At 39.6% G+C, this 144,179-nt stretch overlaps 1 protein-coding gene across 6 annotated transcripts; it reads right to left on the minus strand.

The window, feature by feature from the left end:
- Positions 1–1,419: 1,419 nt before the first annotated feature.
- On the minus strand, positions 1,420–105,554 carry RYK (receptor like tyrosine kinase). Of its 6 annotated transcripts, none has more exons than XM_084989741.1 (15): positions 105,100–105,554; positions 77,880–78,001; positions 67,045–67,144; positions 64,908–65,042; positions 61,702–61,755; positions 57,693–57,837; positions 51,807–51,907; positions 48,027–48,152; positions 46,679–46,765; positions 30,054–30,123; positions 24,593–24,725; positions 23,240–23,349; positions 22,925–23,084; positions 3,702–3,838; positions 1,420–2,537 (listed from the first exon to the last, which is right to left on the minus strand). In XM_084989741.1, exons 1-15 carry the CDS (start codon positions 105,326–105,328, stop codon positions 2,426–2,428), a joined length of 1,821 nt encoding a protein of 606 aa, XP_084845867.1. In that variant the 5' UTR covers positions 105,329–105,554; the 3' UTR covers positions 1,420–2,425. The 6 variants fall into 6 exon arrangements, with proteins under 6 accessions (XP_084845867.1, XP_084845866.1, XP_084845869.1 ...); XM_084989740.1 differs by having other exon boundaries at positions 48,027–48,160; positions 51,806–51,907; XM_084989743.1 differs by lacking the exon at positions 64,908–65,042.
- Positions 105,555–144,179: the final 38,625 nt, after the last annotated feature.

Below are 144,179 nucleotides of genomic sequence, written 5' to 3' on the forward strand. Positions count from 1 at the left end.
CAAAAAACAAATAGAGATTGAGTGAATAACCCAATCCTCCTCACTTACAATGGAGGTGTTACATGAGCGGACTGAACATAATAGAGCTCTTGGTCACCAGTCAGCTTACATCACATCAGTGCTTTGTTAATTTGCTTCCTTCCGATAAAAATTACATTTTCCACAAAATCTGTTCAGTAATATTTACAAACCACTGGAACCAGACCAGCCATGGTAATCTTTTTTTTTGATCCACAGTGTTTTCCTTTTATTATGTTTCTCAACTGAGTCAAAGGCTTTGCCAGCCTACCCTTGCTCCAGAAACTATAGGACTACCTTCCATTCTTCTCTAAAGCACTTCTTTCCTCTCTCTTTGCCATTCCCATCCCACTCCAGCATCAGCATCTACTCCATTCCCAAATCTCACATTTTACTCCAACAAACTCCATACATATCCTCAGCCATGGTAATCTTGTAACTGCTCTTTTCATCGAAGTCAATGACTCCCAAGTAGTTCCGCAAGAAAAATCTATTTAGAGTCTTAAACCACTTTCCAAACAAATATACATACATAAAATAAAACAGCTTACAAACAAAGAGATATGGTTAAAAGCACCACATATCCAAGCAAACTGAGAGCACCTTTCACTACGTGCTAATTTGGGATAGAAGCCGACAGTATTTTTTTCTTTGAACTGATCTTGTACACAGAACTCTGGTATCTAAATGCACTAACCTGAACACATTAAAAAAATGCACTGAATGTTGGAAGGGATGCTAGAGTTGAACCACTCACCCCGTGTGCATTCAATACATAATAAACACTAAGTAAATATTTACTGACTGAATGCCTTCTGAGACTGTAGGTTGTGGACAAAAACATCTGTAACTCACACAGTTCAAAGAGCTTTAAAAAGAGCCAGCCCCTCAGGGGGCTGAGTATTTAACAAAGAACCAGTGTTAATAAATGGCACACAGAAAGATCATGTTCTTGGCCTGCTTGTGGCAGAGCATGAACTGTGTGAGCTATTTTTCCACATGTGCTACTGATCCATAAAGCTCCTGTAAGAACAGCAAAAGCCTCCAGCTGCTACACATTCTCTCCTCTGAACCTGTAAGGATGGGAGCTATAGGCTTAGCTATTTAAAAGGCCCATTCAACACTGCCTTAGGCCGACTATAGCCAAGGAGAAATATATACACATCCTGAATCTAATGGCTCTGGATAAAAGTTTCATTGCTGTAATACTTCTGTGTAATAATAATTTCAACTTTTTATTAAAACCTGGAGGCTGAGCAGAGTCAGCTGTATCTGGGTTAGGGCTTGGGAGCCTGAGTGAGACACCTATGAAGTGAAACAGGGATGTCCAGCTGTTGGGTGTTCAAAGACTTATCAGCCACAATCATTCATTCATTATGAGCAATATTTTCAATACTGTCATAATATAAAACAAATTCTTTAATTTTTCAAGTGTTAAAAAAAAAACAATTTTATACTTAAGCCAGCCTTGAAGATAGCACAAAATTTACCAGTTTACATTTTTTACTCACAACAACTCAAGCACCCATTCTGTGCATAGCACTATTCTAGGTGCAATAAAAGCGATTCTTAGTCTTAGAAACAGGATTTCACTTTCTGGAATTCTGTTATCTCCTTTTCCAGAGAGTAAAAATAAATAAAACTACCATTGTTTACTACTGACCTGCCCCAAATCACTTGCGGCTCACAGAAATGTCAGTTTCTGCCAAATTTAGGATACTTCAAAGAACTCAGTCCCTACTTCCCCCCAAATAGGAAAGTAGAACACCTTTTCATTAAAAACAAAAACAAAAACAAAAAACAAAAAACCACACAATTTTCCACAAAAGCATAGTTTCGGTTTCTAGTAAGTATTTTTCTCTTTCTCCCTCTAGCTTTTCTTTAAGTTTTCTTCCTCCAATACTGCCTTTTCCTGTTCAAGGCAAACTGACATCTTTTTCTATTTTTCTTTTCCTAAGAAAAAGTACTATATCTTGAAGACAAACCATTCCCAAGACTAGTGATAAATATTTTTAAAACTTTAAAGGTGAGTCACCTACATTACCTTGATGAAGTCAAAAAATAAAAAGCAGATGGCACTAAGATAAGCTATTCCAAATATCTGTGTTTAAACAATTTTAAAAACTGTTTATTTATTCTGTAAGAATGTACCCCTAGTCCAAAGTTAACTATGTTTAAAAAATTTTTGGCCAAAAAATTTACAAAAACCTTTTCAGTTTAACTAATAAAAGTGATATCTATAAAATATTCCACATCATTAGGTCTGTCTTAAAAAGTTCAGATTCTAAAAGCGTTCCTAAGGCACGGTGTTCTGGAAGACAAATGTGCTTCCGCTGGTGCTGCATGGTGTATGAAGCATCCGTGACAGGCACCTTCCTCCTGATGCTGCAGGGCTGTGAGTGTAGAGTCAGACATAGGCCCCCAGGGCGGCATGGAACTCTGTGAGACACTGTACCAGCTGCTGGAACTTGGGCCGCTCCTCTGGATCTAAGGCCCAACAACAAGCCATCACCGCAAATCTGGAGAGTGACAAAAGACAAAATCTAGCTAGTGTTGATACAGTACTTTTTGGTACCTTTTAGTCAATTTGATACCATTTATGTTTTCTGCCTAAACGTCGGTATGGAAAGGATGACATAGTAAAATTCAATCAATATTACTATCTGTTGGCAGTTCTAAAATGAGAAGCTAAAATGAGTTATCTGGATGTTATGTGTGGATTTCAATTATTTGTGAGAACATGTCAAAATACATCAGCAAATAGAGATTTTTTTATGTAACTCTAAAACACAAAGTAATAATCTGTTATCCATACAGTTACCTCTTGAACAATGCAAGGGTTAGAGGCACTGACCTCTTCATAGTTGAAAATCTGCATATAACTTATAGTCAGCCTTCTGTATCCCCAGTTCTCCCACATCTGCAGATTTAACCAGCCATGGACCTTGTAGTACTGTAGCATTTACCACTGAAAAAAACCCACACAGTCCAAAGCCGCATTGTTCAGGGGTTAACTGAATGTAAGTTCTGAGAGAAAGAACCTGGAGAAAGAGGAAGCTTTATCTAAGATGTAAGAACCCTGGATCCATAATAAAATCTGTGTGAAAGCTCACCACAGAATAAAACTTAAGGGATTCTGGAACTGAGACCACACACATCTATGCATTCGATCACCCCTGAACAGCCTCCTGTCCACTCCAGTCTCATTATGTGGGAAGACAAGCTATGTGATGAAAGCAGGAAAAGAACTAGCTCACACACTAGACGAGAACATCTTCCTTACACATACAGCAATTGACAGCAGCCGGCTAGGCAAGACGGCAGTGAGAAAGGCTCTTTAACTAAAGATGTCCTTATGGCTGTATAAATAAGTCCGATCTCACTCACAGAGTAACCAAAAGAGTATTCAGTGTTTTCTCACTCTGTATATTTGTATATTAGTCTCTTGGATTAAATTAACCACTACAAACATGAAATGCAAAAGTTCTACTGTCAAATGCACTAAAGAGTGAATGAGTCTGCCTGACTTTTGTGGTTTCTCTACAAGAGTATAATTCAAGCCCAAAGAGGCATTACTCTCAAAAGGGAAACTTCTGGATGAGTGTGGACACCCCTTGCTTTTTCTTTTACCCAAACATTGTAGATGAAATGAAACCCATGTCTTCGAACCCAGAAAAACTTACAGTTCATCAGGACAGTTGATTGGCTGGGCTATTCGGTAACCATCTTTCAGGTACGCTGCCATCTCAAACGGGTCGATGTCCACGTAGGGTGTTTGGCCTAGAGTCATGAGCTCCCACAGTGTCACTCCGAAGGCCCACTGAGAAGAAGCATAGCAACACCATGAGGGGATATTTAAAACAGTTTTCAGAGAGCTGCCGCCTGTGATAAGCTATGGACCGAAAAATAACAGATCAACCAACTCTTAAAAGCAAAAAGATATTTACAAAAATACCCAGTTAGAGTCTTTTGCTTGGACAGAAAAGAACATTTTAATGAATGCATCCTTGAATGTGAATATTATTATATTATTATTTTACATTCTAAGATAATTATAGCTGTTGGAAAGAATTATTTTTATTGTTGATTACAAACTCCACCACCCAAAATTGTTAATTATGTCTAAAATTTTCCTAATATGAAAATGTGTTACTTTAAATACTATAGCTAGTCTGCACAGTTGAGAAATGGAAAATGTAAATTATATAAAACATAATATCATAGACTTTTACTATATTCAAATAATTTAACAGATGAAAGTATCCTTGAATTCATAATAAAAATCTTTCTACACAAAAACCGGACAGCCACATGTAAACTTATGAAACTGGAACACACTCTCACACCATGCACAAAAATAAACTCAAAATGGCTTAAAGACTTAAATGTAAGACAAGACACCATCAAACTCCTAGAAGAGAACATAGGCAAAACATTCTCTGATATCAACCTTACAAATGTTTTCTCAGATCAGTCTCCCAAAGCAACAGAAATAAAAGCAAAAATAAACCAATGGGACCTAATCAAACTGACAAGCTTTTGCTCAGCAAAGGAAACCATAAAAAACCAAAAAGACAACTTAGAGATTGGGAAAATATAGTTTCAAATGATGCAACTGACAAGGGCTTAATCTCTAAAATATACAAACAAGATATACAACTCAACAGCAAAAAAGCCAACCCAATGGAAAAATGGGCAAAAGACCAGAATAGACATTTCTCCACAGAAGATACACAGATGGTCAACAAGCACTTGAAAAAATGCTCAACATCACTGATTACTAGAGAAACGCAAATCAAAACCACTATGAGGTACCATCTCATAGCAGTCAGAAAGGTCATTATTAGTAAGTACACAAATAACAAAGCTGGAGAAAAGGGAACCCTCTGCACTGTTGGTGGGAATGTAAACTGGTACAACCACTATAGAAAACAGTATGGAGGTACCTTAGAAAACTATACACAGAACTACCATATGACCCAGTAAACACACTCTTGGCCATATATATCCAGGCAAAACTTTCCTTAAAAAAGACACATGCACCTGCATGTTCACTGCAGCACTATTCACAATAGCCACGACATGGAAACAACCTCAATGTCCATTGACAGATGAATGGATTAAGAAGATGTGGTATATATACACAATGGAATACTACTCAGCCATAAAAAGAACAAAAATGCCATTTGTAGCAACACGGATGGAACTAGAGACATTCATACTAAGTGAAGTAAATCAGAAAGACAAATACCATATGATATCACTTATATCTGGAATCTAATATATGGCACAAATGAACCTTTCCACAGAAAAGAAAATTGTGGACATGGAGAAGAGACCTGTGGTTGCCAAGAGGGAGGGAGAGGAGTGGGATATATTGAGAATTTGGGGTTAATGGATGCAAACTATTGCCTTTGGAATGGATAAGCAATGAGATATGCTGTATAGCACTGGGAACTAAATCTAGCCACTTATGATGGAGCATGATAATGTGAGAAAAAACAATGTATACATGTATGTGTAACTGGGTCATCTGGCTGTACAGTAGAAAATTGACAATACACTGTAAACCAGCTATAAAGGAAAAAATAAAAATCATTATAAAAATTTTTTTCCACATAGAAAACTCTGCATCCAAATAATTTCACTGGGTGAATTCTAGTAAACTTAAAAGAAAAAATTAATACAAATCCATATTAGCTTCCTAATAACAAACTGCCATAATAAACTACCACAAACTAGGTGACTTAATGGTATTTGTCTCATGGATCTGGAGACTCGACGTCTGAAATGAAGGTGTCGCAGGGCCACACTCCCTCCTTCTTTGCATCTGCTGAGCTGCTGGTGTTTTGCCAACAATCCCTGGTGTTCCTTGGTTTGCAGCTGTACCACGTCAATCTTGGCCTCTGTTTCCACACAACACTCTCCCCTTGCATGCCAGTGTCTCTTCTTAGAGTAAAATTAGTCACATTAGATTAAGGTCTACCTTAAATGATTATGACTTCATCTTAACATTTTATCTGTAATGACCCTGTTTCCAAATAAGGTCACATTTGAGCTATGAGGGTCAGGACTTCAACCTATCTTTTAGGGGAAAACATTTCAAACCTCAGTACAATCCTACACAAACTCACTAAAAAAACAAGGAGGGTACATTTCTCAACTTGTTTTTAGGCCAGCATTATTCCCATACTAAAACCAAAAAAATACTAAGCTTTTTAGAACTTAGTATCTTTTGCATTAATAGTTACCGTTAAGGTAGAACATGGCCCATTCTTTAGGTCTGTGCTTTGGGAGGAGAGAAGAGACAGGGATCAGATGGAGATGGATTTTTTTTTTTTTTAATTTCCATAGAGACAAGAGTCTATTGGAATTTCCCTTAAACCAAAAGATTCTATTATGCCTAAAAATGGAACAAAAATTTCAAATTAATTAAAGTTAAAGGAAGGTGCCTGCTTACATATGAGTACTGCTCACCTTTAAACTTTATATGAACTTTCTAAAAAATCTTTTTTGGTTGTGACCTAAGCTGCAGCTGCAGCAACATTAACCTACTGAGCCAGGTCTGGGATCGAACCTATGTCCCAGCACTCCCAAGATGCCACTGATCCCCTTGTGCCATAGCGGGAACTCCATACTTTATGTGAACTTTTAATAATAATGGCTATTAGTCAATGTAATGCTTAATTTTTTAAATACTATCCAATTTCCACAGGGAAGAAAAAAGAAAAAAAAACTGAAACTAGTTGGACAGGTGTTCCCACCCCATCTTTATAAGATGAGATGGGTCTGTTCTTACTCACTGATGGTGACAGCAGCTGTGGGGAAAGAATATTCACTTCAAACTAGATTTTGGAGGAGCAAACAATGAACATTGGTAACAAGTGGATATTGGCATTTGACGAGTAACCCCATCCACCAACAAGTGATATTCTAACAACTTCTGACCATAAAAGACTTTTACAGTAATGCTGGTGGAATCTGAGATCCAGGGTGTTCACGGGTACCATAACAGTATGACGTACATGAGCTGACTTTTAAAAACCGCTTCTTTCACATGGTTTTGTCCCCTAAGGAGCCACCTAAGGTTCTCATATTACATACTGCGGCACTAATACACACCAAAAAAGAACAATAAAGCCAAAGGGAACATTGTGGTTTCATTTCCTTAGAAGCCAACAACAAAAAAGTGATTAATTATATGTTGGCTCACCCACTCTTTAAAAAAAATCAAGACCAAATAGCACTAAGATGATTTGTGGAAAACTTGTTCTCTAAAGTCTTCTGATAACGGAACCATTTAAAATTTAGACAGACTTATTCTATAATTTCCTCTCATTTGACGTCGTTGGAAAGGGGGCAATAAGAAGGTCAGGGTGTTTTTTCCAGAGTTTTATGAAAGACTCTTGTTACATCCATTAAAGAACATGCAGAGAATAACAATGTTCTCCTATTCATCTTATTCCTCTTTTCCCAACTTGCGTTATTTTATAGCTTCTTAATAGCTGGGATATAAATTGTTTTTCCACTAACAACATATACAGATATCAAAAAGGATATAAATAAAATTCTTCTTTATTCTTTAATGCAATGTTCACTAATGTTGGGACTATTTAGAGATTTCCATTCTGTCACTTCAGGAATTTATAATGTAAGGCTGACCTCAATATATTATATACAATAAGGAAAAAAACCCTGCCCTATTCTAAATGATCTCATCTGGCCACAGTAAAAGCATAATCAAGCACTCTACAGCTAGGCCTTTCTGTTAGTATTAGAAACCTAACATCCCTTTCTTATATACAGAAATGGGTTCAGGTGGCCAAAGTGCAATTAATCTAATCTGGGACAAGCTTTTCAAGCTTGAGTAATAAGAAAAAATCATCTGGGGTGTTTGTTAAAAGTACAGATTCCTCAGCCCCATCCTAGTAATTCTGAATTCTTGAAACTCAGTATTTTTAATAAGTGTCCTAGTTGGGTCTTAAGATTCAGTAAATACAGGAACTAGTCTTAGATGTGTTAGCAGAAGTGGTCAGAGAGCAAAGACAGTTTTTATTTTTATTTAGTATAGCTGGCATACAATAAACTATGCGATCTGTTCTCATATATGTATATACCTCTGAAACAAAGGCCACAAGATAATGAACATATCCATCGCTTCCAAAATAGCCTTACAGCTCTAACACTTTCCTCCCAGTCCTCCTACCACCACTCCTACTCTATCCCCAAATAACCATTAATCTGCTTTTTGTCACTGACATTAGTTCGCATTTTCTAGAATTTTATATAAATGGAATTATTCAAGCTTCTCTCATTCAGAATAAGATTCTGAGATTCCTCCATGACATAGCATTTGTTGACAGTTCACCCCTTTTCCCTTCTGAGAAGTAGTCCTTTGTATGAATATAGTAGTTTATCCATTTCCCTGTGGACGGCCATTTAGACTACTTTTTAAGAAACTGCCAAACTGTTTTCCAAAGTGAATGTACCATATTACATTCCCATCAGCAGTATAAGAGCTAACATTCCTTCTTATCTTTGCAAACACTTCAGTTTTCAATTTTAGTCATAGAAATGGGTGTATAATGGTCTCACTGTGGTTTTAGTCTGCATTTTCCAACAACTAATGATGTTAATCATATTTTCATGTACTTATTTGCTATCTATATATCTTTACTGGTGAAACGTATGTTCAATTATTTGGCCCATTTTTATACTGGGTTGCTTTTTTTATTACAGGTTTCCCTTGCTATCTGAAAGTAGAACATTCCCAGGAAACCTTTTGTAAACTGAAATGTTGTAAAGCAAAGCAACAATTACTTTAGGATACAACTTAGTAACATATGCACAAAATAAACTAAAATAAATCACAGATGCTAACAAACACAGTTCAAAAGCTATGGCAGCTTGATTCAAGATGCTGAGTGTGGCATCCAGGAAAGGAGCATGGCAGGACCACTGCTGCTGCTCAGGGTGAGAGACGCCTCTATAATGGCTGCTGTAAAGCAAACGCTTGAACACTATTTTTACCTTTTTTTTGTAAAACCAAAAATCCTCTTTGGATTTCTCTTGGTTAGTGAAAACAGGTACTAACATAAGTCTTTTATAAAAGCAAAGTGATATAAAGAGAACTTTTGAAAAGTGGAGAATACCTATACTGAATTTTGAGAGTGCTTTATATATTCCACAAATATATCCTTTATCAGATATATGACTTGCAAATATATTTTCTGAGTATGCTTTGTCTTCTCATTCTCTTAACACTATTTCAAAGAGCACAAGTTCTGGTTTGTTCTTTCACAGATCTTGATTTGGTGTCTTATCTAAGAAATATTTGCTTAACATGAAGCCCTAATTGTTCTATTGTTCTCTTCTAGAAATTTTATAGTCTTAGGTTGTGCATTTAGGTCTGTGATTTACATTGAGTTAATTTTTGTATATGGAGCAAGGTATGAATTAAAGTTCATTTTTTCGTAGTTGGAAATCCAGTTGCTCCAGGACTGTTTATTTAAAAGATAATCCTTTCTTCCACTGACTTGCCTTTGCATTTTTGTTGCAAATTAGCTGTCCATCCACATGTGGGTCAAGTTTTAGATACTCTATTCTGCTCCAATGATCTACCTCAGTGCCAACACTACTGTCTGGATTACTGTAATTTGAAATCAGACCTCCAACTTTCTTTTTTCAAAGGTATTTTGGCTCTTCTAGGTTCTCTGCATTTCCATATCAACTATCAACCCTTCAACTTCTACAAAAATAAAATTATATTAAAATAAAATAAAATAAAATAAAATAAAATAAAATGCCTGCAAAGATGTTCTTTGGGAATGTGGTGAATGTATAAATCAACTTAGAAAGAACTAAGTTCTTAATATTGAGTTTTCTGACCAACCAACAAGGTATACCACTCCAACAAGGTCTTTAGTTTTTCTCAACAATATTTCATAGTCTTCATCATGTAGGTCTTTCACATTCTGGTCATATTTATTTCTAAGAATTTCCTATTTTATCATGCTTTTATGTTTTTAAAGAACTTTAATTTGACTTTTATTAGTATAGAAATACTATAGTATTTAGCATAGAAATACAACTGATTATTATACACTGATCTTGTATCCTGCAATCTTTCTAAATTCGTTTATTAGTTCTAGTAACCATTTTGTATATAACACTGGATTTTCTTCATAGACGGTCTTGTCATTCACAAACAGTTAACTTTTTTTCTTCTCTTTTAGGGGCACACTGGCGGCATACGGAAGTCCCTAGGCTAGGGGTTGAATTAGAACTATAGCTGCCGGCCTACACCACAGCCACAGCAACATGGAATCTGAGCCGTGTCTGTGACCCACACCACAGCTCACAGCAATGTTGAATCCTTAACTCACTGAGTGAGGCCAGAGATCGAACCTGCATCCTCATGGATACTAGTCAGGTTCGTTACCACTGAGCCATAACAGGAACACCAACAGTTAACTTTTTCTTACCCAAATTTTCTTGCCTTTTATTTACTTTTCTTGCCTTTAGTGTACTGGCTAGAACCTTGAGAACAACACTGATGAGAGGGGGTGTCCTAGTCTTATTACTGTTATTGAGTAAAAAGAATTCAGCCTTTCAGCATTAAGTATGATATTAGCTATAGGGTATTTTTTTCTTTTTCTGGGTTTTGTTTTTGTTTTTGGTAGATGCCTTTATCAGATTGAGATGGTTCTTGTCTATTCCTAGACTGTTGGGAATTTTTATTAGAAATGAATTTTGGGAGTTCTCATTGTGGCTCAGAGGGTTAAGAACCTGACAGTGTCCATGAGGATGCAGGTTCAATCCCTGGTCTTTCTCAGTGGGTTGAGGATCCAGCACTGCCACAAGCTGCAGTGTAGGTCACAGACGCAGCTTGGATCTGGCATTGCTGTGGCTGTGGCTTAGGCCAGCAACTGCAGCTCTGATTCAATCCCTAGCCTTGGAACTGTCATATGCAGCAGGTGTGGCCCTAAAAAGAAAAAAAGAAATGAAAAGAAATGAATTTTGGACTTTTTTCCACTCCACCTACTGAGATGATCATACAGTTTTTCTTTTTTAGTATGTTAGTAAATTGTGGTGCTTGACTTTCAAATGATAAAAGAAGCTTGAATTCTTATATTCTAAAGACTATGTGGTCATAATATTATTTTTAAGTAGATATACTTATAATCCCCAGATATGGGGATTATAAACTTGTTTAGAATTTCTGCATCTGCAGTTTTGTCAGGTGGTGGTTTAAGGTAATGTTGTCCTCATCGAATGTGTTAGAAAATATTCTCTCCCAAGTTTCTGAGAGACTGTAATATAATTTGTATTATTTCTTCCTTAAATGTTTGAAGGTATTCAAACCAGTTCTCTAGGGTTCGCTGTAGATACAGTTTTCTTTTGGGGCTGATTTTTAAATACATATAGAACTATTCAGATTATGTACTTCTTGGATGAGCTTTGAAAATTCTTATCCTCCACAGAGTGTCCACTTCACCTAAGGGTCTGAATTTACTGGGGAAAAGTTGTTAATAATATTCTCTTGGTGTTTAATACCTGTGAGAATCTTTAATATCATTTTGGTCATTCATTATACTGTTAATTTCCGAGTTCCTTTCTCCTGATTAGTCTGGCAAAGATTTACCATTAATGATACTCTCAGAGTTTAGCACTGGTTTCACTGACTTTTGATCTCTATTTTTTTTGTGTATCTTATTTCGTTGACTTCCATCTAATCTTTATTATTTCCTTTCATGTACTTGCTTGGGATTTAATTTGCTCTTGTTCTAGTCCCTGAAGGTGAAAACTAAGACACTAACTTGAGACTTTCCTTCTTTTTTAATATTAATGTTTAATATTAATGCTGTTCCCATGAACAGCATTCCCCAAATTTTGAAATGTTTTTATTTCCATTCAATTCTAAGCATTTTATAATTTCTCTTTTGATTACTTCCTGGACACATGCGTTATTTGAAAGTGTATTATTTAGTTTATAAATATTTGAGGATTTTCTACATTCCTATTTTTGATTTCTAATTTAATTCCACTGTGTTCACAAACCCTATTTTGTATGAATTAAATACTTTTTATTTAGCAATTTGATCATGCCCCAAAATATGGTCTATTTTAGTAAATATTCCATGTGAACCTGAAAATATACATTTCTGCTGTTGTTAGATGCAGTGTTCCACAACTGTTAATTAAATCAAGTTGGTTGGTACTGTCATTCAAATCTATATAGCCTTACTCATTTTCTATATCAATTACTGTGAAAGGGACACTGAAATATATTCAATTATCTTTTTAAAGGATTTGAGTGATAAGAAAAAAACTGTATATATTTACCCATGCAGTTACCATTTTTTCTGGTACACTTTGTTCCTTTGTATAGATCCATGGCATTAATGGTTTCCAAAGGACTTCCTGTAACATTTCTTATAGTGTGTGTCTGCTGGTGATGAATTCTTTCAGCTTTTGTATTTCTCAAAAAGCCTTTATTTCCTCTTTATTTTCCGAAAGATATTTTAGCTGGGTATAAAATTCTACATAAGTTTTTCCTTACAGTAAATACGTTGCTTTATTGTCTTTTCCCTTTCATTGCTTTCAATGAGAAAATTTCTTGGTTCTTCTTATGTTAACATTTTTTTCTGGTTGTTTCTATCACTAGTTTTGAGCAATTTGACTATATTATAATGTGTTATGCATTAGTTTCTTCATGCTTCTTGTGTTTGGGGTTTGTTGAGTTCTTAGATCCATGGGTTTCCAGTTTTAACCAAATCTGGAAACATTTCGGTTGTTATTTCTTCATTAGTCTTCTATCCCACTCTAACCACCCTGCCCCCAGCCTCAACACCTTTGGGGGCCCCAATTATACATTGTATTCAGCAACCTGAGGTTGCCCCACAGGTCATTAAGAGATCTTTCTTTAAGAGTTTTCTGTACCTTCTCTGTCCTATCTCATGCCTTACTCCCATCTCAGACAAGACTATACCCTTCTTGGGCTTCTGAGCCCATTCACCCATCATCTCTTTGACCTCCCCTCCAACAATCACATGTCAAATCTCTTTCTCCCTATTGCTTCCCTGGTCTAAAAGCCCAAACAAACAAATCCAATAAAATAAAACACAAAAACAGCACAAACTTTTCTTGATCCTGCCATCTAATCAAACTACAATCTTTTCACTCCTTCTCATAGCTTAACTTCTCCAAAGTGTAACTTACTTATTGTCTCCACTTTCTCACCTCCCATAGAGCCCTCAAGTGCATCCATCTTTAATGATTTACTAAACCTCCTTGTTGTGAAAAGGCCCCAATGATTTCCTCCTCCTTTCTGACCACTACAGTTATGTTTATAGACTAGAATCTCCTTAAAACTATTTCCTTTCTTGGTTTCTAAGAGATAGCTTCTCTGAATTCTCCTCTTACCTTTTTCTTTTCATTGTTCATCTTTCCTTTTTCACTGCTGAAAAATTAATATTCCCTATATTCTTCTCTTGGCTTTTTTCTCTCTTTATATTGACTACCTCTGGGATCAACAAACTCTCTTGTTTATTCAATCACCACTTTTATGAAGGTGATGTCCAATTTCTAATATCCCGTTTCTAGTCTGTTTTTCTAGAATCCCCAATCTACATTCTACCCATCAGTACCTTGAAGACAACATGCTCCAAGTCGAATCAATCACGGTTTCTCCCCAAACCAGATATTCCACCTGTTGTCCTCAATCGTGCTACATTTTCACAGTGCAAAGACTGCACTTAATTTTTCAGAAACATGGGCCCTGGGTAGAAAAGCATTGATATCTATGCAATATATCTAATAGTTAAGAGGGAGACCTCAGGCCACAAAGGTCAAATAAATCATTTACTCATAAATAACTTACAGTCAAGAGAACAGATGAGATCTCTGAATTAAGTCTATGGGATTGAGACAAGGAAAAATGTGAAGATTCAGCATGGAAATAGAAGAGCACAGTATAAGACTATTCAGGATTCTTTCACACAGTCAAGTACACAGCTTTCGAAGGAAAAGATTTAACACTGCTGACTGTGAATAATCTTAAAATACCTAGAAGGTATGTGTGCACACACACACACACACACAAACCAACTTCAATTCTATTAACTATAGAACACCTGCTAAAGGAAAATAATTAAGGCAGAGGTCCCCACTGCACATTCTAGGGATAATGACTTGTGCATGAAGATATAAGGCAGCATGTGATAGGTGCCATTAAGTAGATACAAAATTCTCTGAGGATGCAAAGAAGATCAAATCAAATGGCATTAAGTACCTGGTGAGCATGGACTGAGCAGGAATTCCAGATTAGGTGAAATGCAAAACATAAGGAAATGTACAGTAGAAAATATGATAAATGATGATAAAAAGGGAAGATAAGGTAAAGAACAGAAAGCTATGAAAATCAAGGGGAAGGAGTTTGGATCTCTCCTTACCAACTCCTTTAATTAATAGTTCACTCTGAAGATCAAAATATCATGGAAGAACATTCCTAGCACTGAAAGCATGCATTCACTTAATTTTCACTAACATTAAACAATTTTCACAACTTTCCAAAACTGTTGCCAAGCTGTACACAGGTACAGGTTTTATTACTATATACTCCTTCCTAAATACCTGATTTCTGAAGCTTCAGTATTCTATGATTTTAATTTTCCAGACATAGATTTTCCAGGACTTTCCAATAACCACAGCTGAAATATATATCTATCTATAGAATTATGCTACTTTAAAAAAGTATTGTTGGATATGTGGTGGTGGGCCAGGCCCCCACACATAGAGTGGAGGTGGGGGCCAGGATCTAATTAATAAACTTAGGAGTTCCCCTCGTGGCTCAGTGGAAGTGAATTTGACTAGTATCCGTGAGGACGCAGGTTCGATCCTTGGCCTTGCTCAGTGGGTTCAGGACCGCCGTTGCTGTGAGCTGTGGTATAGGCTGGCCGTTATAGCTCTGATTTGACCCCTGGCCTGGGAACCTCCATATGCCCGAAAAAGCAATAATTAACTAATTAAATAAATTTATACAAGTGACCTTTTTAAAGGGGTCTTTTTAGCAATTCTTCAATGTAAACTATTACCTCAAAATCTTAATAATCCTCTCTATTTATCACTGGGGCAAATATTTCTCTACTCCAGCTAAACTAACACACCCATAAGCTCCCGTTGTGACTTAGCAGTAATGATCCCGACTACTAACCATGAGGATGAGGGTTCCATCCCTGGCCTCACTCAATGGGTTAAGGGTCCGGCATTGACATGAGCTGTGGTGTAGGTCACGGACATGGCCCTGATCCTACAATGCTTTGGCTGTGGCCTAGACTGGCAGCTGGCAGCTCTGATTCGATCCCTAGCCTGGGAATGTTGGTATGCCACACAGGTGGCCCTAAAAAAATAAAGAAATAAACTAATGCACCTAGGTATACTATATATAAAATGCAATGAGTGCATCGGGTATAAATTTAGCACATGCAGCTAACTCATCTTCAAAAACAAGCCATCTTTAGGCACTGAGTGTTATAAATGACTACAATGAGACCAATTCTGCTATGAATCTGTCCTAGGATCTAACATTGGATGCTTACCAAGGCATCACACATATCTGCTATATGTGGTACTTTCCTCCCACTGTACCAGATGCTTAAGGACACTGCTCCATCAGAACACTGGGGCTATTTGAAGGTGAAATTAAACAGAATGATAACGATAAGGCAGGAAAGGAAAAGAAAGAGATGTTTCCATATCTCTTGAGGAAAATATCTATTCTTAAGAAGGAAAGCCAAATACAGAAAATACATCGAGGATAGTAACTATTTCATCACAAGACAGCAACTAGTCACTCTGAAAACATATTAACTGTTATAAATCTATTTATTCCTCATTCCCAGGAAATATTAAAACTATTTCATAAGACTAAATAATATTTTCTTAATGTTAATGATATTAAACTTTAAATCTTTATTTCCTAAACTAATGTCTGAATTAACTTTCCACTTCTCCAGCTTTTTCCTAACATCTTGTAATCGATTCTTCTTAATATGAATTTAATATTTAAGTAATAAATCTAAGATTGCTGATGTATAAAATCTGCAACCATAATGGAAACAAAATATATATTGGGAATCTTAAGCACTGTTCTAAAATTAATAATAAAGAAATATTAAAATAGAAAGTTTTCTGTCCTTTTAAAAATAGTAAGAATTCTCTGAAAACTGTAGTTCTCCCTTTGATACCACAGTAGTTCAGAAGACTACTCTTCATTGGCATATTATGAATGTGAGTTTCTCCTACTCAAGTCTGTTTAGGGTTGTGGTGGTGACCTTCATGGCACTGTGCAAACAGAAGTAGTAAGAAGCACTCTGCTACAGAGTATCTGGGCAACTTTACACATTTTCCTCCTTCTAGAGATAATCTCTAATGTTCACAGAAGAAATTAAGTCAAGGAAGATATCTTCATATGCTCTGCACCCTAAAAACTATTCAAATACTTTAGGGATTCCTGTTGTGGCTCAGAGGAAACAAATTCAACTAGTATCTGTGAGGATGCAGGTTCGACCGACCCCTGGCCTTACTCAGTGGGTTAAGCATCCGTCCAGCATTGCTGTGAGCTGTGGTGTAGGTCACAGACGTGGCTTGGATCTGGTGTTGCTGTGGCTGTGGTAGTAGGCTGGCAGCCATAGCTCCAATTTGACCCCTAGCCTGTTCAGCTCAAAAAGCAAAAAATAAAAACTAAAATAAAATAAAATACTTTAACGGACCTCTTTATTGCCATAAACTATACTGATAAGATTAGCATGCAAATCATTTCCTTGACTTGTTTTTCCCAAGAAAATGCTTTCTAAACACAATGTAATACCGTAAATACAAGAAAACCAAGAAAGAAACTCTTAATTGTGTATTCCTAATTGCATTTAGTCACTGAATAGAAGGTAACCTCTTAACAGCAGAATTATGTCAGCTACGGTAATTAGCGAAATAATTCAGAGAAGACATAAATCAAGAAATCTATTTTCAAATAAAGGAAAAGTCACCAAAAAAAAAAAAAAAAATCCATGGCAGAACCATATCTGATGAAAACAGAATAAAAACAATATCCAGAAATTCTTAAGAATGCCTATGATGATGTCATATAATAATACTAGGGATTTAAAACTAGTCATATCTAGCTGTGCCTATTCCCCAAGCTCAATAGTTATAAGCTGACACTAACATTATAAGCATCTTGACATCGTAAAATATTGAATCTTTCAATAAAAACTGTGAAAACACAACCTACATATACAATGTATTATTTTTAAGATGGAAAACAATGTATTTCCAAATAAATCAAATAGAATTTGTAACTATTAAGACATGCAAAAATGTTAAGGTCTTTTTTTTTTGTCTTTTTAGGGCCACACCTGCAGCATATGGAAGGTCCCAGACTAGGGGCTGAATCAGAGCTGTAGTCGCTGGTCTACACCACAGCCACAGCAACATCAGATCCAAGCTGTGTCTGCGACCTACACCACACAGCTCATGGGAACGCCAGATCCTTAACCCACTGAGCGAAGCCAGGGATCAAACCCGAGTCCTCATGCATACCAGTCAGGTTTTGGCCAAGCCAAAATGGGCAGAGAAAATGTCCCCTCCAGGGCAGTAATATCATTTGTCAGATGCTACATAAATAGCTAAAATATGTTATTTTATATGAGCAGATATTCCAATGGCACTGGGGTTACAGTATATATTTTGCATTTGACTCTGAATTAAGTTTTATAGCCCAAAAGTAGAAATTTTTTTTTGGTCTTTTTAGGGCCATGCACGCGGCATATGCAAGTTCCGAGGCTAGGGGTCAAATCGGAGCTACAGCTGTGGCCTACACCACAGCCACAACAACACAGGATCTGAGCCATGTCTGCGACCTACACCACAGCTTACATCAACGTCAGATCTTTAACCTACTGAGCGAGGCCAGGGACCAAACCCGCATCCTCATGGATACTAGCTGGGTTTGCTACCACTGAGCCACAATGGGAGCTTCTCCCAAAAGCAAAATATTAAATGTAGCCTTTAAACCTTTAACTCCATCCATGAAGGAAAAGTGGGAATAGAGCATAATGATTATCTGTACACATTTTCAATATAAATGTTAAAAAGCAACTTTAACGTGTGTGCTTTAATGTAAGAATTCAAAAAAATATTCAATTCCACAAAAATGAAAGGCAGGGTTTTTATACTAAAGAGTCACACGGTAGTCAAAGGAAACAGAACAGTGTTCCCATTCCTTTCAATCTTACTTATCCAAGGCAAAAGATATTGAGGGGGAAATATATATATATATATATGTATATATGTAATTTACAATAATCTAAAGAAGAAAAATCTGAACATTTTTGGATCTGAACATATTAACTATAAATCAACAGGTATTCTCACCATCACATTCTAATAAGTACAGCACGGAACAACCTGGGTCACACAGACATTTCAAGTAAGTTTATGCCCAGACATGCTAAAGGTAATGATGATGTAAAAGTAATTCTCCTGTTAATTCCTACCATTCAGTTTGTGGTGATTTTTAAAAATAAAGCTATAAAGTGATCAAGTAGCAACAAGGTATCTGGTATGACTATGACAGAAAGCAAGTTCTTATATAAATTATGTATGAACTCTTGCAAAATTTATAAAATATCAAAACCATAAAAATAAATAATTCTAAGTATGATATTGCTATGTCTGCTTAACTAAGCCATGTGTCCTCTACACGGACTTTACCAGCTATCGCAGGACTGCAGAGATGAAGATCACATTGCTTAGAGATGTGTTATCGACTATAGTCTCATTCGTTGAAATGTATCATCTAATTTCCCTGCAGAGTTCCTGTGAAATATGTAATCATAAATGCTATAAAAAATCCTAAAAAATTCCTATTACTGCTTAAATATACAATGGAATACTTGCACAGAAATAAAAAAATACATTAAGCAGTGCGTATTTGGGGGGCGTCCACTATGCAAGCAAACAGTACTACTAGCCATCCTGCACACCTCTCTGAAATATTAACCACCAATGCTCCTTTTGCTAAGAGAATAATCAATTCCCAATCTCTTGAAGTTACACAGCATCCTCACAGATTGTCATCTAAGTAAGGAATATCTTCTATTTCCTGCCCATTAGATCAGTTTTGGGTTCACCACGACTGCCACCTCATTTCTGCTAAGGCAACTATGCTATGTTTCAATGAGTAATAAAATCATAAAATTTTAAAATCAACAGTTGGAAGTTCCTGTTGTGGTGCAGCAGAAATAAATCCAACTAGTATCCATGAGGACATGGGTCCAATTCCTGACCTTGCTCAGTGGATTAAGGATCCAGCATTTCTGTGAGCTGTGGTGTAGGTCGCAGATGTGGTTGGGATCCAGCGTTGCCTGTGGTGTAGGCTGGCGGTTGTAGCTCTAATTTGACCCCTAGCCTGGGAACTTCCACATGCTGCAGGTTCAGCCCTAAAAAGCAAAAAAAAAAAAAAAAAAAAAAAAAAAAAAAAAAAAACCAAAAAAACAAAAAAAAACAATAGTTCCAAAGAATATTAATAACCCAAAGAGATGAGTGAACTAATCTTTTATTTATTTATTTATTTTTGTCTTTTTGCCTTTTCTAGGACCGCTCCTGTGGCACATGGAGGTTCCCAGGCTAGGGGTCGAATTGGAGCTGTAGCCACTGGCCTATGCCAGAGTCAGAGCAATGCAGGATCCGAGCCGTGTCTGCAAACTAGACCACAGCTCATGGCAATGCCAGATCCTCAACCCACTGAGCAAGGCCAGGGATCGAACCCGCAGCCTTATGGTTCCCAGTCGGATTCGTTAACCACTGCGCCACCAAGGGAACTCCTAGAGATGAGTGAATTAATCTTTTAAATTAACTATGGAATGAGATTTTCATAGAAAATGTGAAGACAGTTTCTTTTACTTTTCTGCATTCAAAAATGCTCAGGTACAGGCTTTTCTACTAAAGAGGTAAATTTAAAAGCTATACAGCTCTAATTTGACTGATACTGTGTTTTAGAACCACGTTCTAAAACCAAAGTTAAAGTCAATTTTTAGCCATGAAAGCAGCTTTGCCTAACGTAGAAACTGGAAGAGAATTCCAGCCATAATTTAGAACTTCTGAATAGAGTTGGCAACCCTAAAAATAAGCACATTATCAAAGAGGATACAACTGGTCCTTACTGTCATTCAATAGAGCAGCTGTGTGCTAGCCTCAATCAAACTCTGCTTTCCTTTTTTTATATCATTTATGAAAAATAACATCAAAAATAAAACAAACACACAAAAAAACCCACTTCTTTCCCCTGAAATAAGTCCAGGTTCTCTTATTTATAACTGTGAGAGCTGTGTGGGCTGCTTTGCCTATCTGTACTGCTTTACTTGGAATTTTAACTTCTTGACATTAATGTTAGAGAGAGAAGCTTTATTTTATTATCACAGTTCTGAAAGAATAGACTAGGTCTAGTTTCTCACTGCTATACAAACTGAACCCTCAGGGCTCAGTACCTATGTAAGAGTCAGAATTTATTCCTCCCACCTCCATTCACTCACCCTACAGACCCTCATCTCTGGCTGGGAAAGGCTGGCAACATGAAGCACGTTTACATCCACTATTAACCTCTACAGCTGCTCCATGAAGCAAAACATCCTTCTTTTTTTTTTTTGTCTTTTTAGGGCCGCACCCGAGGCATATGGAGGTTCCCAGGCTAGGGGTCGAATTGGAGCTATAGCTGCTGGCCTATGCCACAGCCATGCAGGATCCAAACCATGTCTGTGACCTACACCACACTCACGGCAACACCGCATCTTTAACTCACTGAGGAAGGCCTGGGATCAAACCCACATCCTCATGGATACCAGTCAGCTTCATTAGCCACTGAGCCATGACAGGAACTCTGCAAAAAATGTCCTTCTTATTGTCATTCATATTTACTTTGCTCATCTGACAAATGTCAGATACACTGTTTGTATTTCAGAGACAAAGTATTTTAAAGACATGCATAATGGAAGACCTTCTTTTACAGAAAAAAAAATTTTTAACTACATATGTAAACTGTTCATTCACATCAAGTGAGCACATTTTATCAAGACATCTGGTATGCAGAAAAGCACAATATACCAAATAGCTAACCTAGCTTTTGAAAAAGAAAAAAAAATTTTTTTTGTCTTTTTTTTTAGGGCCGCACATGCGGTTCCCAGGCTATGGGTCTAATCAGAGCTACGGATGCCAGCCTACACCACACTAACAGCAACGCCAGATCCGAGCCATGTCTACAACCTACACCACAGCTCATGGCAATGCCAGATCCTTAACCCAATGAGCAAGGCCAGGGATCGAACCCACAACCTCATGGTTCACCGTTGGATTCGTTTCCATTGCGCCATGACGGGAACTCCAGAAAAAGAAAAAATTTTAAGTCAAAAGATTATAATAACAAGAGTGGGTTCTCAACAAATCATTCTCATTTCAAGAATTTCAAATTGGAATAACAGTTTTTCAATAAAGAAGTCTCAGATAATTTCAATTACTGAGCATAATGGTTTGAATAGTGGCCCCAAAGATATGTCCATATTCTAATCTCCAAACCCATAAATATCACCTCATATGAAAAAAGATGTGATTCAGTTAAGGACCCCTTACAGTAGAAACTTATCCTGGATTATGAAGTAAGTCCTAAATACAATCATATGTATCAGAATAAAACAGAGACAGAGGAAGTTCTGAAAGACAGACACATGGAGGAAAAGATGGTACAGGAACACAGAGGAAAGAGCTGCAACCTCAAGTCAAGGAATGCTAACAGCCACCAGAAGCTGGAAGGCAAGTAAGAGTTCTCCCTTAGGGTCTCCGGAGGGAGCATGGTCCTGTCTATACCCTGATTTCAAACATCAGGACTCCAGAATTCAATTGTGAGAGAATAAATCTCTGTTGTTTTACCACCAAGGTTGTAGCAAGTTGCTGTAGCAGCCACAGGAAACTAATATACTGAGGAAAAGCATGTATTAAAAGAGTAGTCCTTAAACCATACAAACTTAGTAAAAGGTTAACCCTATATTATAAATAAATGATATCAATAAGACACAAGATAAAATATATCTTGCGTAATATAGCTATAGTAAGCCAAATTTTTACAGTTGAAACTGAAGCAAATTACTCTAGGATTTCACATGTGACACCCCACAGATATCACTGAGTGATAGAGGTGAACTTCACAGGCAGAAGTTTTTAACTAATATCTACATATTCAGCAACGATAATGAAGTACAGAAAGCAAGACAGAGAAAAATAACCTTCCCAAGTCAGACTTAAAAGTGACAAGTTAAAAACAATTAAAATACTTGCAAAATACACACAAGTAAACATGGCTTCTGAAACTATACATCATTAAGTATAAAGGATCCCAATATATGATATGCTTGAATGGGCAGAACCACCCAGAAACTGACAACGGACCACAAATTATACCGTCCATAATACACAGAAGAGGTCATTTGAAAAAAGAAAAGAATGAATCTTTATTATCTGACAACAATTTAGTCATCTGGAAAGTTAAATAACAGAAATTATCAACTGCTTTAACTTAGCATCACCTTTAAAACTGGTATAGTGTCTACCTATCTCACAGTGCTAAAAGCCTCTTCAAAGCTTACTGCGAGGAAGAAATGTGATTGCACAGTGATGGTCCATGGTTTGGCACAGTTTGGGTCATAGCTTATCTCCACAAACCAGCTGACTAAAAGCTAACTATACTTGCTTTCTGAATAAAAAATTTTGGGGAACAGTTATTAGATTAAAACATTGAAAAGCATTTTAAAAACATTTGGAGCCTCTTCTCCATTCTATTGATATAGAGCCCAGCACTTACCACATCACTAGCACTGGAGAACTCATTATTAACCAGACTTTCAAGAGCCATCCACCGAACCGGCCTGTTTTCATTGTCCCCCAGACAATGATAGTCCATGGGGAACAAGTCTCTGGAGAGGGCATTGTCTGTGATCTTAACTTGAAGTGTGTCATCAATGCTGAAAAGTAAAGACATGAATATCGAATATGATCAGAGTATTTAAAAATATGGACCCATGGTCACTCTTAAATATAACAGCGGGACTCCTGGAAAAAACCCCAAATCCAGGGAGTACTAAACACCAAACAACAACAACAAGCTCAGAGCACCTACACACAGTTCCTAGCAGCCAGGTCTTTGTGGATGACTTCCCTTCTGGCCAGATAGCTCATTCCACAGGCAATCTGAATAGCCATGTGGACCAGGTCTTGTTGAGAAATTGCCTGTGGTAACAGAAAATGACAATGTTGGCAGTTAAGACAAAAATTATGATAGTTGCTTATTTTATTCCATCGTTTTGCTCCATCCCAAAATACATCTTTACACCTACACACAGTTTTAAAAAGCTACTTCTTGACCAAGAATATAGTCCCACTTTTATCTACTATAGTCCTTATCATTCTGCAATGTAATTTATCATTTATTTCATACTCTCTCTCATCTGTTAGGCTGATCTTCCTAACATCCAGCAGATACAGTAGCTTCTCAATAAGTATCTGTCCAATAAATGCTGAATAATCAAGGTACTATTGCAAATACTCATTATTCAACTTGTTCCTTTCTTTCACAGTAAGTTTTTATTAGGAGATTATCCCCTGGGGACCATTTTCAAACTAATACAAGTCTATTACAGCTCTTGACTGATGTGCTCCTCCAGGGCCAGTGTGTCAATACCACAGGGTGAGGAATAAAATTCTTCCCCAGGTGATGCTATGGGCCACGGCTTCCAACTACCTGCTGGAAACCCTGGCTTTAATCTGTCAATTTACCAAGCGTATCATACATATTAAGCCAAATATGCAATGAAGCCTTTGAATCTACTTTCTCCTGGCAACTGTAACAAGTACATTATTAGAAATCCTAAAACCACCTAAATGAGGCTACAAGATACGTAGACAGCAAGACACTCATTAGACTTTACTACTACCTACCACTACAGAATGGGTCTGGAATCTGACCACATGCTTCACAGCTATGAGCACAAGTAGTGAAGAAAAACTCTAAGATGACTGACATCTTACAGCCAAGCATATTAAAAATATCTTGAATTATCCTCCACAGCCTGCATTTCTAGCCATCACTAGCATTTTTTTTTTTTTTTTTGTATAATGTGGACCAAATGGTTCTTTAAAGTCTATTTCCATTCCTAGAAGGGGGATCTAGTATAAGTACCTTCAAAAAGTTATCAGGAAACTGACTGAGATGGTGTTACAGAGGGTTTGAGATGATTACAAATAATATACAATGGTTCTACAGGGGAAAGTTCAGCATCAAAAAAGTGTAAGCATCAAGACATGAATCACAAACTATTATCCTCTAAATCAACAGTGATAAATATCTTCTGGTTCATTTTGAATTTCTTCTTGCAGGCCTCTGAACATTTTATATTCAAGAATATCAACATCTACTTTCAAAGATATTATTAGAAGCTACTGGTGTAACTGGTATTTGGGCAAATTTTCTCACCTGCGGATTATTGGCTTCTACTAATTTGCACTGGCGTAAAAACAATTTAAGATTCCCCCAATTCATGTAAGGCAATATCACCATGGGCTTTTCTCCTTCTTCTATACACACATGGGTAATAGGGAGAAGATTTCTATAAAATAATAAGTCAGGAGGAAGACAAGTGAAACATAAAACTCAGGGGGTTATTTTTAATAAAAAGCAATAAAATAAAGATAACCTAAAACATAACAAGAAAATTTCAAACATACTTAAAAACATATTACCATAAAAGTGCAACATTATAAATGCTCTTTTAGACTAGACTTTGTTTCCCACATATGTACTTTCTTGAGAGAGAGAAAAATTATAAACTCAAAATTGTTTCCTTTGGACTAGATTCTCTTAAGACAATACTCCAGTCACACTAAATCTTTACTTGGTAATCAGAGAGACCTAAAAAATGACTTAACTATGAGCATATGATAACATCACACTTGGTTCATCATCACACTTAAGAGAAAAAAAAAAAAAAAGGTTCCAATGCAGTCTGCAGAAAAGAATATAACAATGAAGAGCTTGAAATTGTCACACGAAGCCAAGAAGTTCTTAGCAGGTCACATGGGATTTAGAATGAAATTTCTCAATCCTAAATTTACCATTTATTATCTACGTGACCATCTCTCTTGGCCTTACTTTCCAAACCTCTAACATGGGGATCTCACCAACTATACAATGTTGGTGTGATGTGCACATAAAGGCAAAGATGCAGTTAAAAAAACAAAAACAACAACAACAAAAAAACTTGTCCTTTTAAAATTTCCATGGCTCACACAAATACTTTCATCCTATTGCCTAATGACATCTCTTCCAACTGTACCCGAAAATAACAATTTTTTCCCAAGATTATGTAACTTTTTACACAATTATCTCATTTCCCCCACTAAGCTAAAAACTCTTAGATGGTAAAAAATAAAGTGAGCCCCCCTTTTTTTTTACACCCAATGCTTTGTATTCTGTGCCACAGAAATAAGCATTTAATAAACATTTGACAAGTAACATGAAAAAAGTCTTAAAAATTTTCTTCCTCCTTAACTTAGAAAACTCTACTTCTAAGGATATTAATGAGGAAATTATCAAACATAAGAAAGCTACATGAACAAGGATAGTTAATGCAATAACTACTAGTAAAGAGTTGGAAACAATATGAATGTCCAAAAGTAAGGAAATACGGCCAAATAATAGGACAGTGTATAACAATCACAAAGACATGTTAAGAGAATATGAGTAAGAGCTTATTTTATAGGAAGGGAATATATAAAACTCATATTTGTTTGCAGGATAATTATAAATACAGAGTAAAAATAATAAAACTCTGCACAGAAATATACAGGGGTAATTGTCTTTGAGTTGTGGGACTTAAGATCATTTCCACCTTGCTCTTCTCTCTTTCTTGAATGGTCTTAATTGAGTATGTATCTCTTTTAAAAACACAGTCACACAATTCTGACCTAACATTGCACATGTGGAAGTTGTGGGCCCCCTTGTGCTGTGCAGGAGTTACTACCAGGGAAAGCACTGAGCCTGAAGAGCTGGGAAAATGAGGACTCAAGAGATCAGTGAACCTGTATGAGGTAACCTCTCTGAGGTAAGGCTTCTGCTTGCACTGCAGCCTGAGTGGCAGTGAGGATTGGTCCTACTTTGTAAGTGAGGGAACCCACGGAGGGGGAAAAGGGTGTACTAATCTGCCGAGGACAGAGAGCAAGCACACAAAAGAACAAGTTCACGTCTTCATCTGATTCTAAAACGCTTGTGCTTTCCCTTGGGTTACTGGACATTCCCTCCCAGTGTAGCGAGGTGAGTACAGGGGAGAGGACAGAGCCTCTTTTCACACCAAGTCCCACACATACTAAAATGACTTCACAATAGGAAGGTGGAAGGAGGGAGAACTGGAGGAAGGTCAAAAGGTACAAATTTCCAGTTATAAGATAAATACGTACTAGGAATGTAATGTACAAGCTAACGACTATAGCTAACACTGCTGTATGATATATAGGAAAGATGTGAAGAGAATAAATTCTAGGATCTCTCATCACAAGGAGAAATTTTTTTTTTCTTTTCCTTTTATATTAGCTGAAGCTATGGTTACTTCATAATATATGTAATCAAACCATCATGCTGAATGCTTTATATTTATAAAGCATGTCAATTCTTCCTTAATTAAAGTGGGAAAAAATGACTACAGTAGGCATGCACTCAGATTTAACTGAATATACCATGATTTCAGGGGTAACATAAATAGCTGCCCAGTCTTTTAACTCCCCAAAAATTATTTCTCTGCTCCTCTCCTCATGACTGAAATTCACTGAGCAGAGTGAAAGGAATTTGACCCAAGCACAGTAAGTCTGCTGCATAAGAAGAAATCACTTATTCTATCACCAGAGGATTAAAAGTACTCCAGGAAAAGTTGTAACAAGCTGCATGAAAATGTTTCAAAGTACAAATGACTTCTTCATTCTGCCTTTTTTATAAAGATAAGGAAGGTAAAGAGGAAGGTCTGGGATCTATGAGAAGAGTGGATAAGGGCAGAAGCAGGTACTACAGAGGAAAGGCAGGGGAGCTGAGGCAAGAACTATGTGCGATTCTCAGTCTTGCTGAGCTGCCTGCAGTGTAACAGAAGTGAACATTCAGCAAAGAGCTTGCCATCAGGTACTGCTGGACCAGTGGAGAGTCAAAAAATTATCCTCACAAATTCTAATGGAAAAAGGAGTGAGAAGAATTTCAAAATGCTTTAAAATATTGCAACACTTTTTATCTCTTAATCACGGAATGTTGAAACATGAAGTAAAACATAATGAACTAGTTTTAAAAAAAACTAGTTTTTAAAAAAAGATAAAATCTGAAACCAGGTGTCACTTTTTGTTGAGTATATTTAGTTTGCTTGATAAATTCTATAATATAATCAATGAAAATCATTATTTCATTCTTACCCTCCTGCCTAGCAGAGTTACAAGTACAAAATGGACACTTACTGAATGAAAACAAAGGAATGAATAAACAAATACATACACACAGCCAGGAATAGCCTAGACATCAAAAAGAGGTCAAATAGAAATGTGTGGTAGGCCCTAGTCCCCTTAAAAATTAAATAAACTGCTACAGTGAATAGAAAGAACCACATACTTTCTATATATCGACACTGTTTTGCTCATTAAAGACTAGAAGTCCTGGTATCACTTTATGGCCAGGCAGAACAATTAACCAGGAACAAACCATAACTTGTCTTTAGAAGACTTTCCCTAATCACTGAAAGTGCAGTAACAAATAACCCTAATTCAGTAAGCCATCCCATTCCACCATCTCAGGGTACCCTGGGGCTACTAATTCATCCTGGGTGGATGCTGGAAAACCCTACAAGCTTAAAGCTGCCTGATAAAATGCTGCAAATGCTTGCTCTGAACATTACTGAGCCAAAGCACCTTTGGGCTACAGCGGATATAAAATTGCTTCTTGAGAAAATCTTGGCTTTGTCTATATTTATCCCTGCCACCCACTTCTGTGCTGAAGTAGTACAGAATTTCCATCAGGGTAAAAATACCAGTTAAGCACCTAAGTACTAGGTTAACATTATATAATAGTATTAAATACTTTGGTTCTTCCCCCTAGGGTCAGCATGATAAGTCAAGTGCTCCCAACATTGTTAATATTGTTGACAAAAGGATGAAAAGGACAACTGACCATTACTCAGGTCTTGTTTTGTAACTCAGAGGAAACAAAATGTGTGTTTTAGAAAACACAGGCTAAGGGACAAGGTATCTATCCATTCCTCTGCAAATGAGTTTATTCTTGGACTGAACCAGCGAATCAGGCCAATGGAAAGTAACAATTCTTAAACCATGTGACTTCAACTCTTCAAAAGGACATCTTTAGTCCCTCATTACTGTATGGTCAATTTTTTTCAAAGGTCTCTGGCTATCCAATTTTCAATGAAACTAAAAAGCATATCTATTCACTATCTTAATCAACATTTCAAGTATATGACAACCCTAATGAGACATCTGCCTCAGAATCTGAAATCAGAAAAAGGTTTCTCCCCCAAGACACATGTATGTTTCTTCTTCTTTTTTTTTTCTTCTCCTTCTAATACTAAAATTTATCTGACTTCAGCATTGCTTGCCCAGAAGCTTAGTGTTGTTTTATGTTCAATCACAGTGAAATAATTGTTTCCTTACTGTTGGCTTTTCTTTTCCACCACCACAATGCCAAAAAAACTTTCATTTTTACTACTATTTTATTGATCTTACTATAACTGGCTTCTTTTTAGGTTCTCAAATTCTGTTGAGTATGAACCAAAGAATAAATAAAATTCAAAAATAAAACTCTGTGTAGTCATATTTTGGCAGAACTCAACTGCTCAAAGCACATAGAAATTACCATGCATAATGCCTTTTGCACACATCACTTTTTTTTTCCTTCCAGAAGTCCAGCCACTATTACAGTTTTAAACATAATAAATTATGTCTATTTACTTACCAAAATTGTAGCCAAATTTTCAGTAGGCACACAAATTAAGCTGACTCTACACAGTGCTTTAAAAACAACAACAAAACCTCGCCAAAACATTGATACTACTGCACATTGTGATACTACAGTTAAGCCTTTTTTGGCTTAGAAGACAGAATCTTTTATTATAGCTCTGTAAAGAGGATTGATATTAAGCTTTTTTAAAAAAGTTCTTCACATAGAAATATAACTATTTTTAAAAATTCATACTGCAAACCAAAGAAAGAGGCTGGTTAAATAGAATATAGTGTATCCATTTAGGGAATAATTATGCAGTCTTTTAAATGTGGATATAAATTTATAGTTACATGAAAAGTGAGATACAATATTTTGCTAAATCAAAAAATATGTTAACTTTGCTAAAGATAATGGTATTGTGACTATATAGGAAAACATCCTCAGTTTTTTGGAAAATTCATGCTGGAAATGCATGAAATTGTTGAAATATTCAACTTTAAAATATATTCACATTCAAAATTTCTATATATCTATATTTACCTAAATAGGTGACAGATACATACACATGCACAGCAAAAATGGCAAATTGTTAACATATCAATGAATTTAGGAAGTGGGCTTACTGATGTTTATTGTTCTTGTCTTTGGTACGTCCTAAATTTCATAATAAATATTTCTAGCATATGTATATCATTATCCTACTTTTTAAATATAAATATAAACTCTTTCCTGAAAGCTCAGCTGCAATTATCCAGATGTGGGTTTACATACTTCTCTTTGCATTTTATAATGTTTTTAAATTTTGTGCAGTGAACATGCATTTCACTTTTATATTCAAGAAAAAAAAATTAAGCTATTCCAAAAATGCCTTCAAATCAGAACACATCACAACATTCTTTAAAATATAGTATACAATGATACCACGCTTAATACTTAAATACTGGGTGGTTTCTCCTCTTACCTGTGATGAAGACCTCGTAGCTTACAACTTTCAGTGAGCATCATTGTCACCTGAATTTCAGAAGCTTGATCTATATAAAGAAAAAGACATTGTCATAAATAGTATGATAATATATATATGACATCAATATTTTCTGGTATTAGTATGTAACTAAATCAGATTATATGGTAAATTTTTACTAAAAGTTATTTTTACTAAAAGTTATAGATAGGTCTATTTGTAGAAGGTAGAGTCTCGCTGGCGAAGTCAACATTTACAAAAGCCATTAAGGATAAATTTGACTACATAAAAATCAGAAATCAAGTAAGGTTCCAGAAACAAAGCAGAGAAAGTAATTAATAAGTTGGAAAAATATCTGCAACACATAAAGCATATAAAGGGCGAATTTCATTTTTTCCCCTTCTTTAAAGAACTCATAATGCTGTGCAGTAGAACATGACAGAACACTGTAAATCAACTCTAATAAATTTCTTAACAAAAGAACTCGGGAGTTCCCGTCGTGGCGCAGTGGTTAATGAATCCGACTAGGAACCATGAGGTTGCGGGTTCGATCCCTGCCCTTGCTCAGTGGGTTAACGATCCGGCGTTGCCATGAGCTGTGGTGTAGGTTGCAGATGCGGCTCGGATCCCGCGTTGCTGTGGCTGTGGCGTAGGCCGGTGGCTACAGCTCCGATTCAACCCCTAGCCTGGGAACATCCATATGCTGCGGGAGCGGCCCAAGAAATAGCAACAACAACAACAACAACAACAAAAGACAAAAAGAAAAAAAAAAAAAAAAAGAACTCATACAATAAGAAAAAAATTGAAAAAGAGGCAAAGTATATAACATATAGTTTACTAAAAAAAAAAAAAAAAGAAACACAAATAACCAGCAAATTAAACAATAAATTTCCACATCACTTCTAAGTAAAGAAATCCAAATTAAACTAGGAGATAGCATTTTCCTCACCAAACTGAAAGAGGAAAAAAAAAAAAAAAATCAGCTACCTGCCAGATTGGACAAGTGAGGAAACAGGCTCATCAATACCATCTTGGGGGAAGCAACATCTAATAAAATTTAAAAATGCATATACCCTTTACCATAATCAATCCTATTACTAAAAGTCTACTCACAAAAGTTCACATATATTTACCTATATATAAAATAAACCAAGAATACTGCTCAATTTTAACAGCAAAAAAACAAAGAACAACCAAAATGCCCATCAACAGAGAGCTAGTTAAATTAGCAAGAAAGAGAAAGACAAATACCATATCATATAACTTATATCTGGAATCCAACATATGGCACAAGTAAACCTTTTCACAGAAAAGAAATTCATGGACTTGGAGAACAGACTTGTGGTTGCCAAGAGGGAAAGGGGTGGGATGGTCTGGGAATCTGGGGTTAATAGATACAAACTATTGCCTTTGGAATGGATAAGCAGTAAGATCCTGCTGTATAGCACTGGGAACTATATCTAGTCACTTACGATTGAGCATGATGGAGAATAATGCGAGAAAAAGAATGTATATATGTATGTGTGACTGGGTCACTTTGCTGTACAGCAGAAAATTGACAGAACACTGTAAACCAACAAGAAAAAATAAAAGGCATAAAAATAATGGAAAAATAAAAGGCATTCATTTAAAAAAAAGAATACAATGCAGTTACCTTAAAAAAAAAAGTCAGAACTGTATGTTAGTGACAGAGGAAGATGATCTGCAAGGTATATTAAAATTTAAAAGGTGAAAAACTGGAGTTCCCATTGTGGCGCAGTGGTTAACGAATCCGACTAGGAACCATGAGGTTGAGGGTTCGATCCCTGCCCTTGCTCAGTGGGTTAAGGATCCGGCATTACTGTGAGCTGTGGTGTAGGCTGGCAGCTACAGCTCTGATTAGACCCCTAGCCCGGGAACCTCCATATGCCATGGGAGCGGCCCAAGAAATGGCAAAAAGACAACTACAACAACAAAAAAAGGTGAAAAACTATGTGTGATCAGTTATATTTCAAAAATGAACTTATGTGAAAAATCAGATATATCTCAATGCATTTTCTTCCTTACTCATGGAGTCATAAGAAATTGTTTATGGTTATTACTTTTAAAGATGGGAGAATTTACTTCTTACGCCTTTCTGTCCTGTTTATACTTTCTAACCTTACAAACACACAACTAGAAAAAAATGAACACAGGCGTTCTGACTGGAGATGATGGTATATTTTACTGTTTTCTTTTTCTTACCTCTATGTAGTTAAAAACAAACAAAAAGAATTTATATTCATAGAAAAACATTTAGTTTAAATTAATAGCCAAAATTAGTGAGGATGGAGTTCCCGTCGTGGCGCAGTGGTTAACGAATCCGACTAGGAACCAAGAGGTTGCGGGTTCGGTCCCTGCCCTTGCTCAGTGGGTTAACGATCCGGTGTTGCCGTGAGCTGTGGTGTAGGTTGCAGACGCGGCTCAGATCCTGCGTTGCTGTGGCTCTGGCGTAGGCCGGTGGCTACAGCTCCGATTCGATCCCTAGCCTGGGAACCAAAATAACAAAAAGACCAAAAAAAAAAAAAAAACAAAAAAAAACACCAAAAAAAAAAATTAGTGAGGATATTCCATTTTGTTTTCAGCTTCAGAACTCACGGTTTTGGCCTAGGTAACAAAACAAAACTAAAATTGACTTTTAGTTCAATGTTTTTGAAATAAAACATGATAAAGCAATTTACCAATATCTTTAGTCTGCATCTTCAAAAGAATCTAAAGCCATCAAATATGTGCACAAATATATAAGGATTCCCCATTTTATAGGGACCACTATCCTAATAGTATAAAAGATTTTCTCCCATTTGAAAAGAATGTTTCATTAAGTGAGTAGAGAATTTACATTAAAATTTGAAAATGAGTTTTAATTTTTTAAAAAAAATGGTTTTTAGGAATTCCCACTGTGGCACAGGGGGTTAAGAATCCAAATGTACCAGCTCGAGTCATTGCAGAAGTGTGGGTTCAATCCCTGGCCCAGTGAAAGGATCTGGTGTTGCTGCAGCTGCAGTGGAGTTCGCAGCTATGGCTTGGATTCAATTCCTGGCCCAGGAACTTCCTGGACATTTAAAAAAAAAAAAAGGTTTTTAGATATCAAAAACAAAATTAAGAGCAGATCCTTTAAAGTACTTTCAAAGAAACCAATAATAAATTTGTATGTCAAGAGTTAAAAAAAAAAAAGTAATAATTTATTAAGTCATCTGATAGAAAGATGTGCAAAAAGCCAAGACCCACATCCCAGCCCTACCTAGTAAAATGCTGAACCAACAATAAAATCCTGACCACTAAACTCAGGCACCATGGTTACATATTCACTGTTTAAAAGTAGAGCAGCCCCAATCAGGCCAGCAGACAGAAAATCCAAATGAAAAAACATGACAATGGAGTTCCCGTCATGGCTCAATGGTTAATGAATCCAACTAGGAACCGTGAGGTTGCAGGTTCGATCCCTGGCCTCACTCTGTGGCTTAAGGCTCCGGTGTTGCCGTGAGCTGTGGTGTAGGTTGCAGACACTGCGCGGATCCTGCGTTGCTATGGCTCTGGTGTAGGCTGGTGGCTACAGCTCCGATTAGACCCCTAGCATGGGAATTTCCATATGCCACAGGAGCGGCCCTAGAAAAGGCAAAAAGACAAAAACAAAACAAAACAAAACAAAAACAAAACATGAAAGCAATACAAGAGATCTATGGGATAATATAATATATATGCATAATAGGGATTCCAGAAGGAGAAGAAAAAGAAAAGGGGATAAAAAATATATTTGAAGAAATTACAGCTGAAAACTTTCCAAATCTAAGAGAAACAGATATTAAGATACAGGAAGGTCATAGAGGGCCCCAAACAAGTTGAACCCAAACAGGTCCACACCAAGACATATTATAATAAAAATGGCAAATTTAGAGAGAGGATTCTAAAGGCAGCAAGATAAGTGAAACCCCATAAGGCTATAAGGCAATTTCTCTAGAGAAACACTATAGGCCAGAAGAGAGTGGCAAAATTTATTCAAAGTTCTAAAAGGGAAAAAAATTGCAGCCTAGAATATTCTACCTAGCAAGTATATCATTTAAAATACAAGGAGGAATAAAGAATTTTTCCAACAAATAAAAACTAAGAGTGCAGCAAAACTAAACCCACCCATGGCACATGGAGGTTCCCAGGCTAGGGGTCTAATTGGAGCTGTAGCTGCTGGCCTACACCAGAGCCACAGCAATGCGGGATCCAAGCCGCATCTGCGACCCATACCACTGCTCACGGCAACGCCAGATCCTTAACACAATGAGTGAGGCCCAGGATCGAACCCACAACCCCATGGTTCCTAGTCGGATTCATTAACCACTGAGCCATGATGGGAACTCCAAACCCATTCTAAAAGAAATACTGAAAGGGCTCCTCTAAATAAAAAAGAAGTAAGAAGAAATAGGATGGAGGAAATCACAATTGGAAAGCAATCACTTAAGTAAGCCAGAATACAGATGTAAAAGGAAATATATCTAATTAGATCTGTAAAAGGAATCCAGATCTAAAAGGAAAAAAAAAAAACTATTGTAAAAGTGACAATAAACAAAAGGAACAGCAAAAGGACAAACATGAAAATGTTAAAAAAAAAGGACTTCAAAATCATAAAATGTGGGGAAGGAAAGTAAGAAAATCTACTTTTTTATTTTTATTTTTTTAGAAGATGTCTGAGCCTACATGATCAGGCTAAAGCAAGCAGATATAGGAAAGGGTTAACATACTTGAAAAACAGGGCTACCACAAATCAAAACCAAGCATTCACAAAAACTAAAAAGAAGAGGACACGAGCATAAAATAAAAGGAGATCATCCAATAAAACAAAGAAAGGAACAAAGGAGAAACAGAATCAACTGGAAAAAAAAGGTTTAAAATGGCAATAAGTACACATTTATCAATAATTATCTTAAATATCAATGGAATGAATGCTCCAATCAAAGGACAAAGAGTGGCAGATTGGATTAAAAAAAAAAAGAGCCTACAATATGCTGTTTACAAGAGACTCACCTTAGGGCAAAGGACACATATAAACTGAAAGTGAGGGGATGGAAAAAGATACTTCAAGCAAACGTAAAGACAGGAAAGCAGCAGTTGCAATACTCACATCAGACCAAACAGACTTTAAAACAAAGGCCATAAAGAAAGACAAAGGACAGTATTTAATGATAAAAGGATCCATTCAAGAAGAGGACATTACAGTCGTCAAAACATATGCCCCTAATATAGAAGCACCCAAATACACACAACAAATATTAACAGACATAAAAGGAGAAACTGATGGGAATACAGTAACAGCAGGAGACTCTAACAAGCCACTCACACCAATGGAGAGATTCTCTAGACAGAAAATTAATAAGGCAACAGAGATCCTAAATGACACAATAGAAAAGATAGACTTAATTGACATTTTCAGGACACTGCATCCAAAAAAACGAGAATATACATTCTTTTCAAGTGCACATGAAACATTCTCAAGGATTGACATACTTGGGGCACATAACATACTGAGACACAAAATAACCTCAACAAACTCAAGAGTATTGAAATTATTTCAACTATCTTCTCTGACCACAATGGCATGAAACTAGAAATCAATCACAGGAAAATAAATGAGAAAAATTGTCTACACAGAGACTATACAACATGCTACTAAAAAAACAATGGGTCAACAAGGAAATCAAAAGGGAAATTAAAAAATACCTCAAACAAATGATAATGAAAACACAACCATTCAAAAATCTATGGGATGCTGCAAAGCAGTTCTTGGAGAGGAGTTCATAGCAATACAGGCCTTCCTCAGAAAAGGAAAAAAAAAATCTCAAATCAACAACTTAAGCTACCACCTAAAAGAATTAGTAAAAGAAGAACAAACAAAACCTAAAGTCAGCAGAAGGAAGGAAATCATAAAGATCAGAGAGGAAATCAATAAAATAGAGATTCAAAAAACAATAGAAAAAAAAATCAATAAAACCAAGAGCTGGTTTGTTGAAAGGTTAAACAAAACTGACAAACCTCTGGCCAGACTCATCAAGAAGAGAGAAAGAACTCAAATAAACAAAATAAGAAATGAAAATGGAGAAATCTCAACAGATACTGCAGAAATACAAAAAACAAACAAACAAACCCATAAGAGAATACTATGAACAAATATATGCCAACAAATTTGACAACCTAATAGAAATGGACAGCTTTCTAGAGACATACAGCCTGCCAAAATGGAATCAAGAAGAAACAGATCAATTGAACAGACCAATCACTAGAAATGAAATTGAATATGTAATAAAAACACTCCCTACAGACAAAAGTCCAGGACCAGATGGCTTCACAAATTCTACCAAACATACAAAGAGGAACTTATCCCCATTCTTCTTAAACTTTTCCAAAAAATTGAAGAAGGAACACTCCCAAAGACATTCTATGAAACCACCATGACCCTAATACCAAAACCAAAGATACTACCAAAAAAGAAAATTATAGGTCAATATTTTTTATGAATATAGGCACAAAAAGTCTCAGCAAAATTTTAGCCAACCAAATCCCACAATATATAAAGAAGATCATACACCATGACCAAGTGGGATTCATCCCAAGTTCACAAGGATGGTTCAATGTATGCAAATCAATCAATTTCATACACCACATTAACAAAAGAAAAGGCAAAAACCACATGATCATCTCAATAGATACAGAAAAAGCATTTGACAAAATCCAACATCCATTCATAATGGATGGAGGGATCATACCTTAACATAATAAAAGCCATTTACAACAAACTCACAGCCAATTTAATACTCAACAGAAAAAAGCTGAAAGCCTTCCCACTAAAATCTGGGACAAGATAAGGATGCCCACTCTCACCACTTTTATTCAACAAGTATTGGAAGTCCTAGCCACAGCAATCTGACAAATAAAAGAAATAAAAGGTATCCAAATTGGAAGAGAAGAGGTAAAATTATCACTCTATGTAGATGACATTATACCATATATAGAAAACCTTAAGGACTCCACATAAAAACTACTGCAACCGATTGACGAATTCAGCAAAGTAGAAGGATGCAAGATTAAGAAATCGGTTGCATTTCTGTATATTAACAACGAAATATTAGAAAATGAAGACAAAAATACTTTTTAAAATTGCACCCCCCAAAATTAAATACCTAGGAATCAACCTGACTAAGGATGTGAAAGATTTTATATGCTGAGAACTATAAAACATTAATCAAGGAAATTAAAGAAGATTCAAAGAAATGGAAAGATATTCCATGCTCCTGGGTTGGAAGAATTAATGTCATAAAAATGGCCATACTACCAAAAGCAATCTACAGGTTCAATGCAATCCCTATCAAATTACCCATGACATTTTTCATAGAACTACAACAAACAATCCAAAAACGTATATGAAACTATAAAATACCCAGAACTGCCAAAGCAATCCTGAGGGGGAAAAAAAACAAACAAACAAGCAGGAGGCATAACTCTCCCAGACTTCAGACAATATTATAAAGCTACAGTAATTAAGACAGTGTGGTACTGGAACAAAAACAGACATATAGACCAATGGAACAGAATCGAGAACCTAGAAATAAACCTAGACACCTACGGTCAATTAATCTTTGACAAAGGAGGCAAGAATATAAAATGGGGAAGACAGTTTCTTCAGCAAGTGGTACTGGGAAAACTAGACAGCTGTATGTAAATAAATGAAACTAAACACAAAAACATTCTCTGACATCAACCATACAAATGTTTTCTTAGGTCAGTCACACAAGCCAACAGAAATAAAAAGAAATGGAATCTAGTCAAACTCACAAGCTTTTACACAGCAAAGGAAACCATAAAAAGAAAATAAAGACAATCTACAGAATGGGAGAAAATAGTTGCACGTGATACAACCAACAAGGGCTTAATCTCTAAAATATACAACTTATACAACTCAACAGCAAAAAAGCCAATAACCCAACTGAAAAATGGGCATAAGACCTGAATAGATATTTCTCCAAGGAAGATATATAGATGGCCAACAGGTATATGAAAAAATGCTCAATATCACTAATTATTAGAGAAATGCAAATCAAAACTACAATGAGGTACTACCTCACACCAGTCAGAATGGCCATCATTATACAAGTCAACAAAGAGAAAAGGGTACCTTCCTACACTGTTGGTGGGAATGTAAGTTGGTATAACCGCTATGGAAAACAGTGGAGGTACCTCAGAAAATTAAATCTATAACTACCATACGACCCAGCAATCTCACTTCCAGGCTTATATCTGGACAACACTTTCATTCAAAAAGATACATGCACCCCTATGTTCACAATAGCACTATTCACAATAGCCAAGACATGGAAACAACCATGTTTTTTTTTTGTTTTGTTTTGTTTTTTTTGTCTTTTGTCTTTTTGTTGTTGTTGTTGTTGTTGCTATTTCTTGGGCCGCTCCGGCGGCATGTGGAGGTTCCCAGGCTAGGGGTCCAATTGGAGCTGTAGCCACCAGCCTACGCCAGAGCCACAGCAACGCAGGATCCGAGCCGCGTCTGCAACCTACACCACAGCTCACGGCAACGCCGGATCGTTAACCCACTGAGCAAGGGCAGGGACCGAACCCGCAACCTCATGGTTCCTAGTGGGATTCGTTAACCACTGCGCCACGACGGGAACTCCCAAGGAAACAACCATGTTTGACAGATGAATGGATTAAGAACATGTGGTAGATGCACACAATGGAATACTATTCAGCCATAAAAAAGAACAAAATAATGCCATTTGCAGCAACACGGATGGAACTAGAAAGTCTCATACTAAGTGAAGGAAGTCAGAAAGAGAAAGACAAATACCATATAATATCACTTACATCTGGAATCTAATATATGGTACAAATGAACCTATCTACAGAAAAAAACAAACTCTTGGACTTGGAGAACAGATTTTTGGTTGCCAAGGGGAGGGGGAAAGAATGGGATGAACTGGAAATTTGGGGTTAGTAGATGGAGAGTATTGCATTTGGAGTCGATAAGCTATGAGATCCTGCTATATATATATATAGCGCAGTGAACTATATGTTCCACTTGTGATGGAACATGATGGAGGATAATGTGAGAAAATGAGTGTGTGTGTATACATATATATATGTGTGTGTGTATGAGTGTGCGTGTGTGTGTGTATACTGCAAGTTTGATCCCTGGGCTGGAACTTCCATGTGCTGTAGGCATGGCCAAAAATAAATAAATAAATAAATAAATAAATAAATAAATAAATAAAAACAACATTCCAAAAGAATATATCTCAGAATTACTCAATCAGATGGAGTTATCTAACAATTCTGAAGCAAATACTGTGGTGAGCGCACTTCCTCTGTGTTTCTCATGCAAAAACTATGACTATATCTTTGCTAAGGACTCACTGTGCTTTCTCTTGTTTCCGTCTAGCTCAGAGAGAACATTATAATTACAGTGGTAAGACACAGAAACAAGCGAGTACAATTCAAATGTGTACAGAAAGAGAAATCTTATCTTGTGCAACAGCCCCAGTATCTGCATTGTGTTCTCTTATCACTATTATTTCCTTTTTTTCCCCTTCCAATCCTAAATCGACCCAATTCTGTACAGACAGAAACCTTTTCTGTTCATTCAAGATTCATTCAGAACAAACTGAAAACAGCCCAGTTCTAAATTATCCACAGAATATTTACAAATCCCAGAAGAAGTATTAGAAACCCAGGTTAAAGGAAATATTGAAAGGGCTTCTCTAAACCAAAAAGAAAGGAAGGAAAGGGAAGAAAAAAGAAAAGAAAAAAAAAAAAAAGAAGAAGAAGAAGAGGAAGAACTAGGACTGAGGAAACTGCAATCAGAGAGAAGTCACTCAAATAAGCCAGCATACAGATTTAATCATGAACATGCTTCAAACAAAATAAAATTAAAAAGAAAAAAATAAAAAAGAGTCATCAAAACCATAAAATGTGGGCAAGGGATGTCAGGAGGTAAATAACCTTTTTTGTTTATATGTATGTCTCTCTTCTTAATTTTAATATAGTAATGAAGTGTTTGAACTTACAGGACCATCAGGCTAAAACACACATTTATGGGAAGGGGTTAGCATACTTAAAAAACAGGGCAATCACAAGCCAAAACCAAATATTGCATTTGCAAAAAATGAAAAAAAAAAACCACTCAAGCAGATAATAACAGGAGACCATCCAACCAAAAAAAAAAAAAAAAAAAAAAATGGAGAACCATAGAATCAACTGGAACACGAGGTTCAAATGGCAATAAATAATCATCTATCAATTATCACCTTAAATGTCAATGGACTGAATGCCCCAATCAAAAGACACAGAGTGGCTGAGTGGATAAAAAGGCAAAACCTTCAATATGCTGCCTACAAGAAACTCACCTTAGGACAAAAGATACATATAGATTGAAAGTGAAAGGGTGGGGAAAAATATTTCACGCCAATAGACATGACAGAAAAGCAGGAGTCGCAACGCTCATATCAGACAAAATAGACTTTAAAACAAAAGGCATAAAGAAAGACAAAGAAGGACACTATTTAATGATTAAGGGATCCATCCAAGGAGAGGATGTTACTATTGTCAACATATATGCCCCAAATACAGGAGCACCCAGATACACACAACAAATATTAACAGACATAAAGGGAGATATTGATGAGAATACAATCATAGTAGGAGACCTAAATACCCCCCTCACATCAATGGACAGATCCTCTAGACAGAAAACCAATAAAGCAACAGAGATCCTAAAGGAAACAATAGAAAAGTTAGACTTAATTGATATCTTCAGGACATTACATCCAAAAAAAGCAGAATACACATTCTTCTCAAATGCTCATGGAACATTCTCAAGAATCGACCACATATTGGGACACAAAGCGAATCTCAATAAATTTAGGAGCGTAGAAATTATCTCAAGTATCTTCTCTGACCACAATGCCATGAAATTAGAAATCAACCATGGGAAAAGCAAAGAGAAAAAACCTACTCCATGGAGACTAAACAACATGCTACTAAAAAACCAATGGGTCAATGAGGAAATCAAGAAGGAAATTAAAAACTACCTTGAAACAAATGATAATGAAGACACAACCTCTCAAAATCTATGGGATGCTGCGAAAGCAGTGCTCAGAGGGAAATTTATAGCAATCCAGGCCTTTCTCAAAAAAGAAGAAAGATCCCAAATTGACAACTTAACCCTCCACCTAAACGAATTAGAAAAAGAAGAACAAAAAAGTCCTAAAGTCAGCAGAAGGAAGGAAATTATAAAGATCAAAGAAGAAATCAATAAAATAGAGACTCAAAAAACAATAGAGAAAATTAATAAAACCAAGAGCTGGTTCTTTGAAAAGGTGAACAAAATTGACAAACCCCTGGCCAGACTCACTAAAAAGAGGAGAGAAAGAACCCAAATAACCAAAATTATAAATGAAAAAGGAGAAATCACAACGGATACAGCAGAAATACAAAAAACCATAAGAGAATACTATGAACAACTGTATGGCAACAAGTTTGACAATCTGGAAGAAATGGACAATTTTCTAGAATCTTACAGCTTGCCAAAACTGAATCAAGCAGAAACAGACCAACTGAACAGACCGATCACTAGAAATGAAATTGAAGAGGTCATAAAATCACTCCCTACAAATAAAAGTCCAGGACCAGATGGCTTCACAGGTGAATTTTATCAAACATATAAAGAGGAATTGGTGCCCATCCTCCTTAAACTCTTTCAAAAGGTTGAAGAAGAAGGAATACTCCCAAAGACATTCTATGAGGCCACCATCACCCTCATTCCAAAACCAGACAGAGATACCACCAAAAAAGAAAACTATCGCCCAATATCATTGATGAATATAGATGCAAAAATTCTCAACAAAATCTTAGCCAACCGAATCCAACAACATATCAAAAAAATTATACACCATGACCAGGTTGGGTTCATCCCAGGTTCACAAGGATGGTTCAACATACGCAAATCAATCAGCATCATACACCACATTAACAAAAAAAAGGTCAAAAATCATATGATCATCTCAATAGACGCAGAAAAAGCATTTGACAAAGTCCAACATCCATTCATGATCAAGACCCTCGCCAAAGTGGGTATAGAGGGAACATTCCTGAATATAATCAAAGCCATTTATGATAAACCCACAGCAAATATAATCCTCAATGGGGAAAAACTGAAAGCCTTCTCACTCAAATCTGGAACAAGACAGGGATGCCCACTCTCACCACTGCTCTTCAACATCGTTTTGGAAGTCTTAGCCACAGCAATTAGACAAACAAAAGAAATCAAAGGCATCCATATAGGAAGAGAAGAGATCAAACTGTCACTGTATGCAGATGATATGATACTATACCTAGAAAACCCTAAGGACTCAACCCCAAAACTCCTTGAACTGATTAATAAATTCAGCAAAGTGGCAGGATATAAGATTAACATTCAGAAGTCAGTTGCATTTCTGTATACCAGCAATGAAACATTAGAAAAGGAATACAAAAAAATGATACCTTTTAAAATTGTACCTCACAAAATCAAATACCTTGGAATACACCTGACCAAAGAGGTAAAGGACCTATATGCCGAGAACTATAAAACTTTAATCAAAGAAATCAAAGAAGATGTAAAGAAATGGAAAGATATTCCATGTTCCTGGATTGGAAAAATCAATATTGTGAAAATGGCCATCCTACCCAAAGCAATCTACAGATTCAATGCAATCCCTATCAAATTACCCATGACATTGTTCACAGAACTAGAACAAACAATCCAAACATTTATATGGAACCACAAAAGACCCAGAATCGCCAAAGCAATCCTGAGAAACAAAAACCAAGCAGGAGGCATCACTCTCCCAGACTTCAAGAAATACTACAAAGCCACAGTCATCAAAACAGTGTGGTACTGGTATCAAAACAGACAGACAGACCAATGGAACAGAATAGAGAACCCAGAAATAAACCCTGACACCTATGGTCAATTAATCTTTGACAAGGGAGGCAGGAACATCAAATGGGAAAAGGAAAGTCTATTCAGCAAGCATTGCTGGGAAACCTGGACAGCTGTATGCAAAGCAATGAAACTAGAACACACCCTCACACCATGCACAAAAATAAACTCAAAATGGCTGAAAGACTTAAATATACGACAGGACACCATCAAACTCCTAGAAGAAAACATAGGCAAAACACTCTCTGACATCAACATCATGAATATTTTCTCAGGTCAGTCTCCCAAAGCAATAGAAATTAGAGCAAAAATAAACCCATGGGACCTCATCAAACTGAAAAGCTTTTGCACAGCAAAGGAAACCAAAAAGAAAACAAAAAGACAACTTACAGAATGGGAGAAAATAGTTTCAAATGATGCAACTGACAAGGGCTTAATCTCTAGAATATATAAGCAACTTATACAACTCAACAGCAAAAAAGCCAATCAATCAATGGAAAAATGGGCAAAAGACCTGAATAGACATTTCTCCAAGGAAGATATACAGATGGCCAACAAACACATGAAAAAATGCTCAACATCGCTGATTATAAGAGAAATGCAAATCAAAACTACCATGAGATACCACCTCACACCAGTCAGAATGGCCATCATTAATAAATCCACAAATAACAAGTGCTGGAGGGGCTGTGGAGAAAAGGGAACCCTCCTGCACTGCTGGTGGGAATGTAAACTGGTACAGCCACTATGGAGAACAGTTTGGAGATACCTTAGAAATCTATACATAGAACTTCCATATGACCCTGCAATCCCACTCTTGGGCATCTATCCGGACAAAGCTCTACTTAAAAGAGACACATGCACCCGCATGTTCATTGCAGCCCTATTCACAATAGCCAGGACATGGAAACAATCCAAATGTCCATCGACAGATGATTGGATTCGGAAGATGTGGTATATATACACAATGGAATACTACTCAGCCATAAAAAAGGATGACATAATGCCATTTGCAGCAACATGGATGGAACTAGAGAATCTCATACTGAGTGAAATGAGCCAGAAAGACAAAGACAAATACCATATGATATCACTTATAACTGGAATCTAATATCCAGCACAAATGAACATCTCCTCAGAAAAGAAAATCATGGACTTGGAGAAGAGACTTGTGGTTGCCTGATGGGAGGGGGAGGGAGTGGGAGGGATCGGGAGCTTGGGCTTATCAGACACAACCTAGAATAGATTTATAAGGAGATCCTGCTGAATAGCATTGAGAACTATGTCTAGATACTCATGTCGCAACAGAAGAAAGGGTGGGGGAAAAAACTGTAACTGCAATGTATACATCTAAGGATGACCTGACCCCCTTGCTGTACAGTGGGAAAATAATAAAAGAAAATCTAGTGAGACTGAACCTAAATGTCAATCTTTAAAAGTGTTGTGGGGTTAGAAGTGAATGAATAAAATAAATACTGAACAATATAGCAGGTTAAACCATTAGTTTAGAAAAGATAAAAGGTGTAAGCATGTGTTTGCATTTGTAGATCCTTAAACAAGCAATTCTGTGATATTAAAAAAAATCAAATTCCAAAGATTTTTTTGTTAGATTAGTACAACCCAACTTTTAAAAATAAGAACAAACCCTTGGGACTTTCCAAGAACTCCTTTAAGTACATTTAGAAACATAAGTTCTTATAAATTAACTTTGTAAACTTCATAAAATTGTCACCTCCTACTCATAAAACTGAATATAATTTTGCCCTCAATAACTTCATATGAAATGCTGAATTTGTTTTTCCAAAATTAATAATCTGGTTATCTCAATTTACATCAGACACTGCCAGACATTAAGCATTCTTTAAATTACCACATTTTTATTTCTCTTAAAATAAGCAAATAGGGGAGTTCCCGTCATGGCGCAGTGGTTAACAAATCCGACTAGGAACCATGAGGTTGCGGGTTCGGTCCCTGCCCTTGCTCAGTGGGTTAACGATCCGGCGTTGCCGTGAGCTGTGGTGTAGGTTGCAGACGCGGCTCGGATCCCACGTTGCTGTGGCTCTGGCGTAGGCCGGTGGCTACAGCTCTGATTCAACCCCTAGCCTGGGAACCTCCATATGCTGCGGGAGCGGCCCAAGAAATAGCAACAACAACAAAGACAAAAGACAAAAAAAAAAAAAAAAAAAAAAAAAGCAAATAGGCTTAACTAAGAATTATTCAAGTTTTTACAAATATCAATTATAAATCATTACAATTCTAGTATTTTAAAAAGTCTTGCTAGTTTACCAGTATTAGGCAACAAGCCATATAAAAAATATTCCAGTATATTTTGATAAGGAATCTCTAACTGAAAAATTTATATAAATTAATAAGTGAAAAATTAAGCATCATATTTTTCCAAAAGGAGAATATGTGAAAATAGGCATTCTGGTCATGAAAATACAAACTAGTGCTATCTTTTAGAAAACAATCTGGCAACATCTATCAAAATTTTAAATGTAAACACCTCAAATAGCAATTCCAACTATGGCTATAGGTGCAAAACTGTGCAAGATATAAATACACACACACACACATGCACTCATGCACACACATACATGCACAGATTTTCTGCAGATTATACATAACAGCAAAAAAGTGGGGGAGAGGGAATGAGAGGAAGGCAAATAGCAGCTATTCACATAAGGTATGGGAGTCACTTTTTTCTTTACAGTACTCAGTATGGGGAGGTGGGAGTGGTACTGAGACAGAGGGAAAGCTGCTAAAAATGTTCTTTGAGAGGAAAAATCAAAGAAGTTTAACCTAGGAAAAACATAATAGAGCAAAAACGCAAAAAGTAAATAAATAAATAAATAAATAAAATAATAAAATGGAGTTTCCATCGTGGCTCAGTGGTTAATGAATCCAACTAGGAACCATGAGGTTGCGGGTTTGATCCCTGGCCTGGCTCAGTGGGTTAAGGATCCAGCGTTGCCTCAGATCCCACATTGCTGTGGCTGTGGTGCAGGCCGGTGACTATAGCTCCGATTAGACCCCTAGCCTGGGAAACTCTATATCCCACAGGTGTGGCTCTAGAAAAGACAAAAATAATAATAATAATAAAAAAATAAAATAAAATAATAGAGCAAAAATGAAGTCAGTTTAACTGACTAACATCTAACAAATGTATAATGTCTTAATTTATTAGCTTCTATTTTCTATACCTTAATGAGAATAATAACACATCTAAAAAGTACATGCGCTATGGAGTTCCCGTTGTGGCTCAGTGGTTAATGAATCCGACTAGGAACCATGAGGTTGAGAGTTCGTTCCCCGGCCTTGCTCAGTGGGTTATGGATCTGGCGTTGCCGTGAGCTGTGGTGTAAGTCACAGATGCAGCTCAGATCCTGCATTGCTGTGGCTGTGGCGTAGGCCTGTGGCTACAGCTCCGATTAGACCCCTAGCCTGGGAACCTCCATATGCCGTGGGAGTGGCTCAAGAAAAGGCAAAAAGACAAAAAAAAAAAGTACATGAGCTAAATTAACATGGATTGATTTAAAGATCGAGCACACACTGAGAGTTTGAAACAGAATTTTGCTGGCATAAACCACCTTAGGAAAGTATTATGGAAAGAGCATAGGAAATAAAATCCTACCTTTAACTGTTTTTACAAATGCTTGTTTTTCTTTACTTGGATCTTTTTCATCTACTAAAACCCCATGGAAAATACGCCCAAAAGTACCTAAAAGGAAAAATAATAATTATTGAGATCATATGATAATGTCCATAAAAACTTTCTGGTGTAACATAGCTTAAACATCACAAAGGCATATGTGATCAATATTACTCCAGCCCTAGTGTAAAAAGACTCAAATCTTTGGTTTTTTTTAAGGACTACTACAAGTTCTTTGTAACTACACATATACTATATTTAAATTATTTAAGTATATGAGAATTTTTTCCTAAACTATCCTAAATAAAGTAATAATATAGCCAGGAACACTGGCACTCAGTAACATGGTATTCAAGAAGCATTTTTGAGTTTTTAGGCTCAGCTTCACAGCAATGACAAAGGAGAAAAATGGACTCTTCACATATAATTCAAAAACAGACCCTCAAAAAAATCTGCTTCCGTTAATAACTGTTTGCAACTTGGGAGAGTTCAAGTCCACCTCTTACTGTGACTGATGTACAAGCATCCCAATCACACGCATGATACATACTCATATGTATCCAAAACATTCCAAACTGAGTTATGGAAGGGGGAAAACTAATTTTCCACCAACCTGAAGAGCACAATAAAGTATTTTATTATTAATTCCTGTCCTCTTCTTTTAGCCTCCTCCCTAATCAATAACCCTGAAACTCAAATAAGAAAGCAAGGACCAGCAAGTGGGGAAGGGAAGGGTACTATCTATCAAACAGCAGTCACGTGTTAGTTCATTTAACGAACATCACTTCATCTACTCTTCTTAATTGGTCTAAGAGTAGACAACATTGTCCAAACTTATAAAAAAGGAAGAAACTGGACATGGAAGATAGTAAATGATTTCTCCAAAGTCACATAGGTAATAAATTGTGGGACTGATTTTGGAACTTGAGCACAACTCCAAAACCCATGCATAGCCCTGCTGCTAGAACCCTCACACTTTCCATTACAGAGAAAATTACTTAGAACACTCCAAAGAGGCCTACCAGGTAGTGATCATCTTTAGATAAGAACTAAACAGAAAATATACTTTGAGGTGACAAATAGTGTTTACTATTAAATAACCATGCTTTCATATACTTGAAAACCAAGAACTGCACCAAAGTAATATTAGGGCAAATTAAAGATCTTTAAAAAAGGGAAAATAAAAATCAGCTTTATAGAGGAAATAAACTGTGCACGCTTTCTATCCTTAGACACAAAATGAGATGAAATTCTTAAAATTTGAAACACCAAAATTTATACTACTAACATTAAATCTTCCTTGAAAACCTGATTTTGAGATAATAAATACCTTCTTGGAGTACATCTTTTAGAGTTATCCTCTCCCTGGATATTGCAATATCCTTCACCTTAGCTTTGGCCTCCAAAAGAGTGACACTTTTCAGGTCATTCTTCTCTATCCGCAAGGTAGGATAACCTGAGGAGCCAACAAAGCCAAACCAAGAAATATAAATACCCTTATTATGGCATCAGAGCCAACTAGTTCAGTAAGAACCTCAGGACTCAAGTAACAGGAATGAATGAATATAAGAATCATAAAAGGAAAAAGGCACACACACAAGAAGAGGGAGAAGTACTTACGAAGACCATACTAAATTAGAAAAAAAGTACTTTCCCACTTACCCCAAAATCTTAAAATGCAGAATCAAAACAAGAAACACAAACTAATATTATATTACCACCATTTGCCTTTCGGCCAAATGAAACAAGCTTTGACTCATGGAATTTAATTTAATCGCTCACATGGACTGCTTTTCTTCCCAAAGATTTTCTAATATAAACTTCTAACAGAAAAACTTTTCAAATGAAGAGATGTTTGTAAAAATATCTTTTCTAACAAAAACATACAATTGATTTAATCATCTGGCATTCATACAGCTTAGTCACACCACTGTGAGATTAACATTTGTTTTTCAGTCCCCTTAATTTTCATTCATTCTTAATATGATGATAGTAAAACAAAATTTCTGGCCACAAATTACAATTTTCATCCCAAGAAAATAGGTTAGAAGAAAAGGAAGACCCAGTGTTAATAAGCAGAAATTGGAATGGTATTTGGGGAAGAATGGCATTTGGAGGAAGAAAAATCCCTAAAAAATGTGTGGACCTAGACAATGATCATCAATGGCTGCTGGAAGATCTACATTAAAGGCTTTAGAAAATTTTATAATGGGTGGATTAGGCTGACAAACTTGAATTTGACCATGGTTATGTCTAGGTGTGTGCGCATATGTTTTTATGTGTGTTTAATTCTGCCTGGAATTCTCTTTCTTGCATCTGTGGTCTACTGTGTTTTGTTATTCTGGAAAATTCTTGGCCATTTTGTCTTTGAATGTTTTTCTGTGCCTTCCTTTTTTTATTTATAAGCTAATATATTTCCATTGGGTTTTTTTTAAAGCATTTTTGTTTTTATCATCTATAAGAAATGAATTTTCTATCTTCCTTAAATTAAGATACTGTCTACAAAAACAAACATCTTATCAGTGGCAACCAAAAGAATTTGTCAACTAATAAAAAACTGGCTTTTTACAAAGAGTATTTTGCTTTTACCATATATTATAATAATTTACTTATCTACCTCCTTAACGTTATTCCACAATCAAGAATTGACTCTACAAAACAGAGATAGACATCTAAACATTAAAAGCAATGATGTGTTGGAGTTTCTGTTGTGGCTCAGCAGGTTAAGAACCCAACTAGCATCCATGAGGATGCAGGTTTGATCCCTGACCTCGCTCAGTGGCTTATGGATCTGGCATTGCCATGAGCTGTGACTGTAGATGTGGCTCGGACTTGGAGTTGCTGTGACTGTGGTGTAGGCTGGCAGCTGCAGCTCTGATTTGACCCCTAGCTCCAGGAACTTCCATTTGCTGCAGGTACAGCCATAAAAAGAAAAAAGAAAGGAAAAAAAAAAAAAAAAAGCAATGATGTTTCTTAGGAATAAATAGTCTGAGCTACTCTCACATCATATTTCCTGAAGAGCATGTGTCTTTCTTTCCTTGGAAGAGATGTTAATTGATGTTATGATTTTGCTTAGATTTCTTTTTTGTTGTTGTTGTTACTCAATGAGTTTATTACATTTATAGTTGTACAATGATCATCACAATCCAATTTTATAAGATTTCCACCCCACAATGCCAGCACATACCCTGATCCCCCGAACTGTCTCCTTTGATTTCGTTTAGATTTCTTTTAAACTAGAATGCCCCCTGCTCCCCTTTCTTTTTTTTGTGTCACATCTTATTAAAGAAACTGGGTCAATCATTCTGAAGAATGTCCAGCATCTGCCTCTTCTAGTGTCATCTAACTTGTTCCTCTATCCCTGTATTCCTTGTAAACTGCAAAGAGGAGATCCTGGGTTCAAATCCCAGCAGTGCCTTCAGTGTTGGTCACTTATGCGATGTTTCCTTTATGCAAGGAAGAGCACCCTGATCCTCTGGGTATACCCCTTGTAAACCGCAATTCTGCAGTCTTAGTTAGATCCAAGTTAACTCTTGGAGGGAGATAAGAATACTCCAACTAGGGGTAAAAAATACCTAGTTGTCCTACTTTTAATGATGCCAAGTTTCAGCAGTAGATTCAGGCAGTGATAGTCAGATCCCTCAAATGGTAAAGTTCCCTACTTCCCTTTGTTTATAGGGTTTAAAACATTGATCTTTTCCTGAATCAAATATTTTATTAGGGGATGCAAGTATGACTTTCTAATTCTGTCACATTTATTAGCTGGGATTCTTTTGTTAAAAAAAAAAAAATTCCTTCAAACCATCACCCATCTGGTTACAGTGAAATACAGCTCATGTAGCTATTGTCAGAGTAAGGTATTATTGGTGGCTTAGTTAACTCTCACAATAATCATTTTCTAAAAAAGTATCATTACAAACGTGGATTTTTATACATTTTTACATTTCACAGTTACACAGTTTCAATCCACTGCAGTCATTTTTTTCTTTTTAATGCTCAATGGTCCCATTTTAGAGAACTCTTGTCTTTAGCAGCCGCCCTGATTTTCGGCTCAGCAATGTTCAGGCTTAGCTTACCCATTCCTAACTGAGTCCTGGAATCATCTGTTTCTCCAAAGAAATCTGGTTCTTCTTAATGGGAATTAGTTTTGAAAAACCACAAGAGGACACTGAGTGAAGAACAGATATTCTTTATTTTTGGCCACACATGGGGCATATGGAAATTCCCAGGCCAAGGACTGAAACTGAGCTGCAGCTGCAACCCACGCTAGAGCTGCAGCAATACCAAATCCTTAACCCACTTGGCTGGGCTGGGGATCCAACCTTCACCTCCACAGTGACCTGAGCTGCTGCAATCAGATTCTTAAGCCACTACAACACAACGGGAACTCCAAGAACATTATTCTTAATTTTAGTTTACTAAAGAGTAAATGTTAGCCCAAGGAAGGAAACAGTTAACTGTCTACAAGAACCTAATTAATCAATAGCACCACTGAGTTGAGCCCTGACTTGTGGTCCACTGTCTATGCTGATGATTGTGCTGTTTCTTATTGTATGGTGACTGAGTCCTCATTATGTCTAAATTATACTCTAAGAATTATTATCTTCCTGCAAACACCTACATGTCATAAAAGCTTTCATCAAAATCCTGCTCAAAAAAAGAGATCAGATCCATGCTCTCAACTCTAGTGGCAGCTAGTTTCCCATCATGAACATAAAACAATGTAAAGTCCTTACCACAGCCCATGAGGTCATCAAATAATTCATTAGAATCCAAGTCTCTGTGTCCATGCAGCTCAGTGGCTTCTTCTATAACTTTCTGAAAACCTTCCTTCTAAATTTATATAGACGATTCAGTAGCCCTTTTAATACCATCTACAGAGACCTCTGCGAAATTAACCTAGCAATTAAGCTTAAAATTTTAATACTCCAATTTTAGATGTTTCATTCAATCCTCTAGAAAGCAAAAGTTAAAGCCTAATTGTGTGCATGTTAGATATTATATACATAGCATGGTACACGTCCCACAAGTAACTAGGCACACAGGACCAAGGACAGACAGACCATAGACAACTTTAGTAAATCATCTTTAGAATTAAATTAACTCTTACTGGTGATAGGAGTTGCATTGTTGGGTGTGTCGGCTCTCAGATATTGAGTCGTCTGGGTAGATGGCTGAGACAGCCCTTGGGAACTACTGCTGGCACTGATGCTGCAAACAATTTTTAAGAGAGAAATACTTGGCAAGTCAGCTTCAATGAGAAATCTCCTTTTTCCATACATACAAAATGCATGTAGCCCTTATAAGCAGCTTAAAATTCTAATGGGGATCACAACGATGCCTGGATCTCCATCACAAATGCTCCATAGTGAAACTGTATCTACTTCATAATTCAGAGTTCTATTTTTTTCTTTCCTTTCTATCTCCACAATCATCAGGCAGGTTCATCATATCAAAGTCATTCACAAATGTGGTTCTCAGACACCACAGACAGCAGTCCTGAACCTCACACAATAATATGTTAGGGAACTATGGATGATTTCTTAGGAAAACAGTTCATGCCACTGAGTTAGACTGTTCTTAAGAGTAGAAAAACAGGCCTCTTAGCTTGGGAAGGGATATCCTACCTGGTGGAATCTATTTAATCACACACATTTTGCTTCTTCTACTTTCCCAGTCCCACCTTTTTAGAATTTATGGAACTTACTAGAAATCTCTAGCACTTGAAGCACTCCATTAATACCATATTCTTTAAGTAAATAATCAGGACCCCAGAAAATGGTAGGCTCAAATAACTGTGAATACCATACTCAAGATTACTACAAATTAATGTCCTCTTGTCTTGTCAGTGGTCAACAACAGCCTTATCCCAGGACACCCTTAAGCACATTCCAATTTCACTGCCTCAGCCCTTACAATTTTGCAGTAGTGGAGAAGTAAAGCAGAGAAATTCAGCATGAAGAGTGAGATCAAAGGCAGGATAGACCTTCCATGCCTTGCTTAGCTATAGGATCAGAGGCACCTAACTTTCCTAAATATGCAAAACCTTTTAACTGACGTCTCACACAATATTCTATATTTTTAAAACCTGATGATTAAAACAAATATATAATGACAAAAAGCTGCTATTCAAGAACTGAGTTGCACAGGTCTACAGATATAGTCTGTAGAGGACAGTACAGTGAAGAGACGAAGACCATAACCTTGAAATCAAAACTGCCAGCACTACATCCATTTTATTTTATTTTATTTTTTGCCTTTTAGGGCTACAACTATGGCTTATGGAAGTTCTGAGGCTAGGAGTTAAATCAGAGCTGCAGCTATAGGTCTGCGTCACAGCCACAGTGACGCCAGATCAAGCCGTGTCTGCGAACTACACCATGGCTCATGGCAACGCCAGATCCTTAACCCACCGAATGAGGCCAGGGATCAAACACACATCCTCATGGATACTAATCAAGTTCATAATCCGCTAAGCAACAATGGGAACTCCAGCACTGGAGTTTGTTTACTGGCTATATGACTTTGAGTAAACTTATGCTTCTGGAGCCTCAAATTCTTCATGGAGAGAATGAACATAATACTACCTCCTGAAAAAAGTTTGTTAGAACAATTACAAGAAAGTAAAGCATTTAGTGCCTTGTCCTCGAACATACATTAAAAAATTATTACTAGTTATGCTTATTATTACCAATAATATGCATTCCCAATCCTCAGAACCACAGGGCATCTGTTCCTGGAGTTCTGAGTAGTACTCAAAGATCATACAGGAAATCAAAGTCCAGGATTCAATTAATGGGGAGGGAAAAAAAGCATCACATCCCCAAAGAGAGGGGAAATAATGGAATGCAATTTACTTACCCATAAAATGGGATTAAAAAAACCTATCTCCCAGAATTTTTGCAAGGCTCAATTCTGAAAGTACTATTTAATATTACCTGCAACCAACACACAGGTTGGTTTGACTGAATAAATATGCACTGGCTCCAAGCTACTAGTTTTACTGGTGTTTCCCTTCAGTAACTCAACAGTAGGTGGCACTGTCATACCACCTCAGAATTCCTGGAAAGCCTGGGCATGCTGAGATAATAGGAGCACATCCAAATCAGTGGTCCCTACAATGAGCACAGCACTATGTTAAGTGGTCAGAACAAACCTTTGAAATACCAGAGCTACTGTTATGAGAGATGCAGGAAACAGTTGGGGATTGACCCCTGATACCTATTAAAGTCAATTATCTACATAGCTAGGTAACATGAAGTAAAAATGAGATAAAAATGTACATCTGCTAGCACTTAATAGTTTAAAACCAGTCTAAATAAATTATCTCATTTGACTTTCACAAGCAAGTAAGATCAGTTATGAAGACATTAACCCTGCTTTAGAGCTGAAGTTATAACTTTGGGCAAAGATCATTTTCCTTCAGAGTACTTATTGTAATTTATATTTTTCTATTTTTTCTGTGTATTTGATTTATTTATTCATTGAGCAACTATTACTAAGTGTCTACTAGCTGCCAGATACCATGCTGGGGATATAGCAGTGAACATAATAGACAAAGATCCCTGCTCTCATGAACCCTGCATCCTAGCAGGGATTCCTGGTTTAATGTCTGCCTTGCCCAAGCAAACTATGAACTCCATGAGGGCAGGAAGAGTATCTGTTTGTTCGCTCCTCCTGCTACCCCATCGCCCCCAGCACCTAAACCAGTGCCTGGCATGAGAACCCTCAAATAGGTCCAAATGAAACCTCAGTGAGAGCTCAATTAATACTTCCTAAATCCAAAACAAAACAGAAAAACACACTTTCTTGGCATAGAAAGCTGTAATAAACCAGAGAGAATGGCTGCTTCTGATATGAGTTATTGACATATTCTTAAAGAGGTAGAGTTATTGCTATAACTGAATGGTTTCCTGACTCTTTCTACTCACTGAGAATTCTTCCTGCAACATTCATTCAAGGGATACCTAGCAGACACTGGATATAGAAACAAATAAGGGGAAATAAAAGGGACCTTGTCACCAGTAATAGCAAGGGTGGTGAGGTAGAGATAATGAAAATGAAGATATTGCCAAATAACAAGTTCAAGTATCTCACAAAAGAGTGAATTCTCATATAGTCACAAGCGAACAGGGAAAGACTGCAGTGCAAACAGGGTGCAGACCAATCCTTCTATGGAAGGACTTTACTGAAGCTCTACAACTCAGATGCACACATGGGCTCCACCTGCCCCTGGCGTGAGCACACCTCAGGCAGTTTTATTCTCTGCCTCTAAGTAAGTTCTGTGTATAACAGGACTCTGGCTCCTGAGCGCCAGGAAAGGAAGAACTCTCTACCATCCCTGTGCAAGGAATTCCACAGAGCCATGGGTTCTCAAACTTCATAGGGCTGCTGTTAGGTTTAAGTGAATGAATGGATGTAAAGCCTGGAATAGTGCCTGGCATATAACAAGCGCATTCCACAATTACAGTACTGAGATATCACAATACAGCTATTATAACAATAACAAGCCCCTCCTGTTGATCTGCCCTGGTCCTAGGCAGTGCAACTCCGAAAAAAGTTATTTAATCTCTTTAAGTCTATTTCTTCATCTCTAAAACAAGGACTGTATTTCAGCCATAGGTGGCTATAAGTATCAAATAAGATAATAATAAATGTAAAGTTCTCGGTACATTACTGGTAACCAGCACTCAATAAAATGGCAGCCATCATTATCTCATTATCTCAGTGGTCCCAATGCAGAGAGAAGAAGCAAGTGTCTCTTAAATGCTATTAGATTACTGGATGAGAACTCTCTAGTGACCTCTATTAGCTCATCTGGCAGGTAACAAAAGCTAGAACAACAGGATAAGAGCTGAAGAAGAAATTAGTCCATCACTATCTGCATACTTCAACTTTCTGAAAAGAAAAATCATATTAATGGCACTTAATACATGCAGGGCTTGTTTTAAGAGCCTACAGTTTTATTTCACTAAAACTTCACATAATCCTACTAAGTATATGCCATGATCATCTCTGCTTTAGAGATGAGGAAAACTGAGACATAAAGAGGCTATATAACTTACTCTATCTGGGCCATAAAGCTAGTAAGCAGCACATCCAGAATTCAGAGATGCTCTGGCTCCAGTCCATGCTCTGAACCACCAAGCTGTGTTCTAAAAACAAGTGATGATGAAAGCTGCTTCTATTCAGGCAATGTCTGCAAACCTTTGCCTGAAAACTAAAGAGGACTGGAACACCATTTCAGGGTAGTAAGGGATTATTTCAGCAGCAAAGGTATGCCCCATGGAATCTGAAGTTCTCGCACAACTCCGGTCTCTCTGGGTTCAGAGCCCCTGCACACAAGCAAGCATTCAAGGAGAATGCAAGTATCAAAACCCCTCAAAACCATGCCCTTCAGTACCTGTAAGTATGCTATATCCTCTCTCAAAGACCAATCAAAATGTTCCTATTACCTCACTTTCCCCTCCTTTCTCTCTCTACAAACTTAGATCTAATTTCAATACCACCGAATATATAAAAAACATATTCTAGAACACACCAGCTGTGTATTTCTCTTCTTATTCTGAACTCCTTCCTCTACTCAGATGCAGAAAGTATAACAGTAGGGACAGAGAATACTTAGGGGCAGGGATTAATCCAACCAAGGCTCGCTGTCCCTTGTGTCTTTGTTTATGCCACACATAGGCTTATCCACTCAACGTATGACACCATGCAGGACTAAGGAGTCAACAGTAAGATACGCTGCTTCCCTACCTGGAAAAAGCTTACAAAAAATGATTTTAGAAGGAAAAAGTACAATAATTGTTACCAAAAAGAAAGAGATACAGAGAAGCAGAGACGGAGGGAGAGAGACAGAGAAGAGGGAGAAATTGATGGTTGAGAGGCATGAAAGACACTTCATGCAAGAAATGGCAATGAAGTTCAAATATGAAGAACAGACAGGGTTTGGACCAGTCAAAAATGCAGGGAGCCCTGTGGGCAAAGGACAGCATGAACAAAAGTCCTGGAGGGCAAAAGTGAGGAACGAGTAATCATTTGACTAGAGCATGAAGTAAGGATGAGAGACTCATTCAAAGAGCATGGGAGGCCCATCTCCACATAAAGGAGGGTGCTTTGAAAGCCAAGTCATAAAGCTGAGACTGTCTTCAGTCAGCAGCTAGGAATCACTGAGGAGGGGAAGGAGAACTGTGTACTGGGAAAATAAACCTGTCTATTGTCCCATCTTTACCTTTCACCCTATCCTGGCTATAATGTCCTCCTGCTCATCCTGACTCACCCAGGCCAGGACATGCACCTTTTGTATTTTCACACTATAATAAACATATCATGATCATCAAATGTACAAACTTTTATAATTACAGGTTAATGTCAAAGATTAAATACTTGAAGCCATAAAATATGTCATTATTTTTTTATTCGCAGCACTTAGCATAGTATCTAACCCAGTTCATCTCAAAGGCTAAACATTAGTATCATTCAGGAAGCTTTAGTAGAAATACTGATGCCTAAACACCAACCTAGACCAATGACATGAGAACCTCCGGAGGGTGGGTCCAAGCACCGATATATTTTAAAAGCTTACCGATGACTCTAATGTGCAACTAAGTTGAGAACTAATGATTTAAATCACAGGAGGTTCTCAATAAATACTAACAAACTGGAAGGATGGCTGGATGGCTGAACTAGGAGGAAGAAACGAGGCTATTGTTAAAAAAAGGAGTCTAGAATAGAGTCGTGTCAAAGAGGGAAGGAAAGAAACTGACCTCTACTTCTTCCCACCACCTAATAAACTGTAATTTCTGACTTCACAAATTTTAAAAAATAAAAACATAGAAACACAAAGACAGTAATTTTTCCTCTGGGGCAGGCTTAGCCACCCTCCTTTCTTCCCTGGACCACTGTGCACCAGTGTGCATGGGAACGTGTGGGCTCCCACAGAAATGCAAAGAACTGCTTTTAATCTTTTTCCTTTCCCAAAAAGTATATACAATACCTGTCATCCAGTTCAATCCTTTTCATACTATGAAGGTGCAAAACAGCTAATATTATTGCTACAAGGAATATTACTGCACAGCAAACCCCTACGCTGATATAAAACACACGCGTAGAAGTGGTTGGAGCTGCATGTACGGGATCATCTGAAATAAAAATGAACAGCACATTAAGTTTTTTAAACAAACATCATCAATTGCTTTGTGACCCAACATACACAACGTGACCCTGTTCTTTGTAAAAAAGATCTTCCTTTCATCTGTCCATTCTTTGATAAGATCAGCTACCAACAGCATGCTCATGTAAATTCACACAATTTTTTAAAATGTCTCTGTTGTGGTGTTTAAAAAGGGTTTTAAACAGAACTTTTGCCTCGTGAGTAAAATTCACAAGTGGTATACATGTAATAAGCCATCCATAGCAGTGCTTCTCAATAGGGTCCCGATAGGGAAATGGTCTAAGAGTGTATCCAACGGAGTGGCCACTGGGCACCTGTGGTTATCAAGCACTTGAAATGTAGCCTGTACAACTGAGGAACTGAAGTTCTAATTTCATTAATTAAAGTTAAATAGCCACACGTGGCCAGCAGTTATCATACCGGACAGTGGGATCTATAGACCCTCCACATTTCCTCAACCCTGACGCATGGGGTGGAGAGATCAGCATTTTTACTACCAATGACCACTAACTCATGCGGGAAGGAATATACAGCAGAGCGACCCAAGAGCTAAAACAAACAAACAAACTTTAATTTTTTTCTCTTTTGAGACTAACAGAAATTATTTTGCTTATCTTCTTTTAAAGATAAAAGCAGAAAAACAAGACTCTACTCATGAAATAAAATAATATTCAACTTTATAGTATTCAAAAAAAAAAAAAAAAAAAAGAGAAAGAAAGCCTTAGCAATAGGGGAGATAATTCAAAGACACAGACACACACACACAGGGGCAAGTGAGAAAGAGACACACAAAGATCCACCTATAAAAGCAAGCAAAATGGATGACAGAGAAACAGAACTGGTGTAACTGAAGATTCGGGTACATTTTGATGACTGCTCACACCAGAATTCTACTGAGGAATTTACGTTTTATCCTAAATGAGATGGAAAGTCACTGCAGGTCTTCAAGCAAAGGAATGACAAACACACAATCATATCATCATACTTGGAAAAAAAAAAAAGATAACTGCATGCCGTACAAAGAATACTCTGGGGAGGAGCAAGAGCAGGTGCAGAGAACAAATCAGGTTACTACAGCAGCCCAAGAAAGAGACAGCAGTGGCTTGGATAAGAGTGTTATGGACAAGATAAGAAGTTCATGGACTGGGAAGCAACAAGAATACTTCACTAATGGATTACAACAGGGTGGAAAGAAAAAGAGGAATCAAAGCTTTGGCTTAAAAAATTAGGTAGATAAGGTACCTTCACAAAGAAAAAGCAAGCAGGTTGAGGAAAGAGAGAATCAAGAGCACCTAGTACATATCTACATGGTGATGTCAAGTTGACGGACAAGTTTGGAGTTCTGAAACTAGGTCAGGATTAAAGTTAAAGCTTTCAAAAACTTAGAAATAAGATTGCTTTCTAAAATTTAAACTGCGAAACAACAAATGATAAACCAGAACAACTCACTGCAGAGAGACCAAATGCAAATGGCTTCAAGGGCAGCTAGACCTGACTGCAGCCTGAACAAAGGCATGACTTTCCTTTTTTTTTTTTTTTTTCTTCCCGTCTTTTTGCCTTTTCTAGGGCTGCTCCCATGGCATATGGAGGTTCCCAGGCTAAGGGTCTAATCGGAGCTGTAGCTGCCAGCCTACGCCACAGCCACAGCAAGGCAGGATCCCAGCCTCGTCTACAACCTACACCACAGCTCACAGTAACGCCAGATCCTTAACCCACTGAGCGGGGTCAGGATCGAACCCGCAACCTCATGGTTCCTAGTCGGATTCGTTAACCACTGAGCCACGATGGGAACCCCAAGGCATGACTTTCCTTAAGAATGCCACAGGCTATTCTATCTTGGAGGGTAGGCAGGTCCCAAAGGCTCTTGTTGGTAGTACCTTTCTCAGCACAATCTAGGGCAGAGGAGAGGACACCGCTCTGCTGGACAGAGCTCCCAAATGCACCTTGCTTGATTACCTCCAAATTCCAGGCTTGTATATGCAAGGTTCCTGTTCCCTCACTGTGACATTTCACCTCCACCACCTGATCACCCTTCGGGTCTCAGCTAAGAAATCACTTTTCTCTGACCTTCACTCCCTCAAAAGAAATTACATGCTCCTCTCTTCAGGGTTCCCAAGCACCTGTGCTTGCCTCATCATAGCTTCCACATGATACGGTATCACCGCCTACTGCCTTGTCCACTTCCTCTGTTACATTAGAAGCCCTTGGGGGCTGAGAGTCTGTTTTGTGCACACATTAATCCTCTGCTTCAATCATACCACACGGCATACCATAGCCTCTCAGTAAATGTTAGATGGACGGATACAAAGAAAGGGAGGGGAGATGAGAGGGAGCAAGGGAGAAACAGATAGAGACCACGGATATGAAATACCATATTCTCCTTAAAAGAAATAAATCTTCCTAGCATAAAAGAAATTGGTAAAATCACCAAATTTTTAAAAATAATTTGGGGAGCAGTGATATTTTTTAAAAGAGTTTTATTTCCTTCTCAAAGACAAATGAAATATTCTTCAAAGGCAGACAAATCTCGTATCATTTTACCTCAAAAATGGTCTGCTTTGAGACGTCCCAATGCTTTGTGCCTCCTGAAGTGATGAAAAAGATAAAACAGGAAGCACATGCTACCATCTATGAACCATTCTTGCCAAAAGAGTTGATCCTCAATCTAACTAGGTATAAAATCTAAATATCAGTTTAGAAGAGAAAAAAATATATTAAATGACACCATAAAAATGCAGATGTGGGAAACGGTATGACTCAAATGACTCATTTTCTTCAACAAGTAAGTGATATAAAAGGGAAGGGAATAGTTTCTGATTGATATAAAATACATGTCAATTTAATACAATGTGTGTAGACTTCATTTGGATCCTGATTCAGGGATGAAACTGTACTAAGACAGTTTTGAAACAATTTAATTTGAACACAGACTAGCTATTGATAAATCAAATGCAAGTGAATGGGTGTTGGGCAACTGTGGGTTGTTTTTTAATGGCTTTTTTAGAAGTTATCCAGGAGTTCCCGTCGTGGCACAGTGGTTAACGAATCTAACTAGGAATCATGAGGTTGTGGGTTCAATCCCTGACCTTGCTCAGTGGGTTAAGGATCTGGCGTTGCTGTGAGCTGTGGTGTAGGTCGCAGACATGCCTCAGATCCCGTGTTGCTGTGGCTGTGGTGTAGGCTGGGGCTATGGCTCCGACTGAACCCCTAGCCTGGGAACTTCCATGTGCCATGGGAAGCGGCCCTAGAAAGGCAAAAAGACAATAATAATAATAAATAAATAAATAAAAGTTATTCATACTGAAACACTTATGGGTGAAATGATATTGATGCCTAGGATGTACTTTAAAATACTCTATCCCTCCCCAACTACCAATCATTTGAAAGAGAAGGGAAGCAATGGTACAGGATTGGCAAATGTAGATTTTTATAGAAATTAAGGTGATGGTCATATCAGAAAAGGAAAAAGAAGTCTCTGTAATATTATCTTACACAACCATTACCAAAAAATAAAAAGCTACTTTGAGTTTCTGTTCCATAGGTTTAAACAACATGGTATCTTTAAGCTTGTATTTTCACCTGGATGGAATTAACTGAGAGTTACATTCAGGCCACAATTTAGGTTTCTTAACCTTCTGCTAATAGATACAGATCTTATACATATTTCATGTTCATACTTTAACAGAACATCCATGAAATAAAACAGCATGGCATCAATCTTCTGACAAAATGAAAGCCACAAAGCCTCCAAGCTTCATGAAATCATGTTTATTTGCAATCAACCATTTTTCATCCCTTAATGATGGAAAAAAGATAATACAGTAACACTTACAAATAGTTCTGCTACTGTTTTTGTCCAAGGCTGAAGTTTTTACTTCTTCAAGTTCTGAATTTAAAAGGAGATAAAAGATGCTTTAGAAATTCTTTCTTTTCCATTAAAATCCTTAAATACTCTATTTTCTGAATTTTCTCTAACATAGTGCTGTGTTCTAACACAACATTGCCTAAACTAAGTAATAAGGTATTTGCTGCAAGATAAAAAATACTATATTACTATTCTGATAATTATCACTATACTCATCAGTCAATAGTCTACAACTTGTATTATCCAATAGGTATTACTTACAAATGCTCAATGAAAAGGGGTTTCTGTGGTCAAGCAGTCTGGGAAAAGCTGCACATTATAACCTTTGTGGAGGTGTGCACATTAGCAGAGAATAAAGGCACTAAGGAGTTTCAGAGTAACAAAATTTGTCTGATCCAATAATTTCCACCTTCATATGATAAAGGATACTTTTCTTTCCAGTAACAACCATTAACATTCAATACAGGAAAGGTATGTTTTCTGTTGCAGACAGTTTTCAAAATGTAGTAAGCTGGAAAACCACAGAAATCAATATATTACAATCATATAAAGAGTCATGAATGTGAACTGGATGATTAGGTTGGCCAGAAGTATGACCACCAAATAAAAAGGGCAGTGCTATATTAAACTTAAGTCTAAAACAGAATAAAAAATTATATCAACTGTTAATTTTCATGTACATATTAAAGAAAATTGAGAAGGTATGGGATCATTCTGAATATCAACAAATCATTAACCTTAGTGGATACTAGCACTGGTGGGCTCCACAGATCCCATTGCACTTGGCCATTATTCTGCCTTTAAGCACAACAGATGAAGCACCATGGTACGGGCACCACCACCTCTCTAGGGATCAGGATCCAGGCATCCTGCCCTTCTCACTGACTGGCTGTGCAAGCTTAGGTGGCGACTCCAGGTTGCAGTCTCCTCATAACAACCTCATAATGACTAGATACAATCAAGAGTCTCTAAAGTCCACTTTGGCTCTAAAATTACATGAAAGTAAGTACATAACTGGATACATAAGAACTGACAAATGTATCAAAACACCAAAACTAAAAAGAAGCTAACTTTTCATTTAAATAATCCTCATGCTGGATAAAGAAATTGTGAATATGTGTACTTACACACACACACACACACACACACATACACACACACAGGAATACTATTCAGCCATAAAAAATAAGGAAAGCCTATCATCTGCAACAAGGACAAGGGCCTTATACTAAGTGAAGTAAGTCAGACAGAGAAAGACTATGAGATACTCTATGATCTCACTTATATGTTTATAGAATCTAAAAAATTAAAAATTAAAAAAACCCAAACATTAAAAAAAAAGGATCAGATTTACTATTATCAGAGACGGGGGTGAGGAAGGAGGAGGAATTGGAGGAAGGTATTCAAAAGGTACAAACTTGCAGTTATAAATACGGGGACTATAATGCACAGCATGGTGACTAGAGTTAATGTTGTATGTTAACTGTATGATACATGTGAAAGTAATTATTAAGAGAGGACCTACTAAGAGTTCTCATCACAAGAAAAAAATTTTTTCTTTTTTTGCCTTACCTATTGTACATATGAAATGATGAGTGCTGGAGTTCCCGTCGTGGCACAGTGGTTAACGAATCCAACTAGGAACCATGAGGTTGAGGATTTGATCCCTAGCCTTGCTCAGGGGGTTAATGATCTGGTGTTGCTGTGAGCTGTGGTGTAGGTTGCCGACTCGGCTCGGATCCCGCGTTGCTGTGGCTCTGGTGTAGGCTGGCAGCTACAGCTCCAATTGGACCCCTAGCCTGGGAACCTCTATATGCCATGGGAGCGGCCCAAGAAATGGCAAAAAGCCAAAAAAAAAAAAAAAAAAAAGAAAGAAATGATGAGTGCTTAGTAAATTTACTGTGATAATCATGTCTCAATGTATGTAAATCAAAGCTATTATGCTGCACACCTTAAAGAGTCATGTATGTCAATTATATCTCAATAAAACTGGGAAAATATATAGAATAATTGCTTATATTTATTCTAATTAAAAGATTAAAGCTTAAAAAAAAATGCCCATTTTAATGCAGTACAGCTTTTTCACTGGTATGTAGCTGGACATTAACCATTATAACATGTGTTCTGGTCCCAGGTAACACTCAGCAGTAACTTCAACTAGGAAATGTGTTGACAATGAAGCAAGAGCATGGATTTGCAACCCAGCTACACCACTCAGCTATCTGGCTTTGGCGAGCTGGTGGGATTCTCTGAGCCTCAGCCTCCTCCTCAGAAAATGGAGACAATGAGAGAACCTATTGCCTAAGGATGCTGTAAGCATTAAATAGGTCTCATGTGTGTAAAGCACTTGGAACACAGTAGGCACCCAGAGTTCAGAGGAGTTTTTAGCTTTTTTTTTTTCTATCTTAGATCCTAACCAGCTCTATCTATGTGACTTTATAAATTCAGGTTGCTTTAACCTCTCTGAAACTTAAAGTGAGTAGGTTGTACTAGATAACCCTGAAGGAGAATTCTAAAATACTTTGGCTGGAGCTCTTTTATAGACACAGTAATTTCTTGAGTAACAGATTATTCAACACCCAAATCTCCACATTTATTATTCACATATGGCATTCTAAGCTTCAGGACAGCAGATTCAATTAATCTAAAATAAACCAACCAACCAACCAACCTCCTGAAACAGGTTTTTATGCCATTTTACAGATGAAAAAAACAGAGACTTAGGTGAAGAAACCTGTTCCAATATCCTGCCAAGAGCAGAGATATAACTCTAAGACGGGTCTTTCTGGCCCAGGGAAATGCTTCTACATAACAGTAATGTATAAAGGAAATAATTAATACTCCATTACTCAGGGGCTCCTATCAAAAGTACCTGACTTTTTTACCTCTTCAGCCACTTTAGTGCTATTTCACATTCCCAAAGGAAAACATTCTTAGCAGTTCTGATAAAAGATTTTGAGAGAGCAGGGACTGAGTGTGGCCTGAATGAAATTCCTGTTATAAACTACCTGGTGATTATCTCAGAATTTCATCAGTTAGCGCTCTCTCTTTTCTCATTTGCAACTATACCCAAGATTTGATCATAAATCTGTAAAAAGAAAAAAAAAATGAAAAAATCTATTTCTGACCTCATATCTATATAAAATGCATATTTTGGTAAATAAATTTCTTACTTTTGTAGCACATTTTCCTTCGTTTAAAATTTAAGACTGTAAAGTTTTTTGAAGAATTTACTGTCAAGTTGAGCTGCATTAGTATCATAACCTCAGAATCTACTTTGCCAGTACAGGAAAGCTCGACCCGAAACACTGTTTAAAAGAAAAATAAGAAAAAAAATTTTAATTTTCTAAAAATCAACATTAATGCCTATTAAATAATTTAGAATGTATTTTTGTTGCAATAAAACTAAAGATAATGCATTCACATAAAATACTAAGCAGAAACTTTCAGAGAACTTATCTTTAGACTGCATGGCTTTAGATATTATTTCATTCATTACAGATACAAAATTCAGCATTAAAAAACAAACCAAGAGGAGTTCCCGTTGTGGCGCAGTGACTAACGAATCTGACTGGGAACCGTGAGGTTGTGGGTTCGATCCCTGGCCTTGCTCAGTGGGTTAACGATCTGGTGTTGTGGTGAGCTGTGGTGTGGGATGCAGATGCGGCTCGGATCCTGCATTGTTGTGGCTCTGGTGTAGACCAGTGGCTACAGCTCCGATTAGACCCCTAGCCTGGGAATTCCATATGCCACAGGAGCGGCCCTAGAAAAAGGTACAAAGACCAAAAAAAAAAAAGCAAAAAAACCAAGACATAAAGGACAAAAATTATTTTCAACTTTTGCTTATGATTTTTAATATATCACTTTGTCTCATAAGTCCTCTTATTACTAGAAAGCAGCAAACTCCGCTACCTCACTGGTCACAATCAGCAACAGTTAACAACAAAAATTACTTGCTAAAAAGGAAAAAATTCACTGCCAAAATACATTTATATATTGTTCTTAATGAAGAGGTTAAATATAAACCTATTAATCAAACTCAAATTTTTTTTCAACTATGAATTAAAAAAAACTTTCTAGCAGAAACTGTCTTTAATCAATTATTGTAGCAGTGGGATAAAAGACTTTGGTGCACACTTTTTTTTCAATCTTTCAGTTTAAGATCATTTTTCTACAAATTGAGAATACATCGTTCTACCATCTATACAAGCAATATGAGCATTTCTGAATTTCTTTAATGACGCATAAAAATTAACCAGTCTTCCCATGTTCTCTTAAAAGTTTAATTTATGTCACTTGTTAACAGTGAGTAAGATTGCTAGAAAAAGTTCCACAACATTGGGGCTTATGCTTTCAACTTTTAAATTGTTCATTTTCTTAAAATCACATCTTTAGGAGCCTTTCTCAAAAGGCTGGCTCAAAAGTAGTTCAACTGGTGTAAATATGACACTTCAATCATTTACTTAGACATGTTCTGAGTGTCCATCCTGCTCCAGATGCTATGCTAGGCACCAAGGGTAGACAGCTGAAAAAGACAGCGCCTGCCCTCAGGGTGGCCACAGGCTAGCAGAGAGAGATAAAGAATTACAAGTTAATGTGATCTGTTCAAAACATTTAAATATAAGATCCGATAGGGCAAGAAGAACAGAAGAGTTATTAGAAAGAGAGGAGTCAGGAAAAGGAGAGTAGAGATTTTGAGTCTTGTAGAATATTTGGTATGAACAGAAATTCACAAGCAAGAAAGATGAAAAGATTGTTCCAAATACAGGGACCAGCATATGCAAAGGCCTGGCTATCAGAATTCGTGTAGTGTGGCACTGCTGGGACACTGGCGCAAACGCTGCAAAGAAGCTGGACAGGCAGCCAGGGGCAGATGGTAAACACACTACACTGGCTGGAGAGTCTGGAATGTATTCAGGTGATGGGACTGGGGGCACTAAGGAGCTTCATCTCACATGGTCAGAAGTGAGTGTTAAAGGACCATCTGGGCTGCAGTACAGGAACTAATCAAAGAAAAACAGACAAAGGGACCCAGGTGGGGGCCAGCGATGCAGAGAAGGAGATAAAAACAGCTGAGGGCAGACAGTTCTGGAGGGGATGGAGAAGAGGGAATGTTTTAAATAGTCCAAATAATCACTATTTACAAAAATTATACATTTTAGACCTATGTGTGTGTGTAGAACACTACAACTCAGTAGTTAAACTGTTCTTTGAATTTAACTCAAAGGGTATAGGGAACCTTTGAGGGTATAGTATACCCTATAGGGGACACAGTTAAGAACAGTATGTTAAACTGTCATTGAGACTCACCTGATAAAGTGCGTGGAACTTCCCCCTGAGCAGAAATGTTGACCTGGGGCATATCCATAGCCACAAAATTGTCTACTTGGAATCCCAGCTTATATTCAACCTGTAAAATGGAGAAATAAACAAATTAGATCTATGGTAACAGAAAGGGCACTAACAGCTTGACCTCACTGATTAGATCATTAATTAATGAATGCATAAGTCTTTCATAAATATCAATAAGCTGGCTTAAAAAAAAAGTTCAAGAGTTCCCATTGTAGCTCAATGGATTAAGAACCCAACATAGTCTCTGTGAGGATGCAAGTTCCATCCCTGGCCTTGCTCGGTGGATGAAGGATCCAGCATTGAGGCAAGCTGCAGTGTAGGGCGCAGATCCAGCACTGCTGTGGCTGTGGCGCAGGCCAGCAGCTTCGGTTTCAATTTGACCCCTAGCCTGCTCCATATGTCACAGGTGCAGCAATAAAAAGAAAAAAAAAAAGGTTCAGGAATTCCATGGTGGCTGAGAGGGTTAAAATAATAATAATGATAATAATAAATTTTTTCAAAAGTTCAAATTTGTCAGGAAAAGTCCTAGGAATGTTTGTTGTTGTTGTTGTTGTTATTTAAACAGTTAAAGGAACCAAGCCAGAAGAGTTTAATATACACAAAGTTGCCAAAGTAGAAGCCACTAATTCTACTCTATTGAGTCAGGGTAGATTCTATTGAGTCTGATTCTGAGACTTTTCCCCACCAGTGTTGCCTCTTATATGACCTATTAGATTACTGTCTTGGGGGTGTGTTTTTTCTTTTTCTTCCAGTTTTACTGAAATATAATTGACTGTATAAGTTTAAAGTGGTTATAGCATAATGATTTGATTTATATGATGAAATGCTTATCATGATAAATTTAGTAAACATTCCTGATCTCATACCAATGCAAAATTAGAGAAATAGAAAATAAATTTTGTGGTAACTCTTAGGATTTGCTCTCTTAAAATATTCATATCTGGAGTTCCCTGGTGGCCTAGCAGCTAGAGATCTGGTGTTGTCATTGCTGTGATGAGGGTTCAATCCCTGGCCTGGAGAATTTCTGCATGGCACAGGCATGACCAAAAAAAATAAAAAATAAAAAATACAGCATGTAGAATTGTCACGTACCAGTTAAAAAAAAAAAAAAAAAAACAGAAAGCTCATACATAACATACAGCAGTGTTGATTATATTATCATGTCATACATTCCATCCCTAGCACTTATTTATCTTATAATGTTTGTAGTACCTTTTCACTGCCTTCATCCAATTCCCTTCATCCCCTTCCTCTGGTAACTACAAATCTGGTCTCTTTTTCTATGGGTTCATCTGTACATTCATTGGTTTTTGAAGTATAACTGACCTACAACATTATGTTAGTTCCTGTCATACAACATAGTGGTTTGTTCCTATTCATTTCAAAATGATCACAGTAAGTCTAGTTATGATATGTCACCACAAAGATATTATGTAGTTATTGACTATACTCCCCACACTGTAAATTTCATACCTCTGACTCATTTATTTTACAACTGGAAGTTTGTATCTTTATCTCCCTCACCTATTTCTTTCTTCTCCCCAGCCCCTCACCTGTTTTGTTCTCTGTACTCGACTCTTTGTTTTGTCATGTTTGTTCATCTGTTCGAAGGAATTTTCAATTGGGTAAAATTTCAATCCAATAATCCATCATCCTCCATGTGATGCCCAAAACAGTACCACCACTCTCCTGTACAATCTGCCATCTAGGATTCAGAAGTCCTACTGAGGACCACAGCCCTTGTCGGAGAGGTAGATAGATACAAGAATCAAGGAGTTGAGATGTGTAATTTACAGACAATGACTAGTAACCAACGGCTTCTGTAGTTGATGAAAGCCAAGCTAAGGGCCTGCATGGGACTGATGGATGAGGTCAGTTGCAGACCCATTCACCTCACAAGCAGATTCCAAGGCACAAATTTCTCATAGAATATCTAAGTCACATTCTCTAGTCCAGTTTTCACTGTTTTGAAAGTTTATGTTTGGATGCCCATCTGACCTCTCGGTCTATCTCTCACGTGATTCAGAATTCAGAAAGGAAAAGAGATGACTAGGAAGACATCCCTGAAACGCCAATATTCTCTATCAATAACCAGGCCTACATAGGTGGCTTAAAAGAACCAATCAGCATCACTCAAGAAATACAGCCCTGTTGCTAGAGATGTTCATGAAAGAAACAGCTCAAACTGCAAAGCAATGGCTGAAATTCCAAACAGCTGCCACCTTCAAGACTTTCAACAAGGACTTATATTTCATGTTATTCTTTGTCCTGCTCTGGAGTTTCAAAAAGAATGCCCCCCCCCTCATTCAATTCAACAAGGGCTTTTTGGTGAAGCCTGGGATTGGCAGAAGCCAAAAGGCAGTGGGCTAGCAAAAGAGTAGTAGGAAAGGGGTTCAAGAAACCATTATTTAAGAAACTTAACTAGAAAGAATGGACTCAGGTAATGGTGGGGGGCAGGGTGGAGGTGGGGGAGGTAGATTTCAAAATCTTGCTTTCTTCTTTTGTCAATGGGAGATACTCAAATATTTCTGTATGCAAATGAAAAGAACCACCAAATGGGACGTGACAAAGATGACAGAAAACAGGGAAAGAGTGATCTCCCAGATTGCAAAAGCAAGCATGGACACCTGGGCACTGACTGAGTCAGGAGGTGTTTTAACCCATGGATAAGAAGGGCTTAATCCAGGAGTTGCCGTCATGGCTCAGTGGTTAACGAACACGACTAGTGGCCATGGGGTCTTGGGATCGGTCCCTGGCCTCACTCAGTGGGTTTAAGGATCCCGCCTTGCAGTGAACTGTGGTGTGGGTGCAGACGCGGCTCAGATCCCATGTTACTGTGCCTGTGGTATAGGCTGGTGGATGCAGCTCCGATTTGACCCCTGGCCTGGGAACCCCCATATGCTGCAGGTGTGGCCCTCGAAAGACAAAAGATAAAAAATAAATAAATAAATAAATAAATAATTAAAAAAAAAAAAAGAAGAAGAAGAAGGGCTGAATTTAACTCCCTCTCTGGGCCTCTTCACTTTTTCAAAAATTCCCTGAACACTGCAAGTGTATGCAAATATTAAATTATTGCTTTACAGCTAAGATAGGTATACAAACAATTATTAAATGCTGTATCTGGTAATTGCCAAGTTCACAACAAAGGGAATGTTCTTGCTGCTGCACATCAGTGAGTTAGTGGTACCCTGGCTCTCACCTTAGCTGCCACAATACCATCACTGCCACCAGGGGGTGCGAGAGAGCTACAGCCTAGCGAGTTTGGGCCAAGAAGAAGCAGGCTTTCCAGCAATTCTCATTGACAGCTAACTTTAAGAGAATGCATTGATTATAATATCCCTATATTCAGGCTATCTCTAAACAGGACAATGCATGAAGAGGTAATTTATGCAAGAAATTAAGCACAGTCAGCACGAATTGGGTTGGAAACGAGACTGTGCAACCATCAGGTAACTTACTTATTTTTCTAAATTCTAGTTTTTATAAAATGAGGCTAATACAACCAGGATATGAAGATCAAATAGGATAGTTAATACAACACACCTGTCAGTCTGGCACTGATCCCATCTGATAAATACAGACCCCAGTGGCATCAGCAGTCATTTCAGAGTAGCCACCCTAGGCCTTACTGTACTTCCCCATAAGCACCAGCCTACTTCTGACCCCAGAGATTCTAGCACAAGCCTAGCTATGCCCTGCCAAGAACAATGCTGCAGCCCTTCTGTTTTATCCCCCATCTTGGGAACCCCATTATTCTGAACAGCCTTCCACACTCTCAGCCCATTCACAAGAGTCTTCCTTACTTTCTCCCCAGCCTGGCTTTCCCATCATTCAGTTCCTACAACTCTTAAACCTCAAGGCCTAGAAAATAGGATCAGCATTCTTTGAGGATCATTAGATCCTTTCTATACATCCCTTCCTCAGGCAAAATTCCCTACTCTCTGAAGCTCACAATTGCTACTCATAACTACTGATTACGATGATGGCATGAGTATGGCTATTTGTCTTGCCATCATCATCAATGACACACAGGACTTTGCAGAGGGTCACTTTGCCTCCTGCCATCTTCCCAGTGGCTTCAATATTAAGTAATCAGTATTCCTTGTACTGAAGAATTGTTCCATAACCAAAACAAATGCAAAAATTCTACTGTATCAAAGATCCCATTACCTCCAATTCCTACAAAATCAGTTGTCTTCAACACTCTGATTCAACCAACTGAGAAGCACATTTATAAGCCAAGGGCTTATGCTTATAGCTGGGATGCAATGGCCAATAAAGCTATTTCCATCCTCTCCAGCCTAGCCAGGGTCCTGGTGTCACTTTCCCATAGCCTGTCCCCAAAGAAGACTATGTTACTGACACAGTCGTATTGCCATCCAGACCCTGACCACCTCTGACTCTACTCCTGCTGCCCAGCACTGCTGAGGGAAATCACATCCCAAACGCAAAAGATGCTCTTACACAAAGACGAGCCCCAGGCTCAGCAATCCCTTCCTCACTCATGCCTCTCTCCCTGGTCTTCTCACTCCAAAGCTCTCAGGATCTACAGTCCCACCACCGGCCGCCCTCCCCACTCCCCTACCCTTGGACAATGCTCTTGTGCCTTTTGGCTGGGCCACAGGAATGCCCTTTCTGAATTTCTCTTCAGCACCAGGCAGATCTGTTAGAGCACTCAACCTCTGCACTCCAATCCCAAGGGCAGATTTATTATCCTCTCCAAATGGTAAAACTTTCTCTCCTAGTACACTAGGTTCTAGACTACATCGCCATCGATGGGATCTTGTACCATCAATGCATCTCTCTCACTCTCCTGTGTCTTCATTCTCTTCCATATGTGCAATTACCTATTAGACATATCTACCTAATAATCTCAAAGTTCTCAAGTTTAACAGATTCAAATCCAAAGATTATGCTTCCCCATACATGTTGTCTCCTTTATTCTAGGTCTTGGTTACTACAAGCAGAGGCACAGCTAGCAGGGGACCAGAACCCCTGGGGCAGAAGAGAGTGAGCAGCAAATGGGGTCAAAGGCCCTAATGCACTGCTGAGGGCGGGGGACAGCAAGGGGGAAAGAAGAGCTAAAGGGAGGGAAATGAGCTTCTGAGTGGAGCTGGGTAGAGCCAGGGGCATGGGGAGAGGTGGTGAAGGGACTGAGTACCATTTCTGAGAAGCCCCATCCTTCGACAAGAGCACCCTGGAACACTAAGATGTGTGCTTAGTGCCTGTGCTTTGTTTCCTCTCTTTTTGAGGACGTGCCTAAACATGTAAGGCATTCTTCTCCCTCTGGAATCTTTAGAACATAAAATTTTAAATTGTAGTTTCTAGGGTTAGAGAAGAAACTGACAATTATTAAGGTCCAATTTTCTCTACTTCCACATGTATCGATCTAATGGAATCCCATTTGCCAATGATCCTTCAAAGAAACAGACCTGCTCTAAAGCTAACATTTATAATCTACTTGGAACAAAGGAAATTTGAACAGCAGTTGTTTATCAGAAAAAAAGAGTGAGCCAAAAATACTTCAGAAAAGAACCTAGAGAAAATATAAATATTTGAATAAGCTAAGAAATAAACATTTTTGGTAATCTTCCCTTACTTGGAAACAAATGGCAATTGCAAATAGGCAGCTGATGAGTAAAGCCACTTCCTTTTGGAAGATGGTACAGCTAGGAAGTGAACATGCTTGCCTACAGCCAAACAGCCTTTTAATTTCTCTGAAATTACCGAAAGTGCTGTCTTTCTCACAGAAACTCCACTCGGCAGGGAATACAGCAGGCTGGCCCCTGGAGCCATTGTAGAAACTCTGCACAAGTTCCCTGCAGACCCTCCCGACAATGATGAATTCCTGAAACCAGAGACCAGCTAGGGGATGGGAGTGAGTAGGGAGAGTATTCTGCTACATGTTGGTATATTTTTGCCTTTCAGCAAGCTAAAATATCTACTGACACTTAACAGATGCAGTTGTAGGTTTTTTTTCTCAATACTGGAGAATGATCTGGAACATAGAAGAAAGTAATTAATTGTTAAAACCACCAGTAGTCGTTTTTTGTTTGGCTTTTGTTTTGGTTTGGTTTTTTGAGTGTGTGGCCTTGTGAAAGAGAAGCAATACCAGAGTTCTCATCCCATCTGGAAATGCAATTAACCCAATGTATTTACCAACCACTCACTAAGGCAGTGTGACACACATGTCAAGAATAAGACACAGCTCCAGCCCCTGAGAAGACCACAATCTGTTTAGCAAGATGAAACACAGTCACGTAAACACTGGAGAACAACACTATTATCAAAAGCTTTGATGTGTTAAAAACTAACCTTAAATTATCTTCAATGTGAAGTGACATACCAAGATGCCTGGAGGTTTTGGGGAGAAAATATCTCATTTTCTGGCAATTCTTAAAAAGCAAGAGCTGCAAAGGTTAACGCCTGGGAGCCATAGCCCTCCTGAAAGTTCCTGACTGCATCCCAAAGCTGACATAACCAAGTGAAGAACTCTTCACCATGTCCCTCCTGCCCCCTTGTAGGACTTCCCCATTTCAAAATATGTATAGATATATACACATACATACGCACACACACATACAGATGGTTATGCACGCACTGACTATCTTCAGGAGAGGAGACCAGAATCAGGAAACAGTGGCTGTCAGTGGAGGGGAACTGTGGCTAGACTGCTTGAGGATGGTACTGGGAAGGTGTAGGGGGTTTATTTTTCACTGTATAGCCATGTGCCTTTTGAATTTTGTACCATATGCATATATGAAATACTCAAAAGATTAATTTTTAAAACAGACAAACCTCAATTAATCAACTGTGTTAAAATCACCAGAAATTAAGACCTAAAACTGGGATTAGGAGCTGCAATGGAGGCCAAACCTTAAATTAGATTAACATACACATAATTCCTTAGTTTTTCTTACGGTAAAACATTTTAAGATATAACATGATTAGTATTTTCCTCTGAATTCTTATACCTGCTACAGATGAACTGTGAAATAAATTTAGCTATACTTTCAAACTATGAATTCTATTCATTTTTCCAAATTTACAACTTTATTCAGAGTACAATGTCTGAAAAATCCCACATGTGAAACTGGTTCGTCAACTAGTTTGTCAAGTGTACCTAACCTATGTTTTCACGATTCGAGATACAGGAAATCCACCATGCCTAAAACAGCATATTCTAACTCTGAAAAGTTCTAAATCCGTGTGTGTTAAGCTGTGCCCTGTGGCTTACTACCTGTGTATCTTATGTAACCAGTTAAGGAGTGCCTGCAACTAAGTACCAGGTGACATACCAGGCATGGAGGACACAGAGAAAGACGCAAAGAGGTTCCTACCCTTAATGTGCTCAGCATCTTGGAAGGAGACAGAAAAGATTACTAAAATACTAAACTACTGAAATATTCTTAGAGTATGATGAGAGCTACAAGGGAGGAAAGAGAAGTCACTGTGAGTACAGAAAATACAGATAAAAAAGAGGTGACAGCGGGTCTGAGTTTTATGAGATACACAGGAATTAATGAGGTAAAGAATGAGGAAAGGGGAGTTCCCTTTGTGGCTCAGCGGATTAAGAACTGGACTAGTATCCAGGAAAATGTGGGTTCCATCTCTGGCCTCACTCAGTAGGTTAAGGATCTGGCATTGCCATGAGCTGTGGTGTAGGTCATAGACATGGTGAAGGTCATAGACATGGCTCAGGTCTGGCATTGCTGTGGCTGCCACAGCTCCAATTCGACCCCTGGCCTGGGAACTTCCATACGCTGAAAGGGCAGCACTAAAAAGGGAAAAAAAAAAAAAAATAATAATGAGAAAAGGGCATTTCTGGCAGACCAAACAGCAGCAATGTCACAGAGCATAACACATTCGAGAACCTGCCAGACAAAAAAAAAAAAGCACCAAACAATTATCTGGAGGGCAGGCAGAAAAGAAAGACTGGGACAAGATCACGAAGGCTTCCTAAGAAATCATAACTTTATTGCAGTGGCAACTGACAGCCCTAGAGCAGCTTTGTGGGGGGTGCTGCAAGAGGTCAGTCCAGAGGCAAGGAAACCAGACTATTTCCCTATCTCTTTAAGAAATTATGTGGTTCATATACACAATGGAATATCACTCAGCCATTAAAATGAATGAAATACCAGCATTTTAGCAACATGGATGGACCTAGAAATTATCATGCTAAGTGAAGTCAGCCATACAATGAGACACCAACATCCAAATGCTTTCACTGACATGTGGAATCTGAAAAAAGGACAGACTGAACTTTGCAGAATAGATGCTGACTCACAGACATTGAAAAACTTATGGTCTCTGGAGGAGACAGTTTGGGGAGTGGGGGGATGTGCTTGGGTTGCGGAATGGAAATCCTGTGAAACTGGACTGTGATGATCATTATACAACTACAGATGTGATAAATTCATTTGAGTAATAAAAAAAAAAGAAATTATGAAAGCCCAAACTAAGGATGAGGCATTAGGTCTTGAGAGAGACAGGAGATATGAATTTAAGGTGTAATTATGACAGAGAGTCAATTGGACTTGGAAGTGAAGGAGGAGTCTGAGATCCCTTCTAGGCTTCTGGCCTCAACGTGTAAACAACTGGTGATACCCTCCAACAAGTCAGGGTATTGTTGCCTTACAAGACCTATCACACCAGCAAGAGCAGCCCAAATGTGCACCACAGAAATAGTTTAGAAATCATGCTCTACAAGATAATGTGGAGAATATGGAACACAACAGAGCTATACTAAGGCTTCTCCTGACCCGACCGGTACCCAGGCCAACACTGCTTCCAATTTAAACACATATATTCACCTGAGCCCCTTCTTCTCTCCACTCTCCTCCACTCCAATCTGCTCCTTGTTACAGGCTCCTAAGACTCCTTAGGCACCCACTATAAGTCAGATCCCTGAGATTCACTCCCTCCAAATTAAAACAAACAAACAAACAAAAAAAAAAAAACAGTATATGAATGAATATGTTTAATTCTCTTCAATTCTAACTGCTACACCCCACAATGCCTTTTTATTCCTAAGTTCCTACCCATACACTTGCCCAGGAAACATTCTCATGGTATTATCAGCATTCTTTTCTCTCAAGTGGGCCCAGAAACAATCAAATTCTGTTCAAGGTCAGTAGTGTACCCAGAAATGAATCTCTACTATTTCATTAGATTTTTTTCCTATTTTAAAATACATGCAGTATTTGGTTTTATATTCATGAATATTAAAGGCAGGAAAAGTAACAAAGGACTAACTGTCAATTTTCTGGAGAATATAAAAAGCTTCTCTGCCGCAAAGATGTTCATAGAAACAATGGATATCAGAGCTGCAAGGGAACTTAAAATTCAACACCACCACTCCACAAATAAATTCCTTCCACAACACTCCCACCAAATAGTTACCCAGGGCAGAGCTGACCTCTTCCAGTGTGAGGAAGAGGCTAAAAGTGAAACCCAAACACAGATGCAAAAACTAGTGGTTGAGGGAGTTCCCTTTGTGGTGCAGCAGAAACAAATCCAACTAGTATCCATGAAGATGCAGATGCAGGTTCAATCCCTGGCCTCGCTCAGTGGGTTAAAGGATCTGGCATTGCTGTGAACTGTGGTGTAGGTTGCTGACATGGCTCGGGTCCCGAGTTGCTGTGGCTGTTGGCATAGGCCAGCGGCTACAGATCCGATTCTATCCCAAGCCTGGGAACCTCCATATGCCTCAGATGCGGCCCTAAAAAAAAAGACAAACATAAATAAATAAATAAAGTGGTCAAATTTAAATGACCTGTAACATAGAGTTCCTGTTGCGGCTCAGTGGTAACAAATCTGACCAGTATCCCTGAGGACGCAGATTTGATCCCTGGCCCTGCTTAGTGGATTAATCCAGCATTGCTGTGAGCTGTGGTGTAGGTCACAGACTCAGCTCAGATCTGGCGTTGCCATGACTGTGACGTAGGCCAGCAGCTGCAGCTCCAATTCAGCCCCTAGCCTGAGAACTTTCATAGGTTGCAGGTATGGCCCTTAAAAAAAACAAACAAAAACAAACACCATAACAAATATCAGGACAGATACCACTTTATAATAATTTATAAAATAAACTCTAAACTCTATAATAAGTATTCTTATTTGCTTTTAGTAGCAAAAAACTATTTTTATTTTCCAAATAAAATCCTACTCAGAAGCTTATATATAACGCTGATAAAAGAAACTGAGGTTGACTTGGGGAGGTGGGCTCTCACTCTTTCACTTAAGAGAAAACTTGTTAATATTACAGCCCAGACTCTTGGAGGAAATGTGAAGAATTCAGCAACAACTAAACCAGGAAAGAGGTTCCTTACAGTTAAAGCTTAGCCACAGCACACATGGGTGTCTGCATCTGCTGTTCCTTAATTTCACCATTTCTCCATAAATAGGAGAACTATATTCATCACCTCAAACATGTCTAAAATACTTATCTTATCAATTCCCCTAGCCCCCACTTATGTCACTTCATCAAAACAGAACCATCATTAGCAGGTGCTGTTGTCCCCTCTTCAAGCTAAAGCTATTTCAAAAGCCTGAAAAGATTTGTGTTCTATCATATGCTAATCACATAAATGATGGCTACTTTCACTTTCAAGGATTTGAGAAAGTCTAGAGGAACAGGCTCAAGCTTTAAAATATAAACCTGAAAAGACCCAGTACAGCCCACCACCCACTGATCCTCTTGCGCACTGGCAGCCTACCCCTTAGATACAGCCCTTATCTCAGTCCCTGGGCCTGAGTGGTCCTGTATTGGCATCTTTGGTTAACCACTCTCTTACCTTGGACTTTGCATGCCAAGTGAAGTGCAGGAAATTTGTTTCGCTGGGTACTAACAGGTTAAAGGATAGGGCGTAGTGACTAATAAGGTCATTTCTCACATAATAAAGTTCTGCATCAAGACCTAGGAAAGAAAAAAGAAAAAAAACATTAAATGCTTAAAATAACCTCAAAAGCACTAACCATCAGTATTTCAAACACTGATAATAATAATAGAGTAAAAATAACACTGATGTACAAATGTACATCACAAACGTTATCTCACACGTGCTGCCTTATGAAGCAGAAAGGACACCGGGTTTCATCATTGCCAGCAAAGATGAAGAAACTCAGCCTCAGAACAAGTAAGGGGCTCTCCAGCTAAGCTTAGGGAGGCTGGACCCAGAACTCTAGTAGCCACACTATATTCCAAGAACTAAGGGACACCCTTCCTTCTGGACACAGACCTTCTCAGAGACACATCTACAAACAAAAGCCCCTTCACCCTGCAAAACTGATGAGGATTTAGGAAGTGAGTTACCTGGATGAAAACAATTTGCGTGAGCCAAGGCTTTAAGACTATATAGTCAGAGATGATCTCGGCTTCTGTCAGCACAACGTGCCGGCCACTCTGATAAGGGGTCCAGTCACACCACCTGCCGCACAGACACACAGCCGCTTCCCTAGCTAGACAACAAGGTGGAGAACACCATACTTCTTGTATTCTAAGGACAGCTCTCTGCACAAAGCAGATGCTCAGTAATCATTTGTTAGACAAGTTAGTACTGCAGATAAAAGAGAACCACAATGCCTAGGAAACAATGCTTAAAAGATTTCAAATTTCACTCCTCATACCACTTTCTTGGCCAACCTCCAACACCTATCATGTTTCTCAATTTTGTGATACCCCTTCATCCTACCTGTATTAAGTATTTTCTTTAAAATTAATTCAAAATTTTAAAGGCAAAATTTAATCACTATCTCGAGTGGAAAATCAGTAATTATTGTGAAAAAATATGAGGTAACCAAAAAAATCAATTAAAAAGAGAACAAAACAATATTACTAAATGCTGGCTAAGTACTATTGCCCACAAGAAGGCAGTGAACCTGAGCCCAGCTCATTATTTACAAGAGAGAGGAAGAGGATAATAGCAAGCATTTGAGAGAGGTAAAGATTCAAAGGTTTTCTCCATGATAATCCAAAAAAACTGAAATAAAAGCAGGGGTGAATTCTCTCAGCTGATCTACAGTTATTTAAAGTTGTGTCCAGGTGTCCCTCCCAATAACGCATGACACATATTCCACACACTGGAGCGAAAAAGGTATGGCGAAGCCAACTGAAATGTAAATTTCATATTTATTGAGCCTTATACCAAGAGTCTGAAACACCTGATGGCATGCAAAGAGGCCAAAATAGGGAGCTCACGCCTCCTCAGATACAGATATGGAAACAAATAACTCTGCTACAGGCACTTCTGTAAAATTAGTTTTCTCATTTCTGAACTAAACTGAACACAATCATTAATCCAGAAATGAGATTTAAGACTTACATAGGGGAAAGCTGCTGCACTGGCTGGGTAGCACTGCTGTATTTATCCTATAGAGGATATCAAATGCAATGAGAGAAAGTTAGAGCCTTCTGCAAAAGGACAGGATGTGCTAGCAAACATCTGGAAGGAAGGACTGGTGGGGCTGGAGAAAGGGGGTGGGGGGGGGAGAAGGTAAGAAGGTGAGAGAAAAGTAAGAAGGAAAATGCAACAAGAAAGCTGGGTGCAGGCAGTTCCCACTTTGGAGCAGCAGAAACGAACCCAACTAGTATCCATGAGGATGTGGTTTCAATCCTGCTCAGCACTGCTATAAACTAAGGTATAGGTTGCAGACATGGCTCGGCTGCCGTGTTGTTGTGGCTGTGGCATAGGATGGCAGCTGTAGCTCTGATTCGACCCCTAGCCAGGGAACTTCCACATGTCCTAGGTAGGGCCCTAAAATGCAAACAAAAAAAAAAGGAAAGAAAGCTGGGTACGAAGAAAGCATCAGCAAACACAATTGTAAACAATTTAAATTTTGCCTGTTTTTAAAAACATCTGAGTCTTACTCTAGTCTAGATTGATGCTGTTCACAAGAGACACTGAGAAAAAATTTTTTAAATATATGCCAGATTAAAAAAAAAAAAAAAATAGGAGTTCCTGCTATGACATAGTGGGTTAAGGATCTGGAGCTGCTGCAGCTGTGGCACAGATCAACCTATGACACAGCTACAACTTGGATTCAACCCCTGGCCCCACGCCTGGGAACTTCCAGATGCCACGAGTGCAGCCAAGATAAAAAAAAAAAAAAAAAAAAAAAAAAGGAAACATGGTAGTATTGACATGAGACAAACTAGAACTCAAGGTAAAAAGATTTTATATTAATAACTTAATTAATTAATATGAAATTTATGAGTAAGAAAAAGTTTGTATTCATAAAAACATAAAATACAGTGTTGGGGAACCATTGACTGAAACCACCCACCATGGCCAGGCAAAATAATAACTGCTTGTATGAGTTGTCTCACAACAGGCAGCCTTGATAAAGAACATGGTGCTCTCCGAAAACCAGAAGAATTTGGGAGGGCCCAGTCAGAGGGAAGAGATGACCAACCTCCCAGAATCCTTGTCACTGGAATCCACCTTGTCTGAGAGATGCACAGGCCACCAGGAAGGACCCTGAGTCAAACCAAAAATGGGCTGAGCAAGACAATTAGCCAGAGACAACTCAGAAATTAACCCCATTCCCATAAAACCTGAGACTGCGAGCCACAGGGCAGAGCAGCTCTCTTGGGTCCCCTTACCCTGCTGCTCTCTGCCCACGTGCCCCTTCCCAATAACATCTTTTGCTTTTCGTCAAATTCATTTCTGAGTGTTAGACTAGAGCCGATTCTTGGGACCTGAAAGAGGTCCCTTCCTAAAACAACAGTAGTACAACGAGCAAACAAGCTTCGAATACAGAAAGCAAAAACCAAAAGGGAAAAAAATTAAGAAGATATAAACAAATCCATAATCACAGTTGGAAACTAACAAACTTAAGAAAACAGTGAAGTTCAAAACAGATAAAAACTTAGTGCAGACATACAATTTAAACAATATGACTATGGGACATGACACAAGGAAGGTTCATCATGAATTAAACCACACACATTTTAAAAAATAGCTTCTGGAGTTCCCATAGTGGCTCAGTGGTAATGAACCCAACCAGCATCTATGAGGATGCAAGTTTGATCCCTGGCCTCTCTCAGGGGGTTAAGGATCCGGCGTTGCCATGAGCTGCGGTGTAGGTCCCAGACAGCTACGGTGTAGCCTGGCAGCTGCAGCTCCAATTCAATCCCAATTGTGGTGTAGCCTGGGAACTTTGATATGCCCTGGATGCAGCCCTAAAAAGACCAAAAAAAAAAAAAAGGTTTCTAACTTGAAATAATGCAGGCTACCTTCTGTCATCAAATTCCACAATAAAGAAATTAACTAAAAGGATAAAGCCGAAAGATGAGTATTTGTAAAAATAAAATGGTTAAACCCTTTGCAAGACTGATTAAGAAAAAAAGAAAAAGAAAAAACAAATTACCAATGTTAAGGAATGAAAAGGTACTACAAATCTTATAGATGTTAAAAAAAAGAGTATTATGAACAATTTAAAGACAATTAAGTTCAATAATTCAAATAAGAGAAAAATCCTTGAATTTACCAAAACTGACAAGAAGAAATTAAAACTCCAAATAATTAGGAGTTCCCGTCGTGGCTCAGCAGAAACGAATCTGACTAGTATCCAAGAGGATGCAGGTTCCATCCCTGGCCTCACTCAGTGGGTTAAGGATCTGGTGTTGCTGTGAGCTGTGGTATGGGTTGCAGACGCTCAGATCCTGTGTGGCTGTGGTTGTGGCGTAGGCCAGCAGCTGTAGCTGCAATCAGACCCCAGCCTGGGAACCTCTATATGCTGTGAGTGCCACCCTAAAAAAGCAAAACAAACAAACAAACAAATCCTCCAAATAATTAAAAAACTTCCCCTAAAGCTCTAGGTCCAGACAGATTTTATCAAACATTTTAAAAAGATATTAACACTAACCTTGCATAAACTCTTTCAGAAAAAAGTCAAAGAAAGAACTTCCTAACTCATTTCGTGAATTACACTGATATCAAAACCAGATGAAAATATTGTAAAAAAAAAAAATTAGACTGATCTGATGAAAATATTGTAAAAAAAAAAAAAAATTACAGACTGACCTCCCTCACAAACACAGACACAAACATCCTCTACAAAACATTAGCAAACTGAGTCCAGCAACACAGAAAAAGGATAATACACCATGACCAAGTGTTTATTAAAGGTAATCCTTTAAAAATCAATATAATTAAACACAGTTTAAAGAATAAAAAATAACGCAGACTGTGTCAATAGATGTGAAAATACATTTGGTGAAATTCAAAGCCTAATAGTGATTTAAAAAACAAACAAAAAAACTGTGGGCAAACTAGGAAGAGAAATAAACTTTCTCAGTTTGGTAAAGAGCATCTACAAAAACACTAGCTAACATTATACTCAATGGTGAATTTAAACTCTTATTTCTAAGATCAGAAACAAGCCAAGGATGTCCATTTCCAACACTTCTATTCAACCTTGCAGTGGAGGTCACAGCCAATGTTTAAGATAAGACAAAAGGATAAAGGTTAGAGAGGATGAACCACAGCTCATAGATGATAGGATTATATATGCAGAGAAAACACTAGAAAATCTACTAAAATATTACTAAAACCAATTCATGGACTTAGCAAAGTCTGAATGCAAGGCCAATACTAAAACCTCAATTACGTTTCTCTATATTAAGCAACAATTGGAAAATAAAATTTAAAAATCAGTACCATAACATTAAAAAACAACAGTATCTACCAAGAAATAATTCTAACTAAAGATAAGTAAGCCCTCTATACTTGAAAACTGCATAACATGGCTAAGAAAAATCAGAAATGACCTAAGGAAGTAGAGAGATACCATTCTCTTAGATGAACCTCAACATTGTTAAGATGTCAAGGATCTTGAATTGATCTATAGATTTAAAGTAATCCTAACCAAAATCTTTACAGACTTTTTCAAAGAAACAAATTAATTCTAAAATGAAATGTGGTGCAGCAGGTTAAGGATCCTGGATTGTCACTGCAGCAGCTCAGGTCACTGCTGCAGTGCAGGTTCAATCCCTGGCTGGGGAAATTCCACATACCTCCAGCGTGACCAAGAAAATAAATACATAAATGAAGTGAAATTTAAATGCCAAAACAACCTTGGAAAATAAAAAGACAATGTTGGAAGACTCATATTACCTGATTTACAACATAATGTAAAGAGCCAGAGTAATCAGGACAGTGTGGCACTGGTGTAAGGGTAGATGTATCAGCGGAACAGAGCAGAATCCAAAAATAAACCCACAAGTGTGAGGCCAAAGGAATTTCAACAAAGGCACAATGTCAGTTCAATCAAAGTGATGCTAAACCAAAGGGATAAAGGTATAGATAGGGGGAAATCTTGAGCCCTCCTTACATATCACACAAAAACTGATTTGAAATGTATTATAGACCTAAAAGTAAAAGCTAAACGCTTAAAGCTTCTAGAAGAAAATATAAGTTAATATCTTCACAGTCTGGGTTAAGCAAAGACTTCTTGGACTGGCCACACTATAACCAGGAACCCAAAGAGAAAAAACTGATAAATTGGTCATCATTTAAATTTAAAACTTCTGGAGTTCCCTGTAGGCTCAGAAGGTTAAAGAGCCAGTGTCGTCACTGTCATGGCTCGGGTCACTGCTGTGATGTGGGTTCAATGCCTGAAGTTCTGCATGCTGCAAGTGCAGCCAAAAAAGAAAAATTTTTAAACTTCTGCTCCTTAAAAGACATTAAGAAAATAAAATTCAAGTCGCATACTGGGAGAAAATATTCACACCTATCTAAAAGGGCTTTTTTCGAGAATATATAAAGATCTCTTACAAACCAAAAATAAAAAGACAACACAAATAAAATGGGCAAAAGATGTGAAGATATATTCTGTAATAAAAGACATGCAAATGGAAAATAAACATATGAAACAGTGCTAAACATCATTAGTCATCAATGAAATATATATTAAAACCACAATGAGATGCTGTAAGGATCTGGAGCAACTGCAACTCTCCTACATTGCCAGGAATGTAAAAATGTTCAACTACTTTGGAAAACTGGCAGTTGAGTATACACTTACTCTATGACCCAGTAACTACACTCCCAGGTAATTATCCAAAGAAATGAAAACATACGATTCCACAAAAGAGTACTACAACAACAACAACAAAACTCACATGTGAACGTTTTATTCAGAATAGCCCAAACTGGGAACAACACAAATGTCCATCCCAGATGAATGAATAACCAATTGTGGTATATTCATACAATGGAACGGTATTCAACAGTGAAAATTAACTGTTGAGACTTCGTAACAAAAGGGATAAATCTCACAGACTATATGAATGAAAGAAGCTATACAGAGAGTAGACTCTATATAATTCTATTTATATAAGCTTCTAGGGCAGGCAAAACTAATTTGTGGTGATAGAAATCAGATCACTGCGGTTGCTTAGGAAGGGAGTCGGGAGGGAGGTTGGTGAACTGACTGCAAAGGGAATTTCCTGGGGTGATGGAAATGTTCTGCATCTAATTGGGGTGGTGGTTACACAGGGGTACACATTTTTAAAAACTCAACCAACTGTACATTTAAGCTCTGCATATCTCATTATATGTGAGGTTTACCTACATTTTTAAAGAGGGCAGAAAAAAAAGTCAACTGCAGTTTTTACCTCTTCCCTAATCTCGAAAAGCCTGCATACCAAAGAATGTTACTAGCGCCAACATAAAAAGTTTTAGAAAAAAATAATCTTAAGCAATCAAAAACTTCCAAATTTAAACTTCAAACATCATTCACAGGAAAATAAAGAATTTTGTTCCTAATAAATAAGTTATAATGTTATTACTGGGGATAATAACAATGATGTGTAAATATTTAAGTTTTCCAAACATAGTTCAAAGTGTCAAGAACATCTGGGCATTCTGTAAATTCAACTCCACATAAAGCTCCTTCCCAGTAGCTTTGTTACCTCATTCACTGAGGATTCTGGAACCAGTTTATAAAATTTCTAACATCCTTCTCCTATGACTTATTACGGCAGACTCCCAATGTACTTGAGACCAATCTACTCTCAATGTTTCTTTTATTCCTCAACTCCAACAACCTTCATCCATACTAAAGCACCCCATTTCTGTGGACAGTGGCCATACACAAAACTGCTCTACCTCCAAAATCTTGAACTGCAATATCTCAGTAGTTAGTAGCTCTTCAGCTCCCTTATTGTTACAACAGCTATCTTCTGGGCATAATATCTCCAGTGTTTATAATCCTCTTGTTTCTTCCATTCAATTAAAATTATAGCAATCATTTCCTTACTTTCTTCTTAAACTGACCTCAATCTTAACTACTACAATTACTTTCTTACCACACCCTCAACTTTCTCCCACAACCTGCATCAAGGCATACATAACCCACTCTGAAAACACCCCATCCTGAACTAGCTTGACTCTCCTACGCCTTGTCTTCTCTGGTGCTGTAAGTGAATGCTGCATAATCCTGGATGAAGTCATTCCCACAAATGATAGTCACCATAAAACCATGACTTCTATGCTCAACAAACAAAGTTAATATTCATAAGCTGCTGACTCAGAGTTTGGAGCCCTGTGATCCCTATCTATAAACAGTTAATGGCCAAAATAAATTGAAAATTTGAAATTCACTACCCTAGACTGAGGTATTGAAACTCGAATATAATCATTAAACAGAGCTACTACTTCCCAGCTAGATTTTGAAAGCATTTGTTTTGAAATAGCCATTTTTTATTAACTAGGGTAGTTACTTCTAGTTTGAAAAAGTTTGAATTTCTTCAAAGAAACCATTAAAATGAGATTCAAATTTTCATAAATATAGTCTGTTCTGTCTTAAGACAGGTTCCTATTAGCTTATAAGTGGTTAATAAATAACACCAACACAACATAAAAACTGTGTTGCTTTACACTGTGCTGAATTTTCCCAGGCAAGGGGAATTGGAATAGCAGGTAAAGAATTTCAGCTTTCAGGGAGTTCCGTTGTGGTGCAGCGGAAATGAATGCAACTAGTATCCACAAGGATTCGGGTTCCATCCCTGGCCTCGCTCAGTAGGTTAAGGATCCAGTGTTGCCATGAGCTGTGGTATAGGTTGCACACGTGGCTCGGATCTGGCGTTGCTGTGGCATCGGCCAGCATCTGCAGCTCCAATTGGACCCCTAGCCTGGGAACTTCCACATGGCACAGGTGCAGTTCTAAAAAGCAAAAAAAAAAAAAAAAAAGTGTTAACTTTCAGTGGAAAAGGAAAGACCCTCACACAGCTCAGCTACTGCCAGCTGGAACCCTCTCAGCCCTATTTTAAGAAAACTACAAGTATCTGCACCCAAGGGCTCCCTCCTCAGAGGAGAACCACCAATCTCTGCATGTTTCCTGGACTCAGTAAGCTGTTTTCAACTGCACTATCTCAAGATCATGCAAGCCAGTGACTTTCCACCCTATTAAGTTTGAACATCTTTAACTCTCCTCTGAAGCAGCCCCAGCAACCCTAAGTGGTTTGACTGGGCTGTCCAAGTTATCTTATAAATTATCAATCATGCTTTTGTTAGTACTTGGTTTGAAAATTGCAGCAATCTTGAATGGTTTGTCTTTAACCGTATTTTTCCCATAAGTCCTGATATTTTCAGTGACTTGGGAATGTTGAAGGATTTTTTAAGGAATATATTTGGTGTTGCAACAGAAATGCTTATATTCTTTAAATATAATACTGAATGTTAGGCAGGGTGTGGCAAGCAAGTAATTTGTGAACATATAGGCTTTATATTTATATTCTGACCCAGTAAATCCACTTCTAAAAATTCATCATAAAGAAACCAAATATAGATACAAATGTTTATGCATAAAGATATTAGTCAACCTAATATTTAAAATTGAAGAGAATTAACAATATAAATGACCAGCTATAATAGGGCAGTGACTTATACATCCATAACAGATAACAGGTTTTCATAGTTTCTTTTCCTTTGGAGAAGAAAAGAAGTGGGAGAAGAAAAGAAGTGGTACCCCAAGTCATTACATCCTTTCAGTCAATCTCTTCCTGTTCATCTAGGTGACATATTGAGCTTCCCTTTGAAGACAGATTTTAATGACTGAAAAACACTGAAACAGACTATGAAGCCATGAATAGGACTCTTACAAATAAATTTTAATGAACTGAGTTTGCTTAGAGAGTAACATTAAATAAGAATAGGTGGAGTTCCCATTGTGGCTCAGCAGGGAGTTCCTGTTGTGGCTCAGTGGTTAAGGAATCTGACTAGGAACCATGAGGTTGCAGGTTCGATCCCTGGCCTCGCTCAGTGGGTTAAGAATCCGGCGTTGCCGTGGGCTGTGATGTAGGTCGCAGACATGGCTCAGACCTGGCATTGCTGTGGCCCTGGCATAGGCTGGCGGCTACAGCTCAGATTGGACCTCTAGCCTGGCAGCCTTCATATGCCATGAGAGTGGCCCTAGAAAAAGGAAAAAAGACCAAAAAAAAAAGAATAGGCAAGATACAAACTACAAATAGCAAATTTTTAGCAATTTCTGGCATCTAGAATAGTTCCCATGCATGTTATAATAGTTCCCGTGTGTTCAGTAAGTGTCCAATGAATTAAAGTTAAATGTACATGTATATGCACCCCCAATGTTCATAGCAGCACTACTTACAATAGCCAAGACATGGAAACAATCTAAATGTCCAGTGACATAAGAATGGATAAAGAAGGAGTTCCTGTAGTGGCTCAGTGGTTAACAAATCCGACTAGGAACCATGAGGTTGCGGGTTCGATCCCTGGCCTTGCTCAGTGGGTTAAGGATACGGCATTGCTGTGAGCTGTGGTGTAGGTCACAGACACGGCTCGGATCCTGCATTGCTGTGGCTATGGAGTAGGCCGGCAGCTACAGCTCCGCATACAACCCCTAGTCTGGGAACCTCCAAATGCCGCAGGAGCGGCCCTAGAAATGGCAAAAAGACAAAAAAAAAAAAAGAATGGATAAAGAAGATGTGGTATATACATACAGTGGAACATTAGCCATAACAAAGAATAAAATAATGCCATTTGCCACAACATGGATGAGTCTACAGATTATCATACTAAGTGAAGTAAGTCAGAAAGAGAAAGACAAATACCATTTATCACTTCTATGCGGAATCTTAAAAAAAAAAAAAAAAGGTACAAATGAATTTATTTACAAAACAGAAATAGACTCACAGACATAGAAAACAAACTCATGGTTACCAAAGGTGACGGGGGACTGTGTTAGTTAGGACTTTGGGGTTAACACATACATGTTACTATATATGACATAAACAACAAGGACCTACTGTATAGCACAAGGAACTGCATTTAATATCTTGTAATAACCTATAATGGAAAAGAATCTGAAAAGCAATATATATAAACCCAATCACTTTGCTGTATACCTGAAAACTAATGCGCACTGTAAATTAACTATACTTCAATTTTTTAAAAAAGTTTAAAACAAAAGAACAAAGAATCTGCCTTTCAAAAAAAATGTACATGTATATGCACAATGTGTCTGTTGCATTTCTCAAAAAAGATGAACAGTGGCTGATTATAAATGGTGGATTATGGGTTTATTTTTTATTGCATACTTTTATTCTTTTTCTTTTCTTAAATTTTCTATGAAAGTTAAAGTGGGAAAAATAAAAATTAGTTTTCAAAACTTGTTTAAAGAAATATGCATACAGCTGTAGCAATTCACTAAACAAAAACCCAATTATGGCCTAAAATAATCCATGAAGTCCAGTGAGAGGTAGAGAGAAAGCCCTCAAACAACAAAATTCAATAAGAAAAATCACATTGGTAAAGATAATACCTTTACTATATCAAGATTAGCACTAGCAATAATAAATTATTAATGACTAAATTATTACTACCCTCCTTCAACTTTCCCATAAAATACCCAGAAAAAAGGTAAAATTTGGTAGAGCGCTATGAACTGAAAAAAGGAAATCAAAGATCAGAAAGAATTTCCTCATGCCACACTGGCAATGGGGCTGAAATGGGAAGAAAATTCTTGGACTACCCACGCTCATTGTCTGCATGAGGATAACATGGGAAATTCTGAGGATGATAGGGAAGGCGACAAAGCTATAGTTTTCAGGAGAATAAGAAGCAGGCCAAGGAGTTCCCACTGTGGTGGAGCAGGCTAAGGATCTGGCATTGCCACTGCTGTGGCATACATTGCAGCTACGGCTGGAATTCAATCCTTGACCTGGGAATGTCCATATGCCTCGGGTGTGGCCATTTAAAAAAAAGCAGCAGCAGCCAGATGGAAAAGGTCCCATGTTTTATTAGTCCATTCACATAAAATGTCCAGGAAGGACAGATACATCCACAGTAATAGAACACAAACTGGTGGTTGCAAGGGGCTGAGGAACAGGGAGATGAGAAAAAAAAAAAACTCCTTAATGGGTGAGGAACTTTATTTTGGAGCAATGGAAATGTTTTGAAACTAGACAGGGTTAGCGGTTGTACAACATGGTATATGTAACTAAATGTCACTGAATTATTTATTCACTTTACACCGGTTAATTTTGTCACGTGAATTTCACCTCAAAAAATTATTATTTTTAAAAAAGAAAAGAAAAAATGGTACATTACAAATCAACTATACTTTTAATAAAAAAATTAATTAAAAAAGAGAAGCTGGATCCTGCCCCATAAATGGGGAGGGAGTGTATTTAAAATTGGCTTCCAGTGACTGGAAAGGATTATAAGGAAACTTTCACTCAGAAGGGGAGCACCATGAAAGCTGAAGAGATAAAGCAGCACCATGAAAGAGTCAGAGGAAACTTCAAAACAAAACTAGAGCTCCACAAGATAAAAGTGAAAGGGCCAGTAAAGAGAGAACAGGGTGGGCAATCTAGAGTGGATAGAGGGTGGAAAGGGGCTCTGCTGGAAGGTGACAGGAACAAGGGTGGACAGCCATGGATTGAAGAGATAGCATTTTGTTGTTAGAATGCATAGAATTTTTCTACTCTAACCCAAGATGAAAAACATTTTAGTTGTTCATCTGTAACAACTATCTAAGTTTCTCACTGCCAATGCCAGTAAAACAGGAATGTTGCTCTCTTGTTAGAAAATATGAGATTTGTTCATAAGTTATTTTTAAACAGCCCAAATTCCAAGCTGAAAAACCAAAGTTATTTCTGCAAAACTCTCAACATCCATCAAGGAAAATTCATTTTCCCCTAGACAGTATTAAGCTCAAACTTAATAAGACCTATATCTACATGACCTGGCCTGTGTAGCTCAAGTTCAAATAATTTAATAGTTCAAAACTTTTTCCAAACAATTTTAAAAGTTAACTATTGGTTTCCTAAGGCCATAACAATGGTGGATTAGTGCCAATGGCCAAACCACCTCCCTTTAAAAAAGAGCCACCTTTACTGCACGTAACAAAATATATTCCAGGGAGCTGTTCACACATCTGTCTTCCCCGCTACCTTGCACACATCACGAGCAAGGCTGGAGTCTTAAAAACGTTAGATGCATGAATGGCTGACTATTGATAAAAGTCAACTATACCAAAGAAGGATTTTCAGGGAAATTATTTTTTGGGGGGGAGGGGCACCCAGGGCATATGGAACTTACCAGGCTAGGGGTCGGTCAAATCAGAGCTGTTGCTGCTGGCCTACACCACAACCACAGCAACTCCAGATCCAAGTCGCATCTGGACCCAAACCGCAGCTCACTGCAATGCCAGATCCTTAACCCACTGAGGGGGCTAGGGATCAAACCCCTATCTTCATGGATCCTATTTGGGTTCATTACTGCTGAGCCACAATGGGAACTCCGGGGAAATTATATTTTAAAGAGAACATCAGTTACGGCAGAAAAACCAAAGTGATATTGTAGAAAGAGAACTAAAGCAGAATTTCTGCTAATAAATAGATGAGTAACCTTTGGCAATCAATGTTTTTAATCACCTTCTCTAGGTATCAATTTTCTCAACTATATAACAAAAAAGTTAAATCAGACAAAGTTAAAAGTCTCTCCTCAGCCACAAATTTCTATTATTCTATGATATCATCCATGGTTTCCAAATGTCAGCCAAAACTCTACTATTCTGTGATATCATCTATGGTTTCCAAATGCTAGTCAAAACTTAAGTTAAAAATTTAGTCAAGTTAATTTTCTAGGTTCTGAGGATGGTGTGGTATACAAGCCAGAAGAAAAAAGCCAAAATCACTTACTATGTATGAAACCACTAAATAGTCCATATTTTAAACAATGCTGAAATTAAATAAATATGGAACTCTTATTTCAAATTTCCCTAGTTTATGGAAACTAGCAAACTGAAATAGATACAATAAAGTAACAATTTGTCCATCAGAAGCTTAGAGATCTAGCTATAGTCAAATAATACCTAGAAATTTAGCTAAGACCTAATATTTAACCACATCATAAGACAGGGAATTTACAAATGTTAGACAGTAAGAAACGGGCATCTATGTTTCATAATTAAAAAAAGAAAAAGCACATAAATCTTCAATCCCCATAGCTGTTTAAACAATAATCTTGTAGATTATATAAGATTTTTCACGTAGTCTCTGCCCATTCAGATTTTCCTCCTACTTTTCTCCCATAACCTTAAGTGCCTGGATAGAATTGAGTACATATACACACACACAGCGTATAAAAAGAATTAAAGTGAGATTTTAAGAGAAAGAAAACATGCATGATCAACAAGAGAAGACAAAGAATATATGCCCCTTCCTTCTACCTCCTTCCTACAGGCTGCCTCCTCATTCTCTGCTTAAAACTGGCCTCTGTGAGGGAAAGGCAGTGGACCCACCCTCTGGTCCCTGAGAGGTGGCTAGGGGGTCAGTGTCATAGAAGGGAATCTCCTGATCCTCTCAGGAGCATATATTCACTTCTTTTCCCCCTTCACTTTTAATTTCAAGTAGATGACTCAAATAATACTGTCACCTTCCCCATCTGAAAATACTATAACGGATGGATAAGAAATTACAAAGAGAGCTGACACTAAAACACAGGATCAGGGAACAAGATTTCACATCCAAATAATATAGCTGTCATCTTAAAAAACCTATAAAAACTCCCCCAGAGATACAATTTGTACCACAACTGCAAATGTGTTAAAGGTGCTTCCCAATTCCTATCTTAGGATAGTAAGTAACAAAACTACAACCCAAATATCTCTAGAACTATGACATCAAATATGAGGCATACATACCCTGCCAGAGTACCAGAATGTTCCAGTATCGGATAAAATGGTACTCTGGAAACAATTTATTATTGGCCCCCCACTCTATTTAAAGAAGAAAATGATCTTAACAGTTCAAATATGCATTTCAAGTACAGCTCTATAGCAGAGATGGACTAATTTACTCGATTTGACATAACCACCATTCCACCTCTTTTCACAGCCAACTCCTAGTAGGAACATGCACATTCTCTCAAGTCAGCTGCAGAGGCCATTAGTAACTCATTTGAGCTCCTGGCTGTTATGGGGCTCGAGGAACAATTGGGAACTCACAAATATCACTTCTCCCTGCCAGCAACTCCAAGTGCTAACCTGGAGTCCAGTTCCAGCTACCTGAATTCTTTTCTTAGGCAAGTCACTTGGCTCTCCATAAAAGTTAGTTCCCTGACGGCAGGGATCTTAATTTGTTTTACTCACCAAAACATGCCAAACCCCTAAAAAATAAGGCTGAGTGTACACTCAATAAACACTTGTTCAGCAAGTGATAAATGTTGCTACCCAGAGCAATCAATCAACCAGGTACTAGCTAAGTGACCTCTCTTTCTAACATTCTCTGATTTTGGTTTTCACTCAAAAACATACAAATCCCCCATCAGTAACTAAAATAAATTATTTTGAGGATTCTGCTGGGAGTCACACAGGAAGTCCTATTTTGAGGATTATGTAACATTTTCATATACATTATAGCAACTATGATAGTAGACATCCTGTTATACATTGAAAAGCATCTCATATATGAGGAAACCAACACTCAAACATTAATTACTTGCCTATCCTCATAAAGCAGGAGATGGATTTAAAATTCACATATGCAGATTCCAAATCAAACACTGTCTGTCCCATACCATGTTATCTACTATAAACCCTCATTTGCGCACAGGTGCCTGCACACATATACAAACCTTAAAACTTTTTTCTTGAAATTGGACTAAATTCTCTCCTTTAGCAAACAATCTAAGGAGCTAACTTTAGAAGAGGTGTAAACAAGCAAAAGAGATAATCCTTGGAGTTCCCGTGGTGGCGCGGTGGTTAGCGAATCTGACTGGGAACCATGAGGTTGCAGGTTTGATCCCTGCCCTTGCTCAGTGGGTTAAGGATCCGGCGTTGCCGTGGGCTGTGATGTAGGTTGCGCGGACTCGGCTCGGATCCTGCGCTGCTGTGGCTCTGGCATAGGCCGGCGGATACAGCTCTGATTCGACCCCTAGACTGGGAACCTCCATATGCTATAGGAGCGGCCCAAGAAATGACAAAAAGACCAAAAAAAAAAAAAAAAAAAAAAAAATCCTTGGCCATTTTCACTTCTGGACAAGACAGAATAACAAGACCAGATTAACCTTCTTATCTAAAATAACCAAAAAGCAGACAAAATACATGAGAGTTCAGAAAGACAGAGAAAGCTAGCACATGTAGGACACAGTACCAGAAAGGAGAGAGCTGCACAGAGAGAACTTCCAAGGTCTGCAGAGCTCCTCTAGCCTTCTTCAGGTGAGTGCTGATCAAAGCATGCACAAGGAAGGTACACAAGGCCAGAGAAAAAATAAAAAGTTAACAGTGCATAGCACTCCATAGGTTTTGGACTACCACTTATTCCCACCAGCCAGACTGGAAAATCTCATGAGTCATAGGTCACTGGAGAAAGCACACAGGAAGTGTCTTAATTGTGGAGACCTACCCTGAGGACTGCTCCTGTCCTATCTAACAAGTTTTAAAAGCAAGACCTGAAAGGATCAGACTGTTTCCAAGTAACTTAAATGCATCCCAGAACAAAACCGAAGAATATTTATATGAATACAAAAATATCTAGCATCCAGGAGGATATAATTATCATGCCTGCCATCTAGTCAAAAACTACCAGGCATGCAAAAAATAAAAACAAATAAATAAACAGACAGATAGATAAATCAACTGAAATTAAGCCATAACTGGCAAAGATGTTAGAATTAGCAAACACTGAACAAAACTGTACCTCACAAAAAATTAAGTAGAGACATGGAAGATATGAAAAGATCCAAATGAAGTTTCTAGGGATGAAAACTACTATGTAGGAGATGAAAAAATTCACTGTCTAGGATTAACAGCAGTTTAGCATTTCAGAAGAAAAGATCAGAAATTCTATTTTCCAGCTTTTAACTATTTTGCCTGACTCTCTCTTGAATACTTTACATTCCTCAACTGTAGTGTGGTCCAGCAGTCTGCTTTGAGACTGCTATGGTCCAAACCATGAGGTAGTCTTAATGCAGAAGGTAAAAGATAGAATATGCTGGGTATAGTGATATGGATGTGTTTGTAGATGGTAGAAAGCTATGGAAGTCAAGATGGGGGCACCTTATGGCAGGGGATAGAGACTTGGGAAGATCAGGCAACTTCAAAGGGAATAAGTTATTAAAATTAATTTATGTAAACCTCTATTCACTTTTGGATAATAACTTAGCAGGCAATGGTAAATAATCAAGAAATGATGATCCCAGTAAGGCACAAGACAGTGAATCCAAAAAAGGGGGGGGGGTGTAATCATTTATTCATTCACTGAACTTTAACTGAATATCTATCATATGCCAGGCAACTGTTTTAGGTGCTGGGGATATAGAGTAGAAAATAAAAAAAGATCTCTACTCAGACAGAATTAGCTCTCAACAAAAGTATGAAGTACTTAAAAGAAAACCCAGTGATAGAAAATAATGGCACCGGGGGGTCAACCCCAGGAAGGCAAGGCTCTCTGAGGAAGTAACAATTTAAGAGATCTAGAAGGCTCCAGCTATATAAAGATCTGGGGAAAGGACATAAGGCTGAGCAACCACTGACTGCAGACTCTAGGGTGAGAAGGGTTTGGCACCACAGAAACTCAACAGTGGTATAGTGGGGAGTAGGGACAAAAGAAGAAACATGTCACAGGCAAGAATCTCTATATTAACATTCATTTACAAATCAGGAAGTTCTATGCCTATATATTTTATATTTATCAATCACTGCTAATTTCTTAAGCGTGATAATGTTTATAATAAATTTTAAAGAGTATCTTCTAGAAATACATACCAAAAATTTTTGTATGAAATTTTATTGCCCAAGTTTGCTTCAAAAGAATCCAAGCAGAAGATGGGAGGAGTGAGGACGAGGGAGTGGACTGGGGAGTGGAGAGGTATAAACCAAACAAAATGGGCCATGAGTTGATAACTGTTGAAGCTGGATGATGGACACACAAATGTTCTACTTTTGAATGTTTGAAATTTTCTATAATAAATAGTTTTTTTTGTTTTTTTTTTTTTTTGTCTTTTTAAGGCTACACTTGCGGCACATGAGGGTTCCCAGGCTAGGGGCTGAATCGGAGCTGCAGCCACAGCAATGCCAGATCTAAGCCACGTCTGCGACCTACACCACAGCTTAGAGAAACGCCAGCTCCTTAACCCACTGAGTGAGGCCAGGGATGGAACCTGAGTCCTCATGGATACTAGCCAGATTTCTTCCACTGAGCCACGACAGGAACTCCAATAAATACATTTTTAAAAGCCAATTTTTTAAAATACAAGGGGAAGTATTAATAAATATAAATGCCCCCTTCACAGGGGATGTTTTAGGGCTGTAAAACTATTCTATGTAATACTATAGTGAAAATATTTGCAAAACCCATATAACTTCAACGAAGTAAACCTTAATGTATGGAGTTTTATTTACAAAATTTGGGGCAGGGGAGCTGGATGAAGGTAGTCAAAAAGTACAAACTTGTAGTTATAAGATAAACAAATACTAAGGATGTAATGCACAACATGAAAAATGCAAATAACACTGCTATATGTTATACAGAACATTAAGAGAGTAAGTCTAAGAATTCTCATCACAAGGAAAAATCCTTCCTATTTCTTTAATACTGTATCTACATGAGATGATGATGTTCACTAAATTTATTGCGATAATCATTTCATGATGTAAGTCAAATCATTATGCTGTACACCTTCAACTTATACAGTGCTGGTGTCAATTATATCTCAATAAAACTGGAAGGAAAAAGACTATGTAGGTCAGGGAATCCCAGGATGAAATACAGAATGTAGCAGACGCTTCTTTCCAGAACCAGCTTTTATGGGATTCAGTTGTACCCATAAGCTTTCATCAGGAGGCCCTGCAATGCCCTCAAAGTCTAACAATTCCTGTCACAGTACAAAAAACTTAATATATGTGGGATCCACACACCCTTACCTAGGAAAATGCCTTAAGGTGTTCACAAAATAAGGCTGAGAACTACTGATATTTCATTTGCCAGCAACTTCCTAGCTGAAAAATGAGCTGTTACTGTTTTTAAACCTAATGGTAATATCTCACTGCCATCATTTGCCTCCCCTGCAAGGATATTACTATACAGCCATTACCACAAGTATAATAATAATACCACCAGTGAATTTTACAACTCTGAAAGAAAGTTGTGACAGGTACTCCCTTCAAAAAAAGGAAAGGTGGCATATTATGTCTAAGTCTCCCTTACAATATCACTTTATTACAACACTATATTTCATTTAATCTAAACTACACCATTATTTTCTGTGCCACTAAGAAAGAAAAAAACTGTCAATTAACTGATGACTCACCATTGATTGCAACATGGTCCCCATTTCAGAGATGGTCAAATGTGAAAAAGCCATACATCTTACACTCCATGAAACATGTCATTCAAAAACTTCACCAGCTGAACCCCAGCTCAGATCTCCTAAGCAAATTGCTCAGAGTAGGTCTAGCAATCTATATTTTATTTAAGCCCCTCAGATGATTCTGGTTAAAGACTAAGTATACTGTTAACCTTCAGAGGAGGCACAGTAAAGAAAGCATGCACTTGGGAGTCACGGAGCCCCAGACATCTCTGCGACCTCCCACGAATTCTGTAATTTCCCAGAGCCTCAGATTTATCTATAAAAAAATGCCAATGCCATCTACTTCCAACAGTTGATAAGAGAAAATATGTGAAATAGATGACACATTTATATAAAAACATGTCCATTATTTATGAACAAGACACAACATATTTATCTTATGAACAAGAATGAGATCTATGAAATTCCTTTTCAGAAATACTCCACCACTCAGCACTGTCATTTGCTGGGCACAGTTAAAAGACTCATTCAGTAAGTACCTATAATGTAATTCAGCAATACTCACACATTTTTTTGGCACATCACATTTTTTTTTCTGGTCTTTTGTCTATTTAGGGCCGCATCCAAGCATATGGAGGTTCCCAGGCCAGGGGTTGAATCAGAGCTACAGCTGCTGGCCACAGCCACAGCCACAGCAACTGGGGATCCAAGCTGTCTGCAGCCTACACCAATGCTCAGGAAATGCCAAATCCTCAACCCACTGAGCAAAGCCAGGGATCAAACCCGTGTCCTCATGGATACTTGTCAGATTAGTTAACCATTGAGCCAGGACAGGAACTCCCAGCATATCACATTTTTAAAGGTCCTACATAAATGAAAACTTTTTAACAAGTGATTAGAAAATACTTGATGGAGAGCTGCTTCTTGGGACTGAGATGCTGTCTCCTGGGCTCAAGTCCTAATTTCACCCCAAATAAAACTTAACTCTCAAAAAAAAAAAAGGAAGAAAAAAGAAAATACTTGATGTACAACAGTAACACACACACAAAAAGCATACTTTTAAGCATGATACAATTTTAGAGTAGTTAATGGCTCTATTTCACATCAAGTTTTTATTTTATTTTGTTTTAGTATGTGTAGCTGGCAAGTTTTTTCAGAACACTGACATAACTGTATTAAACCCCCCAAAATAATGCTGCGTAACCTCTCAATTCAGGATGCTCACAAAAATACCCATGTTTGTTTCTAAAGTGACCCTTAAAATCCAAACAGTATTTCAGACAGCACCTTCAGAATTGATTAGTCAACTCAGGATATGACTCATAGGGGACAGGTTTAGCCATAATTGGAGAGAGTTCTCCCACATGTGTAGCATGAAGAAGGAAAAAAAAAAAAACCCTCAAAACCCACAATTGCACAATGTCTCAGTCTTGCTCTCCCAATGAAGAACACATGGATTCAAATTAATGCTGCAGCAATGCCACCAACCCCACCCCAAATGCTGAGGGTTAAGAGTTTGCTGCACAGTGCTAACCCACCTCCACTGGCACCCACCTCCTCAGAGTCTGGGCAGCAGCAGAATATGCAGCAGGCCAGCAGAGAGGACATCCTCATTGCCCCCCACCCACCACCACCAAAACACTTGGCCTGAGGCTGATGACGGAGAGAGGTGCTGGGAGGAAAGGAACACATGGCTCATCTCATTTTTCTTTCCCTCAACCATTCCCCAAAAATTAAGAACCCTCAGTTCAGCTGCCCAAATCTGAAACTCTAGATTCCTCTGTGGCTCCTCCCTTTTCTTTAGCCCTTAGGTCTCCTCCACTAAGTCTTCTCCCAACTCCCTGCAAATTCCTCACAAATCCACCCCACCCCTGCAACTGCCCTAGCTGATCCCTCTTATCAGCACAAGGCTGACTCTGTCCCATTTCCCAGATCTAGCTTTTCAGTCTTCAAAACCACCCTTTCCACTGGGGCCAGTGTTATAACCTAGGTCTATCTGTGTACTCTCCTTTCCTAAATTCAACAGTTCCTCATTCCCTATAAAATAGAATTCAAATTCCTAATCCAATTTCAACATATTTCCCACCTTTATATTCTACTCCCTGGCTTTGCCAAATTTTCTCACCTTGGCCACATTACATTATTCCTACTCCTTGATTTAGCACACATCTGCTTCCATACATCTATGGCTTTGTTCATGCTGTTTTCTCTGTGACACATGGAATGCCCCTCTTTTCTGCCTTTCAAGCTCATTCTTCAAGATGAGGCTCAACTGTCTCCTTTACTGGAACACCTTCCCTAAACCCCATAAGCCTCTCCATCCCCACTTCTACAGTCAAAAGCAATCACTCCCACAAAACTTATAACTATCAGCAATGTAACTCTTATGTCAGCATTTTAGTTGTAGATACAACTGTTAATCTCCCCTATGAAAGTCTGAATTCCTCAAGAAAAGGAATTTAGTAATTCTGAATTGCCATTTCCTCTCACAGTGTATGGTACTTGGTTGGGCTTCAAAATCTTTTACTGGACTGATTTGGGAGGGCAATGATCTCAACTAGTAGTGAACTGATTTTAAGTAAGATGTGAACAAGGCTTTACTCTTCTAGAGGGTATTTAACTCAGATGCAACTTATGGAAAGTGAATTTCTAATTGGTGGGAGGTGGAGTCTATTCTCAGAAGTCCCCCTGACTTCTACAGATTTTCTATCACTAACACCACTGTCATGACCAGTTTATAGCATTCCCCCACCCAACAGCATTTTATTTCCAAAGCCCTAACACTGCCCCAGCCACAGACCACTTTCACCAGCTCTGGACTTCTAGGGAACTCAGCTATCAGAGTTATCAATTAGGTAGAAAACAGGAAAGGATGCAGATAACAGTCAAGACTACAAGTGAGCGCATATGGCAGCAGGCCTGCAGGGTCTACTCCTTGAGCATTCTGGTTAATCACAGCTCCTCCAGAGCTGACAAAGAGGCAGCAAGGATTCCAGACTGAGTCTATTCGCTGCCCCTAAAGGTCCCAAATCAGAGGCTTCATAAGTAAAATGGGGAAACGGATGCCTACACTGCAGCCTCGGCAGGGTCTGGGGACACAGGGATGACAGAGAAAGGTTAAAAGCTCTGCAAGCCTTTAGAGTCTTTATACCAATGCACTTCCAACAGGACTGCACACCTGCTACCAAGGAACGAACTGGTTACACACCACCTCCAAGTCTGCTCTCTCTTCTATAAAATGCAAGAGTACACACCTCAAACAGAGATTACCTTTGTATTTGACACAGGCAGACGACTGCCACACATCAGCAGCGCTCTGAAAAGCATCAACCATTACTGCAGCCACACCACCACTACTCTTCCTAATACTGACATTGCCAAAAAACTATTGTTATCTTCAATAGTCAAGGTCCAATACTAACTGCCACTTACACATTGTGGAATGACCACTTGCCTTTATCCCCATTTCCTCCCAGGACTCCTCTAAAATGATAGTAATGAAATCACAAAGACATTAAACCACAAAGACAGAAGGGGAAAGAAGACAACAATGGGTCACACATTTCAACAAACTTTTTCAAGATGGGAAGCAGTTGAAGGAATGATCACTGCCTCTCAGGACCCCTGGAGAGGCTCAGCCATGGATGGACCAAGGGCCACCAAAGGCAGGGCTGAAGCTCAGGTCTATCAAAGAGAGAGTCTTTGATGGAGGATATTCAAAGCAGTTGGATCCCTAGATCCAACAAGAGACCCAAAGTTTTTTCTGAACCAGAGGCAGGAGAGCTATAAAGAGTAGTCAAAGTCTATAGCCTGAACAATGGCACCCTCCATCTCTCCCCAAATACATAACCCCAACCCAGGCAGCTGGTGTATCACCAAGCACACCAGAGGCAGCAGACTGGAGATGTCTTCACTTCAGACACTGACCAATTCCAGGCAAGATGTGAAGGTGCTGCCAGGGGTGTGAAGTTGGGGAGGTGGGGGTTCCCAATGAGAAGTTCGCCTGCATTCCAAGGGAGGCCACTAGACCACCTGCATGCACAGACATGTTCATGCTCCCCTAATCAACTTTTCAGCATCTGGCTCTTAATTACAGACAGCCAAGGATCAATAGATATTTGCCATCTAAACAAACATAAAAAGAACCTTGAAATGAACAGGGACTTTGGAGGAAGCAGAAGAAATATTTTTGAAATACTAAACATATAGAAAAAATTAAAAACAATAAACAAATACCTCAGAGATAAGATAATACATCCATAAAATCAGAATTACATGAAAGCAAAAAAGGAAATGGAAATAGAGAACAAAAAGAGTTCTAAAATTTTAAATTGTCATTAAAATTTTAAAAATGAAAGAGTCTGGAAGGCAAAATTGAGAAATTTCCCCCCTTTTTCCCATCCCCAAATACAAAGATATAAATATGAGGTAACATAAGAACTTCCAAAGATCAATGCCAGGAGATTCAATAACCAAACTAGTAGAAATCTCAGAAACAAAAAACAAAAAGTGATGGGTAGGAAATTATGAGAAGTAACATACATTTTTGGAATCTGAAGGATATGAGTCTCCATATTGAAAGGGCTCACTAAGATAAGAGGGATAACAGACAGATGGAAAAACCCAGACAAAAGCTGATAAAATTACAGAATTTTAAAAAGACAAAGACCCTGAACTTAAAAAACAAAGACAAAATGGCATCAGAGGAGTTCCCCTTGTGGCTCAGCAGGTTAAGGATCCAACTTAGACTCCATGAGGATGCAGGTTCGATCCCTGGCCTCTCTCTGTGGGTTAAGGATCCTGTGTTGCCACAAGCTACAGCGTCAGTCACAACTGCCATGCTGCCGTGCCTGTGGTATAGGCCTCAGCCTCAGCTATGATTCAGCCCCTAGCCTGGGAACTGCCATATGCCATAGATGTGGTCAAAAAAAGGAAAACAAAAGGAATCAGAATGGCTTTGGATTTTTCATCAGAAACCCTCAAAGCCAATGTGTAAAACTGTGCAACAATGCCATCAAAATTGAAAATCTATACTTTTTTTCAGTCTAATAGTCTGAATTCAGCCAAATCACCTATAAAGCATGAGGAGAGGATAGACACCTTCAGACATGCAAGGCCTCAAATTACTTACCTTCCCTGCAACCCTTCTCAGGAAGCTACTGAGGATATACTTTAGCAAAACGAAGCCAACCAAGGAAAAGGAAGACAGGAGATCCAGGAAACAGCTCAGAGACAGAGAGAAGGGTACAGAATCTGCAGGATAAACAATCCTACTGTCCAGACTGGAAGAACAGAAGGCTCCAAAGCAGGGAATCTTTAAGAGAAAACCAAGTGAAACTGAGATAATTTTACGTATTACCTGGAAAAAGATACTAAAAAGCAATCAACATATTTCTTGAAATATATGCGAGAATGCAGCCACGGATACATAAAAGACTAATAAAAAGTTTAAAAGTCACTTGTTTGTTCCACGAAAAACAAAAACGTATTGGGAAAAAAAATAACCATGGGTCACTATTTAACTCAGAAGGGAGTTGATATATGTGTGTATGCATATGTATATATACATGAGTATGTATAATAAAAATATACAATATAAATACATACACAGTAATGTAAATGTGGACTTCTGGCTTTACCAAAAATGACCTAACTATATTGGGGGATTTGGGCATGAGAAGAAGGCAACTACTCAATCATGATTACTAGGAAGTCAAATGCTTATTCCATGTTGATTTCAAAATATGAAAAGTAAAAAACAGGAAAAAAATAATTAGCTTGAGATAGCAGATTCCACTGAAAAGTAGGGCCTGGAAGATAAAAATGTCAAAGGTAGAAAGACTATCATTTTTTATTTACGTCTTTTAGCACTATTTGATATTTTTTAAACTACGTGCATGTATGAATTGGTTTAAAACAATAACATTCTTGTGTCAGGAACAATTAGTTCAATTTATAAAGTTGTCACTACCAACTTCATTTATAAGTTCCATACTTGGAATTCCAAATTCATTGTCTTAGACATAGTAAAGTGATGGTTAGTTTCCCACGTCAGCTTTCATAGGCATTTAACCCATAACTATGTAAAAACATGGTACACAGGATCTCGAAGTCGTTTTAAACATCCTATGGGAAACTACATTCTGAGAACTCAGTACGTCTGGTATACATCTCAGCCCCACCCACCTGCTCCACCTCAGCTTGGGGCGGGGGCCAAAGAATACTTTAAAATTAGATGAGGGAGATGGAAAGGGATGGAAGGAGAAGACCTCGATTTGGCAGAATGGAGCATCAAGAGACACCCTGTAGCAGGTCAATTCTATCTGCATTAGAAAAAATTCTGCAGGAGGTCCCTCCTGTCCCAGAGCTGGACCAAGGTTGTTCAGTGAGGAAATCCTTCCTCCTCTCTTCCCAGCAACTCATTTCTGGGCATAAAATGGATGCTCATCGATTGGGTAACAAATATATCATTTCAAGTATTAATTAGCAATGACTTATTTTCCACCATGCCATAATCCAACTTCCATAAAAACAATACCTTCATTTCAATGAAATCTGTGGCCTATATCAGTATTACTTTTTGATTTTCTTTAAAAAGACTATAAATGTGTGACCTGGAGCAAGCTATTTAAAGTCTCCCTTTCCTCATCTCTAAAATGAGAATAATGATATCCATCTCACTGGCTCACAAAAAAATTAGAGGAAATTACATGTATAAAACATGCAGGGGCAAGTATAAGGCAGGCACTCAATCACTGTCCGTATTTGGTTGTCCCTTCTCCCATCCTAATTGGTTTCTTACATGGGTTTCTTAAATGTAAACAATGTCACAAATTACATACACACTTTTAACCAAAAAACATTTACAAAACCATGCATAATACATTAGTATTTCTTAAATTAATGTGACATGAGTCAATTTATAAGCAATCGTTATTTTTCCTAACTTAGTCTTGTTTCAAGTACTAATTCAATTGGCAGTTTTAATTCAGCTAAACTAAATCCAGCTCATTCAGCTAGACTAAAAAGAGGATTTAGAATTGCAGGAAATTTTTTTAAAAAACCAACATTCTTTTTTGGTTAAAGACTACAAACCCATATATGCAATGTAACAATGTCTAAACACTCTGCTAAAAGCAATTCCATTTCCACACTGAGTCGACCTCAACAGACCTCAAGTTTTACAACTTAAAAAAATAAAAGAAAATAATAATGGATGCTTAAAAGAAATATTTTTCCATCAAACACTCAGATGCACCACAAATCTGAAATGAAACAACGATGTTTTTAAAAAATTATCGGTGTGGGGAATGTCTAGCTATCTGCAACTACCAACGTCTTTCCATTTGAGGCCATTTCTATCAGACCTTTCTCTAGAGGGGTCATTTCCAGAATCCACAAAGTCTGGAGAACACCATGATTTTTCAAATTAATTCCCCAAATGACAAAGCTAATGAGCTAGAACAGAACCACCAACTGATCCAAAATGAAGTTCTCCTTCTCTTACATGATATTCAAAGTAGGAGAGTGGCCCAGAAATACAGGATCAGTCCAAACTCCAACACATTCAAGACAGAAGTCAAAAAGATACTGAAGAAACTAAAAGATCTGCTACCTGGAGATTCATTCTCTATTCATTCTCTCTAAAATAAGCCTATCAATCCCAAGATTTGGAGACTGGCAGAAACATGTACTGCCCTTATAACCAATCTCTCTCTCTTATTTTCCAAAAAAAACCCTATGACAACCGAAAAATATGAGCACAGCTGTGTAACTTCTACTGGGGCATCAAAACAACATCCCAGAGTTTGCAGGTTTAACCTAAATAAAACGTGGATTTCGAGGTAACCCAAAATCTAGGGCGCTAGAGTAACATGCATAGGAAGGGTCAAAGAAACTTGGAGCGGTAGGGAAGAAAAGTCTGCCTCGAGAAAAGGCGACAGGCTGAAGAGGCTGTTAAGGAGGATGGAAATGGGTGGATCTCCGGCGGCCGAGGGATCCCCGGGTCTTTTCGCCGCGTGGGAGGGAGACCGGAAGGCTGGCCCGGGGAGGGGGCCGGGCAGGGACCACACCTCCTGGCCAACAAGGCAGGCAAAGGCCGAGACCGGAGGCAACCCGGGGCGCTGGGACCGGACCTGCCCGCGGTCCACGACTCGCGGACTGGGCCGCCGGCGGCCGGAAGCAACGGGGCCCGGCCCGACGTGCCCGCCCCAGCGCAGGCGGCCCCACTCACCGATAAGCCGGCGCACCTCGTCCTCGCTCAGGTAAAGGCTCACGCTGGGCCCCGCGGCCGCGGGCGGCAGCGCAGGAGGCCGCGGGGCCGGGGCGGCGGCGGCGCCTGGCGCGGGCAGCAGCGGCAGCAGCGCTAGCAGGAGCAGCAGCGGCGGCAACAGAGCCCTTAGGCCGCCCGCCCCCGTGAGGCGGCCCCGGCCCGGCGGCCCCAGCCGCGCGGTCCCGCGCATGGCCACAGCCGCCGCCGCCGCCGCCGCCGCCGCTGAGGAGGAGCGTGGGCCGCCCGCCGCGCTGCCTCCGCCCCCCACCCCCGGCCCCGAGCCCCTCACAGCCCCGAGCCGGGGGCGGGCACCCAGTTCATCGCGCCGCCGGCCCGTTGCAGCCGGCCGCCGCTTCAGACCGCCGGAGCGCGCCGCCGCCGCCTCCTCCTCCTCCTCGGCCGCATCGTCTGCTCCTGGGGGCGGGCCGCGGAGGCGCGCGCGCCGCCGCCGCTCCAGAGAGCGCGCACGCACGCACCGCCTGCTCGGTGCGGGCCAGGCAGGGTAGAGCAGGGACCTCTGCGGTGTTTCTGTTGCTGCGCGGGCGAAGGCTTCCCTCTTCACCCTCTAGTGGAGCTCTTCCCCGCCCCGTGTTGTCACTATCCTCATCTTTGCCTGTCTGTTGTCTGGAACACCCACACACACCCACACACCCCCAGCGGCGGGATAGAGGGTCCAAGCAGGCAGGCCCAACTGCGATTGCCAGAAAGAAACATGCTTTTTGTTTGGCGAGAAAATGGAGAAAATTAGAAATCACCTTCTAGCCTACCAACGGAGGTCAACATTAACATTTCTGTATCTGTTTTCATGGATATGTACTATATACATTTATTTTCCAAAAAGATCTTGCTCAGCAGATTTTAATAACCTTATTCTTACACGTTACATATTATTTTTAAAAATCGTTCTGTGACTCTATAATCAACTTGCATTTGGGATTGTTAACCCGAGGTCCATGCTGGGCTTTAACAGTACCGACCGCCCCCCCCCCCCGCGCGTGCCCCGCCACACCATGAAATTGTGTGCCAAAACATGTGTCTGTCTCTCTGTGTGTGCTCAAGTCTGGTACACGTGTGTTTCTCACTGCGTTCTGTGTGTGGGCTTGAGCACACACAGAGAAGTGATATGTACATCTCATCATTTGTTCTAGGGAGTCCCTGTTCTTCAAAGTGGTTAAGAATCACGGATATACCTTGTCTTTCTTAAAGGCAGCCAGCGAGCTGGTGCGCCTGGCGGTGTATTTAAGTGAACCACCCAGTCTCTGGTCAAACCTGCTCCACATCCCCTCTCTCCATAGATTTTCAGGCGTCTCTGCCCGTCCTGGTCCCTAGCACCTGGGGAGAGGTCTCTGCCCTGTCCCTATGCCTCTCCCTAGGCCCCCACCTCTGGGAAGAGCTGCTGCGGACCTGGCAGGCCCACCTTCAGTGCAGCACTCGGGCTATTTTTATCCTCTCTGAAGAGGAAGAGAAGAGAGGGGCTGATGAGGCTGGAAGTCCTGACATTTGCTTTTCTCCTCTTCTAGTGAGAGGGATGGATTCCATTTAGAGTTAAACCGGTCTTGATTTGTCAAGCCTCAGCTCCCCAGCACAGAATACTGTACCCATCACCCTACAGGAGGCAGGAAGAGGGTGAGGGCTGAGGAAAAGTGTTCCACCAGAGATCGACAGAACCGCACAAATACTTTTAGAATCAGCAAAAATACTTTCTTTGGGGCAGCCACTGCTACCTATTAGGGAACAGGGGCTCTGGCAAGAAGGGCTTGGGGCCGGGAATGTGCTGTGTGAACAGGCTCTCAATTCAGACAGGAGGTGTTTTTGCCTTTTTTTTTAAGAATGGTTCCCCACATTTTTGAAAATGACTCACAGTCCCCAAGTAAGGAAGTTCCTGTCTTCAAGGCAATCTCCTCTTATCAGTGACTTCTGGAGGTAGTCTGTGATGTAAACAGAGCATAGGGCTGTCTGGCAGTCAGGCCTGGCTGGGTTCTGGTACTAGTTAGTGGTGTGACCTTGAAAATTACAGAAACCCTCAGAGCCTCTGGTTTCCTCATTCATAAAATAGAGGTGATGATGTCAAATCACAGGGCTTTTACAGGACTTAATTGAAGAAGATGTCAGTAAAATACCTTGGCAAACACTGGAGGGGGTGGGTGTCACATCCATTATTATTTCTATAATTAATCCCTTCCCTCTAATGACCACTTCCTGGAAAGTTTCATCATCAGATACCTGCAAACCCTTCAAAGCCGGGATTGTCAAGAACTTCATTCAGATTAGCACCATGGCTGGCCCAGAGCCAAGCTCAAAACATTAATGCCAGGTGTCATGCTTGGCACTGGGACACACGGGTGAGTAAGGAGCTTCCTTGAGGAGGTACGATAAACATTAGTTACACATTTTCATCAGTGCCATGAATAAAAAGTGAGTGGCTTTCCACGTATGATTCCCAGATCAGTAGTAATACCACCTGGGAACATGTGGAAATGCAAATTCCTAGGCCCCACCCCATACTAACAGAGGTAACAACTTCAGAGGGTAGCAACACACAGCAAGTGGCATGTACATCATTTGTTCTTTCTTTCTTTCTTTTTTTTTCTTTTGCTTTTAAGGGCTGCACTGGCAGCATATGCATATGGAAGTTCCCAGGCTAGGGGTTGTAACCACCACCCTGCACCACAGACACCGAAACTCCAGATCCAAGCCGCATCTGCAACCTACACAGTTCATGGCAACACCAGATCCTTAACCCACTGAGAGAGGCCAGGGATCAAACCTGCATCATCATGGGTCCTAGTCGGGTTCGTTAACCACTAAGCCATGATGGGAACTCCCTCTTGTTCTAAGGGACATGAACCATGTCAAAGTCCCATTTGTTTTAAAAAGTCCCTGTTCCCCCAAAGGTATCACAGGCCCTCGAGGTGTTGCTGGCCACTCTTTCAAGAAGATCTCAGCTCTGCCATCTCTCTTGTGGACCACTTCAGTTGCCACCTCACTGCCTCTCTGCTTTCCTCTTATTTCTTTAGTCTGTTCTCAAACACAGCTGCCAGAGCCATCCCATTAAACCTTAACCTGATCATGTCACTTCCCGGCTCTTAGCCTGCCAATGGCTCACTAATTCATCTACAGTAAAAAACAAAATCCTTACAAGATGTCAAGGCAGTTCTCACTCTTTGCCTTCCTCCCTTCCCGTCTGATCTTATTTTTTCCTTCTACCCTCCCCCTACTTAGCTGCAGCTACGGTGACTTCCTTGCTCTACTTCCAATACATCCGACATAATCCTGCCTCAGCGCCTTTGCACCACTGTTCCCTGTACCTGGAATGCTCTTCCTTCTGACATCCTTGTGTCTTGAACTTCCATCTCTTCACATCTATACTCAAATGTTAACTTCTGAAAAATAAAAATGTTAATTTCTAAATAAGACTGAAATTGTGTCTTGCCAATACTCTAACTCCCCAGAAGAGGAACCAATTCCCAGTCTCTGCAACGTACTTGCTCTCACACAACCCCCAAGCCATCTCTGAAGAAGGAGTCCCCTCTCCCTTGCCCATCAAGGTGTGAGTGGCAGCTTTTGAAATGTCCCAGTAAGCCTCAGTGTGAAACTGCTGGGAAGCCCTGACCCCCAGCCTCCTGAGGTTTCTTTGCCTGGAGGAGCTAAAGGCCAGAGTCGTCATCCTACTCCACCCACTGTCCCCGCTCTTGGTTTTGCTTATCGCAGTGGTTGACCTTATTCTTTTATGGGAGACAGATTTCAGAAGGCCCAGAAAATACCATCATCAGGACTCCTTTCACTGCTCCTAAAAATGGCCAGCCTTGGGCCTGAGAGGCAGCAGGATGGGTGGGTGTAAGCACTGGGCCAGCCAAGGTTGGGCGGGGAAGGGGTGAGGCCTCCGGGTCATGTGTAGTCTGATGCCCCTTCAGAGCCCAGCTTTCTTGTGTGCACATGGATAGACACAGGGTTCACAGAGCCCTGGGAACAGCTCCCTGACCCGGACTGTGCTCACTCAGCTGGGGGCAGCATGTAGAAAGGGGTGGCTCTAAGTTGTGAAAAGAGCCCCATCCTCTGCAAGCAGCATTTGGGAACACTGCTCTGCACTATGGAGCAGTTTACCATTTAAATCTTCTCCCTCCACTTGCATTGTGAATGCGTCAAGCAGCACCGAAGTACTCGGTGGAAAATATGAGCATCCTCATTGATACAAGACATTTTCTCTCTCCACCACCGTCCAGTTCGGTGCATGTTCTTTTAGCCCTTTCTCAAGACATTTACCTACATAAAAAATGTATTTAGACATGCAACTATTTGTGTGTGTGGTTTTCTTTCAGTTTTACAGAAATGGGTAATTGTTGACACGGTTTTTGTTTTCTCTGATCAAAAGGATTTAAGCTCTTAAGGCTCTTGCATGACAGAACATACAGAGGCATTTTGGCTGGGATGGACCATGCTGGATTTCACAGGTCTGGTGATGGACCACACATCCTGGTACATGCATCTCTGTGCCCATATATAGATGTTTCAGAAGGGTAGATTCTCAGAAGTAGAGATGCTGGATTCCACTAAATTGCCCTCCAAAAGACTTTTAACAGTGTACACTTCTACCAGTGGCATAAATCAAAGAGACAAAGTAATATATCAGTGTTTTTCATTTTGCTTTTGACAGTCCAAGGAAAGGAAAAGAATTCATTTAATTTGCATTTCCCTCATTACCAGTGAGGTTAAGCATCTTCTCATAGGTGTTTATTGTGCATTCAGTTTACACTTTTTGCCTTTTTTCCAGCAGGTGGTTTGTTTTTTGTACTGAAACCTTATCATTTAACTTTGCTTATGATGTCCTTAATTTTTTTCATTTTTTAAAATTTTATTTAAGTACAGTTGATTTACGATGTGTAATAATTTCTACTATACAACAAAATGATTCATTTATACACATACACACATCCGTTATTTTTTCAGATTCTTTTCCCATATAGATTACCACAGAATATTGGGTAGAGTTTCCTGTGCTACCTAGTAGGTCTCCATTGGTCCTTATTTAATTTAAATTTTGGATTTTTATTTAATAGCTCTAACAATCTATTCCATTATGTCTCCTGCATTTTGTGTCTTGCTTAAGAAAAACTCCAAAATTAATAATTTTTGTGGAGTTCCCACTGTGGCACAATGGGATCAGCAGTGTCTCTGCAGCGCTAGGACCCAGGTTGATCCCTAGCCCACTGGTTAAGGATCCAGTGTTGCCACCGCTGTGGTGTAGGTCTCAACTGCAACCAGGATCTGATGGGCCTGAGAACTCCATGTGCTGCAGGGTGGCCAAAAAAGAAAATAATAATAGTAATAATAATAGTATTCTTTTTATTTTTCTAATGTTTTCATACCTTAAAAAAATTAGTTCCTAAACCCATCTGGAATTTATGTTTATGTATGGCATATGACACAATTTTATTTTTTTGACATGGAGAGCTATTTGCTCCAAACACTATTTATCGTATTTATCAAATATTCTACTCTTAGTCATTGTAACCAATTTTATTAGTAGGGTTCTCCAGAGACAGAGCCAATAGGACAAAACTATAAATAAGTAAGTGAATATATGTACATATGTATAGAGAGAGATAGGGAGAGAAAGTGAAAGAGGAGGGATAAGAGGAGATTTATTATGGAAATTGGCTCACATGATTATGGAGGCTGAGAAGTCCCAGGATCTGCTGTCTGCAATCTGGAGAACCAGGAAAGCCTGCAGTGTTATCCAGCCTAAATCCAAAGGCCAGGAAGGGGTAAGGGAGGGGTATAGAGAATAGTGTACCTTAAATCCTAGTCTAAGGCCTGAGAACCAACAGTGCTGAAGTCAGAAAGGAAGGAGGAGATAGATATCTCAACTCCAGCAAAAGGGGCATTCGTACTTCCTCCATATTTTTTTTGTTTCAAGCCATCGCTGGATTGTGTGGTGACCCACCCTCGTTGCTGAAGATGACTTCTTTATTCAATCTACTGATTCAAATGTTAATCCTTCACAGACATATCCAGAAATATATGTTGCCAGCTACATGAGCATCCCTTATCCCAGCCAAGTTCACACAAAAAATTGGCCATCGCAAGCCCAGCTCTTATAAACCTGGCACCCATATGCATCTCCTTAAACTATATTTAATCTCTAAATAAAAACAACGAGGGAGTTCCCGCTGTGGCACAACCGGATCAGTAGCATCTTGGGAGCCCTGGGACGCAGGTTCGATCCCTGGCACATTGGGTTAAAGATTCAGTCTTTCCTCAGCAACTTAGGTTGTGACTGTGGTTCAGATCTGATCCCTGGCCCAGGAACTCCATGTGACTCAGGGTGGCCAAAAATGAAAAAAACAAAACAAACCAAAAAAACAATAACAAGATTATATCGCTGCCAATATGATACAAGTATCTTGTGTACAACTGAAAACACTATTTTCTTCCCTAGAAGTGGAGGTAAAATCCTTGAGTAATGTTTATTCTTCTCCTGATATCCTACAACTTAAATACTGTGATGTGAAATTCATAACACTGATTAAAAAGTCAGTACGGCTTAAGTTGTATGATAAATGAATTAGGAGTGAAAGAAGACAAAGATATTTATGTAATATATGAGTATATACCCACAAAAGTGCTCATAACAAAATAATTGTTTTTCATAATAAAATAAGTACTTGGGACAAGTGGTTCTCCTATGAAAAAAATAAACAAAACAAAATTCATGATAATTATAGTTCTCATTTCCGTAGCTGGTCACATGGTTATAATTAGTGTTTATAAATTCCTTCTTCTACTACCTATTTTGTACCCCTTTTGCCTTCATCAAGCATGTCGCTGGTCAAGGTTCTTTATCTAGTAGAGTCTGGCCATTGCTAATCCTTCCTGGATTGGGTAGTGATAGTTTTCCATTGACCCTAATCATAGGGCCTGGTAAACCAAGGGATCCTAAGTGATCTCCTGTATTCTGAACATACTCTTCCTTACTTGTCTTCTGGTTTCCATTATTGCTTTTGAAGAGTCAGTTGTAACTCTGACTTTGACAGATTATCTGTCTTTCCTTTTTTTCTTTTTCTTTTTATGGCCATACCTGCATACCTGCCACATATACAAGTTCCCAGGCTAGGGGTTGAACTGGAGCTGCAGCTACCAGCCTACACCATGGTCACAGAAATACCAGTTCTGAGCCACATCTGCAACTTAAGATCTTTTATGCACTGAGTCAGGCCAGGAATCAAACCTGCATTCTCACAGACCCTATGTTGGGTTCTTAACCCACTGAGCCACGACAGAAACCCCTATCTGCCCTTTTTTATAGAAAGAAATCTTTTTTAGTGATGTCCCACAGTTTCACTAGGATATCTATAAATGTGATTGTCTTCCATTTACCTTGCTTGAAATCTGAGATTCTTGGATCTGATGTCTTTAAAAAAAAAAAAAACTCCAGGAAATTCTCAGCTCCATTTCCATTATCATTCCCAGATGGGTAGATAGATATGAATTTTTTCATAAACCGTTTGAGAATAGATTGGAAACATCATGAGACCTCATTATGCATTTCCCAAAATGGACATTGTCTTTTATAACCATAGTACAATTTTCAAAACGCAGAAACTTAACATTGATACGATAGTATTTTCTAATCTACCGTTCATATTCAAATTTTGTCAATTGTCTAACAAAGTCTTTATAACTCTCTGGATCCAAACCAGAATCACACATTGCACTCATTTGTCATGTCATTTTGGTCTCCTTAATCTGAAATTTCCTCAACTTTTCTTTTGCCTGAGGTTCTTATATTTTATAGAATGGTCCTCATTAGTGTTGTCTGATATTTCCTCATGATTAGATTCAGGTTACACATTTTTGGCAGGAATATCACTAAAATAATATATTCTTCTCAGTGCATCATACGAGAAGGCACATGATGTTGGTTTATTGAGTATTCCATTCTTAATTGTTGTAACCAATAATATTAGCCAGGGATCTCCAGAGAAGCAGAACAAATAGAAAATAAATATTAAAAATAAGTAAATATATATGTGTATATTATATAATATGTGTATATTAACTTTGATTGCTTAGTTAATGTGTTGTCTGATACATTTCATTTTTGTAAAGTTACTATTTTTGCCTTTGTAATTAATTAAAAATTGGGGAGGGAGATACTTTCAGGTTATATAAAGCTCTGGTTCTTCATCAGAATTTTATCCACTAGTTTGATCACCAATCAACAACTTTGTACCTCTTATTCCTTCTATATTTAGTTGGCATTCAGCCGTAAGGGAAAACTTTCCCTTTTCTCCTATTTATTTAAAAAATTTATTTAGATCAGTATGGATTCATGAATTCTTGTTTTAGTCAATGGATTACAATCTATTACTATCATTACACATTTTCAGACTCAAAATATACTTGAGGATATTTGAGACTTGGTTAGTGGGAGCCCCTGCAGCTGGTTCCTATGTCCTTTGGTATGTCTGTAGCATTGGTTGAGCATTTTCTTCTTTATGAAACAACAAAATACTCTTTATCTCTTCTTGTACTTTTCTGTCCCAGCCCTGGAATCACCTCGTTTTTCTTAGGCACCTCAGTTCCTTTTAGTGGAGAATGGTATTCAGAAACCAAGATTTGGGAGCTAGGTATGCTTATTGCTCCTGGGCTATTATTGATTCTCGGCCCTCCGAAGAGACACAACAAGGAAAACGAGTGTGTGTGTGTGTGTATGTGTGTGTGTGTGTGTGTGTGTGTGTGTATGCCTGTGCCTGTACATGCATGCCTACATGCAGGGATCTGTAAAATCATGACTTTGCATCAATACCTGTGATTTCATTCTCACACCATTTCTTCCACATCCTCTATTTGTAACTCCCTTCTCTGACAGGAAGAAACTTGGTTCCCATTACCTTTGATGTATCAGCTTATTTTTTCAATCCTTTCATAGATAAGCAAACACTTGGCCCTGCTTGCTAAAAGCTTAGCCCCAGACACAGCTTCTCCTCTCCCAGGGGTACCAGTCGGAGCTCTGTCTCCATGAAGGGGAAAAGAAGAAGAGAGGACAGTTAAAGCCTAGGCCCCTGACACACCATCCATTTACCTCTTGGGTACAGTGGCCAGAATGTCAGTCACTAATTCCTTTTTTTTTTTTTTTTTTGCCTTGCCTGAAGTCTGTGGATGTTTCCAGGGCAGGGACTGAACTGCACCACTGCTGTAACCAGAGCCACAGCAGTGACAACCCTGGATCCTTCAACCCACTGAGCCACCAGGGAAGGCCTACTAATTCATCTTTTTCATTGAAAAAATTGCCATAAAGTTGGTTTAAATTTACAAATTCTCAAGTGGTTGCTTTTCTGGCACAGTCAGTTATGTGTTTTTTCATAATAATCATAAAATAATATCTAACATGTATTGAACACTTATGTTTGGCTACCTTACCAAGTGAGGGTTTTTACACAGATTATCTCATTTAATTTTCACAATAATCCTATAATATTAGTATTATTTAAATCCCCATTTTATAGGAAATAGAGGCATAAATTCAGTGCCTTTCCCAATGCCTTCCACACATCTAGAAAGTGGTAGAGGTAGGCATTGATTTCAGGTAGTTTGATTCTGGAGCCCACAGGCTTAGCCGTTTTGAAGCAATTGCTCTTATGCATTTAGACTCTTCTCTGAGCTCTCACTTTTCCCCCAGACATCAGTCTTTTTTTCCCATTGAGTTTGCTGCTCTATTTTAAGGTATCAGTTTTCCTCAGATATCTCCTGATTCTTAACTGCCTTCTCCTCCTTGGACCTGTGAACCCTGTTGGTCTTTGAAGTGCAGGTTCTGGGGAGAGAGTCTGCCTCTGCTGAGTAGTGGGGGACCTCTGCCAGCACATCGTTTGCTATGAGGTCTCCATGTCTGTTCTGGGGATTACTTGCTGCATGGACATCCATCTGCCTTGGCGGCCCGAGTGCCCAAGTACAGATTTATCCTGGGGACACCACCACTCCCAACCCCTGCTCAGCACCAGAGGAGCTGAGAGAGGATTCCACCAGCCCTGTTGCTTTAGATGAACTATCCTGATGGTTGACCCTGGGACCCTCCCATCCCTTGGGTCTGTTGACTCTGAGCTTTGATCCATTGAAGAATCACTCCTACCTCCCAAAGCAGGACTTTTTTTTTTCTGTCTTTTGTCTTTTTAGGGCTACACCCATGGCATATGGAGGTTCCCAAGCTAGCGGGCTAATCAGAGCTACAGCTGCCAGCCTACGCCAGAGCCACAGCCACACCAGATCCAAGCCACGTCTGTGACCTACACCACATCTCATGGCAACGCCAGATCCTTAACCCACTGAGCAAGGCCAGGAATTGAATCTGCAACCTCAGGGTTCCTAGTTGGATTTATTTCCACAGTGCCACGATGAGAACTCCCCAAAGCAGGACTTTTTTAGGTTTTCACTGTGGTTTTCTCTGATCTTCTTTCTCTTCATTTGATACCATCTGCTTTCTGTCTTTCAGGGGATTTCTCAATTTTTCAGATCTATTCAAAATAAAACAATAGTTCTGCCTGGCGAAACTACTGTGAACAAAAGAAAAAAAGAAACTGAGGAAAAATCTACAATTCTCATCCCAAAGAATTGTGCTATATTGCCAGTTGATATAAACAGTGTGGGGAAAACAGGCTCTCTTGTCATAAGTAATGGGAACGGGAGTTCCTGTTGTGGCACAGTGGTTAATGAACCCGACAAGTATCCATGAGGATGCAGGTTCCACCCTGGCCTCACTCAGTGCGTCAAGGATCTGGCGTTGCTGTGAGCTGTGGTGTAGGCCGGCGGCTACAGCTTCGATTGGACCCCTAGCCTGGGAACCTCCATGTGCTGCGGATGCGGTCCTATAAAGACCAAAAAAAAAATTATAGGAATGAAAATTATTCACGTCTCCAAGGCAGACATTTTGACAGTTGTCTATCAAGTTTACAAATGCACATAATCTTTGACCTGCAGTTTTACTTCCAGTACTTTGTCCTAAAGATATATCTGCACATTCAGGCAATGATATGTGGACAGAGTTATTCACTACATTATTTCATGATAGCAAATGATTGGGAAACGTGCTTATTAATAAAACAGCAGTCCAATAAGCTATGGTGGGTCTGCATAGTTATGTGCATGTAAGGGAATATGAGAAGGCAATTTATATATGTATACAAGAAAAAGTAGGAGCAATATGCAGAACATGCTACCATTTGCACAAAAAAATGGGGGGAATGGAATATAAAATACATGCTTGTACGTGCATAATATAGATTTGGGAGGTTACACACACACACACACACACACACACACACACACACACACTCATCCACCACCACCACCACCACATGTTGATAACGATTGCTTGGGGCAGAAGAACAGGAGCAACATGGGAGAGAAACTTAATGTACATTCTTTGGTATTTTTAGAATTTTGAACAGGGTGAACAGATTCTCATTTCCCTCAACAACTTTTTTATAATTCTCAAAAAAACCCCACAAAAAAACCAATGTGGTTCAATGATTAGACTCTTATTTTTCCTGCGCTCTTATGGATGCTCCTCCCCGCCCCCATCTTCTTCTCCTTCTGCTCTTCCTCTTGCTTCATGACTTTATAAGATCTCAGTGAGGGGGAAGGACAGCAGATATGTGCACCTAGTTTGCTACCTGTGTTCTCAGGTGGCTGTGGGGTGAGAACCCTGAACCCTAACCACTTGATGTAGGCCCCCAGAACTTATCCCTTTGGAGAGAGAATTCTGCAAAGAGACCGAGTATAGTGAGGATAGCATTTATTAAGAGAGAAAAGAGAGAAGATAGGTGTGCAGAAAATACAGGCACAGGCAGGCTTGGGGTGGGGGTGGTGCATGGAGAGGGAGAGAGAAAGACAGAGACAAATAGAGAGAAAGAGGAAGAGAGTGACACGTGCTTTGGAGATCCTTTAAATCACTTACTTGTATCCGGGCTTCCTCTGGCCAATCATCTTGCTTTGTCTGGCTTTGGCCTGATTCAGGGCTCCTCCCTGTGTGCGCAAATATCTTTTAGCCAGGATGGATTTTAGCACAAGGTCTCTGGGAAGTTGACAGAATGTGTTATGGGCTGGTCCCCATCTTTTCTCTGCCCACTGAGGAACCTGTAAGCGTGTCATTCTGGAGGTCTCATTGACCTCAAGAATGGGAAATAGATGGTCTCTATCCTTTATTCAAGCAGGATGCAGCTTTTATCCTGAAGTTATCTGTCTGCCAGGAACAGAGTACATTTGCTCAGTCTGGGATCCATCTGTCTCCTGCTTTACCTGTTTCCATTCTCATCTCTAATTATTAACCTTCAATGTTATGGTCTCATATTCAAAATACCATAAGCCAGTGTATTATGACTATGAGAGAGAAAAAGAGAGAGGCTAATTTTAAGGAATTGGTCCTGTGATTGTGGGAGCTGGCAAGACTGAACTTTGTAGGGCAGGCCTGCAGGCTGGAAATTCAGGGAAGAATTGATGTTACAGCCTTGAGCCTGAAATTTGCAGGCTATAAACGGAGGCAGAATTTCTATGTTGCAGACTGGAGGCTGAATTCCTTCTTCAGGGAACCTGAGTCTTAAGGCCTTCAAATGATCAGATTGAGGCCCACCTACATGATGGAAGGTCATCTGCTGTATTAAAAGTCTGCTGAGTCAAATGTTAATCGTATCCAAACAATACCTGCACAGTAGCATTTAGACTGGTGTTGGACCAAACAGCGGGGCACAATCACTGAGCCAACTTAGCACCTAAAAATAACTGCTGCAGCCAGTGTTCCTCTTCTAGTTCTCCTCACTGCCCATGGCTCTCCAGGGTTACTCATTGTTATTGAGATCAAGCTACTTGCTTGAAACATGCTGACGCCTATGCTTACTTACACAGAGTTCTCAGGCACCCAGAGATGGTAGGGTGTTTTTACTCAAGTGTCAGAATCGCCCTGTGGTTCTGCCAGCCCCACACAGAGGGAAACTCCACCAGTGAAATCGCAGAAAGCTTTTCAGGACTTAGTAGAGCATAGGTTCTTCTGTCTGGGTGCAGAAAGAATTCAGTGAGAGGCAGAGTGACAGGTAACAAAAGAGTGCATTAGCACAGGATGCTTGTGAGATTTACGAGCGGGCAGGCAAGAGGGTGCCACCCTGAGAACTTAGTGGGCTACAGTTTTATTTTATTTTTTAATTATTATTATTATTTTGCTTTTTAGGGCTGCACCCGCGGCATATGGAGGTTCCCAGGATAGGGGTCCAATCAGAGCTACAACTGCCGTACTACACCGGAGCCACAGCACTTGGGATCCCAGCCACGTCTGCGACCTACACCACAGCCCATGGCAACACCGGATCCTGAACCCACTGAGCGAGGCTAGGGATCAAACCCGCAACCTCATGGTTCCTAGTCAGATTCGTTTCCACTGCACCACGACGGGAATTCCTGGGCTACAGTTTTATAATCAAAGATAACATGGGGAGGGGGAGAACAATTTTTTCCTCATTCTTGAGTAGATGTCACGCTTCCATCATCAGTTCCTTCTCCACATTGGGTGGGGGAGTTTTCTTGTCCCTAGGTGTTCAAAGTGGGACTGTCTTGGCTTAATGGAAATGAGCAAAAAGGTGGCAACGTATACTAGAATACAGTCAATCATCTCAGGTTTCAGTATAATATCACCTTTCCTCTATATTTTTGTTTTTAGTGTATGCAGAGGAGCATGTCCTAGGAATCACTAGCTTACTGACCTCACTGGGCAGGAGGCGGGTCTCATTTTACCATTTCTTTTTTGTTTGTTTGTGTATTTTATGGCTGTGCCGGCACCATATGGAAGTTCTTGAGCTAGGGATTGATTCTGAGCCACAGCTGCAACCTACGCCACAGCTGTAGCAACGCTGGATCCTTTAACCCACCGAGCCAGGCTTGAACTTGCATCTCCCCGGCAACCAGAGCCACTGCAATTGAATTCTTAACCCACAGTGGGAACTCTTCAACAAATGTTTTATTTATTTTTTTTATATTATCTCATGCTTCTGTTGCATGGTTTTGTCGCTAAGCAATCCTGCTTGGTTTTGTTGCTAAGTAATCTGATATCTTGAGCGATCACTAACTTACAGTGGTCTCCTATGCATTTTTTTCTTCACTTACAATCCCCTAGGGGGATTTGCTATTTAAACACCTACTTTGTCTCTTTACTCTGTCCCTCTTACCAGGACTAAGATTTCACTGGACTGAATTTCCCTTCCTTCCTCAGCTTCATTGATTTACTGAAGCTGTCTCTAACCTTTTCCTCTTACTACATATCATAACAAACAGTATATTTGCAACACAATGAACTCTTGAAAAGATTCTTCTTCTCATCCTTTTCCTTCTCCTTCTCCTTCTCCTTCTTCTTTTAATGATGCTCTTAGGAGTACCTGCTATGGATTCATCAGCTAAAGTAAGAAAAGACATTTTTTTTCCCTCCCTGTGCAAGAGGATATTTTAGCCCATGGTATCTTTAAATGCTCAGGGCAGCCTGGCTCTCCTGAGCCCCAGAAGAGTTACTAGATCTGTGTTCTCAGGAGCTTGATTAAAGAAACTAAATTGGATGAGTTGGGAGTGGAGGTGGGGCTAGGTTAGGGCTTCCAGGGAGTGAGGGATGTATCCAGTTGCCAAGAAAACCTCACTGAGGCTGGGGAGGCAGAGTGTCTCAGGTGTTGTGAGGAGATTGGATGTCTAGGGACATGAATGGTGGCCCTGGTTGCCACAAGGGCCTCTGTAACTGAGCCCTGTCTGGGATAAAGGCCCTGGGAGGGACATTTCAGAGTCCTTCCTGCAATGGCAGTGCTGGTCAAAGCTGAAGCCCAAATCTGCACTGCAGGAGTAACGCTGGTGGCTTTCCTAGGAGTCTTCCATGACCAGAGGCTCATCTTTCCCCATTGTTCTGGCCAGACAAGCCTGGGCTTTTGGTATGAACTGAGGGAAGAGGAAAGAGTCATCAAAAATGATATAAGACTGTTTGCTGACCATTATGAGTGGGCCTCAGAGTCAGATGTCATCCTTGCAGTTTGAATACTGTGGAGCAGTCTTACCTGATAGATATGTGTTTTTCTGTTTGTTTGTTTTCATCTTTTAGGGCCGCACCCACAGCATATGAAGTTTCCCAGGCTAGGGGTCAAATTGGAGCTGTAGCCACTGGCCTACACCACAGCCACAGCAATGCAGGGTCTGAGCCACATCTGCGACCTGCACCATGGCGCATGGCAACACTGGATCCTTGACCCACTGAGCGAGGCCAGGGATCAAACCTGCATCCTCATGGACGCTAGTCAGATTCGTTTCCACTGCGCCACGATGGGAACTCTGGTGCATGTTTCTTATATCTGGAGTCACTTTACTCAGATTCCTCCTGCTAGATTCTCTCCTTTCTCCAAAGCCCATGGAATTCCTTCCCTTACTCAGAAGTTCCCTTCTCTTCAGCATCTGTCTCTACCCAATTCTATCAGGAAATACAGGAGACCCTGCAGGATTCAGGGGGAGGTTCTCTTTTTTTCTACAGAGAGTATCATCTTTATGGGCGGTCAGTTTGCATTACTCCAAGCCCCCACTTAATGCAATGTGTGCATTTCCTCCAAGTAAGTGCTTTTCTGCCGGGAGAGCCAAAACTCTGTCCCACGATGCATTAGCTTGGTAGGAGGTTTACAGTTGCTCTGCCAAACTTTATCTGGCAAGTTTGGGAAACGTGGCATACCAATGCCTGCTTTTGGAGAATCAAATGTACATTAATACAGTAAAGATTGTGAGATGTCCCAGTAAGTTTTACTTAACTCAGTAACTTCCAGACTTACTTAATTGCCAGACACTTCCTCACGATGCACCTACTGACATCATCAGCTCTGCAGACCACGTTTGAGAAACTGGTGCAGAGGAAGGAGTGTTGGGCTTGGAATGAAAGGAACTCTATCCTAATCCCCAGGGCCCCCTTGACAGGGTCACTGTACTTCCTCGGAACAACCTCTTCCAATTTGCAAAATGAGACGGGTAGATTTGATGTTGTTTTCAGATCTGAAATTGAATCTGCCTTTTTATTTGACCACAGTTAGAAAACTGGGGCCTATGGGAGGAGCTGAATGTTTATCCAAGCCTAAGGGGAGAGCACTGAATGGCAGTGGGACAAATGTGGGCTCTGACCCCCTCCAGCTCTGCGACCCCAGGTGTTGTAGGTCCTTGGCTGTAAATGACACCAATTCTGCAGCAGGGGGAGGAGAGGAGGACATGAGGCTGTGCATGTAAATCACCCAACTGGTTGCCTGGCCCAGAGGAAGCCTAGCTGTGGAATCGTTGCTCTCTTATGCCTCCACACTAGGAGAGTTGCGACGTTCTTGGAGATTTAAATAGAACTGGTTTGAAACCCCACCCTTGCTTCCACTCAGGTTCCCCCACCCCCACAGAAAATACCCTTGTGGGGAGTTCCCACTGTGGCTCAGCAAAAAACAAGCCTGACTAGTGTCCATGGAGATGCAGGTTCGATCCCTGGCCTCGCTCAGTGGGTTAAGGATCTGGCATTGCTGCGGGCTACGGTGTAGATCACAGATGAGGCTTGGATTGCACATTGCTGTGGCTGTGGCGTAGGCTGGCAGCTGTGGCTCCAATTCTACCCCAGCACTGGAACTTCCATATGCCACAGGTACAACCTTAAAACAAAGAAAAGAAAGAAAATACCCTTTGTTCCTAGGATTCACAGGCTCCAATTTCACCCTCCACCCTTGCTCTCAGTTTCCTATTCTGAGCAAATCCAGACTGAACAAAGGCCTTTTGTTCTCTTCCGTTTGTAGAATCATGGGGGGCAGTGTTTACATAGTCAATTTTACTAAAGATGGGTGGGGTTGAGGGCAGAATGGGATGGGTTCTGAACCAGCACAGACTGTCCCAAAACTCGAGACCTTCTGAACTCTGATCTGGTACAAAACAGCCCCAATCCCACCTGGGCCCAACTCTCTCAGCCACCCCCGGAGCTGCTGAGATGGTATCTCCCCTCCAAGGTTTCTTCAACTCTCTTCCCATTTGAGATGCCTTTTAACTCCCCCATCCTGGCTGATTTCCCCAGCATTGGAGTTTAACTCTCTCTGTTTTCTCTTCTCAACTCTTCACCTTCTGCTTCCACCCAGGTGTTTTGTCAAACAAAGAGCCTTGTGCGCAGGAGGAATGCACGCCTGGGGGGAAGATGCAGCTGCAGTCAGTTATGATTTTTAAATATCAGCTTTCCACCCTTTCTGCTACATTTATAATGATTACTGAAATCTGCCTAGGAGAGACGTGACAAACCAGTCAGTTGGATGGATCATTTTGGTGAAGATTTAGATGATGGACTACAAGATCAGAGGCTGGGGAACCAGGCTGCAGGGCCTTCCCAATAGAGTAGGGAAGATTAGGCTGAACAGGGCATGGCAGGGAGAATGGGGGACTTGCTATGAGAGATATTTTTGGGATATGATCAGTAGTCTTGATGACAGAGTAAGGTTGCTGGGAGGAAGCAGCGGCCAAGGATGAATCCCAAGTGTTTGTACTGGGAACAGGAGATGGTGGTACCACTGTGATGGATAGAGGCTACCAGTGGTACTAATGATATCCCTTCTCAGCATCCTCTCCTCATTTTTCCACTGCTAATGATAGGCACCGTTTATGGAGCACGTACAGCAGTTGAGACATTCTGATGAGTGCTTGACCCACATCAAGATATATGAGACCATTTACTCCTATACGGAATGCATTATTATCCAATTTTCCAGAGGAGAATGCAGCGACTTTCCCAAAGTTTCACAGATAACACCATGCACTTTGAACATGTTTAGGTCCTGAAATAGTGATTTTGATCCAGGACGCGCTGAGTTTGGAGTTCCTGCAGAACATCCTGACAGAAATGTCCCACCAGCAGATGGAAATGTAGGTCTGAGCTCCGCATAGAAACTGAGCGAGAGACAGCCATCTGTGACGGCAGGAGAGGCTGGGGTGATTAGTATGGGATGAATCAGGGAAGCTTATGTAGAGTGAGGGGAAAAGAGAGGTGAGATGAACTCTGGCACATCCTCATACGGGACAGGAGAAGAAGAGATTACAGAAAAGGAGGCGTGACCAGAGAGTAAGGAGAGCCAGCAGAGTGGCCGTGCAATCCAGAGAAAGTTGTGACATGCCTGCCAAGCCCTGCCGGGGAAGCCAAGAACAGATGCATGCCCAAAGTATGTGTCAACCAAGGGGGCAAGGGAGGGTGAGACAGACGGCTCTGGGAGCAAAGTCTCCAAGAAGAGGACCTTGACTTAGAGATCAGTCCATAGAAAACTAAGCAAAGGAGGAAAAGGGCAATTAGTAAATCTAAGGAAAACAAAAAGTTGTTCAGTTATAAGACACTGTAGGTCTCACCAGTATTTATATTGTCAAAACAGTGTAAATCAGAAATATCAATGGGGGAGTTCCCATCGTGGTGCAGTGGAAATGAATCTGACTAGTATCCATGAGGACACAGGTTTGATCCCTGGCCTCACTCCGTGGGTTAAGGATCTGGTGTTTCCAAGAGCTGTGGTGTAGGTCGCAGATGTGGGTTGGATCTGGTGTTGCTGTGGCTCTGGCGTAGGCTGGCAGCTGTATCTCTGATTAGACCTCTAGCCTGGGAACTACCATATGCTGCAGGTGCAGCCCCAAAAAGCAAAAACCAACAACAACAAAAAAAAGGAATTAAAAAAAATTATATGGATGTATAACTTTGATAAAAATTAAATTTAAAGGATTGGAATGGAATATAGAAGGGTTAGTTGGGGCATGATGAAGGGGTTCTGCTCACCCCATGAATTGACCTCATTCCAACTACATCAACTTAATAAAAACCCATGTAACTCACGAGACAGGATAAAATATGAAGTCTTAATTTGCAGCAGACTAATAGCTGAGGCAGCAAATAGCAGGTTCACTCCCCTCAACCACCACAAAAAGCCTGCTAGCAGCAAGAAAGGCAGGCGCCTTGCTCATCATTTCAAAGAAGTTCTGTTCTCTGGTGGACAGGAGGCAAAACAGTCTGGAAAGTTTGCAGAAACTTGGAGAACTGGTTTCCACTGTGTGTGTATGTGTGTGTGTGCATATTTCTTCCACCTCCATAAAAAGAGCTTTGTGCTGGAGCAGGACAGAGACAGGAGACAGAAGTACAGAGGAAGAGCAAGGATGATGAGCGGTGAACAGTCCTCCCCTCAGTGCGAGTTCTGCTGTGGGAAGAAGGCCAGGGGGAGGAGCATTGCCCTAAGCTTCCCTTAGGAAGGGAAGGCTTGTGGGCTCAGTGTCAGGGCTGCAGTTGCTTAGATGGGTCTTTCACCTTCTGATCAGGAGAAACAAGAGGGGTGACAGTGCATTGAGACATGAGTGGGTCCCCAAGTTTTGCAAGCCCAAGAGTGGCTTGGGGGTTTCCGTGGGCTGGCAATGAGCCACAGTTTAGCTGAAGGAAATTGAAAGCTGGCTTGCTTGGGAAGGGACAGCTATCCATAGGGGCTTGGATGAGCTTGGCCTGTCCCAGGAGGTAGAGGGACAGGCCTGATCCTTAGCAGTAAGGGAAGGATGAGGCTGGGCTTTGTGGGATTGGGCAGGATGTGCCATTGACAAGAGCTGCTTCACTGACATCTCTGAGAGAGCACCATGGACCATAGGACATCAGGAGCTGAAAACAGCCTGGGACCCAGAAACCTGGGAAACCAAAAAAGGGATCCATTTCTGCCTCCACATGGTGACTGTGCTGATGGGTGAAGTTCTCGGATGACGCTGGACCAGGCAGCAGTGCAGAGGAAGAGAGGAGGATGCTCTGAGCTCTGATTGGATAATCATCCTGCAAGAGCTAGGACTGTGTGCCCCGGGGTCAGCTGGTCCTTCAGAACCACACCATCAGAAAACAAGGCCAGCCCAAGAAATTACAAAGTTCTATTTTACACACTTGAGTTTTACGAATGGTCATAACCAGCTATTATTTTCATTACACAGTTAATATCTTTTGACTTGAAAGGCCACATAGGCCTGAAAACCTAGTTGTCCTAACAGTTTAAGAGCTGTACTGAGTACATACTAAGGGCCAAGTGCTTTACCCGCAGACCCTCATTTAATCCTCCTACACCCAGGGACGTAGCCCCATTATGATGCCCATTTTACAGGTAAAGGAGCTGGGATTCAAACATGCTTTAATGTGACCAGAGTCAGTAGTAAATGGTAGAGCCTGAATTCAGACTCAGTCTATGCAGATTCCAAAACCTGAGCTGACATTGACAAATGATGCGTCCAAACTGTGTTTATAGCCAGAGTCTGGTTTCTAGAAAGCAGCTGGTGTCTGGACATCAGTGAATGAGCATCCATTTCTGGGATCCTACCAGCACTCCAGAGAGGTGTTGTTGGGACGGGAGGTACGGTCAGTGGTGTGGAAGGGCTGCCAGGGGAAAGCCACAACGTGAGGCTTGGTGCTCTAACCTGCTAAGAGTAGCAGAGGCAACTGTAGAACAAGAACTCTGAAAGTCTTCAAGCTTAAGGCATGTTTTGTCCTAAAGAGATTTTGAAACAATTGAGGAATTTTTTAACTTTGGAACGCGTTCAGTAAATTTCTGTTAAGTGAGGTATTTAGTTCACATTCTTTCAACTTGTGCCAAAGAGCTGTCAACTTAAATCATGAAAGATCATAACATTAAAAGCTCTCTGTTCTGGCAAGATTCATCCAGCCCTGGGCATTGCCCTATTAAGTGCTTCCACACCTGTCTTCTCTCTCTCTCTCTCAGGCCCCTGTAGCGGCTCTCACCTTTATCACATCCAGCCTAGGTCACTGCAACAGCTTCATTCACTCACAGGCATGGGCTGAACACTGCTCTGGGTCAGGCAGCAGGCTGGGGACCAGAGAGGAAGAAAATGGGGTTCCCGGACCCAGAGATCTCTTGCTCTTACTAAGTGAAGTAAGTCAGACAGATAAAGACAAAGCTCAAATGATACCACTAACATGTGGAATCTAATTTTAAAATGATGCAAATGAACTCACATACAAAACTGAAATAGAACCACAGTCATAGAAAACAAACTTATGGTTACCAAAGGGGAAACATGGCGTGGGGGGGTTAATTAGGATTTTGAGATTAACTACTATACATACCAACAGGGACCTACTGTATAGCACTGAGAACTCTACTCAATATTCTGTAATAATCTAAATGGGAAAGGGATCTCAAAAAGAATATGTGTATATATAACTAAATTGCTTTGCTATACACCTGAAATTAACACAACATTGTAAAGCAACTATATTCCAACTGAAAAAAAGAAAGAAAGAAAGAAAGAAAGAAAGAAAGAAAGAAAGAAAGAAAGAAAGAAAGAAAGAAAGAAAGAAAGAAAGGAAAATATAACTCCTACCCTCCAGGAGCCCCCGGCCTCAAGAGAAGATGAGCACTTGTGCATGATTGCCACTGCCCACCCCAAACCCCCTTCTCCACTGGTAGTAGAATCCCCGCTCTGCATGGCTGCCCAGCTGGGCTACATTTCCCCAGCTCCCTTGGGCTTAGCTGAGGCCATATGACCCAGTCCTTGACAAAGGCATATGAGGGAAATGATGTGTGCCTTTCCAAGTCCCAGACATCAGGTTCACCTCCTCTGTCTTCCCTCTTCCGGACTGGCTGGAGCCTGGATCTGGTGGTGACCAAGTTTCTGGCATGCCGTCAATGACATTGCCTGAGGGGACAGCAGAACAATGACTCAGAAAGACCTGGGTCCCTGAAAGATCATGAGGAGCAGGTCTTATAACTATTACATAGCAGAGAAAAATAAACATCTACATAATTTCAGCCACCATATTTTGGGAACTCTTTTTTTACAGACACGTACCTTTACTCTAACCATAACAGAAACGTTTAAAAATAATGAGTAGCCCAAAGTATTCCTGGTGCTATGATAAAAATGGAAACATAAGTTCAGATTGGGGAGGAGATAGGAAAGTGGAAGAAAGAGGAGGAGGCTGCCTTGAACTGAATCTTGAAAGATGAGTGTTTTCAGCAAAGTCTTTTTGGGAGGATTTTTTTTTCTTTTTAAGGCCACACCTGCAGCATATGGAGGTCCCCAGGCTAGGGGTTGAATTGGAGCTGCAGCCAATGGCCTACGCCACAGCCACAGCAACGCAGGATCCAAGCTGTGTCTTGAGACCTACACCACAGCTCACGGCAACGCCAGATCCATAACCCACTGAGCAAGGCCAGGGATCAAACCCGAATCCTCATGGATACTAGCTGGGTTCATAACCTGCTGAGCCACAATGGGAACTCCCTGCTTTCAGCAACTCTATTCACATTTTTTTATTCCCTTAGTTTGACATTTTTGTCCAGGTTACTTCTTTCAGATATGTTCTCTCTCTACCCTACTCCTCCTACCCAGGCTTCAAGTCTCAGATTAATTCTCATTTTCTCTGGAGAAGCCCTTCTGTACCAGCTCCCCAGGAGTGATATTTTCCTTCCCCAAAGTTTCATAGCACTTGGTCCCTATTAATTTGATATCTCCTTTACTTCTATCTGGCACATTTTGGTAGTTTTCCCACACTTTTTCTGGGTTCCCCAAGGGTATACCCTGTAGGTCTATTGCTTTTGTAACAGTCCTACCTCAAAACTTAGTAGATTAAAATATCGAATTATTTTTCTTGCTCACAGTTCAGGGAGTTGGCTGGGCTCAGTGGAATGGTTCTCCCTTAGGGCCCTGCATGCTGTTGCACTCAGATAGCAACTGGGGCTGGAGTCAGCAAGGCTTGCTGTGTTGTTCAAGACTGCTCACTCACGAAGTTAGTAGCTGATACTGCTATCAGCTGGGAGCTCAGCAGGTCCTAGTAACCAGAGAGCCTACATTTGGCCTCTCCATGTGACTAGGGCTATCACATAATTATAGCTGGATTCCAAGAATGAACACCCAAGAGGATTGTGCAAAAGCCTTGTGACTTAGCCTCAAAAGGCCCAACATATCACTTCCGCCACATTCTTTTGGTCCAGCAAGTCACTAAGGCCGGCCCAGGCAGGGGAATTAGACTCTGGATCTTGATGTACATCAGGAAGATGGAGAATTAATGACAACCATCTTAGGAGACTATCTTATAACATGTAATCATGGGCTTTGGAGTGATGGTCACCACTAAATCAAAACAAGTGACCATGCTGCATTTCCCCATCTACAAATCAGAGCCCCAGGGAGATGATGTTTCCCTCCTCCTTGGGTCAATAAGAAGGATTCAGCGTGATTTTGGCATTCACCTGGAGATGGGAGAGACATTCAACTGCCAAGCTGTCCACCCAAATCTGGACAGTTCAGTGCTGTGAGGTAAGGGGTTGCCAGGAGAGGATGGAAGAAACCATGGAGAGCACATGTCTCTGGGGAATTGAGGATAAAGTGTCTGTTCATCTGTGTTCCTTCTGAGTCACTCACCATCCATCCTTGCTCACCTAACAAGGGGGTAAAGACAAGGACCAGGTGGAGCTGAAACTGAGAAGGGTTGCATGAGGCTCAACTTGGAGGAAGGCTTTAACTTATCCTATGGGGATCAGCCCTTAGCCACTCATTGGAATCAAGTTGAGGCCTTTGACTAAAGGAGGAGGAAACGGTTCCCCACTACCTATCACCAGCCATATCAGCCTCTGAACTCTGTAGCAGTGTCCCCCTCTGAAGAATGCTCCCCCAAAGTGTCCAGAGAAACTATGACCGTGTTGTTACATGGCAAAGGGGAATTCACTTGGCAAATGGCATTAATGTTTCTGGTAATGTAATCAAATGTCCTTACATGTGGAGGAGGGAGGCAGAAAGAGAATGGGAGAAAGTAGTTGCAAACAATGCAATTGACAAGGGATTAATCTCCAAAATAGACAAACAGCCCATACAGCTCAATATTTTTAAAAAAATCAAAAAAGAGCAGAAGCCCTAAATAGACATTTCTCCAAAGAAGACATACAGAAGGCCAAAAGGCATATGAAAAGATGCTCAAAATGGCTAATTATTAAAGAAAGGCACACAAAAACTACAATGAGGTATCACGTCATACCAGTCAGAATGGTCATCATCAAAAATTGCAGAAATAATAAATGCTGGAGAGGGTGTGGAGAAAAGGGACCCCTCCTACACTGTTTCTGGAAGGTAAATTGGTATAACTACTATGGACATCAGTATGAAGTTTCCTTAAAAAACTAAAAATATGGGAGTTCCCATTGTGGCACAGCGGAAACGAATCCAACTGGTATCCATGGGGTGCAGGTTCGATCCCTGGCCTCGCTCAGTGGGTTGCCATGAGCTCTGGTGCAGGTTGCAAACTTGGCTCGGATCTGGCCTTGCTGTGGCTGTGGCATAGGCTGGCAGCTGTAGCTCGGATTTGACCTCTAGCCTGGGAACTTCCATATGCCTCGGGTGTGGCCCTAAAAAGACAAAAAGACCAAAAAAAACTTGCAATAACATATAAGGGAAAAGAATCTGAAAAAGAATACATATTCACATATATATTCTTTATATATATATATACTTTTACTGTATTGTACATCTGAAACTAACACAATGCTGAATCACTTTACTGTACACCTGAAACTAATACAACATGGTACATCAACTATAATTCAATTTAAAAGAAAAAGAAGAAGAGCCAGAATCAGATGAAATATGGTGATGAAATCAGAAGTTTGAGTGATGTGATTGTGGCTTTGAAGATGGCAGGGGGCCACGAACCTAGGAATGTGGCAGCCTCCAGAAGCTGAAAAAGACAACAACCAGATTCTCCTCTAGAGCTTCCAGAAAGGGCACAACCTAGCTGACACCGTGATTTCAACCCACTGAGACCTGTTTTCAACTTCTGACTAGACAGCCATATGTAAATCAGTGCTGTTCAAAGCCACGAAGTCTGTGGCGAGTTTCCACAGCAGCGATAGGAAACAAATGCAAACTCCAAGGACCTCAGGGATTCAAATGGGTGTCCTGTCGGTGGGGACAGTGGGCCCCCTCGCATATTTTGACTGGTGACATTCAAGAGCAGGAACTATCTTGCCGGGACCAGTTAGGACAGCTGGGGTGGAGAGGAAAGGGGTAGAAATAGAGCAGGTCAGGCTGCTCAGGCTGAGAAAGCCTGGAAGAGGAGGGGAGATGAGGGGGGAGGGGCCAGAGCAGGGCACAGAGGTCCAACTATGGACTTTAGAAGTGATCTCTCAAAGTGCAGTCCTGGAGGGAGCTTCATGAAGACGACGACTTGCCCTGTTCCTAAGAGGAGGGACCAGGAGCGATTGCCGAGGTGGGTGGCATGATTTCCCCCACTGGCCCTTTTGGAGAAACGTTCAGTAAAGCGGTCTTCTTCTCTGAGATTTTGGAGGTGGGTCCATATGTGTTTTGGATGCACCTCTCAGCGAAGTGTGGCCACAGAGCAGCCAAAGTTGCTGATTCAATGCTTGTCTCATTTCCTTGTTAAAGACGGAAACTTAGGCCTGCCTGGCAGCTCCTGCCCGTGTTTAAGGAGGAAATTTAAAAAGCCATAGGAGCTGAACAAGCAGGTCTTGGAGAAGCGGCCAGGTTTCTAATTCAGTACATTTGAAAGGAGAAGCAGAGTTATCTAGAGTCCTTCATACCAACAAATATCCAGAGGAACATCACGTCTGGTGCTTTGGGTTTAGAATTCAAAACCCAAAATATGTTTTTTCACCTCTCAGAGCAGAAATTTCCCTCTGAAGACTTGCTCAAAATAATGGAGAAGAAAGTTGAGGTTTGGTTTTCTTTTTTATTATTATTACTTTCTGCTTTTTAGGGCCGCATCCGAGGCATATGGAAGTTCCCAGGCTAGGGCTGAATCACAGCTACAGCTGCCAGCCTACGCCACAGCCATAGCAACGCTGGATCCTTAATCCTCTGAGCAAGGCCAGGGATTGAACCTGCGTCCTCATGGATACTAGTCGGGTTCATTAGGGTTGAGCCACAACGGGAACTCTGAGGTTTGGATTTTCGAATGGCTGTTTATTGTTCCTTCCTCTCTCCTGGAGAATCAGGACAACAGCAGGGTAGAGGGAATGACATTTGCTGCTTCTCAGTCTCCATTCTGTTGGTGAAGGAAGAAAGCCCCACCTCCCTCCCCTCATGGATGATCAGAGCATTAGGGACAGTTCTAGCTTTGCTCTTGTGGGAAGGTAGGGGACAGTGGGACACTGCTCACAAAATTATGAGGTGGAAAGAGTTTCCAAGGCTGCGCCATCTCAGGGCAGCCTGCTCCAAGGTCTGTCCACTCAGTGAGGGCTCTCACACATGGGTGGTGCTGGGCAGACCCCCAATCTCTGCTGTAAGATCCTCTGCCCAGGAATGGGGCTCCATTTCCCTCATCTCTCACTTATCTACACTTCTGGCCCCCACCGCAAGAGAAGATTCTTGTTTTAAAAAAATTAAGCCCAGATTTAAACTTAACATTTTATTTATTTTTTTAATTTTTAACTTGAAGTATAGTTGCTTTACAATGTTGTGTTCATTTCTGCTGTACAGCAAAGTGATTCAGATAGATATAGATATAGATGTTCTTTTAAAAAATATTCTTTTCCATTGATTCATCATAGGACATTAAATACAGTTCTCTGCTCTATATAGTAGGACCTTATTGTTTATCCCCTCCATGTATAATAGCTTACATCTGCTAACCCCAACCTTCCACTCCATCCCTCCCCCAACCATCTTCCCCGTGGCAACCACAAGTCTGTTCTTTTCTGTGAGTCTGTTTCTGTTTTGTAGATCGGTTCATTTGTGTCATATTTTAGATTCCACATATAAGTGATATCATATGGTATTTGTCTTTTTCTTTCTGACTTTACTTAGTATGATAATGTCTAGTTGCATCCATGTTGCTGCATATGGCATTACTGCATTCTTTTTTATGGCTGAGTAGTATTTCACTGTGTGCACAGGTGTATATATGTATATGTATACACCACATGTATGTATATCTTATCCTTTCATCTGTTGATGGGCATTTAGGTTGTTGCCATGTCTTGGCTATTTTGAATAGTGCTTCTATGAACCTTGGGGTACATGCATATTTTTGAATTGTAGTTTTGTCTAGGTATGCACTCATGAGTGGGATTGCTGGGTCATACGGTAACTTTATCCTTAGTAGACTTGATCCTTTAAGCTAACATCTTCCTCTGCCACTGTCATAGCTAGTTAAAAGATAATATATTAAAAACATATGCAAAATATAAAATAATATACATTTATTTTCCTTCCTCTTTATAATCCTCACACAAAGTAATCCATACTCCTGAAACCTCCATAGCTTCCTGAACCAGAGCTATACTCAATATAAAATACTGTAGGTAGATTGTATAGGTGCAGGTTGTGGATTATGCCCCAATTTGATTCTTCCACGCTATCTCTTGTTTTCATCCTTGAAGAATTTCTCAAATGCATTATCAATTTCACTGAGAGATCCATCTATTAAAAAGTTCCCCCTTAGTCTTGCACATATGATTTTAGTAGTTACTAATGATCATTAGTCAGTATAAATTTATGATTTTTTTTTTTGGCCACTCCCATGGCATGTAGAAGTTCCTGCCTGGGATTGAACCTGAGCCACAGCAGTGACAATGCCAGATCTTTAACTGCTAAGCCACCAGGAACTCCAAAATCCACGATATTTTTAACTTTCTCATTCTTTGTATTTCTATTGCTGCATAATAAATTATCCCAAATTTAGTAGCTTGAAACCCAAAAAGTGTTATCTCATAGCTTCTGTGGGCAGCAATCTGAAAGAAGCTTAACTGAGTGGTTCTGGTTCAGGCTCTCTCATGACAGTGCAAACAATCTGCTGACTGGGGTTGCAGTTCTTTGAGGCTAGAAGAGCTCCTTCAGGCTCATGAACATGGTTGTTGGCAGGGCTTAGTGCCTCCTGGCTCTTAGCTGGCGAACTCAGTTCCTCACCTAGGGAGCTGCTTTCTCCATGGACCATTTGAATGTTTCACAGTATGGCACTGCCTCAGAGTAAGTGAAGAGAGAGAGAGACAGAGAGAGAGGAGAGAGAATGGAGAGAGGAGGGAGACTGAGAGAAAAAGACGGACGCCAAAGTCCTTTCTTTTTTTTTTTTTTTTTAACTGTCCATTCATTTATTGAGTTGCCTCAATATTCAAGTCACTGGGCATACAGCAGTGAATAAAGTGGAAAAAAAATGACCAACTTCATGCAACAGGCTAGAAGTCCCATTTTAGTTGTCTCACATTGGTAAAATAACAACTCTGCTTTGGTTAAATATCAAAAGGAAAGGCTCTTTGGGAGAGATTTTTGAGACTGATGATTTCTCCTACCCAGTTCAAAATTTTATCATGTAGTTTATGTGGAAAAATTGCAAGGGAAATCAATTTTAAATAAGTTAATAACAGAAAAATGGCAGTTATTATAGGAAATAATCCAAATATTCTGAAGCTACCAATAAACATAATATCTACCTTAAATATACATTGCATTCTGATTTAATCTCAGAAGTGGCATGCTATCATTTCTCCTACGTTCTGTTAGTCAAACAGACCAAACCTAATACAGTGTGCGAGGGGACTACACAGGGTGTGAATGCTGGGAGACGAGATCACAGGGTGCCGTGGTGGAGGCTGGTGACCACACTCTTGCATGTATTACCTGGAAATCTATAATGGAAAATTCCCCTTCATCAACTACTCGGTTACTCTAAAGACAGTTTGCATGAAAGAGGTAAAATAAATTCTCTACCCTTTTTTCTTTATTATTTTTCAAAATAATGGCTTGGTTTCCTAGAATCCGCTTATCTGACCAATAAATTATTTTTAATATCAGTATAAGTCATGACTTTAATATGCTTATTGTGTTTCAGTCAAGCACACACCAAAGTCATTACTTTCTCAGACATGTTTTGTTTTTACTTTTTGTTTGTTCATCTTTAAATTTTTTATTTTTATTTTTTTGCTTTTGGGGGCTGCTCTTGCTGCATATGGAGGTTCCCAGGCTAGGGGTCGAATAGGAGCTATGGCTGCCAGGCTACACCACGTTGTAAGAATCCTACAACGTGGAATCCTTAACTCACTGAGTGAGGCCAGAGATCGAACCCGAGTCCTCATGGATACTAGTTGGGTTTGTTGCTTCTGAGCCATAACAGGAACTCCATTTGTTTATTTTTGATATCCAGATTGTTCCATGGTCGATTAGTGGGAAGTCCTTCCTGTTAGCTGCTGTGTCCTTTTGGAAAAAAGGCAGTAGTCTCTGATTGCTTCCTGGTTTTCTAGTACCACAGACATTCCAGGCTCATCTTATACTAATTCGGCCCTGGCAGTTTTTCCAAAGATCCCTGGTTCCTTTTAGTTTTTTGGTTTATTTTTACATTTTTCTTTTTTAAAAAAAATATCATAGGAGTTCCCGTCATGGCACAGTGGAAGACAATCTGACTAGTATCAATGAGGATGCAGGTTTGATCCCTGGCCTTACTTAGTGGGTTAAGGATCCGGCATTGCAATGAGCTATGATGTAGGTTGTAGACGCTGCTCAGATCCCATGTTGCTGTGGCTATGGCGCAGGCTGGCAGCTATAGCTCCAATTTGACCTGTAGCCTGGGAACCTCCATATGGCGTCAGTGCAGCCCTAAAAAAAGCAAAAAAAAAAAAAAATATATATATATATATATATACATATATTATATCAGATATGTATGTATACATAGAGCTATATTTCTCCTGCCTTGTTCCTAAAGTGACAGTGACATACTGTATACATGTGTTGGCAGAAGTTAGTTCCTCCTGGCTCTTGACTGGATAACTCAGTTCAATACGTATAGTTCTATATGTTGCTTTTTTTCATTTAACAATATATTCCAGAGATCATTACATAGCAGAAAATATTGATACTTCTGATTACATTTTATAGATGCATAGTATTCCTTTGTGTAGATATACCCAGCCTTGTAATGAGGAACATTTGGGTTGTTTAAAAAACAACATTTAACTTTTTAAATTTTTTTTTGGACATGCCCAAAAACTTGGCATGCCGAAGTTCCCAAACCGGGGATTGAACCCATGCCACAGCTGTGACCCATGCCATAGTAGCAATAACTCTGTATCCTTAACCTGCTGAGCCACCAGGGAACTCCTTAGCAATAGCACTTTTTTCTTTTTACAGCTGCACGTGCAACACATGGAAGTTTGCAGGCCAGGGGTCAAATCAGAGCTGCAACTTCAGGCCCATGCCACAGCCATGGCAACACTGGATCTGAGCCACATTTGTAATCTACACTGCAGCTTGTGGCAACACCAGATCCTTAACCCACTGAGCAAGGCCAGGGATCGAATCTGCATCCTCACAGAGACAGTATCAGGTTCTTAACCCACTGAGCCACAGCAGGAACTCCAATATCATTTTAAAAGGAGCAGTTATGTGACAAATATGATCAGAGGTTCAATTAATTTAATAAAGTTTAAGTATTCAAATGAATGTATGTGATGCAATCTTTTCCATTTATTCTTGAAATTTAGAAGGGATAGGATCCCAAGCCAATCCTATTTTTTAGCTAGAGAAATTCAGTTGCAAAGAAAATGAGTTCCTTTAGATAGCTTGAATTGTAGTTACCCCTATATCTCAGAACTACTTTTACAATAAAATTTGTAATTGGTGCCTAGAAAGTCACATTCTCTACTATATCATCAGTAAGCCATTTCTCTACCTACAATTTAAAAAAAAAAAATCAAAGCAAGTTTTTGTCCTTTGTAATGACCTCTCTGGCCCCCTACGCATCTCTTGGGCTCACACACAGCCTTCCCAATGTAGATACCTGAACATACCTGATGAGGTGAATCATGAAATTGGCCTGTGGCACAAAATCCCAAACTATTACCTGTTATAGACAACTTGAGAAAAGAAAGCCTCATGAATCCTGAAATGAAAGCATCTATCCTAACCCTCCATCCTCTCCACTGACTCTCAACACTGTAGATGTTACACTCAAAGGAAAGAACTGTTTTATCAACTTAATTTTTATCGTTAACTTTATTCTTCCAAAGGGGCTCTGACAGAAAAGGGATTAACCAGATGGACCATTACCAGCCCTTGTTCATTCATCAGAAACACAAAGGAATGGAAGAAGATCAAGAAAATTCCTATATCCAAGCCAATCCCCAGCCCTCAGTCTCCAAAATACTTTTTGTCAAACTTCTTATGTATTTGGCTTAAGGAATAGTAGAAATTCTTTCAATTCCTACTTGGAGGGAAAAGAAATGGCATAGCTCTAAAGTAAGTCTCATTTGGATTAAATATTTTCTCTATAAGCACTTTGTTGAGAGATTATTATCAAAAATGGATGTTGAGGAGTCCCTGCTGTAGCACAATGGGATCGAGGTGTCTTGAGAGCCTTGGGAGGCAGGTTTGATCCCCAGCCCAGAACAGTAGGTTAAAGATCTGACATTGCTACAGCTGCAGCTTAGGTGGAGACTGCAGCTCAGATGTGATCCCTGGCCAGGAATTTTATATGCTGAAGGGCGGTAAAAAAGAAAAAAAAAAATGGATGCTGAATATTGTCAAATGCTTTCTCTGCCTCTATTGAGATAATCATGTGACTTTCATCCTTCATTCTGTTAATGTGGTGTATCTCACAATCAATTTGTGCATATTGAACCATCTTGCATCCTTGAATGCATACCACTTAATCATGTTGTATGATATTTTATTTTTTTAATTTTTATTAAAAATTTTTTATGACCACACCCACAGCATATGGAATTTCCCAGCCAGGGACTGAATCCCAGCTGCAGTTGTGACTTACACCACTGCTGTGGCAATGCCAGATCCTTTAACCCACTGTTCTGGGCTGGGGTTGGGATCAAACCTGTGCCTCCACAGCAACCCCAGCTGTTGCAGTCAGATTCTTAGCCCACTTAACCACAGTGGGAACTCCATTTGTTGATTTTTGCATCTATGTTCCTCAGACATATTGGCCTGTAATTTTGTGTGTGTGTGGCATCCTTTTCTGGTTTTAATAATGGATAATGCTGGCCTCATAAAATATGTTTAGAAGAGTTCTACCTTCTTCTGCTTGGAGGAGAGTTCGAGAAAGATGAATATTCTTTGAATGTTTGGTAGAATTCAATCTAAGTCATGTGGTCCTTGTTTGTTAGAAGGTTTTTGATTGCGGATTCAACTCTTTGCTATTAATTGGTTTGTTCAGATTTTCTGTTTCATCATGATTCAGACTTGGTAGGTCATACATTTCTAGGCATTTATCCATTTCTTTCAGGGTCATACATTTCTAGGCATTTATCCATTTCTTTCAGGTTGCTCAGTTTGTTAGTACATAATTGTTCACAGTAGTCTCTATGATCCATTGTATGTCTAGGGTATCAGTTGAAACATCTCATCTTTCAGTTCTCATTTAATTTATTGGAGTCCTCTCTCTTTCTTCTTGATAAGTCTAGCTAAAAGTTTGTTCATTTTGTTTATCTTTGCAAAGAACCAGCTCTTAGTTTCATTGGTTTTTTTCTATTGTCTTTTAGGTCTGTATTTCAATTATTTCTACTTTAATCTTTATTTTCTTTCCTTTACTAACCTCAGGCTTCACTTGTTGTTTTTCTTCTATTTCCTTACTGTGTAAAGTTAGGTTGTTAATTTGAGACTTTTCTTGTAAGGCCAATGTAGTGGCGATGAACTCTAACTTTTGCTTCTCTGGAAAACTCTCTCTCTCCTTCAATTCTGAATGAAAACTACTGGATAAAGTATTCTTTGTAGGAAGTCTTCTTCCTTCAGCACTTTGAGTATATCGTGCTTTACAGCCTTCAAAGTTTGTGCTGAAAAATCTGCTGATAGTCTTATGAGGGTTCCCTTGTACAGAACTAGTAGTTTTTCTGTTGCTGCTTTTAAGATTCTCTCCTTCTCTTTAACTTTTGACATTTTAACTGTAATGTGTCTTAGTGTGGGTCTCTTTGGTACCATCTTATTTGCAACTCTCTTGACCTCTTTGATCTGTATATCTGTTTTTTTCCTCAGGTTAAGTACATGCCCAGAGGAAAAAAGATTTAAATATTTAAAAAACTAATTCATAGAAGACAAACTAGGAGAAAATAGAATCAACTATTGATCAAGTTTCTGGATAGGAAATATATTTGTAGGCTTTGAAGTAAAAACAAAAAAGAAAAAAGAAGAAACCACAATGGAAAAGACTGACAAATTTGAATAAATTAGAATTTAAAACTTCTTTCCTACTGCAAAAACAGTGAAAATAAATAATCAAAATAAAAAAGCAAAGAGAGCAGAACAAGGGAGCTGGGGTGGAGGCTTTAAGATACAATTACCATGGCCAGAAGACTAACATCTTTGTTATATAAAGAACTTATAAAAATTGGTTTAAGAAATTAAGGCTTGAGTAAATAAATAAACCAACATCTGCCCTGACAAATCACTCAAGTGGAAACAGTTCTATAAACAAATGTGGCAAAAAAAAAAAAATTAAGGCCTGGAAATACAAATTAAAACAAGGGGAAAGTATGGCTTTTTTTCCACCACAGTGACAAAACAATGATAATTCCTAATCCTGGTGATAGTGAAAAACTAACACTATCATAGATAGTGCCTTATCACCACAAGAATCTCAGAAAACAATCTTTCAACTTGAATTAAGAGCCACCAAAAAATGTTAACACTTCGGCCCAGCTATGCCACATCTGGGCATTTATCCCAGGGAAAGAAACTAAAGCAAAAAGAAGCTCTTCTTGGTGCTGTCCATTGAAGGTGACTGATATCTCAGCTGGGTCTGGATGACCTGCTCCTGAGTCTACAGCGCCTGGTGTAGCATTAGAGGACACCCCTCTCCACAAGTGTATCTTTGCACAGTTGATGGACATGGCAGCTTCGGGATTTTGGTTGAAGAATGAGTAAGAGCTTCCTAGGATGGATAGAGGTGAGGACCATAGGGAACAAGAGGGTCTGAGTCTCCACCACCAGAGCCTGCTGCCTCGCTGGGTTTGAGGCTTAATGGGAGAAGCAGGCGAAGAATTGACAAAGGGCTATGTGAGACGCCGATGTCAAAACAGTGCAGCTTCAGAGCCTCCTTGGTCAAGTGCCCAGTAGAACAAAGCAAGGAGCCTTCCTCTCCACTCCGTCAAGGTGCAGAGCTCTCAGCAGTGTTCCATGATGTTCCTGGAAGCCGCCATGAGGGCAGAGGACAAGAGCATGAATGGAGTGTGTGAGGGAGAAGACAGCACTTCCCGGATTTTCTGTTGTATCCCCAGGTGTGTCAGGCATCCTGCTTCACCTCCAGCAAGCATTCGATGTGTATTTCTGAATGGAAGGATGTGAGGGGTCATCAACCATGTGAGGATTCCAGGAAATAGTTAAGGCTGATCTGGATGAGCGGGGATGAGGGCTGAGGCTCTGCCTGAGTGGGCGGTGGCTTAGATCTGCAATAGGGCAGTTATCAAGGGCTGTGTGGCCACAATTATAAACACAGTGAAACTGGGAAGCTCTGATTATATTTATAATATTGAAAAATTGCCGACAGTCTAAACGTCTAACTCTACATGATGGAATGTGCAATTAATGAAAAGTCATGCAAACACAAAGTTGAAAAGATGGCTCATAGGTCCTCTCACTTCCCTTCCTCAACACGTGGAAGTCTACATTGTCCAGGCCTCTCTACACCTTGCCTTGCCTGAAGATACTGCCTCGTGTTCTGCTGGGCCCAAGCAACTAAGATCCCACTCACGGTTCTTCATTACGATCAATAAGAAGACTGTGTGGGAGTACCCATTGTGGCTCAGTGGGTTAAGGACTTGACCTTGTCTCTGCAAGTATGTGGGTTCAATCCCTGGCCTTGCTCAGTGGGTTAAGGATCTGGCGTAGCTCTAAGCTGTGGTGTAGGCCATGGGTGCAGTTGCAATTCTACCCCTGGCCTGGAAACTTCCATGTGCTGCAGGTGCAGCTATAAAGTGGAAAAAAAAAATTTTTTTTAGGAAGAAGGCCGTGTGTTTAGATGGAGGGGCCGTAGGCTTAAGTAGCCTCCATCTCACCCCATGGCAGACTGCTGTACAAGAGTCACTTGGGTTCTCAGGGGACATTGGGGAAATAAGGAAGAAGCCTTTATTATTTTAAACCTCTGAGATTTAGGGGTCATTTGTTGTGAGCCACACAGGAAGTCCTTAGGAGTCATTTGAAAGTGAAATACAAGTTGTCCTGTACCGAAGGGGCAACATAGAAAAAGTCTCCAAACACAGGATCTAGAGAATGCAGACTTATTTGTAAGTATGACCAAAGCAGGATGTTTGCATCAGCATCTTTAGGTCATGGGTGTTTCTCTCTGCATTTTTTCTTCTTTACTCCTAACCTTTTGAAGATTGCTTCTCTACTGTCTTTGTAACGGAAAATAAATAGTGTGTAAGAAGGAGGAAGAGAGGGAAAAAGGAAGAGGAATGGGGAAGCTCTTGTCCTTCAGTTACTTCTGTTTGTCTCTTGAGCCTCAGGGTCCCACAGGCTTGTTCTCAACCCACTCAACACACTAAACAGACAACTTTTATCAAATGAGAGCTGTGTGCTGAGTACCCTATAGATTCACTTACATTACATCCATGCAAACATCTTTAAAGGGGACGGTATAATGACTATTTTACAAATGTGGAGATTGTGATTCAGGAAGGTTGTCATTTGTTCAAGTTTATGACTTAGCAAGTTAGTGGCAGAGCAGGGATGCAAACCCAGGGCCGCCTTCCTTGTAACTAGCCTTTCAGCTCTACAACTTTGGTCTCCGAGATACACGGAAAGTGTGTGATTTTTGGAAAGTTCCCTCATCTTTCTGCTTTGAAAGTCCATTTCACTTTTGTGCCTCACCTCTTAAGGGATAACATGCTTTCTGTTTCCTGAACAAAGCGAGTTTTTACCTAATGGTTGTATCTCAGCCTGTTTATGTATAGCTAGGTTGGGGGGCAGCAGGGATCGCTTCTCGTATGTGTGGTGGGGCTGAACAGATCTGTGTGGGACCAGCTCTGTTTCCTCCCACCCCCCTGCCCAGTCCTTCAAAACACCTACAGTGTGATGATGAGCTTTGGGCCAGGTAGGGGCAAACAGAGCTACTGAAGTCCCAGTTATGCCTCTTGGAACTCCGTGACCTTAGATGATTCTCTTAAGCTTTCTCAGTCTTTAATTTCTCTTATGTGGAAAGGTAAGAATCTCTGCCTAATTCTTATGAAGCCCACATAGAAGCAAAAGCTCTTTGAAGAGTGTCAGTGCTGGAAAAATGAAAGGTAATGTTATCTTTCATAGCAGATATGGGACCAGGAAATGGAGGTGGCATTAGCTAGAAGATCCTCTGATTTTCAAACTGCCATCTGGCCTGGTTCAGGTGCATAGAGTTGGCTCAGACTTGATCTCTCCTTCTTGAAGTCAGAGTTCATCTTAGTTTTCTGCGCTCTGAGAGCTGAAGTGGGAGCAGAAAAACATCTATGTCTGAACAGACTTCTCACCGGCTTTGCTTCTCCTCCCCTTTCCCAAGATGGCGCCTAGGAAGGGACAGTTACTTCTTTTTTTTATTTTTCATTTTTTTTGTTACATTGGAAATTCCATGTTTTTTTTTTATTCCATGATTTGGAGTTGATATAGACCCCTTTACATAGTTTTTAATATTTCTGAGATTACATTTTTTCAACCATAATAAGAATTAGGGTGTCTGTAGCCTATTTTGAAATGAGACCATGTTTTTTTTTGTTTTTGTTTTTGTTTTGTCTTTTTGCTATTTCTTGGGCCGCTCCCGCGGCATATGGAGGTTCCCAGGTTAGGGGTCGAATCAGAGCTGCAGCCACCGGCCTACACCAGAGCCACAGCAACAGGCGATCCGAGCCGCGTCTGCGATGTATACCACAGCTCATGGCAACGCCGGATCGTTAACCCACTGAGCAAGGAGCAGGGACTGAACCCGCAACCTCATGGTTCCTAGTCGGATTCGTTAACCACTGCGCCACGACGGGAACTCTGGGACAGTTACTTCTTAACAAATAGCTCTATGCTCTCCCACATTTCCTAGTCCCCCTGTCGTTACGTGGAGCCATGTGACCAACTGTGGGCAAAGGGTTGTGAGTGGTCGTGCTGGTCCTCACTTCTGGGCTGATGCATTTAAGAACCAGGGCAGGTCCCTCCATTTCTTTGTTTCCCTGCTCTGAAGAGGGTGACCAGATGGCCGGGCTACAATGCAGAAGAATCTCCATCAGTCTGGGTTCTGGAGACTTGGTGCTGCAGAACCTCTGCCAATTCATTTTGGACAGATATCATACTGAGCAGTAAATTTCTGTTTTGCAGGACTGAGATTTTGAAGTTGTTTGCTATCCGAGTGAAGGCTGCCCTCTCCCGGCTAATGCAGACCAGAGAACCAGTGAGTCTCTGCAGGGAAAAGACACAAGGAAGATGTTTAGCAGCATTTGCTCTTGGCTGCCAGAGCCCCCAGATCACTCCTCTTCACACTCGACATAAAAAAAATAAAGTATCTTTTTAGAAACAGTACTCATTCATTAAAAATATTAAAAACGTTCAGTGGCCAAGAGAGATGGGGAAGGAGAGAAGGAGGGAGAAAGGGGTAGAGAAAGAAAAAGAGAGAGAGGGAGGAGGGAGGTGAGCTGAGCCCATCAGATTGCTTAGTTTTGTGATGGCGCCTCTGAGGAGTCTGGTGAGACATAGGAAAGTAGCTGAAGGGGGCCTTGAGTAGGATGAGTAAGCGGAGAAAGATTAGAGCAAGGCTGCCAAGAAAGGAAAACAAAACAAAACCCCCTTGTTTTTGGTTTTTCCTGGCTGTGCTTCTTGCCCTTGGGTTCCACGCCTGGCTGAACAAATATTTATTGAGTGTCGACTGTGTGCCAAGCAGGATTCTGGGGCTGGATACTCAGCTTGAACAAAATGTAGTACCTGCCCTCATGGACCATACTTTTTAGTGGGAGACACAGAGAAAACTGATACCTTGGTGTAATGTGGTGTGTTAGAAGGTGACGCATCTCCATGTGATGGGGAGAAAGCACGGAGGTGACAGAAGGTAGGGTGGCTCCTGTGCATGTTCAAAGGATGCTCAGAGATGGTCTCACTGAAAAAGCAAAACCCCAAAGGAGAAGGAGTTCCCTGGTGGCTCAGTGGGTTAAGGATCCAGTGTTGTCACTGCTATGGCTCTGGTTACTGCTGTGATTCGGGTTGGATCCCCAGCCTTGGAATGTCCACATACCTCGGGTGTGGCCAAAAAAAGAAAGGAAGAAAGAAAAGAAGGAGAAGGAGCTAGTAGTGCGGCTACCTGGGAGAAGCGTGAAGAATAGCAAGGAAGCCAGGTGGTTGGGATGAGATACAAGGAGTACAGGGGAAGACAGACCATGGTAAGACCTTTGCTCAGAGATGGGACACTACTGGTGGATTTTGAGCAGAGGGATAATACGAGCTAATTTATATTTGAACAGGATGACTCTGTTTGCTACATGGAAAAGGTTACCAGATTTAGCAAATTAAACTTCCTGATGTCCAGTTAAATTTGTGTTTCAGATTAGTGAGTCTTTTAGGAGAAGTATATCCCACGTAATATTTGTGACGTATTTATAATAAAAAAGTTACTTGTTGTTTGTCCAAAAAGCAAATTTAACTCAGTGTCCTGAATTTTATCTGGCAACCCTGTACATGGAGAAAGATTTAGGGCATGGAGGTGAAAGCAGGAAGATCACCTGGGGATGTTGCAAGAAACCAGGTGAGAGTAGAGTTCCCGGGTGGCTCAGCGTGTTAAGGACCCTACGTTGTCACTACTGTGTCTCATGTTGATGCTGCAATGTGGGTTTGATCCCTGGCCGGGGAACCCAGGAACTTCTGCGTGCTGGGGGTGAGGCTGAAAAGAAAGAAAGAAAGAAAGAAAAAGAAACCAGGTGAGAGAGGGTGGTTCAGACTGGGGAGGTGGTTGGTAGGTGAGGAGAATTTGTTTGATGGATTCTGGGTGTATGAGGCCCCCTGCGTATTCTCTTTCTCCCTGTCTCTCTCTCAGGCCTTTTATGTCAGCTAGTTTGAGTCATCTTGCAACCAAAAATAGAAGA

The sequence above is a fragment of the Sus scrofa genome, chromosome 13, assembly GCF_054392235.1.
Source record: "Sus scrofa isolate SSC_HxYL_T2T_F1_AM1 chromosome 13, Sscrofa_HxYL_maternal_Yorkshire_Landrace_v2.0, whole genome shotgun sequence".
NCBI classification, from domain to species: Eukaryota; Metazoa; Chordata; class Mammalia; order Artiodactyla; family Suidae; genus Sus; species Sus scrofa.

Coding starts and splice junctions, on each gene's coding strand:
- RYK (XM_084989740.1), bottom strand. CDS start 105,328: ATGCGCGGGACCGCGCGGCTGGGGCCGCCGGGCCGGGGCCGCCTCACG. Junction 78,002..105,099: donor CGAGGTGCGCCGGCTTATCG/GTGAGTGGGGCC, acceptor TTTCTTTCCTAG/GTCTTGATGCAGAACTTTAT. Junction 30,124..46,678: donor ATTTGTAAAAACAGTTAAAG/GTAGGATTTTAT, acceptor TTCTTTATATAG/ATCAAGCTTCTGAAATTCAG.